Source organism: Prunus avium, chromosome 5 (assembly GCF_965620075.1).
Source record: "Prunus avium chromosome 5, drPruAviu1.hap1.1, whole genome shotgun sequence".
In the NCBI taxonomy this organism is placed as follows: domain Eukaryota; kingdom Viridiplantae; phylum Streptophyta; class Magnoliopsida; order Rosales; family Rosaceae; genus Prunus; species Prunus avium.
The window spans coordinates 890,582-1,034,760 of record NC_142288.1 but is presented as its reverse complement, the minus strand read 5'-3'; positions in this window follow the sequence as shown (position 1 = coordinate 1,034,760).

The following is a 144,179-nucleotide window of genomic DNA, read 5'->3' as shown; positions in this document are numbered from 1 at the left end:
AAATTAACCAAATGAGACCTCCCACCATATTATGATGTTGCCCAAGTTTTGGGCTCTGTCTGAAATCAATAGGTGTAAGAAATTGGACAATTCAAGTTCATGGGCAGTTCGTTCCTAATTGGGATGGTTGGTGTATTGGGTAGTTTTGGAGATCGGATTTCACTCAAAATTAACCAAATGACTGCTCCCACCAGATTATGATGTTGAATAAGTTTTGGGCTCGATCCGAAATAAATAGGTGTAAGAAATTGGACATTTTGAGTTCAAAGGCAGTTCGTTCCTAATTGGAGTGGTTGGTGTTTTGGGTAGTTCTAGAGATCGGATTTTACTCAAAACTAACCAAATGACTCCTCCCACCATATTATGATTTTGCCCAAGTGTTGGGCTCGATCCGAAATCAATAGGTGTAAGAAATTGGACAATTTATGTGCAAAGGCAGTTCGTTCCTACTCGGAGTGGTTGGTGTATTCCATAGTTCTAAAGATCGGATTTCACTCAAACTTAACCACATGACTCGTCACACCATATTATGGTGTTGCCCAAGTTTTGGGTTTGATCTGAAATCAATTGGTGTAAGAAACTGGACATTTCAAGTTCAAAGGCAGTTCGTTCCAAATTGGAGTGGTTGGGGTTTTGGGTAGTTCTACAGATGGGATTTCATTCAAACTTAACCAAATGACTCCACCCACCATATTATGATGTTGCCCAAGTTTTGGGCTTGATCCGAAATCAATAGGTGTAAGAAATTGGACAATTTATGTTCAAAGGCAGTTCGTTCCAAATCGGAGTGGTTGGTGTATGCCATAGTTCTAGAGATCGGATTTCACTCAAAACTAACCAAATGACTCCTCCCACCATAATATGATGTTGCCCACGTTTTGGGCTCGATTCGAAATCAATAGGTGTAAGAAGTTGGACAATTTAAGTGCAAAGGCAGTTCGTTCCTAATCGGAGTGGTAGGTGTATTCCATAGTTCTAAAGATCGGATTTCGCCCAAAATTAACCGAATGACTCCTCCCAACATATTATGTTGTTGCCCATGTTTTGGGGTTGATCCGAAATCAATAGGTGAAAGAAATTGGACAATTCACGTTCAATGGCAGTTCGTTCCTAATTGGGGTGGTTGGTATATTGGGTAGTTCTAGAGATCGGATTGCACTCAAAATTAACCAAATGAGACCTCCCACCATATTATGATGTTGCCCAAGTTTTGGGCTCTGTCTGAAATCAATAGGTGTAAGAAATTGGACAATTCAAGTTCATGGGCAGTTCGTTCCTAATTGGGATGGTTGGTGTATTGGGTAGTTTTGGAGATCGGATTTCACTCAAAATTAACCAAATGACTGCCCCCACCAGATTATGATGTTGAATAAGTTTTGGGCTCGATCCGAAATCAATAGGGGAAGAAGTTGGACAATTCAAGTTCAGAGGCAGTTCGTTACTAATTGGAGTGGTTGGTGTTTTGGGTAGTTCTAGATATCGGATTTCACTCAAACTTAACCAAATGACTCCTCCCACCATATTATGATATTGCCCAAGTGTTGGGCTCGATCCGAAATCAATAGGTGTAAGAAATTGGACAATTCAACTTCACATGCAGTACGTTCCTAATTGGAGTGGTTGGTCTTTTGGGTAGTTCTAAAGATCGAATTTCACTCAAACTTAACCAAATGACTCCTCCCACCATCTTACGATGTCGCCCAAGTTTGGGGCTCGATCCGAAATCAATAGGTGTAAGAAATTGGAAAATTTATATTCGAAGGCAGTTCGTTCCTAATTGGAGTGGTTGGTGTATTCCATAGTTCTAGAGATCGGATTTCATTCAAAACTAACCAAATGACTCCTCCCACCATATTATGATGTTGCCCAAGTTTTGGGATCGATCCGAAATCAATAGGTGTAAGAAATTGGACAATTCAAGTTCAAAGGCAGTTCATTCCTAATTGGAGTGGTTGGTGTTTTGGGTAGTTCTAGAGATCGGATTTCACTCAAACTTAACCAAATGACTCCTCCCACCATATTATGTTGTTGCCCAAGTTTTGGGCTCGATCCGAAATCAATAGGTGTAAGAAATTGGACAATTTATGTTCAACGGCAGTTCGTTCCTAATCGGAGTGGTTGGTGTATTCCAAAGTTCTAGAGATCGGATTTCACTCAAAACTAACCAAATGACTCATGCCACCATATTATGATGTTGCCCAAGTTTTGGGCTCGATCCGAAATCAATTGGTGTAAGAAATTGGAGAATTCAAGTTCAAAGGCAGTTCGTTCCTAATTGGAGTGGTTGGTATTTTGGGTAGTTCTAGAGATCGGATTTTACTCGAACTTAACCAAATGACTCCTCCCACCATATTATGATGTTGCCCAAGGTTTGGGCTCGATCCGAAATCAATAGGTGTAAGAAATTGGACAATTCAAGTTCAAAGGAAGTTCGTTCCTAATTAGAGTGGTTGGTGTTTCGGTTAGTTCTAGAGATCGGATTTCACTTAAACTTAACCAAATGACTCCTCCCACCATATTATGATGTTGCCCAAGTTTTGGGCTCGATTCGAAGTCAATAGGTGTAAGAAATTGGACAATTTATGTTCTAAGGCCGTTCGTTCCTAATCGGAGTGGTTGGTATATTCCAAAGTTCTAGAGATCGGATTTCACTGAAAACTAACCAAATGACTCCTGCCACCTGTTGCTTCGATTCAGTTGCACCAAAATTATTTCAACTGCATCCTCAACTTGTGATACTCGCAAGTGCACGAGCCGTTTGGTAGTATAGCATATGTAAGTGCGAGGTCGATCCCACGAGGATTGGTGATTGAATGATCCAATTCATTTCCCCTACACAAAAAAGAAATGAAAAAGAAAGAAAATAAATAAAACAAGAAAGAAAAAGGAAATAACTCAAGCAAATAAGTTCCCAAGTTCAATTAGATTAGCGGATTGATTCTAGCTAAAGTATGATTAAGCCATGGTGTTTGGTCATAACCTTGTGTTCCTAATTCCCTAATTTGATCATGTGTTGTCTAACCTAAAACTAAGCATTAGGAACCCATTAAGCATAGAAGAACAATTTAAACAACCAAGCATGTATCTAATCCCTGTTGTCGAATGTCCATACATACTCTTCTTATCCATAGTTCAATTCGAATTAAAGCATGGTGTCTACTCTTAATTCAAACCAAGATAGCTAACATGCAAGCCTAAATGGTGATCAATCATTCAAACTAGCATATTAACTTATAAGCATAATGAATAAGAACAAAAATCATAATTGAAACTTGGAAACTAATTAAACTTGAATACTTAAGAAAGAATGTACATTACAAATAAAAGTAAAGTAGAACTTGAAAAACTTAAGGAGAATTTCAGCACAAATATTTCATTACAACAATTGAAAACTAGAAAGAGAAACTAAGAGAATTTTAGGGAGAGAAGGGAAGGGAGCTCTAGAGAAGTGTTTGAGAGCTCCCCCCCTTGGGGTCTGATTTATGAAGCTTGAAGACTTCTCTATTTATAGGGCTAAGAGGGAGGAACATCATGATGAAATTCAACACCACCATTCCTCTTTTAATACAACCCATAACTCACACTTCATCTTGTCTATGTTAGTGTGGTTGGAATCAATCTCATCCCATAATTCTTTTGCTGCACCTCAAGCTTCTTCACATGGGTTCAAAGGTGATCAGATGTGGCTGCCCTTTGCTGCCAACCCATGTGATTGCCTTTTGCTGCCAACCCATGTGGTTGCCTTTTGGTTGCTGAAAAACGAGTTTTCTGAACCAGTCTTGATGTATAAAGGCCAGAGGTTTCAAAACGTATCCAATGGGGCTCAAATTTGGATATGTTATACTAGACACCCATTGGAACAACTTCTATGAAGAAAGTATTTCCATCGGACCAGTAGAAGTGTGCGTTTTGGCCCTTGCAAGTTGGCAGCCGAACAGAGACTGGAATTGACTTCATTTCATTTCTTTGCTTTACATGCATGCACATGCTTTCTCTATAATAACTCCAGCATGTACCAACTTGCTCCTTTAGAATTTCATAGCTGGAATGCCTCCACACTTCACTCATTATGTTGGATCCAAAGTCAGTTGCAGCATGGGTGAGGCACATGGCTTAAAGGAGGAGACAAGGCTCAAAGCTGGCAGCTGCAAATCCTCCTGAGCATGGTTCAGTGTTGGACGGGCTAAGGATTCCAGATATGTTCAATTGGGCTGAAATTTGGATATGTTGTAGTAGACACCCATTGGAACAAGTTTCATGAAGATCTTCACCTCATCTGAGCCCCAGAGAATGCTGATCCAAGGCCAAGAAGTTGACCTACGAAACTGGGCTAGAAATGGGCTGTAGCCAAAATTAGTTTGTCTTTAAGCTCTTCTTCCATTCACCCAAATCAGGCCCTATCATGCATGGATTGCATCATTTCCTATCCAAAGCCATCATTGTTACCTAAAACTCAATGAACTGAAAGATAAACACAAGAAAGATTAAAAGCACAAGTTTAACTCAAAAACATAACCAAATCATAAGCTAGAAGGGTACAAAATGATATACAATTATGAACCGATCAAATACCCCCAAACCTAGATTTTGCTAGTCCTCGAGCAAAACAACACAAAACAAAGTTAAAAACAAAACAAGAAGTTAACTAGACCACTTTCGTAGGTAACTCGATTGCATTGAGCGTATGCAACAAGCCTTTAAACCTCTAGGCATCCCTAGTAGGAGGAGTTGTGTCTCATGAGGGTTTAACAGAAACGATACCCACAAACGTTTTACTAACTCTACAAAACAAGGTGGTTAGAAAACTTATTAGATTTGTTAGTCCTTAAGCAAAATAAAATAAACACAAAAACCAAAATAAAAATAATTACAAAACCAAAATAAATTTAAAAAAATGAAAAAAGTAAACTCAAAACAATCTTTCCGAACATTTTCTGAAGAGAGATGACTCATGCACATAACTCAAAAGTTTTAACAATAAAAGCTCAATTTTAGATATTATTTACAAGGTGGCAAAGTTCAAAACACAACATGCTCAAAGTGTAGTAGTGTGATAGCCAAATGCAACAAATTCACCAATCTTAGTTTTCACACAATTTCAAAAATCATACCAAACACAAATGCAACTTCAAATCTCACCAAAGTTGTCCTCTCACAAATGAATCACTCAGAAGAGGGCTACAATGCAACACTCAGTTATAAACATGAGATTAGAGTTAAATCATAAGGGACTTAACTCAAAAATAGGAAGATGAAGAACTTGCATTAATATGATCTCAAGAAGGATGCCAAACACTTAAAAGTGAGAAAGTGCATGCAATTCAACCACATGACATTGAAGATCAATTTAGGTCTTTATTATAGGTTGTAATGGGGCCAAGGGTGTAAGGTGAGTGAGAAATGAAAGGTATGGATAATACAAAGTCCAAGGAACTCAAAATGTAAGAGCATAAAATAATAGTTTACAAGACTTCGAATCATCACGATTAGATTTTTTCTTTTACATGATCAAAACTCCTTATACCTTCATTTACATTGATTCACACTCCTTTCCAAACACCAATTTATTTTGAAGGCCCAAAAATGAATTTTCAATCAACCACCACTTAATCACAACTTTTTTTTTTTCTTCTTTTCTTTCACCAATTGTGTGAATTTCTCTTCTTCTTCCTTATTTTTTTTTTTTTTTTTTTTTTTTTTTTCTTTATGTAATATTGATCGGTGCATATTTACATATCATTTTGTACCCTTCTAGCTTATGATTTGGTTATGTTTTTTTTAGTTAAACTTGTGCTTTTAATCCTTTTTGTGTTTATCTTTCAGTTCATTGAGCTCTAGGTAATAATGATGGCTTTAGAGAGCATAATTCATGCAATTCAAGCATGTTAAGGCTTAATTTGGATGAATGGATGAAGAGCTTAAAGACAAACTCATTTTGGCTACAGCCCCCTGCCAGTCCAGTTCCGTAGGTCATATTGCAAGCTTTGTTTCAACAACCTACATAGCTCGAATGAGGCCACATTCTTCATGAAAGTTGTTCCAATTGGTGTGTCCTATAACATATCCAAAATTCAGCCCCATTGGATAAATCTGGAGTCCGTTACCTAGAAAACACAGAACCATGCTCAGGATGGATCTTATCAGCGCGGAAAATGAGTTAGAAATTTGTTTCGGCCTTAACTTCTTCCTCCGACCTTGGATTGGCCCAAATAACATATGGCTGGAAAGAAGACATTCTGAACTTCAATTTAGAGTGCTTAAAGTCCTAATTTGATTAAGGGAAGCCCAAGTTGTAAGCCCTTGAAGTTGCTGGTCATGCTGACCTCAGCATGTGCTGGTTGGATGCTTGGTCATGGTGAGCTAGGTATGAGCTATCATTTCTGGTTGGAAGCTTGGTCATGGTGACATGAAGATGAGCTAGGGCTGCTGGTGGGATCTATTGGTGAAGTGCATCAACCAATTCAAGATTTTCTAATACAAGTGCATCACCCAATTTAGATTTTCTAATACAAGTGCATCAACCATTTCAGATTTTATAAAACAAGTGTTGTATGCATTAGCCATATTGAATTCAGATTTTCACTTCCTCTAGGCCTATAAATAGGGATGTTCTCTAAGCTTGTAAACACACCCCAAGGGGGGGAGCTCTCAAACACTTCTCTAGAGCTCCCTTCCCTTCTCTCCCTCAAATTCTCTTAGTTTTCCTTTCTAGTTTTCAATTGTTATAATGAGATCTTTGTGCTAAAATTCTCCTTAAGTTTTTCTTAGTTCCACTTTACTTTTCATTATGTAAATTCTTTTCTTTAGTTTCAAGTTTGATTAGTTTCCAAGTTTCAATTATGGTTTTTGTTCTTATTCATTATGCTTATAAGTTAATATGCTAGTTTGAATGATTGATCACCATTTAGGCTTGCATGTTAGCTATCTTGGTTTGAATTAAGAGTATACACCATGCTTTAATTCGAATTGAACTATGAATAGGAAGAGTATGTATGGACATTCGACAACAGGGATTAGATACATACTTGGTTGTTTAAATTGTTCTTCTATGCTTAATGGGTTCCTAATGCTTAATTTTAGGTTAGACAACAAATGATCAAATTAGGGAATTAGGAACACAAGGTTATGACCACACACCATGGCTTAATCATACTTTAGCTAGAATCAATCCATTAATCTAATTGAACTTGGGAACTTATTTGCTTGAGGTATTTCCTTTTTCTTGTTTTATTTATTTCCTTTTTTTTCATTTCTGTTTTGTGTAGGAGAAATGAATGGGATCATTCAATCACCAATCCTCGTGGGATCGACCTCGCACTTACATACGCTATACTACCGAACGGCTCGTGCACTTGCGAGTATCACAAGTTGAGGATGCAACTGAATCCATTTTGGTGCAGCTGTATCTACACAACAAGTTTTTGGCGCCGTTGCCGGGGATCGGTAACATTGTTTGATTCTATTTGGCTTTCCTACTTTAATTTTTTTTTTTGTTAACTGGACAATTTCAAGTTTTAAAGTTAATGACGTTAATGGACAATTTGTGTTTGTAGTCCAACAGAAAAGGACAATTGCCCAACAAGCAAGAGAACTGGGTTTAAGTCCCAGCTTACACAACCCATTGGTGCTTGTTGCTTTGAAGCATGGAATTGGACTTGTGTTGATTTTTCCTTTTCATTTTTAGTTTTTTTTTATATTTCATAATCCTTTAATTCCGTTTCAAGTTTTTGTGTGTGTTTGTTTTAGCAATGTAAATAGCTCAATAAAAATGGAGAGAGATGGCAACTTCAAAGATAGGAAGTGTGGAGTAGTGAGAGAAGTCGCGACCTCCAATGCATCACGCTCGACCTAATCGCTTCAAGGGGAAGTATTTCGATCCTTTCTCTTTACTTGTTTTGTTTTTATTTTAGTAATTTTAAGTTTATGTTTCTTTTATATAAAAAAAAAAAAATTAAAAAGATTTTTTATATGAGCTGACTCGTGGTAACTCCAGTGAGCGTCTCCGTCAATACAGTGTCTAGGAGTTCTTTAGGCGACACCTTCGGTGTCTAAGAAGTTTGGGTTTTAAGCGGGACCATTGTGACCCCTCCAACCTTCCCGGATCCCCTGGCTGTGTTTTCTGAGGCCCTTAACTGGTCATCCTTGAGTTACTTGTATATTTGTGTGTTTTAATAAATTTAAAAAAAAATATTCAATTTGCAATTTGAAACCTCTCGTTTTTCTTTTCTGTTTCTTTTCTTTGAGTCATTTTCAGTTTTCCTTCCCACACCAATGATAAATCTTGAGTCTAACTTCTAATATGGCTCTTAGGAATTTGATAAGCATTGTGTTAGGTCTGAATCTTATTCTTTTGCTAGCTAAGTCTCACATAATTATGCTTGAGCTTTCTATGCACTTTAGCCATGATTATACAACTCTTGCATGTCTTACCCAATTGTATGCATTTTTTGCTTGTGTGATTCACTGGAATGTCAAGTTTATAACTAAGATATGATTTAGGCCATCTTTGTTAAGCCTCTTTCTTTTTCCTCCATCAACCCATACAATACATATTCCCTTGTAAACCCTTTTGTGCCCAAACACTTAGCCATTTCTTTCTATCACCTTATCATCCATTAAACATCCTACCATCTAGGGGACATGTAGAGTATGATTGTATTTGAGATTGTAATGTATTCAAGGCAATAAATGAGCTATAAAAAAAAAAATCAAAAGAAAAAGAGAAAAGAAGTGTGGCCAATGTAGTCACGACCCTAGGGTGATATAAGGAGAAATCAAGGTGATCTAGGGTAAAGAGCCGCAAAATTGGGCCAAATTTTATACAAAGTGTGTAAATGTCAAAATCAAATTTTGAAGTGATTCAATTGCAAAATCTGGTATTGTGAGCTTTTCAAATTATGTGCCTTACATTTCAAATGTCAATGATCTTGTTTATATGACATGCTCTACTTTGTTCCTTAGACTTTGTATTTCAATATCCATTCCTTTTCTAACCATTACATTACATCCATGAGTAAAGTCCTATTGATTTTGGTTTAGCTTGGCAAACTTGTGTTCATTCTTGCAAGAATTCATATCGTTGTTTGAGAAGCATGAGTTGTATCTTCATGGCTACTTCACACACACACCTTGAGCATGATTTTTGTGAGATTGTGGTAGCACTTGAATAATGTTTAGAACTTCCTTAGTGCTTGTTTTGTTCCTTGTTGAGCCATGTCTACGAAGTTAAAATTTCTGTCTGGTTGGAAGGTTAACGTTTTTGTATTTTGTTTTGTTTTGTTTTGCTTAAGGACTAACAAATCTATTAAGTTTTCTAACCATTTTGTTTTGTAGAGTTAGAAAAACGTTTGTGGGTATCGTATCTGTTAAACCCTCAGGAGACACAACTCCTCCTACTAGGGATGCCTAGAGGTTTAAAGGCTTGTTGCATACGCCCAATGCAATCGAGTTACCTACGAAAGTGGTCTAGTTAACTTCTTATTTTGTTTTATTTTTCTTCGTTTTCCTTTTGTTTTGCTCGAGGACTAGCAAAATCTAGGTTTAGGGGTATTTGATCGGTGCATATTTACATATCATTTTGTACCCTTCTAGCTTATGATTTGGTTATGTTTTTTTTAGTTAAACTTGTGCTTTTAATCCTTTTTGTGTTTATCTTTCAGTTCATTGAGCTTTAGGTAATAATGATGGCTTTAGAGAGCATAATTCATGCAATTCAAGCATGTTAAGGCTTAATTTGGATGAATGGATGAAGAGCTTAAAGACAAACTCATTTTGGCTACAGCCCCCTGCCAGTCCAGTTCCGTAGGTCATATTGCAAGCTTTGTTTCAACAACCTACATAGCTCGAATGAGGCCACATTCTTCATGAAAGTTGTTCCAATTGGTGGGTCCTATAACATATCCAAAATTCAGCCCCATTGGATAAATCTGGAGTCCTTTACCTAGAAAACACAGAACCATGCTCAGGATGGATCTTATCAGCGCGGAAAATGAGTTAGAAATTTGTTTCGGCCTTAACTTCTTCCTCCGACCTTGGATTGGCCCAAATAACATATGGCTGGAAAGAAGACATTCTGAACTTCAATTTAGAGTGCTTAAAGTCCTAATTTGATTAAGGGAAGCCCAAGTTGTAAGCCCTTGAAGTTGCTGGTCATGCTGACCTCAGCATGTGCTGGTTGGATGCTTGGTCATGGTGAGCTAGGTATGAGCTATCATTTCTGGTTGGAAGCTTGGTCATGGTGACATGAAGATGAGCTAGGGCTGCTGGTGGGATCTATTGGTGAAGTGCATCAACCAATTCAAGATTTTCTAATACAAGTGCATCACCCAATTTAGATTTTCTAATACAAGTGCATCAACCATTTCAGATTTTATAAAACAAGTGTTGTATGCATTAGCCATATTGAATTCAGATTTTCACTTCCTCTAGGCCTATAAATAGGGATGTTCTCTAAGCTTGTAAACACACCCCAAGGGGGGGAGCTCTCAAACACTTCTCTAGAGCTCCCTTCCCTTCTCTCCCTCAAATTCTCTTAGTTTTCCTTTCTAGTTTTCAATTGTTATAATGAGATCTTTGTGCTAAAATTCTCCTTAAGTTTTTCTTAGTTCCACTTTACTTTTCATTATGTAAATTCTTTTCTTTAGTTTCAAGTTTGATTAGTTTCCAAGTTTCAATTATGGTTTTTGTTCTTATTCATTATGCTTATAAGTTAATATGCTAGTTTGAATGATTGATCACCATTTAGGCTTGCATGTTAGCTATCTTGGTTTGAATTAAGAGTATACACCATGCTTTAATTCGAATTGAACTATGAATAGGAAGAGTATGTATGGACATTCGACAACAGGGATTAGATACATACTTGGTTGTTTAAATTGTTCTTCTATGCTTAATGGGTTCCTAATGCTTAATTTTAGGTTAGACAACAAATGATCAAATTAGGGAATTAGGAACACAAGGTTATGACCACACACCATGGCTTAATCATACTTTAGCTAGAATCAATCCATTAATCTAATTGAACTTGGGAACTTATTTGCTTGAGGTATTTCCTTTTTCTTGTTTTATTTATTTCCTTTTTTTTCATTTCTGTTTTGTGTAGGAGAAATGAATGGGATCATTCAATCACCAATCCTCGTGGGATCGACCTCGCACTTACATACGCTATACTACCGAACGGCTCGTGCACTTGCGAGTATCACAAGTTGAGGATGCAACTGAATCCATTTTGGTGCAGCTGTATCTACACAACAAATATCCCTTCCCAAACTTAGCATGAAAAACACATCCGAATTAGAGCTCATGAGTTCCTTAGAAAGGTAAATATTTGTTTTTCGGGCTAAGGTGAGGAAATATAATTGGTAAAATGAAAGAAAAGGTTTACATGTAGGCTCAAAATGGTTAACAATGGAAAATCATGCTTAAGCATGCATAAGGTTAGCTTGAAAGGCACAAACGATCCAAAGAGGGCCTTAATATCACTTCTTAAATGTCATGAAATCAAATTGCATAAGAATGAATGACTTTTAAGTGTTCAACCAAATCAATGAATAATGAGATCAAACAACAACTTTGATGACAAGAAAATAAGAGTATGTGTATAACACTCATGAAATGAAGCACAAGGCTCAAAAGCTCACATTATATGGTTATATAAGTCTAATTTATGCTTGATACAATTCTTTGGGTCATGCAAATCCTTTAATTGGAAAATTATGAAACAAATGGCAAGTGCAAAGAAGGTTTCGAACATATCATGCTAGAACGATGCCAAATTAATTAATAATTTTTTTTTTTTTTACAATAAAAATTTACAAAGAAAAAAAAAAAATTCAATTTTCATTTTAGTCATGCAAACATTTATCACAATCTCATCATAAGTGTTCGGAAAGTGACTCAAAACAAAACAAGACTCAAAATAAAATAAGCAAGAAATTAATTTAAATTTGTTGTTGTTTTTTTTTTTAAAGAAAAACCAAATTTACTTGCTAAACTCCAATACCCCCAAACCTAGAAATGAACATTGTCCTCAATGTTTAAAAATTAGGAACAAGCAATGTCATAACAAGAAATGAAAGGTACTAAAGTAAGTAAATATAAAATCACAAAACACACAAGAATTAAAATACAAAAATAAAATAATTACAAAATAAAAATTACAAAACAAACAAACAAATAAAAAAGAAACGAAACAGTAAAACACTCGAAACAGAAAGTCCTAAACAAACAGTCTTACGCAAACTAAAACCCAAACGATTGAAAGCCCAACCCAAAAGAAGGTTAACTCACTTTGAAACCTAAACAACGGTGAAAACCCGACCCACAATGAAATCCGAAGCCCACACGTTTTTTATTTTTATTTTTTATTTTTATTTTTAAGAAGAAAAGTGAATTGGGAGCACAAAGGCGGGATTTCTGAAAAGAGAAAATGTGGTCCCTGATGCCTTGGTTCCTGGGAAGTCACGGGTGAAAGGGGTGAGGGATGTGTCGGCGCGCAGAGGCCACTTTCACATCCCCCAAGCCAGAATTATTGGCCTCTTGGGTGAAGCGGGACGACTTTTCACTTTGAAGGTTGTGAAAGGTGAAAATGCAATTAAGGGGAGGTTGGGAAATGGGTGCGGCGATATGTAGAGATAAGCCGTAAGGGCTGCACATAACCCAGAACCGCAGCGGCTAGGGTTTAGCAGACTAAGTCTATAAAAAGGTAAAAAGAACGAGTGAAAAACACAAACTCAGAAACACACAAAACAGAAAAGAAAGAAGAACAAAGAGTGAGAAATCAAATGGCCTCTTCCTACCCTTTTTCGTTGGATCTCAACCTAGCTCCACCGACTCAAACACGAGGCCAAGCAGCGGCACCAGTATGGATGCCCTACTTTGCTTCCGCACGGGGGCCTGTGACAGTAACTGACTCAATACTCCTGGACAACGATGTTGCCATTGGAGTGGCTAGAAATTTAGTGACTCCTAAAGATATACGTGTGCTGGGGACAAGGGATGACAACCGGGTCGTGAGCGATGCCCTGGCACTGAGCGTGCAGAGTACGGCAACAGTCGCAAGTTTGGGTCATCGTCTACTTGCGAAGTCCCATGAGGTAGAGGTGCTAAAGGGTCAGTTGGCGGCGGAGCGAAGTATGGTTGAAGAGTGTCAGAGTGCTATAAAAAGCTTGAAAAGGGAGAGGGCAAGGATAGTGGAGGTGAATCGACACCAGCTAGAAGTATTGCGGGACGAGAATAAAAACCTATCAAAAATGGTAGAGTTGTACTCTCGCGACATGCGAAAACAGCTGGAGGACCTAGACCGACCGGGTAAACGCAAGCAAGCAGATCGCGAGAGTAATTATGCTCAAGCTAAGATTGCGATCTTTGGGAGCTCAAGTGATGAGCCCCAAGAGGCTGTGCGTGAAAATCCAGAAGAGGACAGCCATAGGGCCAAACTCAAAGCTCCAATGGTCGAGACACCGAGCACTATGAAGAAATGATTTCCTACTGCTAATTGTTGTTTTTTATTTTATTTTGGTTGTTTTTGTTTTTGGTTATTTTGTTTCGGAAATAAAATAGTAAAGTTGCAGAAGGAAAAAGAAAACGGAAAAGAAAGCGCATCTCCCAAACTTAAATCAAACGAAGACGACAAACGGAAAAGAAAGCACAGTTCCCTAACTAAAATAAAATAAAGATGATAGCCGAAAGGGAAAAGCAAAAACACAAAGCTCTAGAAAATGAAAGTAATGGGCAAAAACACAAAACACCAGAAAACACGGAAAAAAAGAAAAGTAAAGTGAAAGTAAAGGTGCTCCCCCTTGAAGCGATTAGGTCGAGCATGCCCGGGAAATCCGAAATGGTGTTGGCTCTCTCTTATCAGCATATGTCTTATTTAAACCACGCCTCTGCAAGCGGATGATACCCAGCATCTCTTCCTGCAACTCAAGGAAAAACATCAAAAAATCCAGAAACAAAAAAAATGGCATCCTCATGCACTCACCTTGATGATCTCAACCTTGAGCTCTCACTTGCACCACCGAATGCCCAGACAAGGGCTCCTCCAACCTCTGTCTTCCCAAACTCCACATATCATCACGGCACGGCCTCAAACTTTGCTGAGGCAATACCGAACTTTGCTGAGGCAAGGCCGAACAGAGCAGTGCTGCTGGGAGGCATGATTGGCAGCAAGCTCACACCGGCAGATCATTGGCATATAGCACACAGGTCTGACAAGGTGGCAGTGGATGAGTCCCACACTTATACCGCGCTCCAAGCGGCCTCGGCCACAAATCTGGGCTTGCGCCTATTGGCGAGGACACGGGAGTGTACAGCTCTGAGCGAGGAGGTGGCTGCCTTGAAGGCTATGGTGGCGGACTTGCAGAAGCGGCTCTATTGTGCCACTCAACATGTGGAAGCACTGCAGAGGAAAAATGATGACCATGTAGAGCTGCTGCAAATTCTACAAGTGCGAGACAATAGAGGCAAGCCATGATGAAGATGAAGATGAAGAAGAAGAAAAAGTTGTTTTTTAATTTTACTTGAATGTGTTTTTTTTTTTTTTGTTTTTTTTTGTTTTTTTGTTTGTAAGCAGCGTTTTGAAATAAAATAAAACTGTGTTTTAACACTCAGAAATAAACTAACTAACCATACCACGTAAATAAATACATAAACTAACTTAACAAAACAAAAACAAAAACAAAGACTCAACAGAAAAGAAAACAAAGAAAATAAAAATAAAAAAAAACTTAATTTAAAAACACACGAATATACAAGGAACTCACGGATGACCAGTTAAGGGCCTCAGAAAACACAGCCAGGGGATCCGGGAAGGTTGGAGGGGTCACAATGGTCCCGCTTAAAACCCAAACTTCTTAGACACCGAAGGTGTCGCCTAAAGAACTCCTAGACACTGTATTGACGGAAGTGCTTACTGGAGTTACCAAAAGTTAGCTCATATGAAAAATAATTTTTTTATATAAATTTTTATACATATTCTCGTAAGAAAAAGAAACAAAGAATTCAACGTGGACCAAAAGGCAAAAATAAATATGGAAATAAACATAATTCAAAGAAGAGAAAGGATTGAAATGCTCCCCCTTGAAGCGATTAGGTCGAGCATGGATGCACTTGGAGGGCGCGACTTCTCCCATTGCTCCACACTTCCCATTTTTATGATTGAAGTTGCCATCTCTCTCCATTTTTATTAAGCTATCATAAATTGCTAAAACAAACACACAGACTTGAAATGGAATTAAAAGGATTAGGAAATAAAAACTAAAATAAAAAGGAAAATCAACACCATCCAATTCCATGCTTCAAAGCAACAAGCACCAATGGGTTGTGTAAGCTGGGACTTAAACCCAGTTCTCTTGCTTGTTGGGCAATTGTCCTTTTCTGTTGGACTACAAACACAACTTGTCCATTAACGTCATTAACTTTAAAACAAGAAATTGTGCAGTTAAGAAAAAAAATAAAATAAAGTAGGAAAGGCAAATAGAATCAAACAATGTTACCGATCCCCGGCAACGGCGCCAAAAACTTGTTGCTTCGATTCAGCTGCACCAAAATTGTTTCAACTGCATCCTCAACTTGTGATACTCGCAAGTGCACGAGCCGTTTGGTAGTATAGCAGATGTAAGTGCGAGGTCGATCCCACGAGGATTGGTGATTGAATGATCCAATTCATTTCCCCTACACAAAAAAGAAATGAAAAAGAAAGAAAATAAATAAAACAAGAAAGAAAAAGGAAATAACTCAAGCAAATAAGTTCCCAAGTTCAATTAGATTAGCGGATTGATTCTAGCTAAAGTATGATTAAGCCATGGTGTTTGGTCATAACCTTGTGTTCCTAATTCCCTAATTTGATCATTTGTTGTCTAACCTAAAACTAAGCATTAGGAACCCATTAAGCATAGAAGAACAATTTAAACAACCAAGCATGTATCTAATCCCTGTTGTCGAATGTCCATACATACTCTTCTTATCCATAGTTCAATTCGAATTAAAGCATGGTGTCTACTCTTAATTCAAACCAAGATAGCTAACATGCAAGCCTAAATGGTGATCAATCATTCAAACTAGCATATTAACTTATAAGCATAATGAATAAGAACACAAATCATAATTGAAACTTGGAAACTAATTAAACTTGAATACTTAAGAAAGAATGTACATTACAAATAAAAGTAAAGTAGAACTTGAAAAACTTAAGGAGAATTTCAGCACAAATATTTCATTACAACAATTGAAAACTAGAAAGAGAAACTAAGAGAATTTTAGGGAGAGAAGGGAAGGGAGCTCTAGAGAAGTGTTTGAGAGCTCCCCCCCTTGGGGTCTGATTTATGAAGCTTGAAGACTTCTCTATTTATAGGGCTAAGAGGGAGGAACATCATGATGAAATTCAACACCACCATTCCTCTTTTAATACAACCCATAACTCACACTTCATCTTGTCTATGTTAGTGTGGTTGGAATCAATCTTATCCCATAATTCTTTTGCTGCACCTCAAGCTTCTTCACATGGGTTCAAAGGTGATCAGATGTGGCTGCCCTTTGCTGCCAACCCATGTGATTGCCTTTTGCTGCCAACCCATGTGGTTGCCTTTTGGTTGCTGAAAAACGAGTTTTCTGAACCAGTCTTGATGTAGGAAGGCCAGAGGTTTCAAAACGTATCCAATGGGGCTCAAATTTGGATATGTTATACTAGACACCCATTGGAACAACTTCTATGAAGAAAGTATTTCCATCGGACCAGTAGAAGTGTGCGTTTTGGCCCTTGCAAGTTGGCAGCCGAACAGAGACTGGAATTGACTTCATTTCATTTCTTTGCTTTACATGCATGCACATGCTTTCTCTATAATAACTCCAGCATGTACCAACTTGCTCCTTTAGAATTTCATAGCTGGAATGCCTCCCCACTTCACTCATTATGTTGGATCCAAAGTCAGTTGCAGCATGGGTGAGGCACATGGATTAAAGGAGGAGACAAGGCTCAAAGCTGGCAGCTGCAAATCCTCTTGAGCATGGTACAGTGTTGGACGGGTTAAGGACTCCAGATATGTTCAATTGGGCTGAAATTTGGATATGTTGTAGTAGACACCCATTGGAACACGTTTCATGAAGATCTTCACCTCATCCGAGCCCCAGAGAATGCTGATCCAAGGGCAAGAAGTTGACCTACGAAACTGGGCTAGAAATGGGCTGTAGCCAAAATTAGTTTGTCTTTAAACTCTTCTTCCATTCACCCAAATCAGGCCCTATCATGCATGGATTGCATCATTTCCTATCCAAAGCCATCATTGTTACCTAAAACTCAATGAACTGAAAGATAAACACAAGAAAGATTAAAAGCACAAGTTTAACTCAAAAACATAACCAAATCATAAGCTAGAAGGGTACAAAATGATATACAATTATGAACCGATCACCACCATATTTTGATGTTGCCCAAGTTTTGGGCTCGATCCGAAATCAATAGGTGTAAGAAGTTGGACAATTCAAGTTCAAAGGCAGTTCGTTCCTAATTGGAGTGGTTGGTGTTTTGGGTAGTTCTAGAGATCGGATTTTACTCAAACTTAACCAAATGACTCGTCCCACCCTATTATGTTGTTGCCCAAGTTTTGGGCTCCATCCGAAATCAATAGGTGTAAGAATTTGTCCAATTTATGTTCAAAGGCAGTTCGTTCCTAATCGGAGTGGTTGGCGTATTCCATAGTTCTAGAGATCGGATTTCACTCAAAACTAACCAAATGACTCCTCCCACCATATTATGATGTTGCCCAAGTCTTGGGCTCGATCCGAATTCAATAGGTGTAAGAAATTGGACAATTCAAGTTCAAAGGCAGTTCGTTCCTAATTGGAGTGGTTGGTGTTTTGGGTAGTTCTAGAGATTGGATTTTACTCAAAGTTAACCAAATGACTCCTCCCACCATATTATGATGTTGCCCAAGTTTTGGGCTCGATCCGAAGTCAATAGGTGTAAGAAATTGGACAATTCAAGTTTAAAGGCAGTTCGTTCCTAATTGGAGTGGTTGGTGTTTTGGGTAGTTCTAGAGATCGGATTTCACTCAAACTTAACCAAATGACTCCTCCCACCATATTAAAATGTTGCAAAAGGTTTGGGCTCGATCCGAAATCAATAGGTGTAAGAAATTGGACAGTTCAAGTTCAAAGGCAGTTCGTTCCTAATTGGAGTGGTTGGGGTTTTGGGTAGTTCTAAAGATTGGATTTCACTCAAACTTAACCAAATGACTCCACCCACCATATTATAATGTTGCCCAAGGTTTGGGCTCGATCCGAAATCAATAGGTGTAAGAAATTGGACAATTCAAGTTCAAAGGCAGTTCGTTCCTAATTGGAGTGGTTGGTGTTTTGGTTAGTTCTAGAGGTCGGATTTCACTTAAACTTAACCAAATGACTCCTCCCACCATATTATGATGTTGCCCAAGTTTTGGGCTCGATTCGAAATCAATAGGTGTAAGAAATTGGACAATTTATGTTCTAAGGCCGTTCGTTCCTAATCGGAGTGGTTGGTATTTTCCAAAGTTCTAGTGATCGGATTTCATTGAAAACTAACCAAATGACTCCTGCCACCATATTTTGATGTTGCCCAAGTTTTGGGCTCGATCCGAAATCAATAGGTGTAAGAAATTGGACAATTCAAGTTCAAAGGCAGTTCGTTCCTAATCGTAGTGGTTGGTGTATTCCATAGTTCTAGAGATCGGATTTCACTCAAAACTAACCAAAGGACTCCTCCCACCATATTATGATGTTGCCCTAGTTTTGGGCTCGATCCGAAGTCAGTAGGTGTAAGAAATTGGACAATTTATGTTCAAAGCCAGTTCATTCCTAATCGGAGTGGTTGGTGTATTCCATAGTTCTAGAGATCGGATTTCACTCAAAACTAACCAAATGACTCCTCCCACCATATTATGATGTTGCCCAAGTTTTGGGCTCGATCCGAAGTCAGTAGGTGTAAGAAATTGGACAATTTATGTTCAAAGCCAGTTCATTCCTAATCGTAGTGGTTGGTGTATTCCATAGTTCTAGAGATCGAATTTCACTCAAAACTAACCAAATGACTCCTCCCACCATATTATGATGTTGCCCACGTTTTGGGCTCGATCCGAAAGCAATAGGTGTAAGAAATTGGACAATTCAAGTTCAAAGGCAGTTCGTTCCTAATTGGTGTTTTGGGTAGTTCTAGAGATCGGATTTTACTCAAACTTAACCAAATGACTCCTCCCACCATATTATGTTGTTGCCCAAGGTTTGGGCTCGATCCGAAATCAATAGGTGTAAGAAATTGGACAATTCAAGTTCAAAGGCAGTTCGTTCCTAATTGGAGTGGTTTGTGTTTTGGGTAGTTCTAGAGATCGGATTTTACTCAAACTTAACCAAATGACTCCTCCCACCATATTATGATGTTGCCCAAGTTTTGGGCTAGATCCGAAGTCAATAGGTGTAGAAATTGGACAATTCAAGTTCAAAGGCAGTTCGTTCCTAATTGGAGTGGTTGGGGTTTTGGGTAGTTCTAAAGATTGGATTTCACTCAAACTTAACCAAATGACTCCACCCACCATATTATAATGTTGCCCAAGGTTTGGGCTCGATCCGAAATCAATAGGTGTAAGAAATTGGACAATTCAAGTTCAAAGGCAGTTCGTTCCTAATTGGAGTGGTTGGTGTTTTGGTTAGTTCTAGAGATCGGATTTCACTTAAACTTAACCAAATGACTCCTCCCACCATATTATGATGTTGCCCAAGTTTTGGGCTCGATTCGAAATCAATAGGTGTAAGAAATTGGACAATTTATGTTCTAAGGCCGTTCGTTCCTACTCGGAGTGGTTGGTATTTTCCAAAGTTCTAGAGATCGGATTTCATTGAAAACTAACCAAATGACTCCTGCCACCATATTTTGATGTTGCCCAAGTTTTGGGCTCGATCCGAAATCAATAGGTGTAAGAAATTGGACAATTCAAGTACAAAGGCAGTTCGTTCCTAATCGTAGTGGTTGGTGTATTCCATAGTTCTAGAGATCGGATTTCACTCAAAACTAACCAAAGGACTCCTCCCACCATATTATGATGTTGCCCTAGTTTTGGGCTCGATCCGAAGTCAGTAGGTGTTAGAAATTGGACAATTTATGTTCAAAGCCAGTTCATTCCTAATCGGAGTGGTTGGTGTATTCCATAGTTCTAGAGATCGGATTTCACTCAAAACTAACCAAAGGACTCCTCCCACCATATTATGATGTTGCCCAAGGATTGGGCTCGATCCGAAGTCAGTAGGTGTAAGAAATTGGACAATTTATGTTCAAAGCCAGTTCATTCCTAATCGGAGTGGTTGGTGTATTCCATAGTTCTAGAGATCGGATTTCACTCAAAACTAACCAAATGACTCCTCCCACCATATTACGATGTTGCCCAAGTTTTGGGCTCGATCCGAAGTCAGTAGGTGTAAGAAATTGGACAATTTATGTTCAAAGCCAGTTCATTCCTAATCGGAGTGGTTGGTGTATTCCATAGTTCTAGAGATCGGATTTCACTCAAAACTAACCAAATGACTCCTCCCACCATATTATGATGTTGCCCACGTTTTGGGCTCGATCCGAAATCAATAGGTGTAAGAAATTGGACAATTCAAGTTCAAAGGCAGTTCGTTCCTAATTGGAGTGGTTGGTGTTTTGGGCAGTTCTAGAGATCGGATTTCACTCAAACTTAACCACATCACTCCTCCCAGCATATTATAATGTTGCCCAAGTTTTGGGCTCTATCCGAAATCAATAGGTGTAAGAAATTGGACAATTTTTTGTTCAAAGGCAGTTCGTTCCTAATCGGAGTGGTTTTTGTATCCCGTAGTTCTAGTGATCGGATTTCACTCAAAACTAACCAAATGACTCCTCCCACCATATTATGATGTTGCCCAAGTTTTGGGCTCGATCCGAAATCAATAGGTGTAAGAAATTGGACAATTTATGTTCAAAGGCAGTTCATTCCTAATCGGAGTGGTTGGTGTATTCCATAGTTCTATCGATCGGATTTCACTCAAAACTAACCAAATGACTCCTCCCACCATATTATGATGTTGCCCAGGTTTTGGGTTCGATCCGAAATCAATAGGTGTAAGAAATTGTGCAATTCAAGTTCAAAGGCAGTTCGTTCCTAATTGGAGTGGTTGGTGTTTTGGGTAGTTCTAGAGATCGGATTTCACTCAAACTTAACCAAATGACTCCTCCCACCATATTATGATGTTGCCCAAGTTTTGGGCTACATCCGAAACCAATAGGTGTAAGAAATTGGACAATTCATGTTCAAAGGCAGTTCGTTCCTAATTGGAGTGGTTGGTGTTTTGGGTAGTTCTAGAGATCGGATTTCACTCAAACTTAACCAAATTACTCCTCCCACCATATTATGATGTTGCCCGAGTTTTGGGCTCAATCCGAAATCAATAGGTGTAAGAAATTGGACAATTCAAGGTCAAAGGCAGTTCGTTCCTAATCGAAGTGGTTGGTGTATTCCATAGTTCTATAGATCAGATTTCACTCAAAACTATCCAAATGACTCCTCCCACCACATTATGAGGTTGCCGAAGTTTTGGGCTCGATCCGAAATCAATAGGTGTAAGAAATTGGACAATTCAAGTTCGAAGGCAGTTCGTTCCTAATTGGAGTGGTTGGTGTTTTGGGTAGTTCTAGAGATCGGATTTTACTCAAACTTAACCAAATGACTCCTCCCACCATATTATGATGTTGCCCAAGGTTTGGGCTTGATCCGAAATCAATAGGTGTAAGAAATTGGACAATTCAAGTTCAAAGGCAGTTCGTTCCTAATTGGAGTGGTTGGTGTTTTGGTTAGTTCTAGAGATCGGATTTCACTCAAAATTAACCAAATGACTCCTCCCACCATATTATGATGTTGCCCAAGTTGTGGGCTCGATCCGAAATCAATAGGGGTAAGAAATTGGAGAATTTATGTTCAAAGGCAGTTCGTTCCTAGTCGGAGTGGTTGGTGTATTCCACAGTTCTAGAGATCGGATTTCACTCAAAACTAACCAAATGACTCCTCCCACCATATTATGATGTTGCCCAAGTTTTGAGCTCGATCCGAAATCAATAGGTGTATGAAATTGGACAATTCAAGTTCAAAGGTAGTTCGTTCCTAATTGGAGTGGTTGGTGTTTTGGGCAGTTCTAGAGATCGGATTTCACTCAAACTTAACCATATCACTCCTCCCAGCATATTATAATGTTGCCCAAGTTTTGGGTTCGATCCGAAATCAATAGGTGTAAGAAATTGGCTCCTTCCACCATATTATGATGTTGCCCAAGTTTTGGGCTCGATCCGAAATCAATAGGTGTAAGAAATTGGACATTCAAGTTCAACGGCAGTTCGTTCCTAATTGGAGTGGTTGGTGTTTTGGGTAGTTCTAGAGATCGGATTTCACTCAAACTTAACCAAATGACTCCTCCCACCCTATTATGATGTTGCCCAAGTTTTTGCTCAATCCGAAATCGATAGGTGTAAGAAATTGGACAATTTATGTTCAAAGGCAGTTCGTTCCTAATCGGAGTGGTTTTTGTATCCCGTAGTTCTAGTGATCGGATTTCACTCAAAACTAACCAAATGACTCCTCCCACCATATTATGATGTTGCCCAAGTTTTGGGCTCGATCCGAAATCAATAGTTGTAAGAAATTGGACAATTTATGTTCAAAGGCAGTTCATTCCTAATCGGAGTGGTTGGTGTATTCCATAGTTCTAGATAACGGATTTCACTCAAAACTAACCAAATGACTCCTCCCACCATATTATGATGTTGCCCGAGTTTTGGGCTCGATCCGAAATCAATAGGTGTAAGAAATTGGACAATTCAAGTTCAAAGGCAGTTCGTTCCTAATTGGAGTGGTTGGTGTATTCCATAGTTCTAGAGATCGGATTTCACTCAAAACTAACCAAATGACTCCTCCCACCATATTATGATGTTGCCCAGGTTTTGGGTTCGATCCGAAATCAATAGGTGTAAGAAATTGTGCAATTCAAGTTCAAAGGCAGTTCGTTCCTAATTGGAGTGGTTGGTGTTTTGGGTAGTTCTAGAGATCGGATTTCACTCAAACTTAACCAAATGACTCCTCCCACCATATTATGATGTTGCCCAAGTTTTGGGCTACATCCGAAACCAATAGGTGTAAGAAATTGGACAATTCATGTTCAAAGGCAGTTCGTTCCTAATTGGAGTGGTTGGTGTTTTGGGTAGTTCTAGAGATCGGATTTCACTCAAACTTAACCAAATTACTCCTCCCACCATATTATGATGTTGCCCGAGTTTTGGGCTCAATCCGAAATCAATAGGTGTAAGAAATTGGACAATTCAAGGTCAAAGGCAGTTCGTTCCTAATCGGAGTGGTTGGTGTATTCCATAGTTCTATAGATCAGATTTCACTCAAAACTATCCAAATGACTCCTCCCACCACATTATGAGGTTGCCGAAGTTTTGGGCTCGATCCGAAATCAATAGGTGTAAGAAATTGGACAATTCAAGTTCGAAGGCAGTTCGTTCCTAATTGGAGTGGTTGGTGTTTTGGGTAGTTCTAGAGATCGGATTTTACTCAAACTTAACCAAATGACTCCTCCCACCATATTATGATGTTGCCCAAGGTTTGGGCTTGATCCGAAATCAATAGGTGTAAGAAATTGGACAATTCAAGTTCAAAGGCAGTTCGTTCCTAATTGGAGTGGTTGGTGTTTTGGTTAGTTCTAGAGATCGGATTTCACTCAAAATTAACCAAATGACTCCTCCCACCATATTATGATGTTGCCCAAGTTGTGGGCTCGATCCGAAATCAATAGGGGTAAGAAATTGGAGAATTTATGTTCAAAGGCAGTTCGTTCCTAGTCGGAGTGGTTGGTGTATTCCACAGTTCTAGAGATCGGATTTCACTCAAAACAAACCAAATGACTCCTCCCACCATATTATGATGTTGCCCAAGTTTTGAGCTCGATCCGAAATCAATAGGTGTATGAAATTGGACAATTCAAGTTCAAAGGTAGTTCGTTCCTAATTGGAGTGGTTGGTGTTTTGGGCAGTTCTAGAGATCGGATTTCACTCAAACTTAACCATATCACTCCTCCCAGCATATTATAATGTTGCCCAAGTTTTGGGTTCGATCCAAAATCAATAGGTGTAAGAAATTGGCTCCTTCCACCATATTATGATGTTGCCCAAGTTTTGGGCTCGATCCGAAATCAATAGGTGTAAGAAATTGGACATTCAAGTTCAACGGCAGTTCGTTCCTAATTGGAGTGGTTGGTGTTTTGGGTAGTTCTATAGATCAGATTTCACTCAAAACTATCCAAATGACTCCTCCCACCACATTATGAGGTTGCCGAAGTTTTGGGCTCGATCCGAAATCAATAGGTGTAAGAAATTGGACAATTCAAGTTCAAAGGCAGTTCGTTCCTAATTGGAGTGGTTGGTGTTTTGGGTAGTTCTGGAGATCGGATTTTACTCAAACTTAACCAAATGACTCCTCCCACCATATTATGATGTTGCCCAAGGTTTGGGCTCGATCCGAAATCAATAGGTGTAAGAAATTGGACAGTTCAAGTTCAAAGGCAGTTCGTTCCTAATTGGAGTGGTTGGTGTTTTGGTTAGTTCTAAAGATCGGATTTCACTCAAAATTAACCAAATGACTCCTCCCACCATATTATGATGTTGCCCAAGTTTTGGGCTCGATCCGAAATCAATAGGTCTAAGAAATTGGACAATTTATGTTCATAGGCAGTTCGTTCCTAGTCGTAGTGGTTGGTGTATTCCATAGTTCTAGAGATCGGATTTCACTCAAAACTAACCAAATGACTCCTCCCACCATATTATGTTGTTGCCCAAGTTTTGGGCTCGATCCGAAATCAATAGGTGTAAGAAATTGGACAATTTATGTTCAAAGGCAGTTCGTTCCTAATCGAAGTGGTCGGTGTATTCCATAGTTCTAGAGATCGGATTTCACTCAAAACTAAGAAAATGACTCCTCCCACCATATTATGATGTTGCACAAGTTTTGGGCTCGATCCGAAATCAATAGGTGTAAGAAATTGGACAATTCTAGTTCAAAGGCAGTTGGTTCCTAATCAGAGTGGTTGGTGTATTCCATAGTTCTAGAGATCGGATTTCACTCAAAACTAACCAAATGACTCCTCCCACCATATTATGATGTTGCCCAAGTTTTGGGCTCGATCCGAAATCAATAGGTGTAAGAAATTGGACAATTCAAGTTCACTGGCAGTTCGTTCCTAATTGGTGTTTTGGGTAGTTCTAGATATCGGATTTTACTCAAACTTCACCAAATGACTCCTCCCACCATATTATGATGTTGCCCAAGTTTTGCGCTAGATTCGAAATCAATAGGTGTAAGAAGTTGGAGAATTCAAGTTCAGAGGCAGTTCGTTCCTAATTGGAGTGGTTGGTGTTTTGGGTAGTTCTAGAGATCGGATTTCACTCAAACTTAACCAAATGACTCCTCCCACCGTATATTATGGTGTTGCCTATGTTTTGGGCTTGTTCCGAAATCAATAGGTGTAAGACACGTTGGACAATTTATGTTCAAAGGCAGTTCGTTCCTAACCGGAGTGGTTGTTTTATTCCATAGTTCTAGAGATCGGATTTCACTCAAAACTAACCAAATGACTCCTCCCACCATATTATGATGTTGCCCAAGGTTTTGGCTCGATCCGAAATCAATAGGTGTAAGAAATTGGACAATTCAAGTTCGAAGGCAGTTCGTTCCTAATTTGGGTGGTTGGTGTATTGGGTAGTTCTGGTGATCGGATTTCACTCAAACTTAACCAAATGACTCCTCCCACCGTATTATGATGTTGCCCAAGTTTTGGGCTCGATCCGAAATCAATAGGGGTACGAAATTGGACAATTCAAGTTCAAAGGCAGTTCGTTCCTAATTGGAGTGGTTGGTGTTTTGGGTAGTTCTAGAGATCGGATTTCTCTCAAACTTAACCAAATGACTCCTCCCACCATATTATGTGTTGTGTAGATTCAGCTGCACCAAAATGGATTAAGCTGCATCCTCAACTTGTGATACTCGCAAGTGCACGGGCCGTTCGGTAGTATAGCGTATGTAAGTGCGAGGTCGATCCCACGAGGATTGGTGATTGAATGATCCCATTCATTTCTCCTACACAAAACAGAAATGTAAAAAAAGAAATAAATAAAACAAGAAAAAGGAAATACCTCAAGCAAATAAGTTCCCAAGTTCAATTAGATTAATGGATTGATTCTAGCTAAAGTATGATTAAGCCATGGTGTGTGGTCATAACCTTGTGTTCCTAATTCCTTAATTTGATCATTTGTTGTCTAACCTAAAATTAAGCATTAGGAACCCATTAAGCATAGAAGAACAATTTAAACAACCAAGCATGTATCTAATCCCTGTTGTCGAATGTCCATACATACTCTTCCTATTCATAGTTCAATTCGAATTAAAGCATGGTGTATACTCTTAATTCAAACCAAGATAGCTAACATGCAAGCCTAAATGGTGATCAATCATTCAAACTAGCATATTAACTTATAAGCATAATGAATAAGAACAAAAACCATAATTGAAACTTGGAAACTAATTCAACTTGAAAACTTAAGAAAAGAATTTACATTACAAAGAAAAATAAATTACAACTAAGAAGCAAAAGGAAAGCTAGAATTGAGAACTAGAAAGCAAAATTAAGAGAATTTGAGGGAGAGAAGGGAAGGGAGCTCTAGAGAAGTGTTTGAGAGCTCCCCCCCTTGGGGTGTGTTTACAAGCTTAGAGAACATCCCTATTTATAGGCCTAGGGGAAGTGAAAATCTGAATTTGATATGGCTAATGCATACAACACTTGTATTAGAAAATATGAATTGGTTGATGCACTTGTATTAGAAAATCTGAATTGGTTGATGTACTTCACCAATAAATCCCACCAGCAGCCCTAGCTCATCTTCATGTCACCATGACCAAGCTTCCAACCAGAAACAATAGCTCATCCTGAGGTCAGCATGACCAGCAACTTCAAAGGCTTACAAATTGGTCTTCTCTTAAGCAAATAACAACTTTAAGCACTCCAAATTGAAGTTCAGAATGTGTCTGATCCAACCACACAAGTATTGGCCCAATCCAAGCTCGGATGAAGAAGTTAAGGCCAAAATAAATTGCTAACTCGTTTTGCTCGCTGACAAAAATCCATCCTGAGCATGGTTCTGTGTTTGCTAGGTAACAGACTCCATATTTATCCAATGGGGCTGACTTTTGGATATGTAATAGTACCCACTCATTGGAACAACGTTCATGAAGGATGCTGCCTCATCCGAGCTGTGTAGATTGCTGAAACAAAGCTTGCAATATGACCTACGGAACTGGACTGGCAGGGGGCTGTAGCCAAAAATGAGTTTGTCTTTAAGCTCTTCTTCCCTTCATCCAAATTAGGCCTTAACATGCTGGAATTGCATGAATTATGCTCTCATGCTCCTTTGGCCTACAAAACACACAAAGGGAGGCAAATAACTCAAAATTATAGGAAACTAAGCAAAATAAGTAAGTAAATTTGGGCATGTATATGTATGAAATTATGAGCTTAACATTATGATGTTGTCCAAGTTTTGGGCTCAAACCGAAATCAATAGGTGTAAGAAATTGGACAATTTATGTTCAAAGGCAGTTCGTTCCTAATCAGAGTGGTCTGTGTATTCCATAGTTCTAGAGATCGGATTTCACTCAAAACTAAGAAAATGACTCCTCCCACCATATTATGATGTTGCACAAGTTTTGGGCTCGATCCAAAATCAATAGGTGAAAGAAATTGGACAATTCAAGTTCAAAGGCTGTTCGTTCCTAATTGGAGTGGTTGGTGTTTTGGGTAGTTCTAGAGATTGGATTTCACTCAAACTTAAGCAAATGACTCCTCCCACCATATTATGATGTTGCCCCAGTTTTGGGCTCGATCCGAAATCAATAGGTGTAAGAAATTGGACAATTCAAGTTCAAAGGCAGTTCGTTCCTAATTGGAGTGGTTGGTGTTTTGGGTAGTTCTAGAGATCGGATTTCACTCAAACGTAACCAAATGACTCCTCCCACCATATTATGATGTTGCCCAAGTTTTGGGCTCGATCCAAAATCAATAGGTGTAAGAAATTGGACAATTCAAGTTCGAAGGCAGTTCGTTCCTAATTGGAGTGGTTGGTGTTTTGGGTAGTTGAAGAGATCGGATTTCACTCAAACTTAACCAAATGACTCCTCCCATAATATTATGATGTTGCCCATGTTTAGGGCTCGATCCGGAATCAATAGCTGTAAGAAATTGGTCAATTCATGTTAAAAGGCAATTCGTTCCTAGTTGGAGTGGTTGGTGTTTTGGGTAGTTCTAGAGATCGGGTTTCACTCAAACTTAACCAAATGACTCCTCCCACCATATTATAATATTGCCCAACTTTTGGCCTCGATCCGAAGTCAATAGTTGTAAGAAATTGGACAATTTATGTTCAAAGGCAATTCGTTCCTAATCGGAGTGGTTGGTGTATTCCACAGTTCTAGAGATCGGATTTCACCCAAAACTAACCAAATGACTCCTCCCACCATATTATGATGTTGCCCAAGTTTTGGGCTCGATCCGAAATCCATACGTGTAAGAAATTGGACACTTTATGTTCAAAGGCAGTTCGTTCCTATTCGGAGTGGTTGGTGTATTCCATAGTTCTAGAGATCGGAGTTCACTCAAAACTAACCAAATGACTCCTCCCACCATATTATGATGTTGCCCAAGTTTTGGGCTCAATCCGAAATCAATAGGTGTAAGAAATTGGACAGTTCAAGTTAGAAGGCAGTTCGTTCCTAATTGGAGTGGTTGGTGTTTTGGGTAGTTCTAGAGATCGGATTTCTCCCACACTCAACCAAATGACTCCTCCCACCATATTATGATGTTGCCCAAGTTTTGGGATCGATCCGAAATCAATTGGTGTAAGAAATTGGACAATTCAAGTTCAAAGGTAGTTCATTCCTAATTGGAGTGGTTGGTGTTTTGGGTAGTTCTAGAGATTGGATTTCACTCAAACTCAACCAAATGACTCTTCCCACCATATTATGATGTTGCCCAAGTTTTGGGCACGATCCCAGACTATGTGTAAGAAATTGGACAATCCAAGTTCGAACGCAGTTCGTTCCTAATTGAAGTGGTTGTGTTTTGGGTAGTTCTAGAGATCGGATTTCACTCAAACTCAACCAAATGACTCCTCCCAATATATTATGTTGTTGCCCAAGTTTTGGGCTCGATCGAGATCAATAGGTGTAAGAAATTGGACAATTCAAGTTCGAAGGCAGTTCGTTCCTAATTGGACTGGTTGGTGTTTTGGTTAGTTCTAGAGATCGGATTTCACTCAAAATTAACCAAATGACTCCTCCCACCATATTATGATGTTGCCCAAGTTTTGGGCTCGATCCGAAATCAATTGGTGTAAGAAATTGGACAATTCAAGTTCGAAGGCAGTTCGTTCCAAATTGGAGTGCTTGGTGTTTTGGGTAGTTCTAGAGATCGGATTTCACTCAAACTTAACCAAATGACTCCTCCCACCATATTATGTTGTTGCCCAAGTATTGGGCTTGATCCGAAATCAATAGGTGTAAGAAATTGGACAATTTATGTTCAAAGGCAGTTCGTTCCTAATCGGAGTTGTTGGTGTATTCCCTAGTTCTAGAGATCGGATTTCACTCAAAACTAACCAAATGACTCCTCCCACCATATTATGTTGGTGCCCAAGTTTTGGGCTCGATCCGAAATCAATAGGTGGAAGAAATTGGACAATTCAACTTCAAAGGCAGTTCGTTCCTAATTGGAGTGGTTGGTGTTTTGGTTAGTTCTAGAGATCGAATTTCAGTCAAACTCAACCAAATGACTCCTCCCACCATATTATGATGTTGCCCAAGTTTTGGGCTCAATCCGAAATCAATAGTTGTAAGAAATTGGACAATTCAAGTTCGAAGGCAGTTCGTTCCTAATTGGAGTGGTTGGTGTTTTGCGTAGTTCAAGAGATCGGATTTCACTCAAACTTAACCAAATGACTCCTCCCACCATATTATGATGTTGCCCAAGTTTAGGGCTCGATCCGGAATCAATTGCTGTAAGAAATTGGTCAATTCATGTTCAAAGGCAATTCGTTCCTAGTTGGAGTGGTTGGTGTTTTGGGTAGTTCTAGAGATCGGATTTCACTCAAACTTAACCAAATGACTCCTCCCACCATATTATAATATTTCCCAAGTTTTGGGCTCGATCCGAAATCAATAGTTGTAAGAAATTGGACAATTTCTGTTCAAAGGCAGTTCGTTCCTAATCGGAGTGGTTGGTGTATTCCATAGTTCTAGAGATCGGATTTCACTCAAAACTAACCAAAGGACTCCTCCCACCATATTATGATGGTGCCCAAGTTTTGGGCTCTATCCGAAATCAATAGGTGGAAGAAATTGGACAATTCAACTTCAAAGCCAGTTCCTTCCTAATTGGAGTGGTTGGTGTTTTGGTTAGTTCTAGATATCGGATTTCAGTCAAACTCAACCAAATGACTCCTCCCACCATAGTATGACGTTGCCCAAGTTTTGGGCTCAATCCGAAATCAATAGGTGTAAGAAATTGGACAATTCAAGTTCAAAGGCAGTTCGATCCTAATCGGAGTGGTTGGGGAATTCCATAGTTCTAGAGATCGGATTTCACTCAAAACTATCCAAATGACTCCTCTCACTGTATTATGGTGTTGCCCAAGTTTTGGGCTCGATCCGAAATCAATAGGTGTAAGAAATTGGACAATTCAAGTTCGAAGGCAGTTCGTTCCTAATTGGAGTGGTTGGTGTTTTGGGTAGTTCAAGAGATCGGATTTCACTCAAACTTTACCAAATGACTCCTCCCACCACATTATGATGTTGCCCAAGTTTTGGGCTCGATCCGAAATCAATAGGTTTAAGAAATTGGACAGTTTATGTTCAAAGGCAGTTCGTTCCAAATCGAAGTGGTTGGTGTATTCCTTAGTTCTAGAGATCGGATTTCACTCATAACTAACCAAACGACTCCGCCCACTATATTGTGATGATGTCCAAGTTTTGGGCTCTATCCGAAATCAATAGGTGTAAGAAATTGGACAATTTATGTTCTAAGGTAGTTCGTTCCTAATCGGAGTGGTTGGTCTTTTGGGTAGTTCTAAAGATTGGATTTCACTCAAACTTAACCAAATGACTCCTTCCACCATATTATGCTGTTGCCCAAGTTTAGGGCTCGATCCGAAATCAATAGCTGTAAGAAATTAGTCAATTCATGTTCGAAGGCAATTCGTTCCTAATTAGAGTGGTTGGTGTTTTGGGTAGTTCTAGAGATCGGATTTCAATCAAACTTTACCAAACGACTCCTCCCACCATATTATGATGTTTCCCAAGTTTTGGGCTCGATCCGAAATCCATAGGTGTAAGAAATTGGACAATTTATGTTCAAAGGCAGTTCGTTCCTATTCGGAGTGGTTGGTGTATTCCATAGTTCTAGAGATCGGATTTCAGTCAAAACAAACCAAATGATTCCTCCCACCATATTATGATGTTGCCCAAGTATTGGGCTCGATCCGAAATCAATAGGTGTAAGAAATTCGACAATTTATGTTCAAAGGCAGTTCGTTCCTATTCGGAGTGGTTGGTGTATTCCATAGTTCTAGAGATCGGATTTCACTCAAAACTAACCAAATGACTCCTCCCACCATATTATGTTGGTGCCCAAGTTTTGGGCTCTATCCGAAATCAATAGGTGGAAGAAATTGGACAATTCAACTTCAAAGGCAGTTCGTTCCCAATTGGAGTGGTTGGTGTTTTGGTTAGTTCTAGAGATCGGATTTCAGTCAAACTCAACCAAATGACTCCTCCCACCATATTATGATGTTGCCCAAGTTTTGGGCTCAATCCGAAATCAATAGGTGTAAGAAATTGAACAATTCAAGGTCAAAGGCAGTTCATTCCTAATCGGATTGGTTGGTGTATTCCATAGTTCTAGAGATCGGATTTCACTCAAAACTAACCAAATGACTCCTCCCACCATATTATGATGTTGCCCAAGTTTTGGGCTCGATCCGAAATCCATAGGTGTAAGAAATTGGACAATTCATGTTCAAAGGCAGTTCGTTCCAAATTGGTGTGGTTGGTGTTTTGGGTAGTTCTAGAGATCGGATTTCACTCAAACTTATCCAAATGACTCCTCCCACCATATTATGATGTTGCCCATGTTTTGGGCTCGATCCGAAATCCATAGGTGTAAGAAATTGGAAAATTTATCTTCTAAGGCAATTCGTTCCTAATCGGAGTGGTTGGTGTATTCCACAGTTCTAGAGATCGGATTTCACTCAAAACTAACCAAATGACTCCTCCCACCATATTATGTTGTTGCCCAAGTTTTGGGCTCGATCCGAAATCAATTGGTGTAAGAAATTGGACAATTCCAGTTCAAAGGCAGTTCGTTCCTAATTGGAGTGGTTGGGGTTTTGGTTAGTTCTAGAGATCGGATTTCACTCAAACTCAACCAAATGACTCCTCCCACCATAGTATGACGTTGCCCAAGTTTTGGGCTCAATCCGAAATCAATAGGTGTAAGAAATTGGACAATTCAAGTTCAAAGGCAGTTCGTTCCTAATCGGAGTGGTTGGTGTATACTATAGTTCTAGAGATCGGATTTCACTCAAAACTAACCAAATGACTCCTCCTACCATATTATGATGTTGCCCAAGTTTTGGGCTCGATCCGAAATCAGTAGGTGTCAGAAATTGGTCAATTCATGTTCAAAGGCAGTTCGTTCCTAATTGGAGTGGTTAGTGTTTTGGGTAGTTCTAGAGATCGGATTTCACTCAAACTTAACCAAATGACTCCTCCCACCACATTATGATGTTGCCCAAGTTTTCGGATCGATCCGAAATCAGTAGGGGTAAGAAATTGGACAATTCAAGTTCAATGGCAGTTCGTTCCTAAGTGGGGTGGTTGGTGTATTGTGTAGTGCTACAGATCCGATTGCACTCAAAATTAACCAAATGACTCCTCCCCCCATATTATCACGTTGCCCAAGTTTTGGGCTCTATCCGAATTCAATAGGTGTAAGAAATTGGACAATTCAAGTTCAAAGCCAGTTTGTTCCTAATTGGAGTGGTTGGTGTTTTGGGTAGTTCTAGAGATCGGATTTCACCCATACTTAACCAAATGACTCCTCCCACCATATTATGATGTTGCCCAAGTTTTGGTCTCGATTCGAAATCAATAGGTGTAAGAAATTGGACAATTTATGTTCAAAGGCAGTTCGTTCCTAATCGGAGTGGTTGGTGTATTCCATAGTTCTAGAGATCGGATTTCACTCGAAAACATACCAAATGACTCCTCCCACCACATTATGATGTTGCCCATGTTTTGATCTCGATCCGAAATCAATAGGTGTAAGAAATTGGACAATTTATGTTCAAAGGCAGTTCGTTCCTAATCGGAGTGGTTGGTGTATTCCACAGTTCTAGAGATCGGATGTCACTCAAAACAAACCAAATGACTCCTCCCACCATATTATGTTGTTGCCCAGGTTTTGGGCTCGATCCGAAATAAATAGGTGTAAGAAATTGGACAATTTATGTTCAAAGGCAGTTTGTTCCTAATCGGAGTGGTTGGTGTATTCCATAGTTCTAGAGATCGGATTTCACTCACACTTAACCAAATCACTCCTCCCACCATATTATGATGTTGTCCAAGTTTTGGTCTCGATCCGAAATCAATAGGTGTAAGAAATTGGACAATTTATGTTCAAACGCAGTTCGTTCCTAATCGGAGTGGTTGGTGTATTCCACAGTTCTAGAGATCGGATGTCACTCAAAACAAACCAAATGACTCCTCCCACCATATTATGTTGTTCCCCAAGTTTTGGGCTCGATCTGAAATAAATAGGTGTAAGAAATTGGACAATTTATGTTCAAAGGCAGTTCGTTCCTAATATGAGTGGTTGGTGTTTTGGGTAGTTCGAGAGATCGGATTTGACTCAAACTTAACCAAACGACTCCTCCCACCATATTATGATGTTGCCCAGGTTTTGGGCTCGAGCCGAAATCAATAGGTGTAAGAAATTGGACAATTCAAGTTCAAAGGCAGTTCGTTCCTAATTGGAGTGGTTGGTGTTTTGGGTAGTTCTAGACATCGGATTTCACTCAAACTTAACCAAATGACTCCTCCCACCATATTATGATGTTGCCCAGGTTTTGGGCTCGATCCGAAATCAATAGGTGCAAGAAATTGGACAATTCAAGTTCAAAGGCAGTTCGTTCCTAATTCAAGTGGTTGGTGTATTCAATAGTTCTAGAGATCGAATTTCACTCAAAATGAACTGAATGACTCCTCCCACCATATTATGTTGTTGCCCAAGTTTTGGGGTTGATCCGAAATCAATAGGTGAAAGAAATTGGACACTTCAAGTTGAACGGCAGTTCGTTCCTAGTTGGGGTTGTTGGTGTATTGGGTAGTTCTAGAGATCGGATTGCACTCAAAATTAACCAAATGACTCCTCCCACCATATTATGATGTTGCCCAAGTATTGGGCTCTATCCGAAATCAATAGGTGTAAGAAATTGGACAATTCAAGTTCAAAGGCAGTTCGTTCAAAATTGAAGTGGTTGGTGTATTCCATAGTTCTAGAGATTGGATTTCACTCAAACTTAAGCAAATGACTCCTCCCACCATATTATGATGTTGCCCCAGTTTTGGGCTCGATCTGAAATCAATAGGTGTAAGAAATTGGACAATTTAAGTGCAAAGGCAGTTTGTTCCTAATCGGAGTGGTTGGTGTATTGCATAGTTCTAGAGATCTGATTTGACTCAAAACTAACCAAATGACTCCTCCCACCATATTATGGTGTTGCCCAAGTTTTGGGCTCGATCCGAAATCAATAGGTGTAAGAAATTGGACAATTCAAGTTCAATGGCAGTTCGTTCCTAATTGGGGTGGTTGGTGTATTGGGTAGTTCTAGAGATCCGATTGCACTCAAAATTAACCAAATGACTCCTCCCACCATATTATGACGTTGCCCAAATTTTGGGCTCTATCCGAAATCAATAGGTGTAAGAAATCGGAGAATTCAAGTTCAAAGGCAGTTCGTTCCTAATTGGGGTGGTTGGTGTATTGGGTACTTCTGAAGATCGGATTTCACTCAAAATTAACCAAATGACTCCTCCCACCATATTTTGTTGTTGCCCAAGTTTTGGGCTCGATCCGAAATCAATAGGTGTAAGAAATTGGACAATTTATGTTCAAAGGCAGTTCGTTCCTAATCGGAGTGGTTCGTGTATTCCATAGTTCTTGAGATCGGATTTTACTCAAAACTAACCAAATGACTCCTCCCACCATAGGATGATGTTGCCGAAGTTTTGGGCTCGATCCGAAATCAATAGGTGTAAGAAATTGGACAATTCAAGTTCAAAGGCAATTCGTTCATAATTGGAGTGGTTGGTGTTTTGGGTAGTTCTAGAAATTGGATTTCCCTCAAACTTAACCAAAGGACTCCTCCCACCATATTACGATGTTGCCCAAGTTTTGGGCTCGATCCGAGATCAATTGGTGTAAGAAATTCGACAATTCAAGTTCAAAGGCAGTTCGTTCCTAATTGGGGAGGTTGGTGTATTGGGTAGTTCTAGAGATCGGATTTCAATCAAAATTAATCAAATGACTCCTACCAACATATTATGATGTTGACCAAGTTTTGGGCTCGATCCGAAATCAATTGGTGTAAGAAATTGGACAATTCAAGTTCAAAGGCAGTTCGTTCCTAACTTGAGTGGTTGGTGTTTTGGGTTGTTCTAGAGATTGGATTTCACCCCAAACTTAACCGAATGACTCTGCCCACCGTATTATGATGTTGCCCAACTTTTGGGCTCGATTCGAAATCAATTGGTGTAAGAAATTCGACAATTCAAGTTCAAAGGCAGTTCGTTCCTAATTGTTGTGGTTGGTGTTTTGGGTAGTTCTAGAGATCGGATTTCACACAAACTTAACCAAATGACTCCTCCCACCGTATTATGATGTTGCCCATGTTTTGGGCTCGATCCGAAATCAATAGGTGTAAGAAATTGGACAATTCAAGTTCAAAGGCAGTTCGTTCCTAATTGGAGTGGTTGGTGTTTTGGGTAGTTCTAGAAATTGGATTTCACTGAAACTGAACCAAATGACTCCTCCCACCATATTTTGCTGTTGCCCAAGTTTTGGGCTCGATCCGAAATCAATTGGTGTAAGAAATTCGACAATCCAAGTTCAAAGGCAGTTCGTTCCTAATTGGAGTGGTTGGTGTTTCGGGTAGTTCTATAGATCGGATTTCACTTAAACTTAACCAAATGACTCCTCCCACCATATTATGATGTTGCCCAAGTTTTGGGCTCGATCCGAGATCAATTGGTGTAAGAAATTCGACAATTCAAGTTCAAAGGCAGTTCGTTCCTAATTGGAGCGGTTGGTGTATTGGGTAGTTCTAGAGATCGGATTTCATTCAAAATTAATCAAATGACTCCAACCACCATATTATGATGTTGCCCAAGTTTTGGGCTCGATACGAAATCAATAGGTGTAAGAAATTGGACAATTCAAGTTCAAAGGCAGTTCGTTCCTAATTTGAGTGGTTGGTGTTTTGGGTTGTTCTAGAGATTGGATTTCCCTCCAAACTTAACCGAATGACTCTTCCCACTGTATTATGATTTTGCCCAACTTTTGGGATCGATCCGAAATCAATTGGTGTAAGAAATTCGACAATTCAAGTTCAAAGGCAGTTCTTTCCTAATTGTTGTGTCTGGTGTTTTGGGTAGTTCTAGAGATCAGATTTCTCTCAAACTGAACCAAATGACTCCACCCACCGTATTATGATGTTGCCCAAGCTTTGGGCTCGATCCGAAATCAATAGGTGTAAGAAATTTGACAATTCAAGTACAAAGGCAGTTCGTTCCTAATTGGAGTGGTTGGTGTTTTGGGTAGTTCTAGAAATTGGATTTCACTGAAACTTAACCAAATGACTCCTCCCACCATATTATGATGTTGACCAAGTTTTGGGCTCGATCCGAAATCAATTGGTGTAAGAAATTCGACAATCCAAGTTCAACGGCAGTTCGTTCCTAATTGGAGTGGTTGATGTTTTGGGAAGTTCTAGAGATCGAATTTCACTAAAAATTAATCAAATGACTCCTCCCACCATAGTATGACGTTGCCTAAGTTTTGGGCTCGATCCGAAATCAATAGGTGTAAGAAATTGGATGATTCAAGTTCAAAGGCAGTTCGTTCCTAATCGGAGTGGTTGGTGTATTCCATAGTTCTACAGATCGGATTTCACTCAAAATTGACCAAATGACTCCTCCCACCATAGTATGATGTTGCCCAAATTTTGGGCTCGATCCCAAATCAATAGGTGTAAGAAATTGGACTATTAGAGTTCAGTGGCAGTTCGTTCCTAATTGGGGCGGTTGGTGTATTGGGTAGTTCTAGAGATCCGATTGCACTCAAAATTAACCAAATGACTCCTCCCACCATATTTTGATGTTGCCCAAGTTTAGGGCTCTATCTGAAATCAATAGGTGTAAGAAATTGGACAATTCAAGTTCAAAGGCAGTTTGTTCCTAATTGGAATGGTTGTTGTATTGGGTAGCTCTAGAGATCGGATTTCACTCAAGCTTACCCAAACGACTCCTCCCACCATATTATGATGTTTTCCAGGTTTTGGGCTCGATCCGAAATCAATAGGTGTAAGAAATTGGACAATTTATGTTCAAAGGCAGTTCTTTCCTAATCGGAGTGGTTGGGGTTTTGGGTAGTTCTAGAGATCGGATTTAACTCAAAACTAACCAACTGACTCTTCCCACCATATTATGAGGTTGCCCAAGTTTTGGGCTCGATCCGAAATCAATAGGTGTAAGAAATTGGACAATTTATGTTCAAAGGCAGTTCGTTCCTAATCGGAGTGGTTGGTGTATTCCACAGTTCTAGAGATCGGATTTCACTCAAAACTAACCAAATGACCCTTCCCACCATAGTATAATGTTTCCCAAGTTTTGGGCTCGATCCGAAATCAATTGGTGTAAGAAATTGGACAATTAAAGTTCAAAGGCAGTTCGTTCCTAATTGGAGTGGTTTGTGTTTTGGGTAGTTCTAGAGATCGGATTTCACTCAAACTTAACCAAATGACTCCTCCCACCATATTATGATGTTGCCCAAGTTTTGGACTCGATCCGAAATCAATAGGTGTAAGAAATTGGACAATTCAAGTTCAAAGGCAGTTCGTTCCTAATTGGAGTGGTTGATGTTTTGTGTAGTTCTTGAAATTGGATTTCACTCAAACTTAACCAAATGACTCCTCCCACCATATTATGATGTTGCCCAAGTTTTGGCATCGATCCGAAATCAATAGGTGTAAAAAATTGGACAATTCAAGTTGAAAGGCAGTTCGTTCCTAGTAGGAGTGGTTGGTGTTTTGGGTAGTTCTTGCGATCGGATTTTACTCAATCTTAACCAAATGACTCCTCCCACCATATTATGATGTTGCCCAAGTTTTGGGCTCGATCCGAAATCAATAAGTGTAAGAAATTGTACAATTCAAGTTCCAAGGCAGTTCGTTCCTAATTGGGGCGGATGGTGTATTGGGTAGTTCTAGAGATCGGATTTCACTCAAAATTAATCAAATGACTCCTCCCACCATATTATGATGTTGCCAAACTTTTGGGCTCGATCCGAAATCAATAGGTGTAAGAAATTGGACAATTCAAGTTCGAAGGCAGTTCGTTCCTAATTGGAGTGGTTGGTGTTTTGGGTAGTTCTAGAGATTGGATTTCACTCAAACTTAACCAAATGCCTCCTCCCACCATATTATTTTGTTGCCCAAGTTTTGGGCTCGATCCGAAATCAATAGTTATACGAAATTGGACAATTTATGTTCAAAGGCAGTTCGTTCCTAATCGGAGTGGTTGGTGTATTCCATAGTTCTAGAGATTGGATTTCACTCAAAACCAACCAAATGACTCCTCCCCCCATAGTATGATGTTGCCCAAGTTTTGGGCTCGATCTGAAATCAACAGGTGTAAGAAATTGGACAATTCAAGTTCAGTGGCAGTTCGTTCCTAATTGGGGCTGTTGGTGTATTGGGTAGTTCTAGAGATCGGATTTCACTAAAAATTAATCAAATGACTCCTCCCACCATATTATGATGTTGCCCAAGTTTTGGGCTCTATCCGAAATTAGTAGGTGTAAGAAATTGGACAATTCAAGTTCAAAGGCAGTTCGTTCCTAATTGGAGTGGTTCGTGTTTTGGGTAGTTCTAGAGATCGGATTTCACTCAAAATTAACCAAATGACTCCTCCCACCATATTATGATGTTGCCCAAGTTTTGGGCTCTATCCGAAGTCAATAGGTGTAAGAAATTGGACAATTCAAGTTCAAAGGCAGTTCGTTCCTAATTGGGATGGTTGGTATATTGGGGAGTTCTAGAGATCGGATTTCACTCAAGCTTAACCAAACGACTCCTCCCACCATATTATGATGTTTCCCAGGTTTTGGGCTCGATCCGAAATCAATAGGTGTAAGAAATCGGACAATTTATGTTCAAAGGCAGTTCGTTCCTAATCGGAGTGGTTGGTGTTTTGGGTAGTTCTAGAGATCGTATTTAACTCAAAACTAACCAAGTGACTCCTCCCACCATATTATTATGTTGCCCAAGTTCTGGGCTCGATCCGAAATCAATAGGTGTAAGAAATTGGACAATTTATTTTCAAAGGCAGTTCGTTCCTAATCGAAGTGGTTGGTGTATTCCATAGTTCTAGAGATCGGATTTCACTCACTACAACACAAAAACCCTTCTATGACGTCTGATTTGCGTCATAGAAGGCATTTAATGACGCGGATCAAGCGTCATTACCCACGTCGTCGAAGGGGGGGGTCATGGAAACTTTTTCAAAACACGACGTCTGTTTCGCGTCATGGAATAGGGTTTCAATGACGCGGATAGCGCGTCATAGAATCTTTTTTAAAACACAACATTTGTGCCGCGTCATGGAATAGGGTTTCAATGATGCGGATAGCGCGTCATGGAAACTTTTTTCAAACACGACGTCTGTGCCGCGTCATGGAATGAGATTTCAATGACGTGGGTGGCGTGTCGTGGAAACTTTTTCAAAACACGACATCTGTTCCACGTCATGGAATGAGGTTTCAATGACGCGGATATCGTGTCGTGGAAACGTTTCCATAACACGACGTCTTCTCCGCGTCATGGAATGTGGTTTCAATGACACGGTTTAGACGTCGTTGAAATTCTTTAAATTTTTTTTTAATAAAAATTCTTAATATATATATATATATATACTCTTGATTATATTTAGAAACTGTTATTATCATTAGTAAAGTCACAGACAACATAAGTAGAAAATAAATAAATTCATCTTGACCTCCCTTGCATACAACCAAAACCAATATTTCAAACTTAAGCATAGATTGATGAGTCAAAATTTCACAAATTGGCAATCAAAACGAAATCAATGAGACAATCAAATTGACAATATTTCACATGTCTAACAAATCACACCCAAACAGAAACCCAAATTCAATATGCTACAAGACTGCCCGCTTCAGAGTTAGAAGAATCCCCATTCAGATTGTACTCTTGTGCAATTTCTTTCAACTCTAAGCCTGCCCTCTCCTAAGGGAACACTCTCAGCTGAAATTGAGTGGCAAAACAAATTATGTTAATACACAAGTCTGCAGAAATGGATTAGCTCTGGATTTTAAAAAAATCTAATGCTTTAGGACAATGCAATGAATAAACTACTCTTCAACTATCTACATGCATCAGTTCAGGTACTTTAATCAAATCAATGAGGAAAAATTCACCAATATGATACACACACACATATATATTTATTTCACCAATCCAAAGGAAGACTACTTAGACTATTTAGTATTGAATAGTTCTCTTCTTTGTGACATTTATACAAGCAGTTAAAGCACGTATTTCATCTAATTAGAAGGACAAAGTAACAAGATTTTGTTGATCTACAAGTTACGAGAGAACCTTTTTTTTTTTTTGAGAGGCTACATAAGAACATAATACCTCACAATATGCTAAATGCACTGGAAGCACGATTTCTTGACATTCACTGGCTGTAGAGTTACCCCTTTACTCATATTAAGGAGTAGACGCATAGATACATCTGGTAGCCTTTTCATATCACGATTCCAGGGATACTTCCACATGAAGCAAGCTAAAATCATCAGAATAACAAATTATGATCAGCCCTCCAACATGTTGATGGAAATTATAACCTAACAACAAAATATATGATGGTAATTACTTCTTGCTCTTTACTCCTTTTTTCTCTCTCTAAGAATATCAGTTTAAAACTTTAGTTTGTGATTCTTAGCTTTCTGCCATCAATGGTTAGATAATTTAGTTTGTGATTCTTACTGATTGCTCGCTCTTTACTCCTTTCCTTTTCTTGTTTTCCTCTCCCTTTGTTATTGCCTTTTATAATAAACTTTTTCACTGTCATTCTTTACTCTAACTGGTGGTGACAGAGGCATTGCTCATAGAAGAGTTTACAGGACACAATGACAGTGAAAATGATGCATATAGAAGAATGCATAAACAAATCAAAGAATGCATCATAGGATAAATAAATCAAAGAATGCAACATAGGATAAATAAACTGACCTAAAATAGAAATTCATGCAGACAATGTTCTAATCTAAATACTGTGGTGCAGATTGGGAGAAAAAAAAATTTAGCACTAGAAATATAATTGTATGGGAGGAAAACATAGAACCGGCTACGCAAGCACTCACGTCACAAAATAAAATAATCATTTCAATAGGAGATATGAATGAGCTTACCATTTTCCCAAACAAAGTTGCAAATCTTTAACTCAGTAGCAAATGTTGAATAAGTAAAGCCCCTAACTTGAACAAATAGCCCACCAGAGAAAATCAATACAAGCTACACATACAAAACTAACTCAATAATTTTGGAACAATACAGTTGCAGTTGTCAAACACAACTATGAACAACAAGCCTTGATAGGTATGTCCTGCTCATTTTTACATATCTGAAAAAGGAAAAGAATTGCATCGAGAAATAAAAGTTCAAAACTTGACAAATGTGCAACAATGGATGAACAGGATACCGATTCCAAAATACAAAAACGCTTACAGTTATTAGAAACCATGTTTTTTATGTCACTTTAACTACAACCACAACAAAAATATTCATATCTACCATTCTATATAACATATACGCAAACTAAACATAAATACACATTTACAAACCAACTGAATATACATGCAAGATTTCCTTTATCCAGAAATGCAACATTTAAATCAATATCCACACATTTATAGTATTAACATATATGAATTTATATTCCAAAGGCCTAAAAAAAATCGAGAATAATATGAATAATTGCACAAGGAGCCTAAAAACGAAAGCAAGAAACTCTACCTTGTCTCATCATCAGCCATACCCTGCTCACTCCTATAATCTTCAACATCACTCCCAGACCCCACACTGCCACTCCCAGCACTTCCCCAACCTACCTCACCAAAACCCACCTCACGAAGCCTCATTCGGCTCCCTTTGGCACGTCAAAGGAGCCAAGTCGTGCCTCACAGTGGTGGCGGGGCGTGGCGCACGAGCTGGAGGTCATTGGCCATTGAGTACCCGAGGAGTGGTGAAGTGTCCATGGCCTACTCGAAAATTCTTTTGAATTGGGTTGGATTTTCTGGGAATCGGGTTGTATTTGGGTTTGTGATTTTTGAATGATCAGAGTGGAATTTATGTGGTTGCTGTGATTCACTTGAAACAGAGAATTGAAGGTTGAAGATGAATCATTTTGGGCAAAAATTGGGTTTTTGGAATTGAAATTGGGGGAAGAATAGAAATTTTTTAAGGTTTAAATTGAAACATTTGAGGTGAGAGAGAAGATTTGAAAGGTAAGCTGGTGTTGAGTGTTGAGAGCTTTCTGAATTTGGGTTTGGAATTTTTCAGAGTAATTTGAGAGAGAGGTTTGCAATCTGAGATAGAAGAGATGAGAGAGGATTTGGGTTTAGGGGTCGGAGAGAGAATAACACGCACCAAAGTTAAATTTGGTGAAAAAAAGAGCGGCACACGAAAAAGAAATTGCGGGAAAAAAAAAAATTAGAAATCTATGACGCAGCATAGACGTCGTCAACACTATGACGCAGAATCCACGTCGTCTTAATTGTTTCAATGACGCTTACTTGACGCCGTCAATTCAATGACACATATAATGCGTCGTCAAATCCTAAGACTTTTTATGATGCCACAGATGCGTCGTCTTAAGGTTATTGAAGATATTTATATACCTGTGAAAAAATAGCACGAAGCAAAAAAATTGGGGGTAGAATTCCCAACTCTATGACGCAGAATCTGCATCGTCTTAATTGTTTCTATGACGCGTCTAGCACGTCATGGATTTTATGACGCATGTCCTGCGTCGTTGTATAAGTATTTCATGACGTGTAGAAGACGTCATTAATTTAAGAAAAATCTAGGATGCACGTCCTGCGTCATCGTATACGGTATATCTATGACGCAGCTCCAGCGTCATCGTATAAGTATTTCATGACGTGTAGAAGACGTCGTTAAATTCACAATGTTAATGACGTATGATAAGCGTCGTCTAAACGTACTCAAATCAATGACACACATCCCGCGTCATTGAAAATGATTTTAATGACTCATCAAGCAAATGTCGTGATAATAGTGTCATAAACTCATTTCAATGACGCATTTTAAAAACACATCATAGTTTATCACATTTAATGACGTGTATTTTCGATGCGTCATTAAATCTGCGTCATAAAAAGACACATTTTTTGTAGTGACTCTTGACTCCTCCCACCATAGTATGATGTTGCCCAAGTTTTGGGCACGATCTGAAATCAATAGGTGTAAGAAATTGGACAATTCAAGTTCAAAGGCAGTTCGTTCCTAATTGGAGTGGTTGGTGTTTTGGGTAGTTCTAGAAATTGGATTTCACTCAAACTTAACAAAATGACTCCTCCCACCATATTATGATGTTGCCCAAGTTTTGGGCTCGATCCGAAATCAATTGGTGTAAGAAATTGGACAATTCAAGTTCAGAGGCAGTTCGTTCCTAATTGGAGTGGTTGGTATTTTGGGTAGTTCTAGAGATCAGATTTCACTCAAACTTAACCAAATGACTCCTCCCACCATATTATGATGTTGCCCAAGTTTTGGGCTCGATCCGAAGTCAATAGGTGTAAGAAATTGGACAATTCAAGTTCAAAGGTAGTTCGTTCCCAATTGGAGTGGTTGGTGTTTTGGGTAGGTCTAGGGATCGGATTTCACTCAAACTTAACCAAATCACTCCTCCCACCATATTATGATGTTGCCCAAGTTTTGGGCTCGATCCGAAATCAATAGGTGTAAGAAATTGGACAATTTATGTTCAAAGGCAGTTCGTTCCTAATCGGAGTGGTTGGTGTATTCCATGGTTCTAGAGATCGAATTTCACTCAAAACTGACCAAATGACTCCTCCCACCATAGTATGATGTTACCCAAGTTTTGGGCTCGATCCAAAATCAATAGGTGTAAGAAATTGGACAATTCAAGTTCAATGGCAGTTCGTTCCAAATTGGGGCGGTTGGTGTATTGGGTAGTTCTAGAGATCCGATTGCACTCAAAATTAACCAAATGATTCCTCCCACCATATTATGAAGTTGCCGAAGTTTTGGGCTCGATCCGAAATCAATAGGTGTAAGAAATTGGACAATTCAAGTTCAATGGCAGTTCATTCCACATTGGGGCGGTTGGTGTATTGGGTAGTTCTAGAGATCGGATTTCACTAAAAATTAATCAAATGCCTCCTCCCACCATATTTTGATGTTGCCCAAGTTTTGGGCTCTATCCGAAAGCAATAGGTGTAAGAACTTAGACAATTCAAGTTCAAAGGCAGTTCGTTCAAAATTGGAGTGGTTGGTGTTTTGGGTAGTTCTAGAGATCGGATTTCACTCAAGCTTGACCAAATGACTCCTCCCACCATATTACGTTGTTGTCCACGTTTTGGGCCCGATCCGAAATCAATATGTGCAAGAAATTGGACAATTTATGTTGAAAGGCAGTTCGTTCCTAATCGGAGTGGTTGGTGTATTCCGTAGTTCTAGAGACCGGATTTCACTCAAAACAAACCAAATGACTTCTCCCACCATATTATGATGTTGCCCAAGTTTTGGGCTCGATCCGAAATCAATAGGTGCAAGAAATTGGACAATTCAAGTTCAAAGGCAGTTCGTTCCTAATTGGAGTGGTTGCTGTTTTGGGTAGTTCGACATATCGGATTTTACTCAAACTTAACCAAATGACTCCACCCACCATATTAGGATGTTGCCCAAGTTTTGGGCTCGATCCGAAATCAACAGGTGTAAGAAATTGGACAATTCAAGTTCAAAGGCAGTTCGTTCCTAATTGGAGTGGTTCGTGTTTTGGGTAGTTCTAGAGATCGGATTTCACTAAAAATTAACCAAATGACTCCTCCCACCATATTATGATGTTGCCCAAGTTTTGGTCCCTATCCGAAATCAATAGGTGTAAGAAGTTGGACAATTCAAGTTCAAAGGCAGTTCGTTCCAAATTGGAGTGGTTGGTGTTTTGGTTTGTTCTAGAGATCGAATGTCACTCAAACTTAACCAAATGACTCCTCCCACCATATTATGTTGTTGCCCAAGTTTTGGGCTCGATCCGAAATCCGTAGGTGTAAGAAATTGGACAATTTATGTTCAAAGGCATTTCGTTCCTAATCGGAGTGGTTGGTGTATTCCATAGTTCTAGAGATCGGATTTCACTCAAAACTAACCAAATGACTCCTCCCACCATATTATGATGTTGCCCAAGTTTTGGGCTTGATCCGAAATCAATTGGTGTAAGAAATTCGACAATTCAAGTTCAAAGGCAGTTCGTTCCTAATTGGAGTGGTTGGTGTTTTGGGTAGTTCTAAAGATCGGATTTCACTCAAAATTAACCAAATGGCTCCTCCCACCATATTATCATGTTGCCCAAGTTTTGGGCTCGATCCGAAATCAATAGGTGTAAGAAATTGGACAATTTATGTTCAAAGGCAGTTCGTTCCTAATCGGAGTGGTTGGTGTATTCCAGAGTTCTAGAGATCGGATTTCACTCAAAACTGACCAAATGACTCCTCAAACCATAGTATGATGTTGCCCAAGTTTTGGGCTCGATCCAAAATCAATAGGTGTAAGAAATTGGACTATTCAAGTTCAGTGGCAGTTCATTCCTAATTGGGGCGGTTGGTGTATTGGGTAGTTCTAGAGATCCGATTGCACTCAAAATTAACCAAATGACTCCTCCCACCATATTATGATGTTGCCCAAGTTTTGGGCTCTATCCGAAATCAATAGGTGTAAGAAATTGGTCAATTCAGGTTCAAAGGCAGTTCGTTCCTAATTGGAGTGGTAGGTGTTTTCGGTAGTTCTAAAGATCGGATTTAACTCAAAATTAACCAAATGACTCCTCCCACCATATTATGATGTTGCCCAAGTTTTGAGCTCGATCCGAAATCAATAGGTGTAAGAAATTGGACAATTCAAGTTCAGTGGAAGTTCGTTTCTACTTGGGGCGGTTGGTGTATTGGGTAGTTCTAGAGATTGGATTTCACTAAAAATTAATCAAATGACTCCTCCCACCATATTATAATGTTGCCCAAGTTTTGGGCTATATCCGAAGTCAATAGGTGTAAGAAATTGGACAATTCAAGTTCAAAGGCAGTTCGTTCCTAATTGGAGTGGTTGGTGTTTTGGGTAGTTCTAGAGATCGGATTTCACTCAAGCTTAACGAAATGACTCCTCCCTCCATATTATGATGTTGCCCAAGTTTTGGGCTAGATCCGAAATCAATATGTGTAAGAAATTGGACAATTTATGTTGGAAGGCAGTTCGTTCCTAATCGGAGTGGTTGGTGTATTCCACAGTTCTAGCGATCAGATTTCACTCAAAACTTACCAAATGACTCCTCCCACCATATTATGATGTTGCCCAAGTTTTGGGCCCGATCCGAAATCAATAGGTGTAAGAAATTGGACAATTCAAGTTCAAAGGCAGTTCGTTCCTAATCGGAGTGGTTGGTGTATTCCATAGTTCTAGAGATCGGATTTCACTCAAAACTAACCAATTTACTCCTCCCACCGTATTATGATGTTTCCCAAGTTTTGGGCTCGATCCGAAATCAATAGGTGTAAGAAATTGGACAATACAAGTTCGAAGGTAGTTCGTTCCTAATTGGAGTGGTTGGTGTTTTGGGTAGTTCAAGAGATCGGATTTCCCTCAGACTTAACCAAATGACTACTCCCACCATATTATGATGTTGCCCAAGTTTAGGGCTCGATCCGAAATCAATAGCTGTAAGAAATTGGTCAATTCATGTTCAAAGGCAATTCGTTCCTAATAGGAGTGGTTGGTGTTTTGGGTAGTTCTAGAGATCGGATTTCACTCAAACTTAACCAAATGACTCCTCCCACCACATTATAATGTTGCCCAAGTTTTGGGCTCGATCCGAAATCAATAGGTGTAAGAAATTGGACAATTTATGTTCAAAGGCAGTTCGTTCCTAATCGGAGTGGTTGGTGTATTCCATTGTTCTGGAGATCGGATTTCACTCAAACTTTACCAAACGACTCCTCCAACCGTATTTTGATGTTGCCCAAGTTTTGGGCTCGATCCGAAATCAATAGGTGTAAGAAATTGGACAATTCAAGTTCAAAGCCAGTTCGTTCCTAATTGGAGTGGTTGGTGTTTTGGGTAGTTCTAGAGATCGGATTTCACTCAAACTTAGCCAAATGACACCTCCCACCATATTATGATGTTGCCCAAGTTTTGGGCTCGATCCGAAATCAATAGGTGTAAGAAATTGGAAAATTCAAGTTCAAAGGCAGTGAGTTCCTAATTGGAGTGGTTGGTGTTTTGGGTAGTTCTAGAGATCTGATTTCACTCAAACTTAACCAAATAACTCCTCCCACCATATTATTATGTTGCCCAAGTTTTGGGCTCGATCCGAAATCAATAGATGTAAGAAATTGGACAATTTATGTTCAAAGGCAGTTCGTTCCTAATCGGAGTGGTTGGTGTATTCCATAGTTCTAGAGATTGAATTTCACTCATAACTAACCAAATGACTCCTCCCACCATCTTGTGATGTTGCCCAAGTATTGGGCTCGATCTGAAATCAATAGCTGTAAGAATTTGATCTATTCAAGTTCGAACGAAATTCGTTCCTAATTGGAGTGGTTGTTGTTTTGGGTAGTTCTAGAGATCGGATTTCACTCAAACTTAACCAAATGACTCCTCCCACCATATTATAATGTTGCAAAAGTTTTGGGTTCGATCAGAAATCAATAGGTGTAAGAAATTAGACAATTCATGTTCAAAGGCAGTTCGTTCCTAATCGGAGTGGTTGGTGTATTCCATAGTTCTAAAGATCGGATTTCACTCAAACTTAACCAAATGACTCCTCCCACCATATTATGATGTCGCCCAAGTGTTGGGCTCGATCCGAAATCAATAGCTGTAAGAAATTGGTCAATTCAAGTTCAAAGGCAATTCGTTCCTAATTGGAGTGGTTGGTGTTTTGGGTAGTTCTAGAGATCGGATTTCACTCAAACTTAACCAAATGACTCCTCCCACCATATTATATTGTTGTCCAAGTTTTGGGCTCGATCCAAAATCAATAGGTGTAAAAAATTGGACAATTTATGTTCAAAGGCAGTTCGTTCCTAATCGGAGTGGTTGGTGTATTCCATAGTTCTAAAGATCGGATTTCACTCAAACTTAACCAAATGACTCCTCCCACCATATTATGATGTCGCCCAAGTGTTGGGCTCGATCCGAAATCAATAGCTGTAAGAAATTGGTCAATTCAAGTTCAAAGGCAATTCGTTCCTAATTGGAGTGGTTGGTGTTTTGGGTAGTTCTAGAGATCGGATTTCACTCAAACTTAACCAAATGACTCCTCCCTCCATATTATAATGTTGCCCAAGTTTTGGGCTCGATCCGAAATCAATAGCTGTAAGAAATTGGTCAATTCATGTTCAAAGGCAATTCATTCCTAATAGGAGTGGTTGGTGTTTTGGGTAGTTCTAGAGATCGGATTTCACTCAAACGTAACCAAATGACTCCTCCCACCACATTATAATGTTGCCCAAGTTTTGGGCTGATCCAAAATCAATAGGTGTAAGAAATTGGACAATTTATGTTCAATGGCAGTTCGTTCCTAATCGAAGTGGTTGGTGTATTCCATAGTTCTAAAGATCGGATTTCACTCAAACTTAACCAAATGACTCCTCCAACCATATTTTGATGTTGCCCAAGCTTTGGGCTCGATCCGAAATCAATAGGTGTAAGAAATTGGACAATTTATGTTCAACAGCAGTTCGTTCCTAATCGGAGTGGTTGGCTTATTCCATAGTTCTAGAGATCGGATTTCAATCAAATCTAACCAAATGACTCCTCCCACCATATTATGATGTTGCCCAAGATTTGGGCTCGATCCGAAATCAATAGGTGTAAGAAATTGGACAATTCAAGTTCAAAGCCAGTTCGTTCCTAATTGGAGTGGTTGGTGTTTTGGGTAGTTCTAGAGATCGGATTTCACTCAAACTTAACCGAATGACACCTCCCACCATATTATGATGTTGCCCAAGTTTTGGGCTCGATCCGAAATCAATAGCTGTAAGAAATTGGACAATTTATGTTCAAAGGCAGTTCGTTCCTAATCGTAGTGGTTGGTGTATTCCTTAGTTCTAGAGATCGGATTTCACTCAAAACTAACCAAACGACTCCTCCCACCATAATATGATGTTGCCCAAGTTTTGGGCTCGATCCGAAATCCATAGGTGTAAAAAATTGGACAATTCAACTTCAAAGGCAGTTCGTTCCTAATTGGAGTGGTTGGTGTTTTGGGTAGTTCTAGAGATCGGATTTCACTCAAACTTAACCAAATGACACCTCCCACCATATTATGGTGTTGCCCAAGTTTTGGGGTCGATCCGAAATCAATAGCTGTAAGTAATTGGTCAATTCAAGTTCAAAGGCAAATCGTTCCTAATTGGAGTGGTTGGTGTTTTGGGTTGTTCTAGAGATCGGATTTCACTCAAACTTAACCAAATGACTCCTCCCACCATATTATGATGTTGCCCAAGTTTAGGGCTCGATCCGAAATCAATAGCTGTAAGAAATTGGTCAATTCATGTTCAAAGGCAATTCGTTCCTAATTGGAGTGGTTGGTGTCTTGGGTAGTTCTAGAGATCGGATTTCACTCAAACTTAACCAAATGACTCCTCCCTCGATATTATAATGTTGCCCAAGTTTTGGGCTCGATCCGAAATCAATTGGTGTAAGAAATTGGACAATTCAAGTTCGAAGGCAGTTCGTTCCTAATTGGAGTGGTTGGTGTTTTGGGTAGTTCTAGAGATCGGATTTCACTCAAACTTAACCAAATGACTCCTGCCACCATATTATGGTGTTGCCCAAGTTTTGGGGTCGATCCGAAATCAATAGCTGTAAGAAATTGGTCAATTCAAGTTCAAAGGCAAATCGTTCCTAATTGGAGTGGTTGGTGTTTTGGGTTGTTCTAGAGATCGGATTTCACTCAAACTTAACCAAATGACTCCTCCCACCATATTATGATGTTGCCCAAGTTTAGGGCTCGATCCGAAATCAACAGCTGTAAGAAATTGGTCAATTCATGTTCAAAGGCAATTCGTTCCTAATTGGAGTGGTTGTTGTCTTGGGTAGTTCTAGAGATCGGATTTCACTCAAACTTAACCAAATGACTCCTCCTTCCATATTATAATGTTGCCCAAGTTTTGGGCTCGATCCGAAATCAATAGGTGTAAGAAATTGTTCAACTTATGTTGAAAGGCAGTTCGTTCTTAATCGGAGTGGTTGGTGTGTTCCATAGTTCTAAAGATCGGATTTCACTGAAACTTAACCAAATGACTCCTCCCACCATATTATGAGGTTGCCCAAGTTTTGGGCTCGATCTGAAGTCCATCGGTGTAAGAAATTGGACAATTTATGTTCAAAGGCAGTTCGTTCCTAATCGGCGTGGTTGGTGTATTGCATAGTTCTAGAGATCGGATTTCACTCAAAACTAACCAAATGACTCCTCCCACCGTATTTTGATGTTGCCCAAGTTTTGGGCTCGATCCGAAATCAGTAGGTGTAAGAAATTGGACAATTCAACTTCAAAGGCAGTTCGTTCCTAATTGGAGTGGTTGGTGTTTTGGTTAGTTCTAGAGATCAGATTTCAGTCAAACTCAACCAAATGACTCCTCCCATCATATTATGATGTTTACCAAGTTTGGGCTCGATCCGAAATCAATAGTTGTAAGAAAATGGACAATTCAAGTTCAAAGGCAGTTCATTGCTAATTGGTGTGGTTGCTGTTTTGGGTTGTTCTTGAGATCGGATTTCACTCAAACTTAACCGAATTACTCCTCCCACCATATTATGGTGTTGCCCAAGTTTTGGGCTCGATCAGAAATCAATAGGTGTAAGAAATTGGACAATTCATGTTCGAAGGCAGTTCGTTCCTAATTGGAGTGGTTGCTGTTTTGGGTAGTTCAAGAGATCGGATTTCACTCAAACTTAACCAAATGACTCCTCCCACCATATTACGATGTCGCCCAAGTTTAGGGCTCGTTCCGAAATCAATAGCTGTAAGAAATTGGTCAATTCCTGTTCAAAGGCAATTCGTTCCTAATTGGAGTGGTTGGTGTATTCCATAGTTCTAGAGATCGGATTTCACTCAAAACTAACCAAATGACTCCTCCCACCATATTATGATGTTGCCCAAGTTTTGGGCTCAATCCGAAATCAATAGGTGTAAGAAATTGGAAAATTCAAGTTCAAAGGCAGTTTGATCCTCAAGGGAGTGGTTGTTGTATTCCATAGTTCTAGAGATCGGATTTCACTCAAATCTAACCAAATGACTCCTCCCACCATATGTTGATGTTGCCCAAGATTTGGGCTCGATCCGAAATCAATAGGTGTAAGAAATTGGACAATTCAAGTTCAAAGCCGGTTTGTTCCTAATTGGAGTGGTTGGTGTTTTGGGTAGTTCTAGAGATCGGATTTCACTCAAACTTAACCGAATGACACCTCCCACCATATTATGATGTTGCCCAAGTTTTGGGCTCGATCCGAAATCAATAGCTGTAAGAAATTGGACAATTTATGTTCAAAGGCAGTTCGTTCCTAATCGGAGTGGTTGGTGTATTCCGTAGTTCTAGAGATCGGATTTCACTCAAAACTAACCAAACGACTCCTCCCACCATAATATGATGTTGCCCAAGTTTTGGGCTCGATCCGAAATCCATAGGTGTAAAAAATTGGACAATTCATGTTCAAAGGCAGTTCGTTCCTAATTGGTGTGATTGGTGTTTTGGGTAGTTCTAGAGATCGGATTTCACTCAAACTTATCCAAATGACTCCTCCCACCGTATTATGATGTTGCCCAAGTTTTGGGCTCGATCCGAAATCAATAGGTGTAAGAAATTGGACAATTCAAGTTCAAAGGCAGTTCGTTCCTAATTCGAGTGGTTGGTGTTTTGGGTAGTTCTAGAGATTGGATTTCACTCAAACTTAACCAATGACTCCTCCCACCACATTATGATGTTGCCCAAGTTTTGGGCTCGATCCGAAATCAATAGGTGTAAGAAATTGGACAATCCAAGTTCGAAGGCAGTTCGTTCCTGATTGGAGTGGTTGCTATTTTGGGTAGTTCTAGTGGTCGGATTTCACTCAAACTTAACCAAATGACTACTCCCACGATATTATGATGTTGCCCAAGTTTTGGGCTCGATCTGAAATCAACAGGTGTAAGAAATTGGACAATTCAAGTTCAAAGGCAGTTCATTCCTAATTGGAGTGGTTGGTGTTTTGGGTAGTTCTAGAGATCTGATTTCACTCAAAATTAACCAAATGACTCCCCCACCATATTATGATGTTGCCCAAGCTTTTGTTCCTAATTGGAGTGGTTGGTGTTTTGGGTAGTTCTAGAGATCGGATTTTACTCACACTTAACCAAATGACTCCTCCCACCATATTATGATGTTGCCCAAGTTTTGTGCTCGATCCGAAATCGATCGGTGTAAGAAATTGGACAATTCAAGTTCAAAGGCAGTTCGTTCCTAATTGGAGTGATTGGTGTTTTGGGTAGTTCAAGAGATCGGATTTCACTCAACCTTAACCAAATGACTCCTCCCACCATATTATGATGTTGCCCAAGTTTTGGGCTCGATCTGAATTCAATAGGTGTAAGAAATTGGACAATTGATGTTCAAAGGCAGTTCGTTCCTAATCGGAGTGGTTGATGTATTCCATAGTTCTAGAGATCGAATTTCACACAAAATTAACCAAATGATTCCTCCCACCATATTATGATGTTGCCCATGTTCTGGGCTCGATCCGAAATCAATAGGTGTAAGAAATTGGACAATTCAAGTTCAAAGGCAGGTCGATCCTAACTGGAGTGGTTGGTGTTTTGGGTAGTTCTAGAGATCGGATTTCACTCAAACTTAACCAAATCACTCCTCCCACCATATTATGATGTTTCCCAAGTTTTGGGCTCGATCCGAAATCAATAGGTGTAAGAAATTGGACAATTTATGTTCAAAGGCAGTTCGTTCCTTATCGGAGTGGTTGGTGTATTCCATAGTTCTAGAGATCAGATTTCACTCAAAACTATCCAAATGACTCCTCCCACCATATTATGAGGTTGCCAAAGTTTTGGGCTCGATCCGAATTCAATAGGTGTAAGAAATTGGACAATTCAAGTTCAAAGGCAGTTCTTTCCTAGTCAGAGTGGTTGGTGTATTCCATAGTTCTAGAGATCGGATTTCACTCAAAACTATCCAAATGACTCCTCCCACCATATTATGAGGTTGCCGAAGTTTTGGGCTCGTTCCAAAATCAATAGGTGTAAGAAATTGGACAATTCAAGTTCAGAGGCAGTTCGTTCCTAATCGGAGTGGTTATTGTATTCCATAGTTCTGGAGATCGGTTTTCACTCAAAACTAAACAAATGACTCCTCCCACCAAATTATGAGGTTGCCGAAGTTTTGGGCTTGATCCGAAATCAATAGGTGTAAGAAATTGGACAATTCAAGTTCAAAGGCAGTTCGTTCCTAATTGGAGTGGTTGGTGTTTTGGGTAGTTCTAGAGATCTGATTTCACTCAAAATTAACCAAATGACTCCCCCACCATATTATGATGTTGCCCAAGCTTTTGTTCCTAATTGGAGTGGTTGGTGTTTTGGGTAGTTCTAGAGATCGGATTTTACTCACACTTAACCAAATGACTCCTCCCACCATATTATGATGTTGCCCAAGTTTTGTGCTCGATCCGAAATCGATCGGTGTAAGAAATTGGACAATTCAAGTTCAAAGGCAGTTCGTTCCTAATTGGAGTGATTGGTGTTTTGGGTAGTTCAAGAGATCGGATTTCACTCAACCTTAACCAAATGACTCCTCCCACCATATTATGATGTTGCCCAAGTTTTGGGCTCGATCTGAATTCAATAGGTGTAAGAAATTGGACAATTGATGTTCAAAGGCAGTTCGTTTCTAATCGGAGTGGTTGATGTATTCCATAGTTCTAGAGATCGAATTTCACACAAAATTAACCAAATGATTCCTCCCACCATATTATGATGTTGCCCATGTTCTGGGCTCGATCCGAAATCAATAGGTGTAAGAAATTGGACAATTCAAGTTCAAAGGCAGTTCGATCCTAACTGGAGTGGTTGGTGTTTTGGGTAGTTCTAGAGATCGGATTTCACTCAAACTTAACCAAATCACTCCTCCCACCATATTATGATGTTTCCCAAGTTTTGGGCTCGATCCGAAATCAATAGGTGTAAGAAATTGGACAATTTATGTTCAAAGGCAGTTCGTTCCTTATCGGAGTGGTTGGTGTATTCCATAGTTCTAGAGATCAGATTTCACTCAAAACTATCCAAATGACTCCTCCCACCATATTATGAGGTTGCCAAAGTTTTGGGCTCGATCCGAATTCAATAGGTGTAAGAAATTGGACAATTCAAGTTCAAAGGCAGTTCTTTCCTAATCAGAGTGGTTGGTGTATTCCATAGTTCTAGAGATCGGATTTCACTCAAAACTATCCAAATGACTCCTCCCACCATATTATGAGGTTGCCGAAGTTTTGGGCTCGTTCCAAAATCAATAGGTGTAAGAAATTGGACAATTCAAGTTCAGAGGCAGTTCGTTCCTAATCGGAGTGGTTATTGTATTCCATAGTTCTGGAGATCGGTTTTCACTCAAAACTAAACAAATGACTCCTCCCACCAAATTATGAGGTTGCCGAAGTTTTGGGCTTGATCCGAAATCAATAGGTGTAAGAAATTGGACAATTCAAGTTCAAAGGCAGTTCGTTCCTAATTGGAGTGGTTGGTGTTTTGGGTAGTTCTAGAGATCTGATTTCACTCAAAATTAACCAAATGACTCCCCCACCATATTATGATGTTGCCCAAGCTTTTGTTCCTAATTGGAGTGGTTGGTGTTTTGGGTAGTTCTAGAGATCGGATTTTACTCACACTTAACCAAATGACTCCTCCCACCATATTATGATGTTGCCCAAGTTTTGTGCTCGATCCGAAATCGATCGGTGTAAGAAATTGGACAATTCAAGTTCAAAGGCAGTTCGTTCCTAATTGGAGTGATTGGTGTTTTGGGTAGTTCAAGAGATCGGATTTCACTCAACCTTAACCAAATGACTCCTCCCACCATATTATGATGTTGCCCAAGTTTTGGGCTCGATCTGAATTCAATAGGTGTAAGAAATTGGACAATTGATGTTCAAAGGCAGTTCGTTCCTAATCGGAGTGGTTGATGTATTCCATAGTTCTAGAGATCGAATTTCACACAAAATTAACCAAATGATTCCTCCCACCATATTATGATGTTGCCCATGTTCTGGGCTCGATCCGAAATCAATAGGTGTAAGAAATTGGACAATTCAAGTTCAAAGGCAGTTCGATCCTAACTGGAGTGGTTGGTGTTTTGGGTAGTTCTAGAGATCGGATTTCACTCAAACTTAACCAAATCACTCCTCCCACCATATTATGATGTTTCCCAAGTTTTGGGCTCGATCCGAAATCAATAGGTGTAAGAAATTGGACAATTTATGTTCAAAGGCAGTTCGTTCCTTATCGGAGTGGTTGGTGTATTCCATAGTTCTAGAGATCAGATTTCACTCAAACCTATCCAAATGACTCCTCCCACCATATTATGAGGTTGCCAAAGTTTTGGGCTCGATCCGAATTCAATAGGTGTAAGAAATTGGACAATTCAAGTTCAAAGGCAGTTCTTTCCTAATCAGAGTGGTTGGTGTATTCCATAGTTCTAGAGATCGGATTTCACTCAAAACTATCCAAATGACTCCTCCCACCATATTATGAGGTTGCCGAAGTTTTGGGCTCGATCCGAAATCAATAGGTGTAAGAAATTGGACAATTCAAGTTCAAAGGCAGTTCGTTCCTAATTGGAGTGGTTGGTGTTTTGGGTAGTTCTAGAGATCAGATTTCACTCAAAATTAACCAATTGACTCCTCCCACCATATTATGATGTTGCCCAAGTTTTTGTTCCTAATTGGAGTGGTTGGTCTTTTAGGTAGTTCTAGAGATCGGATTTTACTCAAACTTAACCAAATGACTCCTCCCACCATATTATGATGTTGCCCAAGTTTTGGGCTCGATCCAAAATCAATAGGTGTAAGAAATTGGACAATTCAAGTTCAAAGGCAGTTCGTTCCTAATTGGAGTGTTTGGTGTTTTTGGTAGTTCTAGAGATTGGATTTCACTCAAACTTAAGCAAATGACTCCTCCCACCGTATGATGATGTTGCCCCAGTTTTGGGCTCGATCCGAAATCAATTGGTGTAAGAAATTGGACAGTTTATGTTCATAGGCAGTTCGTTCCTAATCGGAGTGGTTGGTGTATTCCATAGTTCTAGAGATTGGATTTCACTAAAAACTAACCAAATGACTCCTCCCACCATATTATTATGTTTCCCAAGTTTTGGGCTCGATCCGAAATCAACAGGTGTAAGAAATTGGACAATTCAAGTTCAAAGGCAATTCGTTCCCAATTGGAGTGGTTGTTGTTTTGGGTAGTTCTAGAGATCGGATTTCACTCAAGCTTAACCAAATGACTCCTCCCACCATATTATAATGTTGCCCCAGTTTTGGGCTCGATCCGAAATCAGTAGGTGTAAGAAATGGACAGTTTATGTTCATAGGCAGTTCGTTCCTAATCGGAGTGGTTGGTGTATTCCATAGTTCTAGAGATTGGATTTCACTAAAAACTAACCAAATGACTCCTCCCACCATATTATTATGTTTCCCAAGTTTTGGGCTCGATCCGAAATCAACAGGTGTAAGAAATTGGACAATTCAAGTTCAAAGGCAATTCGTTCCTAATTGGAGTGGTTGTTGTTTTGGGTAGTTCTAGAGATCGGATTTCACTCAAGCTTAACCAAATGACTCCTCCCACCATATTATAATGTTGCCCCAGTTTTGGGCTCGATCCGAAATCAATAGGTGTAAGAAAATGGACAGTTTATGTTCATAGGCAGTTCGTTCCTAATCGGAGTGGTTGGTGTATTCCATAGTTCTAGAGATTGGATTTCACTAAAAACTAACCAAATGACTCCTCCCACCATATTATTATGTTTCCCAAGTTTTGGGCTCGATCCGAAATCAACAGGTGTAAGAAATTGGACAATTCAAGTTCAAAGGCAATTCGTTCCTAATTGGAGTGGTTGTTGTTTTGGGTAGTTCTAGAGATCGGATTTCACTCAAGCTTAACCAAATGACTCCTCCCACCATATTATAATGTTGCCCCAGTTTTGGGCTCGATCCGAAATCAATTGGTGTAAGAAATTGGACAGTTTATGTTCATAGGCAGTTCGTTCCTAATCGGAGTGGTTGGTGTATTCCATAGTTCTAGAGATTGGATTTCACTAAAAACTAACCAAATGACTCCTCCCACCATATTATTATGTTTCCCAAGTTTTGGGCTCGATCCGAAATCAACAGGTGTAAGAAATTGGACAATTCAAGTTCAAAGGCAATTCGTTCCCAATTGGAGTGGTTGTTGTTTTGGGTAGTTCTAGAGATCGGATTTCACTCAAGCTTAACCAAATGACTCCTCCCACCATATTATAATGTTGCCCCAGTTTTGGGCTCGATCCGAAATCAGTAGGTGTAAGAAATGGACAGTTTATGTTCATAGGCAGTTCGTTCCTAATCGGAGTGGTTGGTGTATTCCATAGTTCTAGAGATTGGATTTCACTAAAAACTAACCAAATGACTCCTCCCACCATATTATTATGTTTCCCAAGTTTTGGGCTCGATCCGAAATCAACAGGTGTAAGAAATTGGACAATTCAAGTTCAAAGGCAATTCGTTCCTAATTGGAGTGGTTGTTGTTTTGGGTAGTTCTAGAGATCGGATTTCACTCAAGCTTAACCAAATGACTCCTCCCACCATATTATAATGTTGCCCCAGTTTTGGGCTCGATCCGAAATCAATAGGTGTAAGAAAATGGACAGTTTATGTTCATAGGCAGTTCGTTCCTAATCGGAGTGGTTGGTGTATTCCATAGTTCTAGAGATTGGATTTCACTAAAAACTAACCAAATGACTCCTCCCACCATATTATTATGTTTCCCAAGTTTTGGGCTCGATCCGAAATCAACAGGTGTAAGAAATTGGACAATTCAAGTTCAAAGGCAATTCGTTCCTAATTGGAGTGGTTGTTGTTTTGGGTAGTTCTAGAGATCGGATTTCACTCAAGCTTAACCAAATGACTCCTCCCACCATATTATAATGTTGCCCCAGTTTTGGGCTCGATCCAAAATCAATAGGTGTAAGAAAATGGACAGTTTAAGTTCAAAGGCAGTTCGTTCCTAATCGGAGCGGTTGGTGTATTCCATAGTTCTAGAGATTGGATTTCACTCAAAACTAACCAAATGACTCCTCCCACCATATTATGACGTTGCCCAAGTTTTGGGATCGATCCGAAATCAATAGGTGTAAGAAATTGGACAATTTATGTTCAACGGCAATTCGTTCCTAATCGGAGTGGTTGGTGTTTTCGGTAGTTCTAGAGATTGGATATCACTCAAACTTAACCGAATGACTCCTCCCTCCATATTATGATGTTGGCCAAGTTTTGGGCTCGATCTGAAATTAATAGGTGTAAGAAATTGGACATTTTTTGTTCAATGGCAGTTCGTTCCTAATCGGAGCGGTTGGTGTTTTCCATAGTTCTAGAGATCGGATTTCGCTCAAAACTAACCAAATGACTCCTCCCACCATATTATGAGGTTCCCCAAGTTTTGGGCTCGATCCCAAATCAAAAGGTGTAAGAAATTGGACAATTTAAGTTCAAAGCCAGTTCGTTCCTAATTGGAGTGGTTGGTGTTTTGGTTAATTCTAGAGATCGAATTTCACTCAAACTTAACCAAATGACTCCTCGCACCATATTATGTTGTTGCCTAAGTTTTCGGATCGATTCGAAATCAATAGGTGTACGAAATTGGACAATTCAAGTTCAAAAGCAGTTCGTTCCTAATTGGAGTGGTTGGTGTTTTTGGCAGTTCTAGAGATCGGATTTCACTCAATCTTAACCAAATGACTCCTCCCACCATATTATGGTGTTGCCCAAGTTTTGGGATCGATCCGAAATCAGTAGGTGTAAGAAATTGGACAATTTATGTTCAAAGGCAGTTCGTTCCTTATCGGAGTGGTTGGTGTATTCCATAGTTCTAGAGATCAGATTTCACTCAAAACTATCCAAATGACTCCTCCCACCATATTATGAGGTTGCCAAAGTTTTGGGCTCGATCCGAATTCAATAGGTGTAAGAAATTGGACAATTCAAGTTCAAAGGCAGTTCTTTCCTAATCAGAGTGGTTGTTGTATTCCATAGTTCTAGAGATCGGATTTCACTCAAAACTATGCAAATGACTCCTCCCACCATATTATGAGGTTGCCGAAGTTTTGGGCTCGATCCGAAATCAATAGGTGTAAGAAATTGGACAATTCATGTTCAAAGGCAGTTCGTTCCTAATTGGAGTGGTTGGTGTTTTGGGTAGTTCTAGAGATCAGATTTCACTCAAAATTAACCAATTGACTCCTCCCACCATATTATGATGTTGCCCAAGTTTTTGTTCCTAATTGGAGTGGTTGGTCTTTTAGGTAGTTCTAGAGATCGGATTTTACTCAAACTTAACCAAATGACTCCTCCCACCATATTATGATGTTGCCCAAGTTTTGGGCTCGATCCAAAATCAATAGGTGTAAGAAATTGGACAATTCAAGTTCAAAGGCAGTTCGTTCCTAATTGGAGTGTTTGGTGTTTTTGGTAGTTCTAGAGATTGGATTTCACTCAAACTTAAGCAAATGACTCCTCCCACCGTATTATGATGTTGCCCCAGTTTTGGGCTCGATCCGAAATCAATTGGTGTAAGAAATTGGACAATTCAAGTTCAAAGGCAGTTCGTTCCTAATTGGAGTGGTTAGTGTTTTGGGTAGTTCTCGATATCGGATTTCACTCAAGCTTAACCAAATGACTCCTCCCACCATATTATAATGTTGCCCCAGTTTTGGGCTCGATCCGAAATCAATAGGTGTAAGAAAATGGACAGTTTATGTTCATAGGCAGTTCGTTCCTAATCGGAGTGGTTGGTGTATTCCATAGTTCTAGAGATCGGATTTCACTCAAAACTAACCAAATGACTCCTTCCACCATATTATGACGTTGCCCAAGTTTTGGGATCGATCCGAAATCAATAGGTGTAAGAAATTGGACAATTTATGTTCAACGGCAATTCGTTCCTAATCGGAGTGGTTGGTGTTTTCGGTAGTTCTAGAGATTGGATATCACTCAAACTTAACCGAATGACTCCTCCCTCCATATTATGATGTTGGCCAAGTTTTGGGCTCGATCTGAAATTAATAGGTGTAAGAAATTGGACATTTTTTGTTCAATGGCAGTTCGTTCCTAATCGGAGCGGTTGGTGTTTTCCATAGTTCTAGAGATCGGATTTCGCTCAAAACTAACCAAATGACTCCTCCCACCATATTATGAGGTTCCCCAAGTTTTGGGCTCGATCCCAAATCAAAAGGTGTAAGAAATTGGACAATTTAAGTTCAAAGCCAGTTCGTTCCTAATTGGAGTGGTTGGTGTTTTGGATAGTTCTGGGGATCGGATTTCACTCAAACTTAACCAAATGACTCCTCCCACCATATTATGATGTTGCCCAAGTTTTGGGCTCGATCTGAAATCAATAGGTGTAAGAAATTGGACAATTCAGGTTCAAAGGCAGTTCGTTCCTAATTGGAGTGGTTGGTGTTTTGGATAGTTCTTGAGATTGTATTTCACTCAAACTTTACCAAATCCCTCCTCCCACCATATTATGATGTTGCCCCAGTTTTGGGCTCGATCCGAAATCAATAGGTGTAAGAAATTGGACAATTCAAGTTCAAAGGCAGTCGTTATTAATTGGAGTGGTTGGTGTTTTGGGCAGTTCTAGGGATTGGATTTTACTCAAACTTAACCAAATGACTCTTCCCACCATATTATGATGTTGCCCAAGTTTTGAGCTCGATCCGTAATCAATAGGTGTAAGAAATTGGACAATTCAAGTTCAAAGAAAGTTCGTTCCTAATTGGAGTGGTTGTTGTTTTGGGTAGTTCTAGAGATCGGATTTCACTCAAACTTAACCAAATGACACCTCCCACCATATTATGATGTTGCCCAAGTTTTGGGCTCGATCCGAAATCAATAGCTGTAAGAAATTGGAAAATTTATGTTCAAAGGCAGTTCGTTCCTAATCGGAGTGGTCGGTGTATTCCATAGTTCTAGAGATCGGATTTCACTCAACACAACGCAAATGACTCCTCCCACCATATTATGATTTTGCACAAGTTTTGGGCTCGATCCGAAATCAATAGGTGTTAGAAATTGGACAATTCAAGTTCAAAGGCAGTTCGTTCCTAATTGGAGTGGTTGGTGTTTTGGGTAGTTCTAGAGATTGGATTTCACTCAAACTTAAGCAAATGACTCCTCCCACCATATTATGATGTTGCCCCAGTTTTGGGCTCGATCCGAAATCAATTGGTGTAAGAAATTGGACAATTCAAGTTCAAAGGCAGTTCGTTCCTAATTGGAGTGGTTGGTGTATTCCATAGTTCTAGAGATCGGATTTCACTCAAACTTAACCAAATGACTCCTCCCTCCATGTTTTGATGTTGGCGAAGTTTTGGGCTCGATCCGAAATCAATAGGTGTAAGAAAGTGGACAATATATGTTCAATGGCAGTTCGTTCCTAATCGGAATGGTTGGTGTATTCCATAGTTCTAGAGATTGCATTTCTCACAAAACTAACCAAATGACTCCTCCCACCCTATTATCATGTTGCCCAAGTTTTGGGCTCGATCCGAAATCAACAGGTGTAAGAAATTGGACAATTCAAGTTCAATGGCAGTTCGTTCCTAATAGGAGTGGTTGGTGTATTCCATAGTTCTAGAGATCGGATTTCACTCAAAACTATCCAAATGACTCCTCCCACCATATTATGAGGTTGCCGAAGTTTTGGGCTCGATCCGAAATCAATAGGTGTAAGAAATTGGACAATTCAAGTTCAAAGGCAGTTCGTTCCTAATTGGAGTGGTTGGTGTTTTGGGTAGTTCTAGAGATCAGATTTCACTCAAAATTAACCAATTGACTCCTCCCACCATATTATGATGTTGCCCAAGTTTTTGTTCCTAATTGGAGTGGTTGGTCTTTTACGTAGTTCTAGAGATCGGATTTTACTCAAACTTAACCAAATGACTCCTCCCACCATATTATGATGTTGCCCAAGTTTTGGGCTCGATCCAAAATCAATAGGTGTAAGAAATTGGACAATTCAAGTTCAAAGGCAGTTCGTTCCTAATTGGAGTGGTTGGTGTTTTGGGTAGTTCTAGAGATCGGATTTCACTCAAACTCAACCAAATGACTCCTCCCACCATATTATGATGTTGCCCAAGTATTGGGCTCGATCCGAAATTCATAGCTGTAAGAAATTGGACAATTTAAGTTCACAGGCAGTTCGTTCCTAAACGGAGTGGTTGGCGTATTCCATAGTTCTAGAGATCGGATTTCACTCAAATCTAACCAAATGACTCCTCCCACCATATTATGATGTTGCCCATGTTTTGGGCTCGATCCGAGATAAATAGGTGTAAGAAATTGGACAATTCAAGTTCAAAGGCAGTCCGTTCCTAATTGGAGTGGTTGGTGTTTTGGGTAGTTCTAGAGATCGGATTTCACTCAAACTTAACCAATTGACTCCTCCCACCTTATTATGATGTTGCCCAAGTTTTGGGGTTGATCCGAAATCAATAGGTTTAAGAAATTGGACAATTCAAGTTCAAAGAAAGTTCGTTCCTAATTGGAGTGGTTGGTGTTTTGGGTAGTTCTAGAGATCGGATTTCACTCAAACTTAACCAAATGACACCTCCTACCATATTATGTTGTTGCCCAAGTTTTGGGCTCGATCCGAAATCAATAGGTGCAAGAAATTGTACAATTTATGTTCAAAGGCAGTTCGTTCCTAATCGGAGTGGTTGGTGTATTCCATAGTTCTAGGGATCGGATTTCACTTAAAACTAACCAAACGACTCCTCCCACCATAATATGATGTTGCCCAAGTTTTGGGCTCGATCCGAAATCAATAGGTGTAATAAATTGGACAATTCAAGTTCAAAGGCAGTTCGTTCGAAGTTGGAGTGGTTGGTGTTTTGGGTAGTTCTAGAGATCGGATTTCACTCAAACTTAACCAATTGACTCCTCCCACCTTATTATGACGTTGCCCAAGTTTTGGGGTTGATCCGAAATCAATAGGTTTAAGAAATCGGACAATTTATGTTCAAAGGCAGTTTGTTCCTAATCTGAGTGGTTGGTGTATTCCAAAGTTCTAGAGATCGGATTTCACTCAAAACAAAACAACTGACTCCTCCCACCATATTATGATGTTGCCCAAGTTTTGGGCTCGATCCGAAATCAATAGGTGTAAGAAATTGGACAATTGAAGTTCAAAGGGAGTTCGTTCCTTATCGGAGTGGTTGGTGTTTTGGGTAGTTCTAGAGATTGGATTTCACTCGAACTCAACCAAATGACTCCTCCCACCATATTATGATGTTGCCGAAGTTTTGGCCTCGATCCGAAATCAATAGGTGTAAGAAATTGGACAATTTATGTTCAAAGGCAGTTCGTTCCTTATCGGAGTGGTTGGTGTATTCCATAGTTCTAGAGATCGGATTTCACTCAAAACTAACCAAATGACTCCTCCCACCATATTATGATGTTGCCCAGGTTTTGGGTTCGATCCGAAATCAATAGGTGTAAGAAATTGTGCAATTCAAGTTCAAAGGCAGTTCGTTCCTAATTGGAGTGGTTGGTGTTTTGGGTAGTTCTAGAGATCGGATTTCACTCAAACTTAACCAAATGACTCCTCCCACCATATTATGATGTTGCCCAAGTTTTGGGCTCGATCCGAGATAAATAGGTGTAAGAAATTGGACAATTCAAGTTCAAAGGCAGTTCGTTCCTAATTGGAGTGGTTGGTGTTTTGGGTAGTTCTAGAGATCGGATTTCACTCAAACTCAACCAAATGACTCCTCCCACCATATTATGATGTTGCCCAAGTATTGGGCTCGATCCAAAATTAATAGCTGTAAGAAATTGGACAATTTCAGTTCACAGGCAGTTCGTTCCTAAACGGAGTGGTTGGCGTATTCCATGGTTCTAGAGATCGGATTTCACTCAAATCTAACCAAATGACTGCTCCCACCATATTATGATGTTGCCCAAGTTTTGGGCTCGATTCGAAATCAATAGGTGTAAGAAATTGGACAATTCAAGTTCAAAGCCAGTTCGTTCCTAATTGGAGTGGTTGGTGTTTTGGGTAGTTCTAGAGATCGTATTTCAGTCAAACTTAACCAAATGACACCTTCCACCATATTATGATGTTTCCCAAGTTTTGGGCTCGATCCGAAATCTATAGGTGTAAGAAATTGGACAATTTATGTTCAAAGGCAGTTCGTTCCTAATCGGAGTGGTTGGTGTATTCCATAGTTCTAGCGAACGGATCTCACTCAAATTAACCAAACGACTCCACCCACCATATTATGATGTTGCCCAAGCTTTGGGCTCGATCCGAGATCAATAGGTCTAAGAAATTGGACAATTCAAGGTCAAAGGCAGTTCGTTCCTAGTTGGAGTGGTTGGTGTTTTGGGTAGTTCTAGAGATTGAATTTCACTCAAACCTAAGCAAATGACTCCTCCCACCATATTATGATGTTGCCCAAGTTTTGGGCTCGATCCGAAATCAATAGGTGTAAGAAATTGGACAATTTGTGTGCAAAGGCAGTTCATTCCTAATCGAAGTGGTTGGTGTATTCCATAGTGCTAGAGATCGGATTTCACTCAAAACTAACCAAATGACTCCTCCCACCATATTATGATGTTGCCCAAATTTTGGGTTCGATCCGAAATCAGTAGGTGTAAGAAATTGGACAATTCAGGTTCAAAGGCTGTTCGTTCCTAATTGGAGTGGTTAGTGTTTTGGGTATTTCTATAGATCGTATTTCACTCAAACTTAGACTCCTCCCACCATATTATGATGTTGCCCAAGTTTTGGGCTCGATCCGAAATCAAGAGGTGTAAGAAATTGGACAATTCAAGTTCAAGGGCAGTTCGTTCCTAATTGGAGTGGGTGGTGCTTTGGGTAGTTCTAGAGATCGGATTTCACTCAAACTTAACCAAATGACTCCTCCCACCATATTATGATGTTGCCCAAGTTTTGGGCTCGATCCGAAATCAATAGGTGTAAGAAATTGGACAATTTGTGTGCAAAGGCAGTTCGTTCCTAATCGAAGTGGTTGGTGTATTCCATAGTGCTAGAGATCGGATTTCACTCAAAACTAACCAAATGACTCCTCCCACCATATTATGATGTTGCCCAAATTTTGGGCTCGATCCGAAATCAACATGTGTATGAAATTGGACAATTTATGTTCAAAGGGAGTTCGTTCCAAATTGGAGTGGTTGGGGTTTTGGGTAGTTTTAGAGATGGGATTTCACTCAAACTTAACCAAATGACTCCTCCCACCATATTATGATGTTGCCCAAGTTTTGGGCTCGATCCGAAATCAATAGGTGTAAGAAATTGGACAATTCAAGTTCAAAGGATGTTCGTTTCAAATTGGGGTGGTTGGTGTATTGGGTAGTTCTAGAGATCAGATTTCCCTCAAAATTAACCAAATGACTCCTCCCACCATATTATGATGTTGTCCAAGTTTAGGGCTCGATCCGAAATCAATAGGTGTAAGAAATTGGACAATGAAAGTTCAAAGGCAGTTCATTCCTAATTGAAGTGGTTGGTGTATTCCATAGTTCTAGAGATCGGATTTCACTCAAACTTAACCAAATAACTCCTCCCACCATATTATGATGTTGCCCAAGTTTTGGGCTCGATCCGAAATCAGTGGGTGTAAGAAATTGGACAATTCAAGTTCAAAGGCAGTTCGTTCGTAATTGGAGTGGTTGGTGTTTTGGGTAGTTCTAGAGATCGGATTTCGCTCACGCTTCACCAAATGAGTCCTCCCACCATATTATGATGTTGTCCAAGTTTTGAGCTCGATCCGAAATCAATAGGTGTAAGAAATTGGACAATTCAAGGTCAAAGGCAGTTCGTTTCTGATTGGAGTGGTTGGTGTTTTGGGTAGTTCTACCGATCGGATTTCACTCGAACATAACCAAATGACTCCTCGCACCATATTATGACGTCGCCCAAGTTTTGGGCTCGATCCGAAATCGATAGGTGTAAGTAATTGGACAATTTATCTTCTAAGGCAGATCGTTCATAATCTGAGTGGTTGGTGTATTCCATAGTTCTAGAGATCGGGTTTCACTCAAAACTAACCAAATGACTCCTCCCACCATATTATGTTGTTGCCCAAGTTTTGGGCTCGATTCGAAATCAATTGGTGTAAGAAATTGGACAATTCAAGTTCGAAGGCAGTTCGTTCCAAATTGAACTGGTTGGTGTTTTGGGTAGTTCTAGAGATCGGATTTGTCTCAAACTTAACCAAATGACTCCTCCCACCATATTATGATGTTGCCCAAGTTTGGGGCTCGATCCGAAATCAATAGGTGTAAGAAATTGGACAATTCAAGTTCAAAGAAAGTTCGTTCCTAATTGGAGTGGTTGGTGTTTTGGGTAGTTCTAGAGATCGGATTTCACTCAAACATAACCAAATGACTCCTCCCACCATATTATGACGTCGCCCAAGTTTTGGGCTCGATGCGAAATCAATAGGTGTAAGAAATTGGACAATTTATGTTCAAAGGCAGTTCGTTCCTAATCGGAGTGGTTGGTGTATTCCATAGTTCTAGAGATCGGATTTCACTCAAAACTAACCAAATGACTCCTCCCACCATATTATGATGTTGCCCAAGTTTTGGGCTCGATCCGAAATCAATAGGTGTAAGAAATTGGACAATTCAAGTTCGAAGGCGCTTCGTTCCTAATTGGAGCGGTTGGTGTTTTGGGTAGTTCTAGAGATCGGATTTCACTCAAACAAAACCAAATGACTCCTCCCACTATATTATGATGTTGCCCAACTTTTGGGCTCGATCCGAAATCAATAGGTTTAAGAAATTGGACAGTTTATCTTCTAAGGCAGTTCGTTCCCATTCGTAGTGGTTGGTGTATTCCATAGTTCTAGAGATCGGATTTCACTCAAAACTATCCAAATGACTCCTCCCACCATATTATGATGTTGCCCAAATTTTTGGGCTCGATCCGAAATCAATAGGTGTAAGAAATTGGACAATTCAAGTTCAATGACAATTCGTTCCTAATTGGAATGGTTGGTGTATTCCATAGTTCTAGAGATCGGATTTCACTCAAAACTAACCAAATGACTCCTCCCACCATATTATGATGTTGCCAAAGTTTTGGGCTCGATCCGAAATCAATAGGTGTAAGAAATTGGACAATTCAAGTTCAAAGGCAGTTCGTTCCTAATTGGAGTGGTTGGTGTTTTGGGTAGTTCTAGAGATCGGATTTCACTCAAACTTAACCAAATGACTCCTCCCACCAATTTATGATGTTGCCCAAGCTTTGGGCTCGATCCGAAATCAATAGGTGTAAGAAATTGGACAATTCAAGGTCAAAGGCAGTTCGTTTCTAATTGGAGTGGTTGGTGTTTTGGGTAGTTCTAGACCTCGGATTTCACTGAAACATAACCAAATGACTCCTCCCACCATATTTTGATGTTTCCCGAGTTTTGGGCTTGATCCGATATCAAGAGTTGTAAGAAATTGGACAATTCAAGTTCACAGGCAGTTCGTTCCAAATTGAAGTGGTTGATGTTTTGGGTAGTTCTAGAGATCGGATTTGTCTCAAACTTAACCAAATGACTCCTCCCACCATATTATGATGTTGCTCAAGTTTTGCTCTCGATCCGAAATCAATAGGTGTAAGAAATTGGACAATTTATGTTCAAAGGCTGTTCGTTCCTAATCGGAGTGCTTGGTGTTTTCCATAGTTCTAGAGATCAGATTTCACTCAAAACCAACCAAACGACTCCTCCCACCATATTATGATGTTGCCCAACTTTTGGGCTCGATCCGAAATCAATAGGTGTAAGAAATTGGACAATATATGCTCAAAGGCAGTTCGTTCCTAATCGGAGTGGTTGGTGTATTCCATAGTTCTAGAGATTGGATGTCACTCAAAACTAACCACATGACTCCTCCCACCATATTATGATGTTCCCCCAGTTTTGGGCTCGATCCGAAATCAATAGGTGTAAGAAATTGGACAATTCAAGTTCAATGGCAGTTCGTTCCTAGTTTGAGTGGTTGGTGTTTTGGGTAGTTCTAGAGATCGGATTTCACCTAAACCTAACCAAATGTCCCCTCCCACCACATTATGATGTTTCCCAAGTTTTTGGCTCGATCCGAAATCAATAGGTGCAAGAAATTGGACAATTCATGTTCAAAGGCAGTTCTTTCCTAATCGGAGTGGTTGGTGTATTCCACAGTTCTAGAGATCGGATTTCACTCAAAACAAACCAAATGACTCCTCCCACCATATAATGATGTTGCCCATGTTTTGGGCTAGATCCGAAATCAATAGGTGTAAGAAATTTCACAATTCAAGTTCAAAGGCAGTTCGTTCCTAATTGGAGGGGTTGGTGTTTTGGGTAGTTCTAGAGATCGGATTTCACTCAAACTTAACCAAATGACTCCTCCCACTATATTATGATGTTGCCCAAGTTTTGGGCTCGATCCGAAATCAATAGGTTTAAGAAATTGGACAATTTATCTTCTAAGGTTGTTCGTTCCCAATCGTATTGGTTGGTGTATTCCATAGTTCTAGAGATCGGATTTCACTCAAAACTAACCAAATGACTACTCCCACCACATTATGTTGTTGCCCAAGTTTTGGGCTCGATCCGAAATCAATTGGTGCAAGAAATTGGACAATTCATGTTCAATGATAGTTCGTTCCAAATTGGAGTGGCTGGTGTTTTGGGTAGTTCTGGAGATCGGATTGCACTGAAACTTTACCAAATGACTCCACCCCCCATATTATGATGTTGCCCAAGTTTTGGGCTCGATCCGAAATCAATAGGTGTAAGAGATTGGACAATTTATGTTCAAAGGCAGTTCGTTCCTAATCGGAGTAGTTGGTGTATTGGGTAGTTCTGGAGATCGGATTTCACTCAAAACTAACCAAATGACTCCTCCCACCATATTCTGATGTTACCCAAGTTTTGGGCTCGATCCGAAGTCAATAGGTGTAAGTTATTGGACAATTCAAGTTCAAAGGCAGTTCGTTCCTAATTGGAGTGGTTGGTGTTTTGGGCAATTCTAGAGATCGGATTTCACTCAAACTTAACCAAATGACTCCTCCCCCCACATTATAATGTTGCCTAAGTTTTGGGCTCGAGCCGAAATCAATAGGTGTAAGAAATTGGACAATTCAGGTTCAAAGGAAGTTCGTTCCTAATTGGTGTGGTTGGTGTTTTGGGAAGTTCTAGAGATTGGATTTCACTCAAACTTAAGAAAATGACCCCTCCCACCATATTATGATGTTGCACCCGTTTTGGGCTCGATTCGGAATCAATAGGTGTCAGAAATTGGACAATTCAAGTTCAAAGGCAGTTCGTTCCTAATTGGAGTGGTTGGTGTTTTGGGTAGTTCTAGAGATCGGATTTCACTCAAAACAAACCAAATGACTCCTCCCACCATATTATGTTGTTGGCCAAGTTTTGGGCTCGATCCGAAATCAATAGGTTTTAGAACTTGGACAATTTATGTTCAAAGGCAGTTCGTTCCTAGTCGGAGTGGTTGGTGTATTCCATAGTTCCAGAGATCGGATTTCACCCAAAACTAACGAAATGACTACTCCCACCATATTATGATGTTGCCCCGGTTTAGGGCTCGATCCGAAATCAACAGGTGTAAGAAATTGGACAATTCAAGTTCGAAGGCAGTTCATTCCTAATTGGAGTGGTTGGTGTTTTGGGTAGTTCTAGAGATCAGATTTCACTGAAACTTAACCAAATGACTCCTCCCACCATATTGTGATGTTGCCCAAGTTTTGGGGTCAATCCGAAATCAATAGGTGTAAGAAATTGGACAACTCAAGTTCAAAGGCAGTTCGTTCCTAATTGGAGTGGTTGGTGTATTGGTACTCCTCCCACCGTATTATGATGTTGCCCATGTTTTGGGCTCGATCCGAAATCAATAGGTGTAAGAAATTGGACAATTCAGGTTCAAAGGAAGTTCGTTCCTAATTGGAGTGGTTGGTGTTTTGGGAAGTTCTAGAGATTGGATTTCACTCAAACTTAAGCAAATGACCCCTCCCACCATATTACGATGTTGCCCCAGTTTTGGGCTCGATTCGAAATCAATAGGTGTAAGAAATTGGACAATTCAAGTTCAAAGCCAGTTCGTTCCTAATTGGAGTGGTTGCTGTTTTGGGTAGTTCTAGAGATCGGATTTCACTCAAACTTATACAAATGAATTCTCCCACCATATTATGATGTTGCCCAAGTTTTGGGCTCGATCCGAAATCAATAGGTGTAAGAAATTGGACAATTCAAGTTCAAATGCTGTGCGTTCCAAATTGGAGTGGTTGGTGAATCCCATAGTTCTAGAGATCGGATTTCACTCAAAATTAACCAAATGACTACTCCCACCATATTACGATGTTGCCCAAGTTTTGTGCTCGATCCGGAATCTATAGGTGTAAGAAATTGGACAATTCAAGTTCATACGCAGTTCGTTCCTAATTGGGGTGGTTGTTGTATTGGGTAGTTCTTGAGATCGGATTTCACTCAAAATTAACCAAATGACTCCTCCCTCCATATTATGATGTTTGCCCAAGTTTTGGGCTCGATCCGAAATCAATTGGTGTAAGAAATTGGACAATTCAACTTCGAAGGCAATTCGTTCCTAATTGGGGTGGTTGGTGTATTGGGTAGTTCTTGAGATCGGATTTCACTCAAGATTAACCAAATGACTCCTCCCTCCATATTATGATATTGCCCAAGTTTTGTAATTGATCCGAAATCAATAGGTGTAAGAAATTGTACAATTCAAGTTCAAAGGCAGTTCGTTCCTAATTGGGGTGGTTGGTGTATTGGGTAGTTCTAGAGATCGGATTTCACTGAAAAATAACCAAATAAGTCCTCCCACCATATTATGATGTTGCCCAAGGTTTGGTCTCCGTCCGAAATCAATAGGTGTAAGAAATTGGACAATTCAAGTTCAAAGGCAGTTCGTTCCTAATTGAAGTGGTTGGTGTTTTGGGTAGTTCTAGAGATCGGATTTTATTCAAAACTTAACCAAATGACTCCTCCCACCAAATTATGATGTTGCCCAAATTTTGTGCTCGATCCGAAATCAATAGGTGTAAGAAATTGGACTATTTATGTTCAAAGGCAGTTCGTTCCTAATCGGAGTGGTTGGTGTATTCCATAGTTCTAGAGATCGGATTTCACTCAAAACTAACCAAATGACTTCTTCCCAACATATTATGAGGTTGCCCAAGTTTTGGGCTCGATCCGAAATCAATAGGTGTAAGAAATTGGACAATTCAAGTTCAAAGGCAGTTCGTTCCTAATTGGAGTGGTTGGTGTTTTGGATAGTTCTAGAGGTCGGATTTCACTCAAACTTAACCAAATGACTCCTTCCACCATATTATGATGTTGCCCAAGTTTTGGGCTCGATCCGAAATCAATAGGTGTAAGAAATTGGACAATTCGAGTTGAAAGGCAGTTCGTTCCTAATTGCAGTGTTTGGTGTTTTGCGTAGTTCTAGAGATCGGATTTCAGTCAAACTTAACCAAATGACTCCTCCCACCATATTCTGGTGTTGCCCAAGTTTTGGGCTCGATACGAAATCAATAGGTTTACGAAATTGGACAATTTATGTTCATAGGTTGTTCGTTGCAAGTCGGAGTGGTTGGTGTATTCCGTAGTTCTAGAGATCGGATTTCACTCAAAACTAACCAAATGACTCCTCCCACCATATTTTGATGTTGCCCATGTTTTGGGCTCGATCCGAAATCAATAGGTGTAAGAAATTGGACAATTCAAGTTCAAAGGCAGTTCGTTCCTAATTGGAGTGGATGGTGTATTCCATAGTTCTAGAGATCGGATTTCACTCAAAACTAACCAAATGACTTCTTCCCAACATATTATGATGTTGCCCAAGTTTTGGGCTCGATCCGAAATCAATAGGTGTAAGAAATTGGACAATTCAAGTTCAAAGGCAGTTCGTTCCTAATTGGAGTGGTTGGTGTTTTGGATAGTTCTAGAGGTCGGATTTCACTCAAACTTAACCAAATGACTCCTTCCACCATATTATGATGTTGCCCAAGTTTTGGGCTCGATCCGAAATCAATAGGTGTAAGAAATTGGACAATTCAAGTTCAAAGGTAGTTCGTTCCTAATTGCAGTGGTTGGTGTTTTGCGTAGTTCTAGAGATCGGATTTCACTCAAACTTAACCAAATGACTCCTCCCACCATATTCTGGTGTTGCCCAAGTTTTGGGCTCGATACGAAATCAATAGGTTTAGGAAATTGGACAATTTATGTTCATAGGTTGTTCGTTGCAAGTCGGAGTGGTTGGTGTATTCCGTAGTTCTAGAGATCGGATTTCACTCAAAACTAACCAAATGACTCCTCCCACCATATTTTGATGTTGCCCATGTTTTGGGCTCGATCCGAAATCAATAGGTGTAAGAAATTGGACAATTCAAGTTCAAAGGCAGTTCGTTTCTAATTGGAGTGGTTGGTGTTTTGGGCAGTTCTAGAGATTGGATTTCACTCAAACTAAAACAAATGACTCCTTCCACCATATTTTGATGTTGCCCAAGTTTTGCGCTCGATCCGAAATCAATAGGTGTAACAAATTGGACAATTCAAGTTCAAAGGCAGTTCGTTCCTAATTGTAGTTGTTGGAGTTTTGGGTAGTTCTAGAAATCGGATTTCACGCAAACCTAGCCAAATGACTCCTCCCACAATATTATGATCTGACCCAAATTTTAGACTCGATCCGAAATCAATAGGTGAAATAAATTGGACAATTTATGTACAAAGGCAGTTCGTTCCTAATCAGAGTGGTTGGTGTATTCCATAGTTCTAGAGATCGGATTCACTCAAAACTAGCCAAATGACTCCTCCCACCATATTATGATGTTGCCCAAGTTTTTGGCTCGATCCGAAATCAATACGTGTAAGAAATTGGACAATTCAAGTTCAAAGGCAGTTCGTTCCTAATTGGAGTGGTTGATTTTTTGGGTAGTTCTGGAGATCGAATTTCAGTCAAACTTAACCAAATGACTCCTCCCACCATATTATGATGTTGCCCAAGTTTTGGGCTCGATCCGAAATCAATAGGTGTAAGAAATTGGACAATTCAAGTTCAAAGGCAGTTCGTTCCTAATTGGAATGGTTGGTGTATTCCATAGTTCTAGAGATTGGATTTCACTCAAAACTAACCACATGACTCCACCCACCATAGTATGATGTTGCCCAAGTTTTGGGCTCGATCCGAAATCAATAGGTGTAAGAAATTGGACAATTTATGTTCAAAGGCAGTTCGTTCCTAATCGGAGTGGTTGGTGTTTTGGGTAGTTTTAGAGATCGGATTTCAGTCAAACTTAACCAAATGACTCCTCCCACCATATTATGATGTTGCCCAAGTTTTGGGATCGATCCGAAATCAATGGGTGTAAGAAATTGGACAATTCAAGTTCAAAGGCAGTTCGTTCCTAATTGCAGTGGTTGGTGTTTTGGGTAGTTCTAGAGATCGGATTTCACTCAAACTTAACCAAATGACTCCTCCCAGCACATTATGATGTTGCCCAAGTTTTGGGCTCGATCCGAAATCAATTGGTGTAAGAAATTGGACAATTCAAGTTCAAAGGCAGTTCGTTCCAAATTGGAGTGGTTGGTGTTTTGGGAAGTTCTCGAGATCGGATTTCACTCAAAATTAACCAAATGACTCCTCCCACCATATTATGATGTTGCCCAAGTTTTGGGCTCGATCCGAAATCAATAGGTGTATGAAATTGGACAATTCAAGTTCAAAGGCAGTTCGTTCCTAATAGGAGTGGTTGGTGTATTCCCTAGTTCAAGAGATCGGATTTCACTCAAAACCAATGTCTAAAAAATCGAAATTATCGCCGAAATGTCGGCGATAATATCGTTATTTTGTCTAGGCGATATTCTGGGAACAAACCGAATTATTTCGTGCAAATATCGATATAGTCGGCAAAAATATCGCCGATATATTGATCCCGATATTATCGAGCAACGCCAACACAAAACGGTGATAATCAGGGGCGGACGGATACGAACTGGCTGGAAAAGTGGCTATGGACAGCTTGTGGAGGTCTGAGCAGACCCAATGGCAAGCAGAACGACGACCGCAAGAGATGCACGCAAGGTGCTTGACGGAAGGCCACCGCGACGAAAGGCCACTGAGGTTGTATTGTTTGCTGTTGGTGAGACCCTGAATATTACCTTAGATTGTTGGGATCGATCTCACGATCATGTTGGAGAAAACGGTTCGTCAATCGGAGCCCCACAACCAAAGTTATGAATTTTAGAAGTTTTTAAGAGCTTTTAGAATTGAAGTTGCAGAGCTCTCCGAAGAAGAAGAAGAAGAAAGACACAGCATGTTTGGGTTGTAATCCAGCGCTTCTCATTTTAATTCCTTTTGAAATGATGCATTAACAAGGCGCCACATGTCAATTTTTAATTGGACTAACATCATAAATTCATTAAAAAGTCATATGTGCTCTAAAAAATTCATCGAAAATTATCCCAAACTTGTAATCACGTCTACTTTTATGTCGTGACTTCCAAATCACATGTACTTTTGGTTAGATTAATTGTGTAATTGACATGGATTTTGTTCATATTTAATAAGAATTTTGATAGACTAATTGTATAATTGTAAAACTCTTATTTATATTTTTTTAAATTGATATTGTTATATTGTTATATTTTCTTTTTTTTCCTTCTTTATTTTTTCTTTCTATTTAAGTGGGTTGCCAGCTCGCTATATAATCAACTTAAATCAGTTAAATCCATCATGTAATGCATTTCCTTCCAATTTTTTTTACGATAAACTAATAGATAATTGCTAAAATAAACATCCTATAAAGTTTCAATAAAAATTTCCAAGTTTTTCTTACAATTTCCGTGGTTTTTGTTCAATTTTTATCGATATCGATAATATCCCGATATTTCCATCGAAATTTCTGTGTTTTTGGACTACCGATATTTCCGATACAACCGATATTTAAGACCTTGCTCAAAACTAACCAAATGACTACTCCCACCATATTATGATGTTGCCCAAGTTTTGGGCTCGATCCGAAATCAATAGGTGTAAGAAATTGGACAATTCAAGTTCAAAGGCAGTTCGTTCCTAATTGGAGTGGTTGGTGTTTTGGGTAGTTCTAGAGATCGGATTTCACTCAAACTTAACCAAATGACTCCTCCCACCATTATATGATGTTGCCCAAGTTTTGGGCTCGATCCGAAATCAATAGGTGTAAGAAATTGGATAATTTATGTTCAATGGCAGTTCGTTCCTAATCGGAGTGGTTGGTGTATTCCATAGTTCTAGAGATCGGATTTCACATAAAACTAACCAAATGACTCCTCCCACCATATTATGATGTTGCCCAAGTTTTGGGATCGATCCGAAATCAATAGGTGTAAGAAATTGGGCAATTCAAGTTCAAAGGCAGTTCGTTCCTAATTGTAGTGGTTGGTGTTTTGGGTTGTTCTAGAGATCAGATTTCACTCAAACTTAACCAAATGACTCCTCCCACCATATCATGATGTTGCCCAAGTTTTGGGCTCGATCTGAAGTCAATAGGTGTAAGAATTGGACAATTCAAGTTCAAAGGCAGTTCGTTCCAAATTGTAGTGGTTGGTGTTTTGGGTTGTTCTAGAGATCAGATTTCACTCAAACATAACCAAATGACTCCTCCCACCATATTATGATGTTGCCCAAGTTTTGGGCTCGATCCGAAATCAATAGGTGTAAGAAATTGGGCAATTTATGTTCGTAGGCAATTCGTTCCTAAACGGAGTGGTTGGTGTATTCCACAGTTATAATGATCGGATTTCACTCAAAACTAACCAAATGACTCCTCCCACCATATTATGATGTTGCCCAAGTTTTGGGCTCGATCTGAAGTCAATAGGTGTAAGAATTGGACAATTCAAGTTCAAAGGCAGTTCGTTCCTAATTGGAGTGGTTGGTGTTTTGGGTAGTTCTAGAGATCGGATTTCACTCAAACTTAACCAAATGACTCCTCCCACCGTATTATGATGTTGCCCAAGTTTTGGGCTCGATCCGAAATCAATAGGTGTAAGAAATTGGACAATTCAAGTTCAAAGGCCGTTCATTCCTAATTGGAGTAGTTGATCTTTTGGGTAGTTCTAGAGATCGGATTTCACTAAAAACTTAACCAAATTAATCCTACCACCATATTATGATGTTACCCAAATTTTGGGTTCGATCCGAAATCAATTGGTGTAAGAAATTGGACAATTTATGTCCAATGGAAGTTCGTTCCTAATCGGAGTGGTTGGTGTATTCCATAGTTCTAGAGATCGGATTTCACTCAAAACTAACCAAATGACACCTCCCACCATATTATGATGTTGCCCAAGTTTTTGGCTCGATCCGAAATCAATTGGTGTAAGAAATTGGACAATTCAAGTTCAAAAGCAGTTCATTCCTAATTGGAATGGTTGGTGTTTTGGGTAGTTCTAGAGATCGGATTTCACTCAAACTTAACCAAATGACTCCTCCCACCATATTATGATGTTGCCGATGTTATCGACTCGATCCGAAATAAATTGGTGTAAGAAATTGGACAATTCAGGTTCAAAGGCAGTTCGTTCCTAATTGGAATGGTTGGTGTTTTGGGTAGTTCAAGAGATCGGATTTCTCCCAAACTTAACCAAATGACTCCTCCCACCATATTATGATATTGCCCCAGTTTTGGGCTCGATACGAAATCAATAGGTGTAAGAAATTGGATAATTCAAGTTGAAAGGCAGTTCGTTCCTAATTGGAGTGGTTGGTGTATTCCACACTTCTAGCGATTGGATTTCACTCAACACACACCAAATGACTCCTCCCACCATATTATGATGTTGCCCAGGGGTTGGGCTCGATCCGAAATCAATAGGCTCGAACCGAAATCAATAGGTGCAAGAAATTGGACAATTTATCTTCTAAGGCAGTTCGTTCCTAATCGGAGTGGTTGGTGTATTCCATAGTTCTAGAGATCGGATTTCACCCAAAACTAACCAAATGACTCCTCCCACCATATTATGATGTTGCCCAAGTTTTGGGCTCGATCTGAAATCAAAAGGTGTAAGAAATTGGACAATTTATCTTCTAAGGCAGTTCGTTCCTAATCGGAGTGGTTGGTGTATTCCATAGTTCTAGAGATCGGATTTCACTCAAAACTAAACAAATTACTCCTCCCACCATATTATGATGCTGCCCAAGTTTTTGCCTCGATCCGAAATCAATAGGTGTAAGAAATTGGACAATTCAAGTTCAAAGGAAGTTCGTTCCTAATTGGGGTGGTTGGTGTTTTGGGTGGCTCTAGAGATCGGATTTCTCTCAAACTTAACCAAATGACTCCTCCCACCATATTATGATGTTGCCGATGTTATCGACTCGATCCGAAATAAATTGGTGTAAGAAATTGGACAATTCAGGTTCAAAGGCAGTTCGTTCCTAATTGGAATGGTTGGTGTTTTGGGTAGTTCAAGAGATCGGATTTCTCCCAAACTTAACCAAATGACTCCTCCCACCATATTATGATATTGCCCCAGTTTTGGGCTCGATACGAAATCAATAGGTGTAAGAAATTGGATAATTCAAGTTGAAAGGCAGTTCGTTCCTAATTGGAGTGGTTGGTGTATTCCACACTTCTAGCGATTGGATTTCACTCAACACACACCAAATGACTCCTCCCACCATATTATGATGTTGCCCAGGGGTTGGGCTCGATCCGAAATCAATAGGCTCGAACCGAAATCAATAGGTGCAAGAAATTGGACAATTTATCTTCTAAGGCAGTTCGTTCCTAATCGGAGTGGTTGGTGTATTCCATAGTTCCAGAGATCGGATTTCACCCAAAACTAACCAAATGACTCCTCCCACCATATTATGATGTTGCCCAAGTTTTGGGCTCGATCTGAAATCAAAAGGTGTAAGAAATTGGACAATTTATCTTCTAAGGCAGTTCGTTCCTAATCGGAGTGGTTGGTGTATTCCATAGTTCTAGAGATCGGATTTCACTAAAAACTAAACAAATTACTCCTCCCACCATATTATGATGCTGCCCAAGTTTTTGCCTCGATCCGAAATCAATAGGTGTAAGAAATTGGACAATTCAAGTTCAAAGGAAGTTCGTTCCTAATTGGGGTGGTTGGTGTTTTGGGTGGCTCTAGAGATCGGATTTCTCTCAAACTTAACCAAATGACACCTCCGACCATATTATGATGTTGTCCAAGTGTTGGGCTCGATCCGAAATCAATCGGTATAAGAAATTGAGCTGGTTGGTGTTTTGGGAAGTTGTAGAGATCGGATTTCACTCAAACTTAACCAAATGACTTGTCCCAACATATTATGATGTTGCCCAAGTTTTTAGCTCGATCCGAAATCAATCGGTGTAAGAAATTGGACAATTTATGTCCAAAGGCAGTTCGTTCCTAATTGGAGTGGTTGGTGTTCTGGGTAGTTCTAGAGAATGAATTTCACTCAAACTTAACCAAATGATTCCTCCCACCACATTGTGATGTTGCCCAAGTTTTGGGCTGGATCCGATATCAATAGGTGTAAGAAATTGGACAATTCAAGTTCAATGGCTGTTCGTTCCTAATTGGGGTGGTTGGTGTTTTGGGTAGTTCTAAGGATCCGATTGCACTCAAAATGAACCAAATGACTCCTCCCACCATATTATGATGTTGCCCAAGTTTTAGGCTCTATCTGAAATCAATAGGTGTAAGAAATTGGACAACTCAAGTTCAAAGGCAGTTCGTTCCTAATTGGGGTGGTTGGTCTATTGGGTAGTTCTAGAGATCGGATTTCACTCAAAATTAACCAAATGACTCCGTCCACCATATTATGATGTTACCCAAGTTTTGGGCTCGATACGAAATCAGTAGGTGTAAGAAATTGGACAATTCAAGTTTAAAGGCAGTTCGTTACTAATTGGCGTGGTTGGTGTTTTGGGTAGTTCTAGAGATCGAATTTCACTCAAACTTATCCAAATGACTCCCCACACCATATTATGATGTTGCCCCAGTTTTGGGCTCGATCCGAAATCAATAGGTGTAAGACATTGGATAATTCAAGTTCAAAGGCAGTTCGTTCCAAATCGGAGCGGTTGGTGTGTTCCATAGTTCTAGAGATCGTATTTCACTCAAACTTAACAAAATGACTCCTACCACCATATTATGATGTTGCCCAAGTTTTGGGCTTGATCCGAAATCAATAGTTGAAAGAAATTGAACAATTCAAGTTCAAAGGCCGCTCGTTCCTAATTGGGGTGGTTGGTGTTTTGGGTAGTTCTAGAGATCGAATTTTACTCAAACTTAACCAAATGACTCCTCCCACCGTATTATGTTGTTGCCCAAGTTTTGGGCTCGATTCGAAATCAATAGGTGCAAGAAATTGGACAATTCAAGTTCAAAGGCCGTTCGTTCCTAATTGGAGTGGTTGGTGTTTTTGGTAGTTCTAGAGATCGGATTTCACTCAAACTTAACCAAATGACTCCTCCCACCATAATATGATATTGCCCAAGTTTTGGGCTCGATCCGAAATCAATACCTGTAGGAAATTGGACAATTTATGGTCACAGGCAGTTCGTTCCTAATCGGAGTGGTTGGTGTATTCCACAGTTCTCTGGATCAGATTTCACTCAAAACAAAGCAAATGACTCCTCCCACCATATTATGATGTTGCCCAAGTTTTGGCCTCTATCCGAAATCAATAGGTGTAAGAAATTGGACAATTCAAATTCGTAGGAAGTTCGTTCCTAATTGGAGTGGTCGAGGTTTTGGGTAGTTCTAGAGATCGGATTTCACTCAAACTTAACCAAATGACTGCTCCCAGCATATTATGATGTTGCCCAAGTTTTGGGATCGATCCGAAATCAATAGGTGTAAGAAATTGGATAATTCAGGTTCAAAGGCAGTTCGTTCCTACTTGGAGTGGTTGGTGTTTTGGTTACTTCTAGAGATAGAATTTCCCTCAAACTTAACAAAATGACTCCTCCCACCATATTATGATGTTGCCCAAGTTTTGGGCTCGATCCGAAATCAATCGGTGTAAGAAATTGGACAATTCAAGTTCAAAGGTAGTTCGTTCCTAATTGGAGTGGTTGGTGTTTTGGCTAGTTCTAGAGATCGGATTTTACTGAAACTTAACCAAATGACTCCTCCCACCATATTATGATGTTGCCCAAGTTTTGGGCTCGATACGAACTCAATAGGTGTAAAAAATTGGACAATTTATGTTCAAAGGCAGTTCGTTCCTAATCGGAGTGGTAGGTGTATTCCACAGTTCTAGAGATCGGATTTCACTCAAAACTAACCAAATGACTCCGCCCACCATATTATGATGTTGCCCAAGTTTTGGGCTCGATCCGAAATCAATAGGTGTAAGAAATTGGACAATTCAAGTTCAAAGGCAGTTCGTTCCTAACTGGAGTGGCTGGTGTTTTGGTTAGTTCTAGGGATTGGATTTCACTCAAACTTAAGCAAATGACTCCTCCCACCTTATTATGATGTTGCCCAAGTTTTGGGCTCGATCCGAAATCAATAGGTGTAAGAAATTGGACAATTCAAATTCAAAGGCAGTTCATTCCTAATTGGAGTGGTTGGTGTTTTGGGTAGTTCTAGAGATTGGATTTCACTCAAACTTAACCAAACGACTCCTCCCACCATATTATTATGTTGGCCAAGTTTTGGGCTCGATCCGAAATCAATAGGTGTAAGAAATTGGACAATTTATGTTCAAAGGCAGTTCGTTCCTAATCGGAGTGGTTGGTGTATTCCATAGTTCTAGAGATCGGATTTCACTCAAAACTAACCAAATGACTCCTCCCACCATATTATGATGTTGCCCAGGTTTTGGGCTCGATCCGAAATCAATAGGTGTAAGAAATTGGACAATTCAAGTTCAAAGGCAGTTTGATCCTAACTGGAGTGGTTGGTGTTTTGGTTAGTTCTGGAGATCGGATTTCACTGAAACTTAACCAAATCACTCCCCGCACCATATTATGATGATGTCGAAGTTCTGGGCTCTATCCGAAATGAATAGGTGTAAGAAATTGGACAATTTATGTTCAAAGGCTGTTCGTTCCTAATCGGAGTGGTTGGTGTATTCGATAGTTCTAGAGATCGGATTTCACTCAAAACTATCCAAATGACTCCTCCCACCATATTATGATGCTGCCCAGGTTTTGGGCTCGATCCGAAATCAATAGGTGTAAGAAATTGGACAATTCAAGTTCAAAGGCAGTTCGTTCCTAACTGGAGTGGTTGGTGTTTTGGTTAGTTCTGGAGATCTTATTTCACTCAAACTTAACCAAATGACTCCCCCCACCATATTATGATGTTGTCCAAGTTTTGGGCTCAATCAGAAATCAATCGGTGTAAGAAATTGGACAATTTATGTTCAAAGGCAGTTCGTTCCTAATCGGAGTCGTTGGTGTATTCCACAGTTCTAGAGATCGGATTTCACTCAAAACTAACCAAATGACTCCTCCCACCATATTATGTTGTTGCCAAAGTTTTGGGCTCGATCCGAAATCAACAGGTGTAAGAAAATGGACAATTCAAGTTCAAAGGCAGTTCGTTCCCAATTGGAGTGGTTGGTGTTTTGGGTAGTTCTAGAGATCGGATTTCACTCAAACTTAACCAAATGACTCCTCCCACCATATTATGATGTTGCCCAAGGTTTGGGCTCGATCCGAAATCAATAGGTGTAAGAAATTGGACAATTCAAGTTCAAAGGCAGTTCGTTCCTAATTGGAGTGGTTGGTGTTTTGGGTAGTTCTAGAGATAGGATTTCACTCAAGCTTAACCAAATGACTCCTCCCACCATATTACGTTGTTGCCCAAGTTTTGGGCTCGATCCGAAATCAATAGGTGTAAGAAATTGGACAATTTATGTTCAAAGGCTGTTCGTTCCTAATCGGAGTGGTCGGTGTATTCCATAGTTCTAGAGATCGGATTTCACTCAAAACTAAGCAAATTACTCCTCCCACCATATTATGATGTTGCACAAGTTTTGGGCTCGATCCGAAATCAATAGGTGTAAGAAATTGGACAATTCAAGTTCAAACGCAGTTCGTTCCTAATTGGAGTCGTGGGTGTTTTGGGTAGTTCTAGAGATCGGATTTCACTCAAACTTAACCAAACGACTTCTCCCACCAGATTATGTTGTTGCCCAAGTTGTGGGCTCGATCCGAAATCAATAGGTGTAAAAAATTGGACAATTCAAATTCAAAGGCAGTTCGTTCCTAATTGGAGTGGTTGGTGTTTTGGGTAGTTCTTGAGATCGGATTTCACTCAAACTTAACCAAATGACTCCTCCCACCATATTATGATCATGCCCAAGTTTTGGGCTCGATCCGAAACCAATTGGTGTAGGAAATTGGAAAATTCAAGTTTAAAGGCAGTTCGTTCCAAATTGGAGTGGTTGGTCGTTAGAGTAGTTCTAGAGATCGAATTTCACTCAAGCTTAACCAAACGAATCCTCCCACCATATTATGTTGTTGCCCAAGTTTTGGGCTCGATCCGAAATCAATAGGTGTAAGAAATTCGACAATTCAAGTTCAAAGGCAATTCGTTCCTAATTGGGGTGGTTGGTGTTTTGGGTAGTTCTGGAGATCGGATTTCACTCAAACTTAACCAAAAGATTCCCCCCACCATATTATGATGTTGCCCAAGTTTTGGGCTCGATCCGAAATGAATAGGTGCAAGAAATTGGACAATTTATGTTCAAAGGCAGTTCGTTCCTAATCGGAGTCGTTCTGTATTCCATAGATCTAGAGATCGGATTTCACTAAAAACTAACCAAATGACTCCTCCCACCATATTATGATGTTGCCCAAGTTTTGGGCTCGATCCGAAATCAATAGGCGTAAGAAATTGGACAATTCAAGTTCAAAGGCAGTTCGTTCCCAATTGGAGTGGTTGGTGTTTTGGGTAGTTCTAGAGATCGGATTTCACTCAAACTTAACCAAATGACTCCTCCCACCATATTATGATGTTGCCCAAGTTTTGGGCTCGATCTGAAATCAATAGGTGTAAGAAATTGGACAATTCAAGTTCAAAGGAAGTTCGTTCCTAACTGGAGTGGTTGGTGTTTTGGGTAGTTCTAGAGATCGGATGTCACTCAAGCTTAAGCAAATGACTCCTCTCACCATACTATGTTGTTGCACAAGTTTTGGGCTCGATCTGAAATCAATAGGTGTTAGAAATTGGACAATTCAAGTTCAAAGGCAATTCGTTCCTAATTGGAGTCATTTGTGTTTTGGGTAGTTCTTGAGATCGGATTTCACTCAAGCTTAACCAAATGACTCCTCCCACCATATTACGTTGTTCCCCAAGTTTTGGGCTCGATCCGAAATGAATAGATGTAAGAAATTGGACAATTCAAATTCAAAGGAAGTTCGTTCCTAATTGGAGTGGTTGGTGTTTTGGGTAGTTCTTGAGATCGGATTTCACTCAAACTTAACCAAATGACTCCTCCCACCATATTATGATGATGCCCAAGTTTTGGGCTCGATCCGAAACCAATAGGTGTAGGAAATTGGACAATTCAAGTTTAAAGGAAGTTCGTTCCAAATTGGAGTGGTTGGTGTTTTGAGTAGTTCTAGAGATCGGATTTCACTCAAGCTTAACCAAATGACTCCTCCCACCACATTATGTTGTTGCCCAAGTTTTGGGCTCGATGCGAAATCAATAGGTGTAAGAAATTGGACAATTCAGGTTCAAAGGCAGTTCGTTCCTAATTGGAGTGGTTGGTGTATTGGGTTGTTCTAGAGATTGGATTTCACTCAAACTTAAGAAAATGACTCCTCCCACCATATTATGCTGTTGCCCAAGCTTTGGGGTCGATCCGAAATCAATAGGTGTAAAAAATTGGACAATTCAAATTCAAAGGAAGTTCGTTCCAAATCGGAGCGGATGGTGTATTCCATAGTTCTAGAGATCGGATTTCACTCAAATCTAACCAAATGACTCCTCCCACCATATTATGATGTTGCCCAAGTTTTGGGCTCGATCCGAAATCAATAGGTGTAAGAAATTTGACAATTTATGTGCAAAGGCAGTTCTTTCCTAATCGGAGTGGTTGGTGTATTCCATAGTTCTAGAGATCGGATTTCATTCAAAACTATCCAAATGACTCCTCCCACCATATTATGGTGTTGCCCAAGTTTTGGGCTCAATCCGAAATCAATAGGTGTAAGAAATTGGACAATTCAAGTTGAAAGGCAGTTCGTTCCTAATTGGAGTGGTTGGTGTTTTGGGTAGTTCTAGAGATCGGATTTCACTCAAACTTAACCAAATGACTCCTCCCACCATATTATGATGTTGCCCAAGTTTTGGACTCGATCCGAGATTAATAGGTGTAAGAAATTGGACAATTTAAGTTCAAAGGCAGTCCGTTCCTAATCGGAGCGGTTGGTGTATTCCATAGTTCTAGAGATCGGATTTCACTCAATACTAACCAAATGACTCCTCCCACCATATTGTGATGTTGCCCAAGTTTTGGGCTCGATCTGAAACCAATAGGTGTAAGAAATTGGGCAATTTATGTTCAAAGACAGTTCGTTCCTAATCGGAGCGGTTGGTGTATTCCATGGTTCTTGAGATCGGATTTCACTCAAAACTAACCAAATGACTCCTCCCACCGTATTATGATGGTTCCACAGTTTTGGGCTCGATCCGAAATCAATAGGTGTAAGAAATTGGACAATTCAAGTTCAAAGGCAGTTCGTTCCTAATTGGAGTGGTTGGTGTATTCCATAGTTCTAGAATTCGGATTTCACTCAAACTTAACCAAATGACTCCTCCCACCATATTATGATGTTGCCCAAGTTTTGGGGTCGATCCGAAATCAATAGGTGTAAGAAATTGGACAATTCAAGTTCGAAGGCAGTTCGTTCCTAATTGGAATGGTTGGTGTTTTGGGTAGGTCTAGAGATCGGTTTCACTCAAACTTAACCAAATGACTCCTCCCACCATATTATGATGTTGCCCAAGTTTTGGACTCGATCCGAAATTAATAGGTGTAAGAAATTGGACAATTCAAGTTCGTAGGCAGTTCGTTCCTAATTGGAGTGGTTGGTGTTTTGGGTAGTTCTAGAGAACGGATTTCACTCAAACTTAACCGAATGACTCCTCCCACCATATTATGATGTTGCCCAAGTTTTGGGCTCGATCCGAAATCAATAGGTGTAAGAAATTGGACAATTTGTGTTTTATGGCAGTTCATTCCTACTCGGAGTGGTTGGTGTATTCCATTGTTCTAGAGATCGGATTTCACTCAAAACTAACCAAATGACTCCTCCCACCATATTATGATGTTTCCCAAGTTTTGGGCTCGATCCGAAATCAATAGGTGTAAGAAATTGGACAATTCAAGTTCAAAGGCATTTCGTTCCTAATTGGAGTGGTGGGAGTTTTGGGTAGTTCTAGAGACCGGATTTCACTCAACTAACCAAGTGACTCCTCCCACCATATTATGATGTTGCCCAAGTTTTGGGCTCGATCCGAAATCAATAGGTGTAAGACATTGGACAATACAAGTTGAAAGGCAGTTCGTTCCTAATTGGAGTGGTTGCTGTTTTGGGTAGTTCTAGAGATCGGATTTCACTCAAGCTTAACCAAATGACACCTCCCACCATATTATGATGTTGCCCTTGGTTTGCGCTCGATCCGAAATCAATAGGTGTAAGAAATTGGACAATTCAAGTTAAAAGGCAGTTCGTTCCTAATTGAAGTGGTTGGTGTTTTCGGTAGTTCTAGAGATCGGATTTCAGTCAAACTTAACCAAATGACTCCTCCCACCATATTATGGTGTTGCCCAAGTTTCGGGCTCGATCCCAAATCAATAGGTGTAAGAAATTGGACAATTCGAGTTCAAAGGCAGTTCGTTCCTAATTGGAGTGGTTGGTGTTTTGGGTAGTTCTAGAGATCGGATTTCACTCAAGCATAACCAAATGACTCCTCCCACCATATTATGATGTTGCCCAACTTTTGGGTTCGATCTGGAATCCATAGGTGTAAGAAATGGGACGATTCAAGTTCAAAGGCAGTTCGTTCCTAATTGGAGTGGTTGGTGTTTTGGGTAGTTCTAGAGAACGGATTTCACTCAAACTTATCCAAATGACTCCTCCCACCATATTATGATGTTGCCCAAGTTCTGGGCTCGATCCGAAATCAATAGGTGTAAGAAATTGGACAATTCAAGTTAAAAGGCAACTCGTTCCTAATTGTAGTGGTTGGTCTTTTTTGGTAGTTCTAGAGATTGGATTTCAGTCAAACTTAACCAAATGACTCCTCCCACCATATTATAGTGTTGCCCAAGTTTTGGGCTCGATCCGAAATCAATAGGTGTAAGACATTGGACAATTCAAGTTCAATGGCAGTTCGTTCCTAATTGGAGTGGTTGGTGTATTCCATAGTTCTAGAGGTCGGATTTCACTCAAACTTAACCAAATGACTCCTCCCACCATATTATGATGTTTCCCAAGTTTTGGGCTCGATCCGAAATCAATAGGTGTAAGAAATTGGACAATTCAAGTTCGAAGGCATTTCGTTCCTAATTGGAGTGGTTGGTGTTTTGGTAAGTTCTAGAGATCGGATTTCACTCAAACTTAACCAAATGACGCCTCCCACCATATTATGATGTTGCCCAAGTTTTGAGCTCAATCCGAAATCAATAGGTGTAAGAAATTGGATAATTTATCTTCTAAGTCAGTTCGTTCCTAATCGGAGTGGTTGGTGTATTCCATAGTTCTAGAGATTGGATTTCACTCAACTAACCAAGTGACTCCTCCCACCATATTATGATGTTGCCCAAGTTTTGGGCTCGATCCGAAATCAATAGGTGTAAGACATTGGACAATTCAAGTTCAAAGGCAGTTCGTTCCTAATTGGAGTAGTTGGTGTATTCCATAGTTCTAGAGGTCGGATTTCACTCAAACCTAACCAAATGACTCCTCCCACCATATTATGATGTTGCCCAACTTTTGGGCTCGATCAGAACTCAATAGGTGTAAGAAATTGGACAATTCAAGTTCAAAGGCAGTTCGTTTCTAATTGGAGTGGTTGGTGTTTTGGGTTGTTCTAGAGATCGGATTTCACTCAAACTTAACCAAATGACTCCTCCCACCAAATTATGATGTTGCCCAAGTTTTTGGCTCGATCCGAAATCAATAGGTGTCAGAAACTGGAAAATTTTAGTTCAAAGGCAATTCGTTCCTAATTGGAGTGGTTGGTGTTTTGGGTAGTTCTAGCGATCGGATTTCCCTCGAGCATTTCCAAATGACTCCTCCCACCACATTATTATGTTGCCCAAATTTGGGATCGATCCGAAATCAATAGGTGTAAGAAATTGGACAATTCAAGTTCAACGACAGTTCGTTCCTAATTGGAGTGGTTGGTGTATTGTGTAGTTCTAGAGATCGGATTTCACTCAAACTAAACCTAATGACTCGTCCCACCATATTATGATGTTGCCCAAGTTTTAGGCTCGATCCGAAATGAAAAGGTGTAAGAAATTGGATAATTCAAGTTCGAGGGCAGTTCTTTCCTAATTAGAGTGGTTGGTGTTTTGGTTAGTTCTAGACTGTGGATTTCACCCAAACTTAACCAAATGACTCCTCCCACCATATTATGATGTTGCCCAAGTTTTGGGCTCGATCCGAAATCAGTGGGCGTAAGAAATTGGACAATTCAAGTTCAAAGGCAGTTCGTTCCTAATTGAAGTGGTTGGTGTATTCCGTAGTTCTAGAGGGCGGATTTCACTCAAAATTAACCAAATGAATCCTCCCACCATATTATGATGTTGCCCAAGTTTTGGGGTTGATCCGAAATCATTAGGTGTAAGAGACTGGACAATTCAAGTTCAATGGTAGTTCGTTCCTAATTGGTGGGGTTGGTGTATTGGGTAGTTCTAGAGATCCGATTGCACTCAAAATAACCCAAATGACTCTTCCCACCATATTATGATGTTGCCCAAGTTTTGGGTTCGATCCGACATGAATAGGTGTAAGAAATTGGACAATTCAAGTTCAAACGCAGTTCGTTCCTAACTGAAGTGGTTGGTGTATTCCACAGTTCTAGAGATCAGACTTCACTCCAAATTAACCAAATGACTCCTCCCACCGTATTATGATGTTGTCCGAGTTTTGGGGTCGATCCGAAATCAATAGGTGTAAGAAATAGGACAATTTATGTTCAACGGCAGTTCGTTCCTAATCGGAGTGGTTTGTGTATTCCATAATTCTAGAGATCGGATTTCACCTAAAACTAACCAAATGACTCCTCCCACCATATTATGATGTTGCCCATGTTTTGGGCTCGATCCGAAATCAATAGGTGTAAGAAATTGGACAATTCAAGTACAAATGCAGTTCATTCCTAATTGGAGTGGTTGGTGTTTTGGGTAGTTCTAGAGATCGGATTTCACTCAAACTTAACCAAATGACTCCTCCGATCACATTATGATGTTGCCCAAGTTTTGGGCTCGATCCGAAATCAATAGGTGGAAGAAATTGGACAGTTCAAGTTCAATGGCAGTTCGTTCCTAATTGGGGTGGTTGGTGTATTGTGTAGTTCCAGAGGTCCGATTGCACTCAAAACTAACCAAATGACTCCTCCCACCATATTATGATGTTGCCCTAGTTTTGGGCTCAATCCGAAATCAATAGGTGTAAGAAATTGGACAATTCAAGTTCAAAGGCAGTTCGTTCCTAATCGGAGTGGTTGGTGAATTCCATAGTTCTAGAGATCGGATTTCACTCAAAACTATCCAAATGACTCCTCACACCATATTATGAGGTTGGCGTAGTTTTGGGCTCGATCCGAAATCAATAGGTGTAAGAAATTGGACAATTGAAGTTCAAAGGCAGTTCGTTCCTAATTGGAGTGGTTGGTGTATTCAATAGTTGTAGAGATCGGATTTCAATTAAAACTAACCAAATGACTCCTACCACCATATTATGATGTTGTCCAAGTTTTGGGCCCGATCCGAAATCAATAGGTGTAAGAAATTGGACAATTTTTGTTCAAAGGCAGTTCGTTCCTAATCGGAGGGGTTGGTGTATTCCATATTTCTAGAGATCGGATTTCAGTCAAAACTATCCAAATGACTCCTCTCACCATATTATGAGGTTGCCGAAGTTTTGGGCTCGATCCGAAATCAGTGGGCGTAAGAAATTGGACAATTCAAGTTCAAAGGCAGTTCGTTCCTAATTGAAGTGGTTGGTGTATTCCGTAGTTCTAGAGGGCGGATTTCACTCAAAATTAACCAAATGAATCCTCCCACCATATTATGATGTTGCCCAAGTTTTGGGGTTGATCCGAAATCATTAGGTGTAAGAGACTGGACAATTCAAGTTCAATGGTAGTTCGTTCCTAATTGGTGGGGTTGGTGTATTGGGTAGTTCTAGAGATCCGATTGCACTCAAAATAAACCAAATGACTCTTCCCACCATATTATGATGTTGTCCATGTTTTGGGCTCTATCCGAAATCAATAGGTATAAGAAATTGGACATTTCAAGTTCAAAGGCAGTTCGTTCCTAATTGGAGTGGTTGGTGTTTTGGGTTGTTCTGGAGATCGGATTTCACTCAAAATTAACCAAATGACTCCTCCCACCATATTATGATGTTGCCCAACTTTTGGGCTTGATCCGAAATCGATAGGTGTAAGAAATTGGACAATTCAGTTTAAAAGGCAGTTCGTTCCTAATTGGAGTGATTGGTGTTTTGGGTAGTTCTAGAGATTGGATTGCACTCAAACTTAAGCAAACGACTTCTCCCACCATATTATGATGTTTCCCAAGTTTTGGGCTCGATCCGAAATCAGTAGGTGTAAGAAATTGGACAATTCAAATTCAATGGCAGTTCGTTCCTTATTGCAGTGGTTGGTGTTTTGAGTAGTTCTTGGGATCGGATTTTTCTCAAACTTACCCAAATGACTCCTCCCACCATATTATGATGTTGCCCAAGTTTTGGGCTCGATCCGAAATCAATAGGTGTAAGAAATTGGACAATTCAAGTTCAAAGGCAGTTCATTCCAAATTGGAGTGATTGGTGTTTTGGGTAGTTCTCGAGATTGGATTTCACTCAAACTTAAGCAGATGACTCCTCCCACCATATTATGATGTTGCCCAAGTTTTGGGCTCGATCCGAAATCAATAGGTGTAAGAAATTGGACAATTCAAATTCAAAGGCAGTTCGTTCCAAATTGCAGTGGTTGGTGTTTTGGGTAGTTTAAGAGATCGGATTTCACTCAAACTTATCCAAGTGACTCCTCCCAATATATTATGATGTTGCCCCAGTTTTGGGCTCGATCCGAAATCAATCGGTGTAAGAAATTGGACAATTCGAGTTCAAAGGCAGTTCGTTCCTAATTGGAGTGGTTGGTGTTTTGGGTAGTTCTAGAGATCGGATTTCACTCAAAGTTAACCAAACGACTCCACCCAACATATTATGATGTTGCCCAAGTTTTGGGCTCGATCCGAAATCAATAGGTGTAAGAAATTGGACAATTTATGTTCAAAGGTAGTTCGTTCCTAATCGGAGTGGTTGGTGTTTTGGGTAGTTCTAGACATCGGATTTCACTCAAACTTAACCAAATGACTCCTCCCAATATATTATTACGTTGCCCAAGTTTTGGGCTCGATCCGAAATCAATAGGTGTAAGAAATTGGACAATTCAAGTTCAAAGGCAATTCGTTCCTAATTGGAGTGGTTGGTGTTTTGGGTAGTTGTAGAGATTGGATTGCCCTCAAGCTTAACCAAATGACTCCTCCCTCCATATTATGATGTTGCCCAAGTTTTGGCCTCGATACGAAATCAATAGGTGTAAGACATTGGACAATTCAGGTTCAAAGGCAGTTCGTTCCTAATTGGAGTGGTTTGTGTTTTGGGTAGTTCTGGAGAATGGATTTCACTCAAACTTAAGCAAAAGACTCCTCCCACCATATTATGATGTTGCCCAAGTTTTGGGCTTGATCCGAAATCAATAGGTGTAAGAAATTGGACAATTCAAGTTCAAAGGTAGTTCGTTCCTAATTGGAGTGGTTGGTGTTTTGGGTAGTTCTAGAGATCGGATTTCACTCAAACAGAACCAACTGACTCCTCCCACCATATTATGATGGCGCTCAAGTTTTGGGCTCGATCCGAAATCAATAGGTGTAAGAAATTGGACAATTGAAGTTCAAAGGCTGTTTATTCCTGATTGGAGTGGTTGGTGTTTTGGGTTGTTCTAGAGGTCGGATTTCACTGAAACTTAACCAAATGACTCCTCCCACTATATTATGATGTTGCCCAAGTGTTGGGCTCGACCCGAAATCAATAGGTGTAAGAAATTGGACAATTCAAGTTCAAAGGAAGTTCGTTCCTAATTGGAGTGGTTTGTGTATTCCATAGTTCTAAAGATCGGATTTCACTCAAAGTTAACCGAATGACTCCTCCCACCATATTATGTTGTTGCCCAAGTTTTAGGGCTGATCCGAAATAAATAGGTGAAAGAAATTGGACAATTCACGTTCAATGGCAGTTCGTTCCTAATTGGGGTGGTTGGTATGTTGGGTAGTTCTAGAGATCGGATTGCACTCAAAATTAACCAAATGACTCCTCCCACCATATTATGATGTTGCCCAAGTTTTGGGCTCAATCCGAAATCAATAGGTGTAAGAAATTGGACAATTCAAGTTCAAAGGCAGTTCGTTCCTAATTGGAGTGGTTGGGGTTTTGGGAAGTTCTAGAGATTGGATTTCACTCAAACTTAACCAAATGACTCCTCCCACCATATTATGATGTTGCCCAAGTTTTGGGCTCGATCCGAAATCAATAGGTGTAAGAAATTGGACAATTCAAGTTCAAAGGCAGCTCGTTCCTAATTAAAGTGGTTGGTGTATTCCATAGTTCTAAAGATCGGATTTCACTCAAAATTAACCGAATGACTCCTCCCACCATATTATGTGGTTGCCGAAGTTTTGGGCTCGATCTTTAATCAATAGGTGTAAGAAATTGGAAAATTCAAGTTCAAAGCCAGTTCGTTCCTAATTGGAGTGGATGGTGTTTTGGGTAGTTCTAGAGATCGGATTTCACTCAAACTTAACCAAATGACTCCTCCCACCATATTATGATGTTGCCCAAGTTTTGGGCTCGATCTGAAATCAATAGGTGTAACAAATTGGACAGTTTATGTTCAAAGGCAGTTCGTTCCTAATCGGAGTGGTTGGGATATTCAATAGTTCTAGAGATCGGATTTCACTCAAAACTAACCAAATGACTCCTCCCAGCATATTATGATGTTGCCCAAGTTTTGGGCTCGATCCGAAATCTATAGGTGTAAGAAATTGGACAATTTATGTTCAAAGGCAGTTCGTTCCTAATCGGAGTGGTTGGTGAATTCCATAGTTCTAGAGATCGAATTTCACTCAAAACTATCCAAATGACTCCTCCCAACATATTATGATGTTGCCCAAGTTTTGGGCTAGATCTGAAATCTATAGGTGTAAGAAATTGGATAATTCAGGTTCAAAGGCAGTTCGTTCCTAATTGGAGTGGTTGGTGTTTTGGGTAGTTCTAGAGATCGGATTTCACTCAAACTTAACCAAATGACTCCTCCCACCATATTATGATGTCGCCCAGGTTTTGGGCTCGATCCGACATCAATAGTCGTAAGAAATTGGACAATTTATGTTCAAAGGCAGTTCGTTCCTAATTGGAGTGGTTGGTGTTTTGGTTAGTTCTAGAAATTGGATTTCACTCAAACTTATCTAAATGACTCCTCCCACCATATTATGATGTTGCCCAAGTTTTGGGCTCGATCCGTAATCAATAGGTGTAAGAAATTCGACAATTTACGTTTTATGGCAGTTCATTCCAAATCGGAGTGGTTGGTGTATTCCATTGTTCTAGAGATCGGATTTCACTCAAAACTAACCAAATGACTCCTCCCACCATATTATGATGTTGCCCAAGTTTTGGGCTCGATCCGAAATCAATAGGTGTAAGAAATTCGACAATTTACGTATTATGGCAGTTCATTCCAAATCGGAGTGGTTGGTGTATTCCATTGTTCTAGAGATCGGATTTCACTCAAAACTAACCAAATGACTCCTCCCACCATATTATGATGTTGCCCAAGTTTTGGGCTCGATCCGAAATCAATAGGTGTAAGAAATGGGAGAATTCAAGTTCAAAGGCAGTGTGTTCCTAATTGGAGTGGTTGGTGTTTTGGGTAGTTCTAGAGATCGGATTTCACTCAAACTTAACCAAATGACTCCTCCCACCATATTATGATGTTGCCCAAGTTTTGGGCCTGATCCAAAACCAATAGGTGTAAGAAATTGGACAATTCAAGTTCAAGGGCAGTTCGTTCCCAATTGGAGTGGTTGGTGTTTTGGGTAGTTCTAGAGATCGGATTTCACTCAAAGTTAACAAAATGACTCCTCCCACCATATTACGATGTTGCCCAAGTTTTGGGCTCGATCCGAAATCAATAGGTATAAAAAATTGGACAATTTACGTTTTATGGAAGTTCATTCCTAATCGGAGTGGTTGGTGTATTCCATTGTTCTAGAGATCGGATTTCACTCAAAACTAACCAAATGACTCCTCCCACCAAATTATGATGTTGACCAAGTTTTGGGCTGGATCCGAAATCAATAGGTGTAAGAAATGGGACAATTCAAGTTCAAAGGCAGTGTGTTCCTAATTGGAGTGGTTGGTGTTTTGGGTAGTTCTAGGGATCGGATTTCACTCAAACTTAACCAAATGACTCCTCCCACCATAATACGATGTTGCCCAAGTATTGGGCTCGATCCGAAATCAATACGTGTAAGAAATTGGACAGTTTATGTTCAAAGGCAGTTCGTTCCTAATCGGAGTGGTTGGTGTATTCCATCGTTCTAGAGATCGGATTTCTCTCAAAACTAACCAATTGACTCCTCCCACCATATTATGATGTTGCCCAAGTTTTGGGCTCTATCCGAAATCAATAGGTGTAAGAAATTAGACAATTCAAATTCAAAGGCAGTTTGTTCCTAATTGGAGTGGTTGGTGTATTGGGTAGTTCTAGAGATCGGATTTCAGTCAAACTTAACCAAATGACTCCGCCCACCATATTATGTTGTTGCCCAAGTTTTGGGCTTGAAGGAAAACCAATAGGTGTAAGAAATTGGACAATTGGACAATTTACGTTTTATGACAGTTCATTCCTAATCGGAGTGGCTTGTGTATTCAATTGTTCTAGAGATCGGATTTCACTCAAAACTAACCAGGTGACTCCTCCTACCGTATTATGATGTTGCTCAAGTTTAGGGCCCGATCCGAAATCAATAGGTGGAAGACACTGGACAATTCAAGTTCAAAGGCAGTTCGTTCCTAATTGGAGTGGTTGGTGTTTTGGGTAGTTCTAGAGGTCGGATATCACTCAAACTTAACCAAATGACTCCTCCCACCATATTATGATGTAGCCCAAGTTTTGCGCTCGATCCGAAATAAATAGGGATAAGAAATTGGACAATTCAAGTTCAAAGGAAGTTCGTTCCTAATTGGAGTGGTTGGTGTTTTGGGTAGTTCTAGAGATCGGATTTCACTCACACTTAACCAAATGACTCCTCCCACCATATTATGATGTTGCCCAAGTTTTGGGCTCTATCCGAAATCAATACGTGTAATAAGTTGGACAATTCAAGTCGAAAGGCAGTTCGTTTGGGTAGTTCTAGAGATCGGATTTCACTCAAAATTAACGGAATGATTCCTCCCACCATATTATGATGTTGCCCAGGTTTTGGGCTCGATCCGAAATCAATAGGTGTAAGAAATTAGACAACTCAAGTTGAAAGGCAGTATGTTCCTAATTGGAGTGGTTGGTGTTTTGGGTAGTTCTAGAGATCGGATTTCACGCAAACTTCACCAAATGACTCCTCCCACCATATTATGATGTTGCCCAAGTTTTGGGCTCGATCTGAAATCAATAGGCGTAAGAAATTGGACAATTCAAGTTCAACAGCAGTTCGTTCCTAATTGGAGTGGTTGGTGTTTTGGGTAGTTCTAGAGGTTGGATTTCACTCAAACTTAACCAAATGACTCCTCCCACCATATTATGATGTTGCCCAAGTTTTGGGCCCGATCCGAAATCTATAGGTGTAAGAAATTGGACAATTCAAGTTCAAAGGCAATTCGTTCCTAATTGGGGTGGTTGGTGCTTTCGATAGTTCTAGAGATCGCATTTCACTCACACTTTACCAAATGACTCCTCCCACCATATCATGATGTTGCCCAAGTTTTGGGCTTGATGCAAAACCAATAGGTGTAAGAAATTGGACAATTCAAGTTCAAGGGCAGTTCATTCCCAATTGGAGTGGTTGGTGTTTTGGGTAGTTCTAGAGATCGGATTTCACTCAAACTTCACAAAATGACTCCTCCCACCAGATTACGATGTTGCCCAAGTTTTGGGCTCGATCCGAAATCAATAGGTGTAAGAAATTGAACAATTTATGTTTTATGGAAGTTCATTCCTAATCGGAGTGGTTGGTGTATTCCATTGTTCTAGAGATCGGATTTCACTCAAAACTAACCAGGTGACCCCTCCTACCGTATTATGATGTTGCCCAAGTTTTGGGGTTGTTCCGAAATCAATCGGTGTAAGAAATTGGACAATTTATGTTCAAAGGTAGTGGTTGGTGTTTTGGGTAGTTCTAGAGATCGGATTTCACTCAAACTTAACCAAATGACTACACCCACCATATTGTGATGTTGCCCCAGTTTTGGGCTCGATCCGAAATCAATAGGTGTAAGAAATTGGACAATTCAAGTTCAAAGACAGTTCGTTCCTAATTGGGGTAGTTGGTGTATTGGGTAGTTCTAGAGATCGGATTTCACTCAAACTTAACCAAATGACTCCTCCCACCATATTATGATGTTGCCCAAGTTTTGGGCTCGATCCGAAATCAATCGGTGTAAGAAATTGGACAATTCAAGTCGAAAGGCAGTTCGTTCCTAATTGCGGTGGTTATTGTATTGGGTGTTAGAAATTGGACAATTCAAGTTCAAAGGCAGTTCGTTCCTAATTGGAGTGGTTGGTGTTTTGGGTAGTTCAAGAGATTGGATTTCACTCAAACTTAAGCAAATGACTCCTCCCACCATATTATGATGTTGCCCCAGTTTTGGGCTTGATCCGAAATCAACAGGTGTAAGAAATTGGACAATTCAAGTTCAAAGGCAGTTCCTTCCTAGTTGGAGTGGTTGGTGTTTTGGGTAGTTCTAGAGATCGGATTTCACTCAAACTTAACCAAACGACTCCTCCCACCAAATTATGATGTTGCCCCAGTTTTGGGCTTGAGCCAAAATCAGTAGGTGTAAGAAATTGTTCAATTCAAGTTCAAGGGCAGTTCGTTCCTAATTGGAGTGGTTGGGGTTTTGGTTAGTTCTAGGGATCGAATTTCCCTCAAATTTAACCAAGTGACTCCTCCCACCATATTATGATGCCGCCCAAGTTTTGGGCTCGATCCGAAATCAATAGGAGTAAGAAATTGGACAATTCTGGTTCAAAGGCAGTTCGTTCCTAATTGGAGTGGTTGGTGTTTTGGGCAGTTTTAGAGATTGGATTTCACTCAAACTTAAGAAAATGACTCCTCCCACCATATTATGATGTTGCCCCAGTTTTGGGCTCGATCCGAAATCAATAGGTGTAAGAAATTGGACAAATTAAGTTCAAAGGAAGTTCGTACCTAATTGGAGTGGTTGGTGTTTTGGGTTGTTCTAGAAATCGGATTTCACTCAAGCTTAACCAAATGACCCCTCCCACCATATTATGATGTTGCCCAAGTTTTGGGCTCGATCCGAAATCAATATGTGTAAGAAATTGGACAATTTATGTTCAAAGGCAGTTCATTCCCAATCGGTGTGGCTGGTGTATTCCTTTGTTCTAGAGATCGGATTTCACTCAAAACTAACCAAATGACACCACCGACCATATTAAGATGTTGCCCAAGTTTTGGGCTCGATCCGACATCAATAGGTGTACGAAGTTGGAAAATTCAAGTTCAAAGGAAGTTCGTTCCAAATTGGAGTGGTTGGTGTTTTGGGTAGTCCTAGAGGTTGGATTTCACTCAAACTTAACCAAATCACTCCTCCAACCATATTATGATGTTGCCCAAGTTTTGGGCTCGATCCGAAATCAATAGGTGTAAGAAATTCGACAATTCAAGTTCAAAGGCAGTTCGTTCCCAATCGGTGTGGCTGGTGTATTCCTTTGTTCTAGAGATCGAATTTCACTCAAAACTAACCAAATGACTCCTCCCACCATATTGTGATGTTGCCCAAATTTTGGGCTCTATCCGAAATCAGTAGGTGTAAGAAATTGGACAATTCAAGTTCAAAGGCAGTTCGTTCCTAATTGGAGTGGTTAGTGTTTTGGCTAGTTTTAGAGATCGGATTTCACTCAAACTAAACCAAACGACTCCTCCCACCATATTATGTTGTTGCCGAAGTTTTGGGCTCGATCCGAAATCCATAGGTGTAAGAAATTGGACAATTTATGTTCAAAGGCAGTTCGTTCCCAGTCGGAGCGGTTGGTGTATTCCAAGTTTTGGACTCGATCCGAAATCAGTAGGTGTAAGAAATTGGACAATTCAAGTTCAAAGGCAGTTCGTTCCTAATTGGAGTGGTTGGTGTTTTGGATAGTTCTAGAGATCGGATTTCACTCAAACTTAACCAAATGACTCCTCCCAACATATTATGATGTTGCCCAAGTTTTGGGTTCGATCCGAAATCAATAAGTGTAACAAATTGGACAATTTATGTTCGTAGGCAGTGCGTTCCTAATCGGAGTGGTTGGGGTATTCCATAGTTCTAGAGATTGGATTTCACTCAAAACTAACCAAATGACTCCTCCCACCATATTATGATGTTGCCCAAGTTTTGGGCTCGATCCGAAATCAATAGGTGTAAGAAATTGGACAATTCAAGTTCAAAGACAGTTCGTTCCTAATTGGGGTAGTTGGTGTATTGGGTAGTTCTAGAGATCGGATTTCACTCAAACTTAACCAAATGACTCCTCCCACCATATTATGATGTTGCCCAAGTTTTGGGCTCGATCCGAAATCAATCGGTGTAAGAAATTGGACAATTCAAGTCGAAAGGCAGTTCGTTCCTAATTGCGGTGGTTATTGTATTGGGTAGTTCTAGAGATCGAATTTCACTCAAAATTAACGAAATGACTCCTCCCACCATATTATGATGTTGCCCAAGTTTTGGGCTCGATCCGAAATCAATAGGTGTAAGAAATTGGACAATTCAAGTCGAAAGGCAGTTCGTTCCTAATTGCGGTGGTTATTGTATTTGGGTAGTTCTAGAGATCGGATTTCACTCAGAACTAACCAAGTGACTCATCCCACCACATTATGATGTTGCCAAAGTTTTGGGCTCAATCCGAAATCAATAGGTGTAAGAAATTGGACAATTCAAGTTCACAGGCAGTTCATTCCCAATTGGAGTGGATGGTGTTTTGGGTAGTTCTAGAGATCGGACTTCACTCAAACTTAACCAAATGACTCCTCCCACAATATTATGATGTTGCCCAAGTTTTGGGCTCGATCCAAAATCAATAGGTGTAAGAAATTGGACAATTCAAGTTCAAAGACAGTTCGTTCCTAATTGGGGTGGTTGGTGTATTGGGTAGTTCTAGAGATCGGATTTCACTCAAACTTAACCAAATGACTCCTCCCACTATATTATGCTGTTGCCCAAGTTTTGGGCTCGATCCGAAATCAATAGGTGTAAGAAATTGGACAATTCAAGGTCAAAGGCAGTTCGTTCCTAATTGGAGTGGTTGGTGTTTTGGGTAGGTCTAAAGATCGGATTGCACTCAAACTTAACCAAATGACTACTCCCACCATATTATGATGTTGACCAAGTTTCGGGCCCGATTCGAAATCAATAGGTGTAGGAAATTGGACAATTCAAATTCGAAGGCAGTACGTTCCAAATTGGAGTGGTTGGAGTTTTGGGTAGTTCTAGAGATCGGATTTCTCTCAAACTTAACTAAATGACTCCTCCCACCATATTATGATGTTGCCCAAGTTTGGGGCTCGACCCGAAATCAATAGGTATAAGAAATTGGACAATTTGGGTTCAAAGGCAGTTCATTCCTAATCGGAGTGGTTGGTGTATTCCACAGTTCTAGAGATCGAATTTCACTCAAAACTAACCAAATGACTCCCCCCACCATATTATGATGTTGCCCAAGTTTTGGGCTCGAACCGAAATCGATAGGTGTCAGAAATCCGAAAATTAAAGTTCAATGGTAGTTCATTCCTAAATGGAGTGGTTGGTGTTTTGGGCAGTTCTAGAGATCGGATTTCACTCAAATAGGACAATTTATGTTCAAAGGCAGTTCCAGAGATCGGATTTCACTCAAACTTAACCAAACGACTCCTCCCACCATATTATGCTGTTGCCCAAGTTTTGGGCTCGATCCGGAATCAATAGGTGTAAGAAATGGGACAATTCAAGTTCAAAGGAAGTTCGTTCCTAATTGGGGTGGTTGGTGAATTGGGTAGTTCAAGAGATCGGATTTCACTCAAACTTAACCAAATGACTTCTCCCACCATATTATGATGTGGCCCAAGTTATGGGCTCGATCCGAAATCAATAGGTGTAAGAAATGGGACAATTCAAGTTCAAAGGCAGTTCGTTCCTAATTGGGGTGGTTGGTGTATTGGGTAGTTCAAGAGATCGGATTTCACTCAAAAGTAACCAGATGACTCCTCCCACCACATTATGACGTTGCCCAAGTTTTGGGCTCGATCCGAAATCAACAGGTATAAGAAATTGGACAATTCAAGTTCAAAGGCAGTTCGTTCCTAATTGGGGTGGTTGGTGTTTTGGGTAGTTCTAGAGATTGGATTTCACTCAAACTTAACCAAATGACTCCTCCCACCATATTATGATGTTGCCCAAGTTTTGGGCTAGTTCCGAAACCAATAGGTGTAAGAAATTGGACAATTCAAGTTCAAAGGCAGTTCGTTCCTAATTGGAGTGGTTGGTGTTTTGGGTAGTTCTAGAGATTGGTTTTCACTCAAACTTAACCAAACGACTCCTCCCACCATATTATGATGTTGCCCAGGTTTTGGGCTCGATCCGAAATCAATAGGTGTAAGAAATTGGACAATTGAAGTTCAAAGGCAGTTCGTTCCTAATTGGAGTTGTTGGTGTTTTGGGTAGTTCTAGAGATCGGATTTCACTCAAACTTAACCAAATGACACCTTCCACCATATTATGATGTTGGCCAAGTTTTGGGCTCGATCCAAAATCAATAGGTTTAAGAAATTGGACAATTTATGTTCAAAGGCAGTTCGTTCCTAATCGGAGTGGTTGGTGTATTCCACAGTTCTAGAGATCGGATTTCACTCCAACTTAACCAAATGACTCCTCCCACCATCTTATGATGTTGCCCAAGTTTTGGGCTCGATCCAAAATCAATAGGTTTAAGAAATTGGACAATTTATGTTCAAAGGCAGTTCGTTCCTAATCGGAGTGGTTGGTGTATTCCACAGTTCTAGAGATCGGATTTCACTCCAACTTAACCAAATGACTCCTCCCACCATATTATGATGTTGTCCAAGTTTTGGGCTCGTTCCGAAATCAATAGGTGTAAGAAATTGGACAATTCAAGTTCAAAGGCAGTTCGTTCCTAATAGGTGTGGTTGGTGTTTTTGGTAGTTGTAGTGATCGGATTTCACTCAAGCTTAACCCAATGACTCCTTCCACCATATTATGTTGTTGCCCAAGTTTGGGGCTCGATCCGAAATCGAAAGGTGTAAGAAATTGGACAATTCAAGTTCAAAGGCAGTTCGTTCCTAATTGGAGTGGTTGGTGTTTTGGGTAGTTCTAGAGATTGGATTTCACTCAAACTTTACCAAATGACTCCGCCCACCATATTATGATGTTGCCCAAGTTTTGGGCTTGATCCAAAATCAAGGGGTGTAAGAAATTGGACAATTTATGTTCAAAGGCAGTTCGTTCCTAATCGGAATGGTTGGTGTATTCCACAGTTCTTGAGATCGGATTTCACTCCAACTTAACCAAATGACTCCTCCCACCATATTATGATGTTGCCCAAGTTTTGGGCTCGTTCCGAAATCAATAGGTGTAAGAAATTGGACAATTCAAGTTCAAAGGCAATTCGTTCCTAATTGGGGTGGTTGGTGTATTGGGTAGTTCTAGAGATCGGATTTCACTCAAACTTAACCAAATGACACCTTCCACCATATTATGATGTTGCCCAAGTTTTGGGCTCGATCCAAAATCAATAGGTTTAAGAAATTAGACAATTTATGTTCAAAGGCAGTTCGTTCCTAATCGGAGTGGTTGGTGTATTCCACAGTTCTAGAGATCGGATTTCACTCCAACTTAACCAAATGACTCCTCCCACCATATTATGATGTTGCCTAAGTTTTGGGCTCGATCCAAAATCAATAGGATTAAGAAATTGGACAATTTATGTTCAAAGGCAGTTCGTTCCTAATCGGAGTGGTTGGTGTATTCCACAGTTCTAGAGATCGGATTTCAATCCAACTTAACCAAATGACTCCTCCCACCATATTATGATGTTGTCCAAGTTTTGGGCTCGTTCCGAAATCAATAGGTGTAAGAAATTGGACAATTCAAGTTCAAAGGCAGTTCGTTCCTAATAGGTGTGGTTGGTGTTTTTGGTAGTTGTAGTGATCGGATTTCACTCAAGCTTAACCCAATGACTCCTTCCACCATATTATGTTGTTGCCCAAGTTTGGGGCTCGATCCGAAATCAAACGGTGTAAGAAATTGGACAATTCAAGTTCAAAGGCAGTTCGTTCCTAATTGGAGTGGTTGGTGTTTTGGGTAGTTCTAGAGATTGGATTTCACTCAAACTTAACCAAATGACTCCTCCCACCATATTATGATGTTGCCCAAGTTTTGGGCTCGATCCGAAATCAATAGGTGTAAGAAATTGGACAATTCAAGTTCAAAGGCAGTTCGTTTCTAATTGTAGTGGTTTGTGTTTTGGGTAGTTGTAGAGATCGGATTTCACTCAAACTTAACCAAATGACTCCACCCACCTTATTATGGTGTTGCCCAAGTTTTGGGCTCGATCCGACACCAATACTTGAAAGAAATTGGACAATTCAAGTTCAAAAGCAGTCCGTTCCTAATTGAAGTGGTTGATGTTTTGGGTAGTTCTAGAGATCGGATTTCATTCAAACTTAACCAAATGACTCCTCCCACCATATTATGATGTTTCCCCAGTTTTGGGCTCGTTCCGAAATCAAAAGGTGTAAGAAATTGGACAATTCAAGTTCAAAGGAAGTTCGTTCCTAATAGGTGTGGTTGGTGTTTTTGGTAGTTGTAGTGATCGGATTTCACTCAAGCTTAACCCAATGACTCCTTCCACCATATTATGTTGTTGCCCAAGTTTAGGGCTCGATCCGAAATCAAAAGGTGTAAGAAATTGGACAATTCAAGTTCAAAGGCAGTTCGTTCCTAATTGGAGTGGTTGGTGTTTTGGGTAGTTCTAAAGATTGGATTTCACTCAAACTTAACCAAATGACTCCTCCCACCATATTATGATGTTGCCCAAGTTTTGGGCTCGATCCGAAATCAATAGGTGTAAGAAATTGGACAATTCAAGTTCAAAGGCAGTTCGTTCCTAATTGTAGTGGTTTGTGTTTTGGGTAGTTGTAGAGATCGGATTTCATTCAAACTTAACCAAATGACTCCACCCACCTTATTATGGTGTTGCCCAAGTTTTGGGCTCGATCCGACACCAATACTTGAAAGAAATTGGACAATTCAAGTTCAAAAGCAGTCCGTTCCTAATTGGAGTGGTTGGTGTTTTGGGTAGTTCTAGAGATCGGATTTCACTCCAACTTAACCAAATGACTCCTCCCACCATATTTTGATGTTGCCCAGGTTTTGGGCTCGATCCGAAACCAATAGGTGCATGAAATTGGACAATTCAAGTTCACAGGAAGTTCGTTCCTAATTGGAGTGGTTGGTGTTTTGGGTAGTTCCAGAGATCGGATTTCACTCAAACTTAACCAAGTGACTCCTCCCACCATATTTTGATGTTGCCCAAGTTTTGGGCTCGATCCGAAATTAATAGGTGTAAGAAATTGGACAATTCAAGTTCAAAGACAGTTCGTTCCTAATTGGGGTGGTTGGTGTATTGGGTAGTTCTAGAGATCGGATTTGACTCAAACTTAACCAAATGACTCATCCCACCGTAATATGATGTTTCCCAAGTTTTGGGCTCGATCCGAAATCAATAGGTGTAAGAAATTGGAGAATTCAAGTTTGAAGGCAGGTCGTAACTAATTGGAGGGGTTGGTGTTTTGGGTAGTTCTAGAGATTGGATTTCACTCAAACTTAACCAAATGACTCCTCCCACCATATTATGATGTTGCCCAAGTTTTGGGCCCGATCCGAAACCAATAGGTGTAAGAAATTGGACAATTCAAGTTCAAAGGCAGTTCATTCCTAATTGGAGTGGTTGGTGTTTTGGGTAGTTCTAGAGATCAGATTTCACTCAAAATTCACCAAATGACTCCTCCCACCAGATTACGTTGTTGCCCAAGTTTTGGGCTCGATCCGAAATCAATAGGTGTAATAAATTGGACAATTCAAGTTCAAAGGCAGTTCGTTCCTAATTGGGGTGGTTGGTGTATTGGGTAGTTCTAGAGATCGAATTTCACTCAAACTTATCGAAATGACACCTCCCAGCATATTATGTTGTTACCCAAGTTTTGGGCTCGATACGAAATCAATAGGTGTAAGAAATTGGACAAATCAATTTCGAAGGCAGTTCGTTCCTAATTGGAGGGGTTGGTGTTTTGGGTAGTTCTAGAGATCGAATTTCACTCACACTTATCGAAATGACACCTCCCACCATATTATGATATTGCCCAAGTTTTGGGCTCGATCCGAAATCAATCGGTTTAAGAAATTGGACAATTCAAGTTCAAAGGCAGTTCGCTCCTAATTGGGGTGGTTGGTGTATTGGGTGGTTCTAGAGATCGGATTTCACTCAAACTTAACCCAATGACTCCTCCCACCATATTATGATGTTGTCCAAGTTTTGGGCTCGTTCCGAAATCAATAGGTGTAAGAAGTTGGACAATTCAAGTTCAGAGGCAGTTCGTTCCTAATTGGAATGGTTGGTGTTTTTGGTAGTTCTAGAGATCGGATTTCACTCAAACTTAACCAAATGACTCCTCCCACCAGATTATGATGTTGCCCAAGTTTCGGGCTCGATCCGAAATCCATTGGTGTAAGAAATTGGACAATTTATTTTCGAAGGCAGTTCGTTCCTAATCAGTGTGGTTGGTGTATTCCGTAGTTCTAGAGATCGGATTTCACTCAAAACTAAGCAAATGACTCCTCCCACCGTATTATGATGTTATTCAAGTTTTTGGCTCGATCCGAAATCAATAGCTGTAAGAAATTGGACAATTCAAGTTCAAAGGCAGTTCGTTCCTAATTGGATTGGTTGGTGTTTTGGGTAGTTCTAGGGATCGGATTGCACTCAAACTTAACCAAATGACTCCTCCCACCATATTATGTTGTTGCCCAAGTTTTGGAATCGATCCGAAATCAATAGGTGTAAGAAATTGGACAATTCAAGTTCAAAGGCAGTTCGTTCCTACTTGGAGTGGTTAGTGTTTTGGGTAGTTCTAGAGATCGAATTTCACTCAAACGACTCCTCCCACCATGTTATGATATTGCCCAACTTTTGGGTTCGATCCGATATGAGTAGGTGTAAGAAATTTGACAATTCAAGCTCAAAGGCAGTTCGTTCCTAATTGGAGTTGTTGGTGTTTTTGGTAGTTCTAGGGATCGGATTTCACTCAAACTGAACGAAATGACTCCTCCCACGATATTATGATGTTGCCAAGTTTTGGGCTCGATCCGAAATCAATAGGTGTAAGAAATTGGCCGATTTATGTTCAAAGGCAGTTCGTTCCAAACCGGAGTGGTTGGTGTATTCTATAGTTCTAGAGATCGGATTTCACTCAAAACAAACCAAATGACTCCTCCCACCATATTACGACGTTGCCCATGTTTGGGCTCGATCCGAAATCAATAGATGTAAGAATTTCGACAAGTCAAGTCCAAAGGCAGTTCGTTCCTAATTGGAGTGGTTGGTGTTTTGGGTAGTTCTAGTGATCGGATTTCACTCCAACTTAACCAAATGACTCCTCCCACCATATTATGATGTTGCCCAAGTTTTGGGCTCGATCCGAAATCAATAGGTGTAAGAAATTGGACAATTCAAGTTCAAAGGCAATTCGTTCCTAATTGGAGTTGTTGGTGTTTTGGGTAGTTCTAGAGATCGGATTTCACTCAAACTGAACCAAATGACTCCTCCCACCACATTATGATGTTGCCCAAGTTTTGGGCTCGATCCGAAATCAATAGGTGTAAGAAATTGGACAATTCAAGTTCAAAGGCAGTTCGTTCCTAATCGGAGTGGTTGGTGTATTCCATAGTTCTAGAGATTGGATTTCACTCAACTAACCAAGTGACTCCTCCCACCATATTATGATGTTGCCCAAGTTTTGGGATCGATCCGAAATCAATAGGTGTAAGAAATTGGAATATTTATGATCAAAGGTAGTTCGTTCCTAATCAGAGTGGTTGGTGTATTCCATAGTTCTAGAGATCGGATTTCACTCAAAACTAACCAAATGACTCCTCCCACCATATTATGATGTTACCCAAGTTTTGGGCTTGATCCGAAATCAATAGGTGTAAGAAATCGAACAATTCAAGTTCGAAGGCAGTTCGTTCCTAATTGGAGTGGTTGGTGTTTTGGGTAGTTCTAGAGATCAGATTTCACTCAAACTTAACCAAATGACTCCTCCCACCGTATTATGATGTTGCCCAAGTTTTGGGCTTGATCCGAAATCAATAGGTGTAAGAAATTGGACAATTCAAGTTCAATGGCAGTTTGTTCCTAATTGGAGTGGCTGGTGTTTTGGGTAGTTCTAGAGATCGGATTTCAAACAAACTTAACCAAATGATTCCTCCCACCATATTACGATGTTGCCCAAGTTTTTTGCTCGATCCGAAATCAATAGGTGTAAAAAATTGGACAATTTATGTTCAATGGCAGTTCGTTCCTAATCGTAGTGGTTGGTGTATTCCATAGTTCTAGAGATCGGATTTCACTCAAAACTAACCAAATGACTCCTCACACCATATTATGATGTTGCCCAAGTTTTGGGCTCAATCCGAAATCAATAGGTGTAAGAAATTGGACAATTTATGTTCGAAGGCAGTTCATTCCTAATCGGTGTGGTTGGTGTATTCCATAGTTCTAGAGATCGGATTTCACTCAAAACTAACCAAATGACTCCTCCCACCATTTTATGATGTTGCCCAAGTTTTGGGCTCGATCCGAAATCAATAGGTGTAAGAAATTGGACAATTCAAGTTCAAAGGCAATTCGTTCCTAATTGAAGCGGTTGGTGTTTTGGGTAGTTCTAGAGAACGGATTTCACTCAAACTTAACCAAATGACCCCACCCACCATATTAAGATGTTCCCCAAGTTTTGGGCTCGATCCGAAATCAATAGGTATAAGAAATTGGACAATTCAAGTTTAATGGCAGTTCGTTCGTAATTGGAGTGGTTGGTGTTTTGGGTAGTTCTAAAGATCGGATTTCAATCAAACTGAACCAAATGACTCCTCCCACCATATTATGATGTTGCCCAAGTTTTGGGCTCGATCCGAAATCAATAGGAGCAAGAAATTGGACAATTCAAGTTCAAAGGTAGTTCGTTCCTAATCGGAGTGGTTGGTGTATTCCATAGTTCTAGAGATCGGATTTCACTCAAAACAAACCAAATGACTCCTCCCACCATATTATGATGTTGCCCAAGTTTTGGGCTCGATCCGAAATCAATAGGTGTAAGAAATTTGACAATTCAAGTTCAAAGGCAGTTCGTTCCTAATTGGAGTGGTTGGTGTTTTAGGTAGTTCTAGAGATCGGATTTCACTCAAACATAACCAAATGACTACTCCCAACATATTATGATGTTGCCCAAGTTTTGGGCTCGATCCGAAATCCATAGGTGTAAGAAATTGGACAACTCAACTTCAAAGGCAGTTCGTTCCTATTTGGAGTTGTTGGAGTTTTGGGTAGTTCTAAAGATCGGATTTCACTCAAACTTATCCAAATGACTCCTCCCACCATATTATGATGTTGCCCTAGTTTTGGGCTCGATCCGAAATCAATAGGTGTAAGAAATTGGACAATTTATGTTCAAAGGCAGTCCGTTCCTAATCGGGGTGGTTGGTGTATTCCATAGTGTAAGAGATCGGATTTCACTCAAAACTAACCAAATGACTCCTCCCACCCTATTATGGTGTTGCCCAATTTTGGGGCTCGATCTGCAATCAATAGGTGTAAGAAATTGGACAATTCAAGTTCAAAAGCAGTTCGTTCCGAATTGGAGTGGTTGGTGTTTTGGGTAGTTCTAGAGATCGTATTTCACTCAAACTTAACCAAATGACCCCACCCACCATATTAAGATGTTCCCCAAGTTTTGGGCTCGATCCGAAATCAATAGGTATAAGAAATTGGACAATTCAAGTTTAAAGGCAGTTCGTTCGTAATTGGAGTGGTTGGTGTTTTGGGTAGTTCTATAGATCGGATTTCAATAAAACTGAACCAAATGACTCCTCCCACCATATGATGATGTGGCCCAAGTTTTGGGCTTAATCCGAAATCAATAGGTGTAAGAAATTGGACAATTCAAGTTCAAAGGCAGTTCGTTCCTAATTGGAGTGGTTGGTGTTTTGGGTAGTTCTAGAGATCGGATGTCACTCAAACATAACCAAATGACTCCACCCAACATATTAAGATGTTGCCCAAGTTTTGTGCTCGATCCGAAATCAATAGGTGTAAGAAATTGGACTATTTATGTTCAAAGGCAGTTCGTTCCTAATCGGAGTGGTTGGTGTATTCCATAGTTGTAGAGATCGGATTTCACTCAAAACTAACCAAATGACTCCTCCCACCATATTATGATGTTGCCCAAGTTTTGGGCTCGATCCGAAATCAATAGGAGGAAGAAATTGGACCATTCAAGTTCAAAGGCAGTTCGTTCCTAGTTGGAGTGGTTGGTGTTTTGGGTAGTTCTATAGATCGGATTTCACTCAAACTTAACCAAATGACTCCTCCCACCATAGTATGATGTTGCCCAAGTTTTGGGCTCGATCCGAAATCAATAGGAGGAAGAAATTGGACCATTCAAGTTCAAAGGAAGTTCGTTCCTAATTGGGGTGGTTAGTGTATTGGGTAGTTCTAGAGATTGGATTTCACTCAAACTTAACCAAATGACTCCTCCCACCATATGATGATGTTGCCCGAGTTTTGGCCTCGATCCAAAATGAATAGGTGTAAGAAATTGGACAATTCAAGTTGGAAGGCAGTTTGTTCCTAATTGGAGTGGTTGGTGTTTAGGGTAGTTCTAGAGATCGGATTTCACTCAAACTTAACCAAATGACTCCTCCCACCGTATTACGATGTTGCCCAAGTTTTGGGCTCGATCCGAAATCAATTGGTGTAAGAAATTGGACAATTTATGTTCAATGGCAGTTCGTTCCTAATTGGAGTGGTTGGTGTTTTGGGCAGTTCTAGAGATCGGATTTCACTCAAACTTAAGCAAAAGACTCCTCCCACCATATTATGATGTTGCCCAAGTTTTGGGCTCGATCCGAAATCATTAGGTGTAAGAAATTTGACAACTCAAGTTCAAAGGCAGTTCGTTCCTAATTGGAGTGGTTGGTGTTTTGGGCAGTTCTAGAGATCGGATTTCACTCAAACTTAAGCAAATGACTCCTCCCACCATCTTATGATGGTCCCCAAGTTTTGGGCTTGATCAGAAATCAATAGGTCCAAGAAATCGGACAATTCAAGTTCGAAGGCAGTTCGTTCCTAATTGGAGTGGTTGGTGTTTTGGGTAGTTCTAAAGATCGGATTTCACTCAAACTTAACCAAATGACTCCTCCCACCATATTATGATGTTGCCCAAGTTTTGGGCTCGATCCGAAATCAATAGTTGTAAGAAATTGGACAATTTATGTTCAAAGGCAGTTTGTTCCTAATCGGAGTGGTTGGTGTATTCCGTAGTGTAAGAGATCGGATTTCACATAAAACTAACCAAATGACTCCTCCCACCATATTATGGTGTTGCCCAAGTTTTGGGCTCGATCTGAAATCAATAGTTGTAAGAAATTGGACAATTCAAGTTCAAAGGCAGTTCGTTCCTAATTGGAGTGGTTGGTGTTTTGGGTAGTTCTAGAGATCGGATTGCACTCAAACTTAACGAAATGACTCCTCCCACCATATTATGATGTTGCCCAAGTTTTGGGCTCGATCCGAAATCAATAGGTGTAAGAAATTGGACAATTCAAGTTCAAAGGCAGTTCGTTCCTAATTGGAGTGGTTGGTGTTTAGGGTAGTTCTAGAGGTCGGATTTCACTCAAAATTATCCAAATGACTCCTCCCACCATATTATGTTGTTGCCCAAGTTTTGAGCTCGATCCGAAATCAATAGGTGTAAGAAATTGGACAATTTATTTTCAAAGGCAGTTCGTTCCTATTAGGAGTGGTTGGTGTATTCCGTAGTTCAACAGATCAGATTTCACTCAAAACAAACCAAATGACTCCGCCCACCATGTTATGATGTTGCCCAAGTTTTGGGCTCGATCCGAAATCAGTAGGTGTAAGAAAATGGACAATTCAAGTTCGAAGGCAGTTCGTTCCTAATTGGAGTGGTTGGTGTTTTGGATAGTTCTAGACATCGGATTTCACTCAAACTTAACCAAATGACTCCTCCCACCATATTATGTTGTTGCCCAAGTTTTGGGCTCGATCCGAAATCCATAGGTGTAAGAAATTGGACAATTTATTTTCAAAGGCAGTTCGTGCCTAATAGGAGTGGTTGGTGTATTCCATAGTTCAAAAGATCGGATTTCACTCAAAACTAACCAAATGGCTACTCCCACCATATTATGGTGTTGCCCAAGGTTTGGGCTCGATCCGAAATCATTAGGTGTAAGAAATTGGACAATTCAAGTTCAAAGGCAGTTCGTTCCTAATTGGAGTGGTTGGTGTTTTGGGTAGTTCTAGTGATCGGATTTCACTCCAACTTAACCAAATGACTCCTCCCACCGTATTATGATGTTGCCAAAGTTTTGTGCTTGATCCAAAAACAGTAGGTGTTAGAAATTGGACAATTCAAGTTCAAAGGCAGTTCGTTCCAAATTGGAGTGGTCGGTGTTTTCGGTAGTTCTAGAGATCGGATTTTACTCAAAACTTAACCAAATGACTCCTCCCACCATATTATGATGTTGCCCAAGTTTTGGGCTCGATTCGAAATCAATAGGTGTAAGAAATTGGACAATTCCAGTTCAAATGCAGTTCCTTCCTAATTGGAGTGGTTGGGGTTTTCGGCAGTTCTAGAGATCGAATTTCACTCAAAACATACCAAATGACTCCTCCCACCATATTATGATGTTGCCCAAGTTTTGGGCCCGATTCGAAATCAATAGGTGTAAGAAATTGTACAATTCAAGTTCAAAGGCAGTTCGTTCCTAATTGGAGCGGTTGGTGTTTTGGGTAGTTCTAGAGATCGGGTTTCACTCAAACTTAACGAAGTGACCCCTCCCACCATATTATGATGTTCCCCAAGTTTTGGGCTCGATCCGAAATTAATAGGTATAAGAAATTGGACAATTCATGTTTAAAGGCAGTTCGTTCCTAATTGGAGTGGTTGGTGTTTTGGGTAGTTCTAGAGATCGGATTTCACTCACACTTTACCAAATGACTCCTCCCACCGTATTATGATGTTGCCCAAGTTTTGGGCTCGATCTGAGATCAATAGGTGTAAGAAATTGGACAATTCAAGTTCAAAGGCAGTTCGTTCCTAATTGGAGTGGTTGGTGTTTTGGGTAGTTCTAGAGATCGGATTTCACTCAAACACAACCAAATGACTCCTCCCACCATCTTGTGATGGTCCCCAAGTTTTGGGCTTGATCAGAAATCAATAGGTGCAAGAAATCGGACAATTCAAGTTCGAAGGCAGTTCGTTCCTAATTGGAGTGGTTGGTGTTTTGGGTAGTTCTAGAGATCGGATTTCACTCAAACTTAACCAAATGACTCCTCCCACCGTATTATGATGTTGCCCAAGTTTTGGGCTCGATCTGAAATCAATAGGTGTAAGAAATTGGACAATTTATGTTCAATGACAGTTCGTTCCTAATCGGAGTGGTTGGTGTATTCCATAGTTCTAGAGATCGGATTTCACTCAAAACTAACCAAATGACACCTCCCAACATATTATGATGTTGCCCAAGTTTTGGGCTCGATCCGAAATCAATAGGTGTAAGAAATTGGACAATTCAAGTTCAAAGGCAGTTCGTTCCTAATTGGAGTTGTTGGAGTTTTGGGTAGTTCTAAAGATCGGATTTCACTCAAACTTAACCAAATGACTCCTCCCACCATATTATGATGTTGCCCAAGTTTTGGGCTCGATCCGAAATCAATTGGTGTAAGAAATTGGACAATTTATGTTCAAAGGCAGTTTGTTCCTAATCGGAGTGGTTGGTGTATTCCGTAGTGTAAGAGATCGGATTTCACATAAAACTAACCAAATGACTCCTCCCACCATATTATGGTGTTGCCCAAGTTTTGGGCTCGATCTGAAATCAATAGTTGTAAGAAATTGGACAATTCAAGTTCAAAGGCAGTTCGTTCCTAATTGGAGTGGTTGGTGTTTTGGGTAGTTCTAGGGATCGGATTTTACTCAAACTTAACCAAATGACTCCTCCCACTATATTATGATGTTGCCCAAGTTTTGGGCTCGATCCGAAATCAATAGGTGTAAGAAATTGGACAATTCAAGTTCAAAGGCAGTTCGTTCCTAATTGGAGTGGTTGGTGTTTAGGGTAGTTCTAGAGGTCGGATTTCACTCAAAATTATCCAAATGACTCCTCCCACCATATTATGTTGTTGCCCAAGTTTTGAGCTCGATCCGAAATCAATAGGTGTAAGAAAATGGACAATTTATGTTCAAAAGCAGTTCGTTCCTAATAGGAGTGGTTGGTGTATTCCATTGTTCAAGAGATCGGATTTCACTAAAAACTAACCAAATGTCTCCTCCCACCATATTATGTTGTTTCCCAAGTTTTGGCCTCGATCCGAAATCAATGGGTGTAAGAAATTGGACAATTCAAGTTCGAAGGCAGTTCGTTCCTAATTGGAGTGGTTGGTGTTTAGGGTAGTTCTAGAGGTCGGATTTCACTCAAAATTAACCAAATGACTCCTCGAACCATATTATGTTGTTGCCCATGTTTTGAGCTCGATCCGAAATCAATAGGTGTAAGAAATTGGACAATTTATTTTCAAAGGCAGTTCGTTCCTATTAGGAGTGGTTGGTGTATTCCGTAGTTCAACAGATCGGATTTCAATCAAAACAAACCAAATGACTCCGCCCACCATGTTATGATGTTGCCCAAGTTTTGGGCTCGATCCGAAATCAGTAGGTGTAAGAAATTGGACAATTCAAGTTCGAAAGCAGTTCGTTCCTAATTGGAGTGGTTGGTGTTTTGGAAAGTTCTAGACATCGGATTTCACTCAAACTTAACCAAATGACTCCTCCCACCATATTATGTTGTTGCCCAAGTTTTGGGCTCGATCCGAAATCAATAGGTGTAAGAAATTGGACAATTCAAGTTCAACGGCAGTTCGTTCCTAATTGGAGTGGTTGGTGTTTTGGGTAGTTCTAGGGATCGGATTTTACTCAAACTTAACCGAATGACTCCCCCCACCATATTATGATGTTGCCCAAGTTTTGGGCTCGATCCGAAATCAATAGGTGTAAGAAATTGGACAATTCAAGTTCAAAGGCAGCTCGTTCCTAATTGGAGTGGTTGGTGTTTAGGGTAGTTCTAGAGGTCGGATTTCACTCAAAATTAACCAAATGACGCCTCCCACCATATTATGTTGTTGCCCAAGTTTTGAGCTCGATCCGAAATCAATAGGTGTAAGAAATTGGACAATTTATGTTCAAACGCAGTTCGTTCCTAATTGGAGTGGTTGGTGTATTCCATTGTTCAAGAGATCGGATTTCACTAAAAACTAACCAAATGTCTCCTCCCACCATATTATGATGTTTCCCAAGTTTTGGCCTCGATCCGAAATCAATAGGTGTAAGAAATTGGACAATTCAAGTTCGAAGGCAGTTCGTTCCTAATTGGAGTGGTTGGTGTTTAGGGTAGTTCTAGAGATCGGATTTCACTCAAAATTAACCAAATGACTCCTCCCACCATATTATGTTGTTGCCCATGTTTTGGGCTCGATCCGAAATCCATAGGTGTAAGAAATTGGGAAATTTATTTTCAAAGGCAGTTCGTTTCTAATAGGACTGGTTGGTGTATTCCATAGTTCAAGAGTTCGAATTTCACTCAAAACTAACCAAATGACTACTCCCACCATATTATGATGTTGTCCAAGTTTTGGGCTTGATCCGAAATCATTAGCTGTAAGAAATTGGACAACTCAAGTTCAAAGGCAGTTCGTTCCTAACTGGAGTGGTTGGTGTTTTGGGTAGTTCTATAGATCGGATTTCACTCAAACTTAACCAAATGACTCCTCCCACCATATTACGTTGTTGTCCAAGTTTTGGGCTCGATACGAAATCAATTGGTGTAAGAAATAGGACAATTTATGTTCAGTGGCAGTTCGTTCCTAATTGGAGTGGTTGGTGTTTTGGGTAGTTCTAGAGATCGGATTTCACTCAAACTTAACGAAATGACTCCTCCCACCATATTATGATGTTGCCCAAGTTTTGGGCTCGATCCGAAATCAATAGGTGTAAGAAATTGGACAATTTATGTTCAACGGCAGGTCGTTCCGAATCGGAGTGGTTGGTGTATTCCATAGTTCTAGAGATCGGATTTCACTCAAAACTAACGAAATGACTCCTCCCACCATATTATGATGTTGCCCAAGTTTTGGGATCGATCCGAAATCAATAGGAGTAAGAAATTGGACAATTCAAGTTCAAAGGTAGTTCGTTCCTAATTGGAGTGGTTGGTGTTTTGGGTTGTCCTAGAGATCGGATTTCACTCAAACTTAACCAAATGACTCCTCCCACCATATTATGATGTTGCCCAAGTTTTGGGCTCGATCCGAAATTAATAGTTGTAAGAAATTGGACAATTCAAGTTCAAAGGCAGTTCGTTCCTAATTGGAGTGGTTGGTGTTTTGGGTAGTTCTACAGATCGGATTTCACTCAAACTTAACCAAATGACTCCTCCCACAATATTACGATGTTGCCCAAGTTTTGGGCTCGATCCGAAATCAATTGGTGTAAGAAATTGGACAATTTATGTTCAATGGCAGTTCGTTCCTAATCGGAGTGGTTGGGGTATTCCATAGTTCTAGAGATCGGATTTCACACAAAACTAACCAAATGACTCCTCCCACCATATTATGATGGTGCCCAAGTTTTGGGCTAGATTCGAAATCATTAGGTGTATGAAATTGGACAATTCAAGTTCAAAGGCAGTTCGTTCCAAATTGGAGTGGTTGGTGTTTTGGGTAGTTCTAAAGATCAGATTTCACTCAAACTTAACCAAATGACTCCTCCCACCATATTATGGTGTTGCCCAAGTTTTGGGCTCGATCCGAAATCAATAGGTGTAAGAAATTGGACAATTCAAGTTCAAAGGCAGTTCGTTCCTAATTGGAGTGGTTGGTGTTTTGGGTTGTTCTAGAGATCGAATTTCACACAAACTTCACCAAATGACTCCTCCCACCATATTATGATGTTGCCCAAGTTTTGGGCTCGATCCGAAATCAATAGGTGTAAGAAATTGGACAATTTATGTTCAATGGCAGTTCGTTCCTAATCGGAGTTGTTGGTGTATTCCATAGTTCTAGAGATCGGATTTCACTCAAAACTAACCAAATGACTCCTCCCACCATGTGATGATGTTGCCCAAGTTTTGGGCTCGATCCGAAATCATTAGGTTTAAGAAATTGGACAATTCAAGTTCAAAGGGAGTTCGTTCCTAATTGGAGTGGTTGGTGTTTTGGGTTGTTCTAGAGATCGGATTTCACACAAACTTAACCAAATGACTCCTCCCACCATATTATGACGTTTCCCAAGTTTTGGGCTCGATCCGAAATCAATAGGTGTAGAAAATTGGACAATTCAAGTTCATAGGCATTTCGTTCCTAATTGTAGTGGTTGGTGTTTTGGGTTGTTCTAGAGATCGGATTTCACACAAACTTAACCAAATGACTCCTCCCACCATATTAAGACGTTTCCCAAGTTTTGGGCTCGATCCGAAATGAATAGGTGTAAGAAATTGGACAATTTATGTTCAATGGCAGTTCGTTCCTAATCGGAGTTGTTGGTGTATTCCATAGTTCTAGAGATCGGATTTCACTCAAAACTAACCAAATGACTCCTCCCACCATGTGATGATGTTGCCCAAGTTTTGGGCTCGATCCGAAATCATTAGGTGTAAGAAATTGGACAATTCAAGTTCAAAGGAAGTTCGTTCCTAATTGGAGTGGTTGGTGTATTCCATAGTTCTAGTGGTCGGATTTCACTCAAACTTAACCAAATGACTCCTCCCACCATATTATGATGTTGCCCAAGTTTGGGCTCGATCCGAAATCAATAGGTGTAGGAAATTGGACAATTCAAGTTCAAAGGCAGTTCGTTCCTAATTGTAGTGGTTGGTGTTTTGGGTTGTTCTAGAGATCGGATTTCACACAAACTTAACCAAATGACTCCTCCCACCATATTATGACGTTTCCCAAGTTTTGGGCTCGATCCGAAATGAATAGGTGTAAGAAATTGGACAATTTATGTTCAAAGGAAGTTCGTTCCTAATCGGAGTGGTTGGTGTATTCCATAGTTCTAGAGATGGGATTTCTCTCTAAACTAACCAAATGACTCCTCCCACCATATTATGATGTTGGCCAAGTTTTGGGGTCGATCCGAAATCAATAGGTGTAAAAAATTGGACAATTTATGTTCAATGGCAATTCATTCCTAATCGGAGTGGTTGGTGTATTCCATAGTGTAAGAGATCGGATTTCACTCAAAACTATCCAAATGACTCCTCCCACCATATTATGATGTTGCCCAAGTTTTGGGCTCGATCCGAAATCAATAGGTGTAAGAAATTGGACAATTCGAGTTCAAAGGCAGTTCGTTCCTAATTGGAGTGGTTGGTGTTTTGGGTAGCTCTAGAGATCGGAGTTCTCTCAAACTTAACCAAATGACTCCTCCTACCATGTTATGATGTTGCCCAAGTTTTGGGCTCGATCCGAAATCAATAGGTGTAAGAAATTGGGCAATTCAAGTTCAAAGGCTGTTCGTTCCTAATTGGAATGGTTGGTGTTTTGGGTAGTTCAAGACATCGGGTTTCACTCAAACTTACCCAAACGACTCCTCCCACCATATTATGATGTTGCCCAAGTTTTCGGCTCGATCCGAAATCAATTGGTGTAAGAAATTGGACAATTCAAGTTCAAAGGCAGTTCGTTCCTAATTGGAATGGTTGGTGTTTTGGGTAGTTCTAAAGATCGGATTTCACCCAAACTTAACCAAATGACTCCTCCCACCATATTATGATGTTGCCGAAGTTTTGGGCTCAATCCGAAATCAATAGGCGTAAGAAATTGGACAATTCAAGTTCAAAGGCAGTTCATTCCTAATTGGAGTGGTTGCTGTTTTGGGTAGCTCTAGAGATCGGATTTCTCTCATACTTAACCAAATGACTCCTCCTACCATATTATGATGTTGCCCAAGTTTTGGGCTCGATCCGAAATCAATAGGTGTAAGAAATTCGATAATTCAAGTTCAAAGGCAGTTCATTCCTAATTGGAGTTGTTGGTGTTTTGGGTAGCTCTAGAGATCGGATTTCTCTCATACTTAACCAAATGACTCCTCCTTCCATATTATGATGTTGCCCAAGTTTTTGGCTCGATCCGAAATGAAAAAGTGTAAGAAATTGGACAATTCAAGATCAAAGGCAGTTCGTTCCTAATTGGAATGGTTGGTGTTTTGGGTAGTTCTACAGATCGGATTTCACTCAAACTTAACCAAATGACTCCTCCCACCGTATTATGATGTTTCCCAAGTTTTGGGCTCGATCCGAAATCAATAGGTGTAAGAAATTAGACAATTCAAGTTCAAAGGCAGTTCATTCCTAATAGGAGTGGTTGGTGTATTCCATAGTTCAAGAGATCGGATTTCACTCAAAACTAACCAAATGACTACTTGTTAAGCTCATAATTTCATAAATATACATGCCCTATTTACTTACTTCTTTTGATTAGTTTCCTAGATTTCTATGTTATTTGCCTCTCTTTTTGTGTTTTGTAGGCCAAAAGTGCAAGAGAGCATAATTCATGCAATTCAAGCATGTTAAGGTCTAATTTGGATGAATCGATGAAGAGCTTAAAGACAAACTCATTTTGGCTACAGCCCCCTGCCAGTCCAGTTTCGTAGGTAATATGGCAAGCTTTGTTTCAGCAATCTACATAGCTCGGATGAGGCAACATTCTTCATGAACGTTGTTCCAATGGGTGTATACTATAACATATCCAAAATGCAGCCCCATTGGATAAATATGGAGTCTGTTATCTAGCAAACACAGAACTATGCTCAGGATGGATTTTGTCAGCGAGCAAAAACGAGTTAGCAATTTGTTTTGGCCTTAACTTCTTCATCCGAGCTTGGATTGGGCCAATACTTATGTGGTTGGATCAGACACATTCTGAAATTCAATTTGGAGTGCTTAAAGTCATCATTTGCTTAAGAGAAGCCTAATTTGTAAGCCCTTGAAGTTGCTGGTCATGCTGACCTCAGGATGAGCTATTGTTTCTGGTTGGAAGCTTGGTCATGGTGACATGAAGATGAGCTAGGGCTGCTGGTGGGATTTATTGGTGAAGTGCAGCAACCAATTCTGATTTTCTAATACAAGTGCATCAACCAATTCAAATTTTCTAATACAAGTGCATTAACCAATTCAAGATTTTATAATACAAGTGTTGTATGCATTAGCCATATTGAATTCAGATTTTCACTTCCCCTAGGCCTATAAATAGGGATGTTCTCTAAGCTTGTAAACACACCCCAAGGGGGGGAGCTCTCAAACACTTCTCTAGAGCTCCCTTCCCTTCTCTCCCTCAAATTCTCTTAATTTTGCTTTCTAGTTCTCAATTCTAGCTTTCCTTTTGCTTCTTAGTTGTAGTTTATTTTTCTTTGTAATGTAAATTCTTTTCTTAAGTTTTCAAGTTGAATTAGTTTCCAAGTTTCAATTATGGTTTTTGTTCTTATTCATTATGCTTATAAGTTAATATGCTAGTTTGAATGATTGATCACCATTTAGGCTTGCATGTTAGCTATCTTGGTTTGAATTAAGAGTATACACCATGCTTTAATTCGAATTGAACTATGAATAGGAAGAGTATGTATGGACATTCGACAACAGGGATTAGATACATGCTTGGTTGTTTAAATTGTTCTTCTATGCTTAATGGGTTCCTAATGCTTAATTTTAGGTTAGACAACAAATGATCAAATTAGGGAATTAGGAACACAAGGTTATGACCAAACACCATGGCTTAATCATACTTTAGCTAGAATCAATCCGTTAATCTAATTGAACTTGGGAACTTATTTGCTTGAGTTATTTCTTCCTTGTTTTATTTATTTCCTTTCTTTTCCATTTCTGTTTTGTGTAGGGAAAATGAATTGGATCATTCAATCACCAATCCCTGTGGAATCGACCTCGCACTTACATACGCGAGTATCACAAGTTGAGGATGCAACTGAATCCATTTTGGTGCAGCTGTATCTACACAACACTACTCCCACCATATTATGATGTTGCCCAAGTTTTGGGCTCGATCCGAAATCAATAGGTGTAAGAAATTGGACAATTCAAGTTCAAAGGCAGTTCGTTCCTAATTGGAGTGGTTGGTGTTTTGGGTAGTTCTAGAGATCGGATTTCACTCAAACATAACCGAATGACTCCTCCCACCACCTTATGATGCTCCCCAATTTTTGGGCGTGATCAGAAATCAATAGGTGTAAGAAATCGGACAATTCAAGTTCAAAGGTAGTTCGTTCCTAAGTGGAGTGGTTGGTGTTTTGAGTAGTTTTAGAGATCGGATTTCACTCAAAATTAACAAAATGACTCCTCCAACCACATTATGATGTTGCCCAAGTTTTGGGCTCGATTCGAAATAGATAGGTGTAAGAAATTGGACAATTTATGTTCAAATGCAGTTCGTTCCCAATCGGTGTGGTTGATGTATTCCTTTGTTCTAGAGATCGGTTTTCACTCAAAACTAACCAAATGTCTCCTCCCACCATGTTGTGATATTGCCAGAGTTTTGGGCTCGATCCGAAATCAATAGGTGTAAGAAATTGGACAATTCAAGTTCAAAGGCAGTTCGTTCCAAATTGGAGTGGTTCGTGTTTTGGGTAGTTCTAGAAATTGGATTTCACTCAAACTTAACCAAATGACTCCTCCCACCATATTATGATGTTGCCCAAGTTTTGGGCTCGATCCGAAATTAATAGGTGTAAAAAATTTGACAATTCAAGTTCAAAGGCAGTTCGTTCCTAATTGAAGTGGTTGGTGTATTTCCTAGTTCTAGAGATCGGATTTCACTCAAAATTAACCGAATGACTCCTCCCACCATATTATGTTGTTGCCCAAGTTATGGGGTTGATCCGAAATCAATAGGTGAAAGAAATTGCACAATTCGAGTTCAATGGCAGTTCGTTCCTAATTGGGATGGTTGGTGTATTGGGTAGTTCTAGAGATTGGATTGCACTCAAAATTAACCAAATGACTCCTCCCACCAGATTATGGTGTTGCCCAAGTTTTGGGCTCGATCCGAAATCAATAGGTGTAAGAAATTGGACAATTCAAGTTCAAAGCCGGTTCGTTTCTAATTGATGTGGTTGGTGTATTTCCATGGTTCTAGAGATCGGATTTCACTCAAAATTAACCAAACGAATCCTCCCACCATATTATGATGTTGCCCAAGTTTTGGGGCTGATTCGAAATCAATAGGTGTAAGAAATTGGATAATTCAAGTTCAATGGCAGTTCGTTCCGAATTGGAGTGGTTGGTGTTTTGGGTAGTTCTAGAGATTGGATTTCACTAAGACTTAACCAAATGACTCTTCCCACCGTATTATGTTGTTGCCCAAGTTTTGGGCTCGATCCGAAATCAATAGGTGTAAGAAATTGGACAATTCAAGTTCAAAGGCAGTTCGTTTCTAATTGATGTGGTTGGTGTATTCCATAGTTCTAGAGATCGGATTTCACTCAAAATTAACCAAACGAATCCTCCCACCATATTATGATGTTGCCCAAGTTTTGGGGTTGATCCGGAATCAATAGGTGTAAGAAATTGGACAATTCAAGTTCAATGGCAGTTCGTTCCGAAATGGAGTGGTTGGTGTTTTGGGTAGTTCTAGAGATCGGATTTCACTCAAGCTTAACCAAATGACTCCTCCCACCATATTATGATGTTGCCCATGTTTTGGGCTCGATCCGAAATCAATAGGTGTAAGAAATTGGACAATTCAGGTTCAAAGCCAGTTCATTCCTAATTGGAGTGGTTGGTGTTTTGGGTATTTCTAGAGATTGGATTTCACTCAAACTTAAGCAAATGACGCCTCCCACCATATTATGATGTTGCCCCAATTTTGGGCTCGATCCGAAATCAATAGGTGTAAGAAATTGGACAATTCAAGTTCAAAGGCAGTTCTTTCCTAATTGGAGTGGTTGGTGTTTTGGGTAGTTCTTGAGATCGAATTTAATTCAAACTTAACCAAATGACTCCTCCCACCATGTTATGATGTTGCCCAGGTTTTGGGCTCGATCTGAAATCAATAGATGTAAGAAATTGGACAATTTATGTTCAAAGGCTGTTCGTTCCTAATCGGAGTGGTTGGTGTATTACATAGTTCTAGAGATCGGATTTCTCTGAAAACTAACCAAACGAGTCCTCCCACCATATTATGATGTTGCCCAAGTTTTGGGCTCGATTCGAAATCAATAGGTGTAAGAAATTGGATAATTCAAGTTCAAAGGCAGTTCGTTCCTAATTGGAGTGGTTGGTGTTTTGGGTAGTTCTAGAGATCGGATTTCACTCAAACTTAACCAAATGACTCCTCCCACCATATTACGATGTTGCACAAGGTTTGGGCTCGATCCGAAATCAATAGGTGTAAGAAATTGGTCAATTCAGGTTCGAAGGCAGTTCGTTCCTAATTGGAGTGGTTGGTGTTTTGGTTAGTACTAGAGATCGAATTTCACTCAAACTTAAGCAAAAGACTCCTCCCACCATGTTATGATGTTGCCCAGGTTTTGGGCTCGGTCCGAAATCAATAGATGTAAGAAATTGGACAATTTATGTTCAAAGGCAGTTCGTTCCTAATCGGAGTGGTTGGTGTATTACAGAGTTCTAGAGATCGGATTTCTCTGAAAACTAACCAAATGACTCCTCCCACCATATTATGATGTTGCCCCAGTTTTGGGCTCGATCCGAAATCAATAGGTGCAATAAATTGGACAATTCAAGTTCAAAGGCAGTTCGATCCAAATTGGAGTGGTCGGTGTTTTGGGTAGTTCTGGAGATCGGATTTTACTCAAAACTTAACCAAATGACTCCTCCCACCATATTATGATGTTGCCCAAGTTTTGGGCTCCATCCGAAATCAATAGATGTAAGAAATTGGACAATTTATGTTCAAAGGCACTTCGTTCCTAATCGGAGTGGTTGGTGTATTCCATAGTTCTAGAGATCGGATTTCACTCAAAACTAACCAAACGACTCCTCCCACCATATTATGATGTTGCCCAAGTTTTGGGATCGATTCGAAATCAATAGGTGTAAGAAATTGGACAATTCAAGTTCAAAGGCAGTTCGTTCCTAATTGGAGTGGTTGGTGTTTTGGGTAGTTCTAGAGATCGGATTTTACTCAAAACTTAACCAAATGACTCCTCCCACCATATTATGACGTTGCCCAAGTTTTGGGCTCGATCCGAAATCAATAGATGTAAGAAATTGGACAATTTATGTTCAAAGGCAGTTCGTTCCTAATCGGAGTGGTTGGTGTATTCCATAGTTCTAGAGATCGGAATTCACTCAAAACTAACCAAATGACTCCTCCCACCATATTATGATGTTGCCCAAGTTTTGGGCTCGATCCAAAATCAATAGCCGTAAGAAATTGGACAATTCAAGTTCAATGGCCGTTCGTTCCTAATTGGGGTGGTTGGTGTTTTCGGTAGTTCTAGAGATCGGATTTTACGCAAACATAACCAAATGACTCCTCCCACCATATTATGATGTTGCCCAAGTTTTGGGCTCGATCCGAAATCAATAGGTTTAAGAAATTGGACAATTTATGTTCAAAGGCAGTTCGTTCCTAATTGGGTTGGTTGGTGTTTTCGGAAGTTCTAGAGATCGGATTTTACGCAAACTTAACCAAATGACTCCTCCCACCAGATTATGATGTTGCCCAAGTTTTGGGCTCCATCCGAAATCAATGGGTGTAAGAAATTGGACAATTCAGGTTCAAAGGCAGTTCGTTCCTAATTGGAGTGGTTGGTGTTTTGGTTAGTTCTAGAGATCGAATTTCCCTCAAACTTAACCAAACGACTCCTCCCACCATATTACGAAGTTGGCCCAGTTTTGGGCTCGATCCGAAAATAATAGGTGTGAGAAATTGGACAATTTATGTTCAAAGGCAGTTCGTTCCTATTCGGAGTGGTTGGTGTATTCCATACTTCTAGAGTTCGGATTTCACTCAAAACTAACCAAATGACTCCTCCCACCATATTATGATGTTGGCCAAGTTTTGGGCTCCATTCGAAATCAATCGGTGTAAGAAATTGGAAAATTCAGGTTGAAAGGCAGTTCGTTCCTAATTGGAGTGGTTGGTGTTTTGGGTAGTACTAGAGATCGGATTTCACTCAAACTGAACCAAATGACTCCTCCCACCATATTATGATGTTGGCCAAGTTTTGGGCTCGATCCGAAATCAATGGATGTAAGAAATTGGACAATTTATGTTCAAAGGCAATTCGTTCCTAATCGGAGTGGTTATTGTATTCCGTAGTTCTAGAGATCGGATTTCACTCAAAACTAACCAAATGACTCCTCCCACCATATTATGATGTTGCCCAAGTTTTGGGCTCGATACGAAATCAACAGGTGTAAGAAATTGGACAATTCAAGTTCAAAGGCAGTTCGTTCCTAATTGGAGTGGTTGGTGTATTGGGTAGTTCTAGGGATCGGATTTTACTCAATCTGAACCAAATGACTCCTCCCACCAAATTATGATGTTGGCCAAGTTTTGGGCTCGTTCCGAAATCAATAGATGTAAGAAATTGGACAATTTGTGTTCAAAGGCAGTTCATTCCTAATCGGAGTGGTTGGTGTATTCCGTAGTTTTAGAGATCGGATTTCACTCAAAACTAACCAAATGACTCATCAAACCATATTATGATGTTGCCCAAGTTTTGGGCTCGATCCGAAATCAATAGGTGTAAGAAATTGGAGAATTTATGTTCAAAGGCAGTTCGTTCCTAATCGGAGTGGTTGGTGTATTCCATACTTCTAGAGATCGGATTTCACTCAAAACTAACCAAACGACAACTCCCACCATATTATGATGTTGCCCAAGTTTTGGGCTCGATCCGAAATCAATAGGTGTAAGAAATTGGACAATTTATGTTCAAAGGCAGTTCGTTCCTAATCGAAGTGGTTGGTGTATTCCGTAGTTCTAGGGATCGGATTTCACTCAAACTTTACCAAATGACTCCTCCCACCATATTATGATGTTGCCCAAGTTTTGGGCTCGATCCGAAATCAATAGGTGTAAGAAATTGGACAATTCATGTTCAAAGGCAGTTCTTTCCTAATTTGGTTGGTTTGTGTATTGGGTAGTTTTAGAGATCGGATTTCCCTCAAACATAACCAAATGACACCTCCCACCGTATTATGATGTTGCCCGTCCTTTGGGCCCGATCCGAAATCAATAGGTGTAAGAAATTGGACAATTCAAGTTGAAAGGCAGTTCGTTTCTAATTGGAGTGGTTGGTGTTTTGGGCAGTTCTAGAGATCAGATTTCACTGAAACTTAACCAAATGACTTCTCCCACCATATTATGATGTCGCCCATGTTTTGGGCTCAATCCGAAATCATTGGGTGTAAGAAATTGGACAATTCAAGTTCAAAGGCAGTTCGTTTCTGATTGGTGTGGTTGGTGTTTTGGGTAGTTCTAGAGATCGGATTTCACTCAAACTTAACCAAATGACTCCTCCCACCATATTACGATGTTGCCCAAGTTTTTTGCTCGATCCGAAATCAATAGGGTTATGAAATTGGACAATTTATGTTCAAAGGCAGTTCGTTCCTAATCGGAGTGGTTGGTTTATTCCATAGTTCTAGATATCGGATTTCACTCAAAACTAACAAAAAGAGTCCTCCCACCATATTATTACGTTGCCCAAGTTTTGGGCACGATCCGAAATCAATAGGTGTAAGAAATTGGACAATTCAAGTTCAAAGGCAATTCGTTCCTAATTGGAGTGGTTGGTGTTTTGGGTAGTTCTAGAGATCGGATTTCACTCAAAACTAACCAAATGACTCCTCCCTCCATACTATGATATTGCCCAAGTTTTGGACTCGATCCGTAATCAATAGGGGAAAGAAATTGGACAATTCCAAATTGGAGTGGTTGGTGTTTTGGGTAGTTCTTGAGATCGGACTTCACTTAAACTTAACCAAATGACTCTTCCCACCATATTATGATGTTGCCGAAGTTTTGGGCTCGATCCGAAATCAATAGGTGTAAGAAATTGGACAATTAATCTTCTAAGGCAGTTCATTCCTAATCGGAGTGGTTGTGTATTCCATAGTTCTAGAGATCGGATTTCACTCAAAACTAACCAAATGACTCCTCCCTCCATACTATGTTGTTGCCCAAGTTTTGGGCTAGATCCGTAATCAATAGGGGTAAAAAATTGGACAATTTATGTTCAAAGGCAGTTCGTTCCTAATCGGAATGGTTGGTGTATTCCATAGTTCTAGACATTCGATTTCACTCAAACTAACCCAAATGACTCCATCCCCCATATTTTGATGTTGCCCAAGTTTTGCGCTCGATCCGAAATCAATTGGTGTAAGAAATTGGACAATTCAAGTTCAAAGGCAGTTCGTTCCTAATTGGAGTTGTTGGTGTTTTGGGTAGTTCTAGAGATCGGATTGCACTCAAACTTAGCCAAATGACTCCTCCCACCATATTATGATGTTGCCCAAGTTTTGGACTCGATCCGAAATCAATAGGTGTAAGAAATTGGACAATTTATGTTCAAAGGAAGTTCGTTCCTAATCGGAGTGGTCGGTGTATTCGAGAGTTCTGGAGATCGGATTTCTCTCAAAACTAACCAAATGACTCCTGCCTCCATACTATGATGTTGCCCAAGTTTTGGACTCAATCCGTAATCAATAGGGGTAAGAAATTGGACAATTTATATTCAAAGGCAGTTCGTTCCAAATTGGAGTGGTTGGTGTTTTGGGTAGTTCTAGAGATCGGACTTCACTCAAACTTAACCAAATGACTCCTCCCACCATATTTTGATGTTGCCCAAGTTTTGGGCTCGATCCGAAATCAATAGGTGTAAGAAATTGGACAATTAATCTTCTAAGGCAGTTCATTCCAAATCGGAGTGGTTGTGTATTCCATAGTTCTAGAGATCGGATTTCACTCAAAACTAACCAAATGACTCCTCCCTCCGTACTATGTCGTTGCTCAAGTTTTGGGCTAGATCCGTAATCAATAGGGGTAAAAAATTGGACAATTTATGTTCAAAGGCAGTTCGTTCCTAATCGGAATGGTTGGTGTATTCCATAGTTCTAGAGATTGGATTTCACTCAAACTAAACCAAATGACTCCTTCCACCATATTTTGATGTTGCCCAAGTTTTGCGCTCGATCCGAAATCAATTGGTGTAAGAAATTGGACAATTCAAGTTCAAAGGAAGTTCGTTCCTAATTGGAGTGGTTGGTGTTTTGGGTAGTTGTAGAGATCGGATTTCACTCAAACTTAACCAAATGACTCCTCCCACCATATTATGATGTTGCCAAGTTTTGGGCTCGATCCGAAATCAATAGGTGTAAGAAATTGGACAATTCAAGTTCAAAGGCAGTTCGTTCCAAATTGGAGTGGTTGGTGTTTTGGGTTGTTCTAGAGATCGGATTTCACTCAAACTTAACCAAATGACTCCTCCCACCATATTATGATGTTGCCCAAGTTTTGGGCTCGATCCGAAATCAATAGTTGTAAGAAATTGGACAAGTCAAGTTCAAAGGCAATTCGTTCCTAATTGGAGTTGTTGGTGTTTTGGGTAGTTCTAGAGATCGGATTTCACTCAAACTGAACCAAATGACTCCTCCCACCATATTATGCTGTTGCCCAAGTTTTGGGCTCGATCCGAAATCAGAAGGTGTAAGAAATTGGACAATTTATGTTCGTAGGCAATTCGTTCCTAATCGGAGTGGTTGGTGTATTCCATAGTTCTAGAGATCGGATTTCGCTCAAACATAACCAAATGGCTCCTCCCACCATATTTTGATGTTGCCCAAGTTTTGGGCTCGATCCGAAATCAATAGGTGTAAGAAATTCGACAAGTCAAGTTCAAATGCAGTTCGTTCCTAATTGGAGTGGTTGGGGTTTTCGGTAGTTCTAGAGATCGGATTTCTCTCAAAACTAACAAAATGACTCCTCCCACCGTATTACGATATTGGCCAAGTTTTGGCCTCTATCCGAAATCAATAGGTGTAAGAAACTGGACAATTCAAGTTCAAAGGCAGTTCGTTCCTAATTGGGGTGCGTTGGTGTATTGGGTTGTTCTAGAGATCGGATTTCACTCAAACTTAACCAAATGGCTCCTCCCACCATATTTTGATGTTGCCCAAGTTTTGGGCTCGATCCGAAATTAATAGGTGTAAGAAATTGGACAATTCAAGTTCAAATGCAGTTCGTTCCTAATTGGAGTGGTTGGGGTTTTCGGTAGTTCTAGAGATCGGATTTCACTCAAAACTAACCAAATGGCTCCTCCCACCATATTATGACGTTGCCCATGTTTTGGTCTCGATCCGAAATCAATAGGTGTAAGAAATTGAACAATTCAAGTTCAAAGGCAGTTCGTTCCTAGTTGGAGTGGTTTGTGTTTTGGGTAGTTCTAGTGATCGGATTTCAGTCAAACTTCACCAAATGACTCGTCCCACATTATTATGATGTTGCCCAAGTTTTGGGCTCGATCCGAAATCAATAGGGGAAAGAAATTGGACAATTTATGTTCAAAGCCAGTTCGTTCCAAATCGGAGTGGTTGGTGTATTCCATAGTTATAGGGATCGAATTTCACTCAAAACAAACCAAATGACTTCTCCCTCCATATTGTGATGTTGCCCAAGTTTTGGGCTCGATCCGAAGTCAATAGGTATAAGAAATTGGACAATTGAAGTTCAAAGGCAGTTCGTTCCTAATTGGGGGGGTTGGTGTATTGGGTAGTTCTAGAGATCGGATTTCACACAAGCTTAACCAAATGGCTCCTCCCACCATATTTTGATGTTGCCCAAGTTTTGGGCTCGATCCGAAATCAATAGGTGTAAGAAATTGGACAATTCAAGTTCAAATGCAGTTCGTTCCAAATTGGAGTGGTTGGGGTTTTCGGCAGTTCTAGAGATCGGATTTCACTCAAAACAAACCAAATGACTCCTCCCACCATATTATGGTGTTGCCCAAGTTTTGGGCTCGATCCGAAATCGATAGGTGTGAGAAATTGGACAATTCATGTTCGAAGGCAGTTCGTTCCTAATTGGAGTGGTTGGTGTTTTGGGTAGTTCTAGAGATCGGATTTCACTCAAACTTAACCAAATGACTCCCCCCACCACATTATGATGTTGCCCAAGTTTTGGGCTCGATCCGAAATCAATAGGTGTTAGAAATTGGACAATTCAAGTTCAAATGCAGTTCGTTCCTAATTGGAGTGGTTGGTGTTTAGGGTAGTTCTAGAGATCGGATTTGACTGATACTTAACCAAGTGACTCTTCCCACTATATTATGATGATGCCCAAGTTTTGGGGTCGATCCGAAATCAATAGGTGTAAGAAATTGGACAATTTATGTTCAAAGGCAGTTTGTTCCTAATCGGTGTGGTTGGTGTATTCCATAGTTCTAGAGATCGGCTTTCACTCAAACTTAACCAAATGACTCCTCCCACCACATTATGATGTTGCCCAAGTTTTGGGCTCGATCCGAAATCAATAGATGTAAGAAATTGGACAATTCAAGTTCAAAGGCAGTTCGTTCCTAATTGGAGTGGTTGGTGTTTTGGGTAGTTCTAGAGATCGGATTTCACTCAAACTTAACCAAATGACTCCCCCCACCACATTATGATGTTGCCCAAGCTTTGGGCTCGATCCGAAATCAATAGGTGTTAGAAATTGGACAATTCAAGTTCAAACGCAGTTCGTTCCTAATTGGAGTGGTTGGTGTTTAGGGTAGTTCTAGAGATCGGATTTCACTCAAAATTAACCAAATGAGTCCTCCCTCCATATTATGATGTTGCCCAACTTTTGGGCTCGATCCGAAATCAATAGGTGTAAGAAATTGGACAATTCAAGTTCAAAGGCAGTTCGTTCCTAATTGGAGTGGTTGGTGTTTTGGGTAGTTCTAGAGATCGGATTTCACTCAAAATTAACCAAATGAGTCCTCCCACCATATTATGATGTTGCCCAAGTTTGGGGCTCGATCCGAAATCAATAGGTGTAAGAAATTGGACAATTCAAGTTCAAAGGAAGTTCGTTCCTAATTGGAGTGTTGGTGTTTTGGGTACTTCTAGAGATCGGATTTCACTCATACTTAACCAAATGACTCCCCCCACCACATTATGAAGTTGCCAAAGTTTTGGGCTCGATCCGAAATCAATAGGTGTTAGAAATTGGACAATTCAAGTTCAAAGGCAGTTCGTTCCTAATTGGAGTGGTTGGTGTTTAGGGTAGTTCTAGAGATCGGATTTCACTCAAAACTAACCAAATGAGTCCTCCCACCATATTATGATGTTGCCCAACTTTTGGGCTCAATCCAAAATCAATAGGAGTAAGAAATTGGACAATTCAAGTTCAAAGGTAGTTCGTTCCTAATTGGAGTGGTTGGTGTTTTGGGTAGTTCTAGAGATCGGATTTCACTCAAACTTAACCAAACGACTCCTCCCACCATATTATGATGTTCCCCAAGTTTTGGGCTCGATCCGAAATCAATAGGTATAAGAAATTGGACAATTGAAGTTCTAAGGCAGTTCGTTCCTAATTGGGGGGGTTGGTGTATTGGGTAGTTCTAGAGATCGGATTTCACACAAGCTTAACCAAATGGCTCCTCCCACCATATTTTGATGTTGCCCAAGTTTTGGGCTCGATCCGAAATCAATAGGTGTAAGAAATTGGACAATTCAAGTTCAAATGCAGTTCGTTCCTAATTGGAGTGGTTGGGGTTTTCGATAGTTCTAGAGATCGGATTTCACTCAAAAGAAACCAAATGACTCCACCCACCATATTATGGTGTTGCCCAAGTTTTGGGCTCGATCCGAAATCGATAGGTGTAAGAAATTGGACAATTCATGTTCGAAGGCAGTTCGTTCCTAATTGGAGAAGTTGGTGTTTTGGGTAGTTCTAGGGATCGAATTTCACTTAAACTTAACCAAATGACTCCTCCCACCATCTTATGATGTTGACCAAGTTTTGGGCTCGATCCGAAACCATTAGGTGGAAGAAATTGGACAATTTATGTTCAAAGGCAGTTCGTTCCTGATCGGAGTGGTCGGTGTATTCCATAGTTCTAGAGATCGGATTTCACTTAAAACTATCCAAATGACTCCTCCCACCATATTGTGATGTTGCCCAAGTTTTGGGCTCGATCCGAAATCAATAGGTGTAAGAAATTGGACAATTCAAGTTCAAAGGCAGTTCGTTCCTAATTGGAGTGGTTGGTTTTTTGGGTAGTTCTTGGGATCGGATTTCACTCAAACGTAACCAAATGACTCCTCCCACCATATTATGATGTTCCCCAAGTTTTGGGCTCGATCCGAAATCAATAGGTATAAGAAATTGGACAATTCAAGTTCAAAGGAAGTCCGTTCCTAATTGGGTGCGTTGGTGTATTGGGTAGTTCTAGAGATCGGATTTCACTCAAACTTAACCAAATGGCTCCTCCCAACATATTTTGATGTTGCCCAAGTTTTGGGCTCAATCCGAAATCAATAGGTGTAAGAAATTCGACAATTCAAGTTCAAATGCAGTTCGTTCCTAATTGGAGTGGTTGGGGTTTTCGGTAGTTCTAGAGATCGGATTTCACTCAAAACTAACAAAATGACTCCTCCCACCATATTATGATGTTGGCCAATTTTGGGCTCTATTCGAAATCAATAGGTGTAAGAAACTGGACAATTCAAGTTCAAAGGCAGTTCGTTCCTAATTGGAATGGGTTGGTGTATTGGGTAGTTCTAGAGATCGGATTTCACTAAAACTTAACCAAATGGCTCCTCCAACCATATTTTGATGTTGCCCAAGTTTTGGGCACGATCCGAAATCAATTGGTGTAAGAAATTGGACAATTCAAGTTCAAAGGCAGTTCGTTCCTAATTGGAGTGGTTGGTGTTTTGGGTAGTTCTAGAGATCGGATTTCACTCAAAATTAACCAAATGAGTCCTCCCACCATATTATGATGTTGCCCAACTTTTGAGCTCGATCCGAAATCAATAGGTGTAAGAAATTGGACAATTCAAGTTCAAAGGAAGTTCGTTCCTAATTGGAGTGTTGGTGTTTTGGGTAGTTCTAGAGATTGGATTTCACTCAAACTTAACCAAATGACTCCCCCCACCACATTATGAAGTTGCCAAAGTTTTGGGCTCGATCCGAAATCAATAGGTGTTAGAAATTGGACAATTCAAGTTCAAAGGCAGTTCGTTCCTAATTGGAGTGGTTGGTGTTTAGGGTAGTTCTAGAGATCGGATTTCACTCAAAACTAACAAAATGAATCCTCCCACCATATTATGATGTTGCCCAACTTTTGGGCTCAATCCAAAATCAATAGGAGTAAGAAATTGTACAATTCAAGTTCAAAGGAAGTTCGTTCCTAATTGGAGTGGTTGGTGTTTTGGGTACTTCTAGAGATCGGATTTGACTCAAACTTAACCGAATGACTCTTCCCACCATATTATGATGTTTCCCAAGTTTTGGGGTCGATCCGAAATCAATAGGCGTAAGAAATTGGACAATTTATGTTCAAAGGCAGTTTGTTACTAATCGGTGTGGTTGGTGTATTCCATTGTTCTAGAGATCGGATTTGACTCAAACCTAACCAAATGACTCCTCCCACCGTATTATGATGTTGCCCAAGTTTTGGGCTCGATCCGAAATCAATAGGTGTAAGAAACTGGACAATTCAAGTTGAAAGGCAGTTCGTTCCTAATTGGAGTGGTTGGCGTTTTGGGTAGTTCTAGAGATCGGATTTCTCTCACACTTAACCAAATGACTACTCCCACCATATTATGATGTTGCCCAAGTTTTGGGCTCGATCCGAAATCAATAGGTGTAAGAAATTGGACAATTCAAGTTCAAAGGCAGTTCGTTCCTAATCGGAGTGGTTGGTGTATTCCATTGTTCTAGAGATCGGATTTCACTCAAAACTGACCAAATGACTCCTCCCACCATATTATGTTGTTGCCAAAGTTTTGGGCTCGATCCGAAATCAATAGGTGTAAGAAATTGGACAATTCATGCTCAAAGGCAGTTCGTTCCTAATCGGAGTGGTTGGTGTATTCCATAGTTCTAGAGATCGGATTTCACTCAAAACTAACCAAATGAATCCACCCACCATATTATGATGTTGCCCAAGTTTTGGGCTCGATCCGAAATCAATAGGTGTAAGAAATTGGACAATTCATACTCAAAGGCAGTTCGTTCCTAATTGGAGTGGCTGGTGTTTTGGGTAGTTTTAGAGATCGGCTTTCACTCAAACTTAACTAAATGACTCCTCCCTCGGTATTATGATGTTGGCCAAGTTTTGGGCTCGATCTGAAGTCAATAGGTGTAAGAAATTGGACAATTCAAGTTCAAAGGCAGTTCGTTCCTTATCGGAGTGGTTGGTATATTCCATAGTTCTAGAGATCGGATTTCACTCAAAACTAACCAATTGACTCCTCCCACCATATTATGATGTTGCCCAAGTTTTGGGGTCGATACGAAATCCATAGGTGTAAGAAATTGGGCAATTCAAGTTCAATGGCAGTTCGTTCCTAATTGGAGTGGGTGGTGTTTTGGGTAGTTCTAGAGATCGGATTTCACTCAAACTTAACCAAATGACTCCTCCCACGATATTATGATGTGGCCCAAGTTTTGGGCTCGATCCGAAATCAATAGATTTAAGAAATTGGACAATTTATGTTTTATGGCAGTTCATTCCTAATCGGAGTGGTTGGTGTATTCCATTGTTCTTGAGATCGGATTTCACTCAAAACTAACCAAATGACTCCTCCCACCATATTATGTTGTTGCCCAAGTTTTGGGCTCGATCCGAAATCAATAGGTATAAGAAATTGGACAATTCATGTTCAAAGGCAGTTCGTTCCTAATCGGAGTGGTTGGTGTATTCCATAGTTCTAGAGATCGGATTTCACTCAAAACTAACCAAATGACTCCACCCACCATATTATGATGTTGCCCAAGTTTTGGGCTCGATCCGAAATCAATAGGTGTAAGAAATTGGACAATTCAAGTTCAAAGGGAGTTCGTTCCTAATTGGAGTGGTTGGTGTTTTGGGTAGTTTTAGAGATCGGCTTTCACTCAAACTTAACCAAATGACTCCTCCCTCCGTATTATGATGTTGCCCAAGTTTTGGGCTCGATCCGAAGTCAATAGGTGTAAGAAATTGGACAATTCAAGTTCAAAGGCAGTTCGTTCCTTATCGGAGTGGTTGGTATATTCCATAGTTCTAGAGATCGGATTTCACTCAGAACTAACCAAATTACTCCACCCACCATATTATGATGTTGCCCAAGTTTTGGGCTCGATCCGAAATCAATAGGTGTAAGAAATTGGACAATTTATCTTCTAAGGCAGTTCGTTCATAATCGGAGTGGTTGGAGATCGGATTTCACTCAAAACTAACCAAGTGACTTCTCCCACCATATTATGATGAAGCCCAAGTTTTGGGCTCGATCAGAAATCAATAGGTGTAAGACATTGGACAATTCAAGTTCATAGGCAGTTCGTTCCCAATTGGAGTGGTTGGTGTTTTGGGTAGTTCTAGAGGTTGGATTTCACTCAAACTTAACCAAATGACTCCTCCTACCATATTATGTTGTTGCCCAAGTTTTAGGCTCGATCCGAAATCAATAGGTGTAAGAAATTGGACAATTTATGTTCAAAGGCAGTTCGTTCCTAATCGGAGTGGTTGGTGTATTCCGTAGTTCTGGAGATTGAATTTCACTCAAAACTAAACAAATGACTCCTCCCACCATATTATGATGTTGCCCAAGTTTTGGGCTCGATCCGAAATCAATAGGTGTAAGAAATTGGACAATTAAGGTTCAGAGGCAGTTCGTTCCTAATTGGCATGGTTGGTGTTTTGGGTAGTTCTAGAGATCGGATTTTAATCAAACTTAACCAAATGACTCCTCCCACCATATTATGATGTTGCCCAAGTTTTGGGCTCGATCCGAAATCAATAGGTATAAGAAATTGGACAATTCAAGTTCAAAGGCTGTTCGTTCCTAATTGGAGTCGTTTGTGTTTTGGTTTGTTCTAGAGACCGAATTTCACTCAAACATAACCAAATGACTCCTCCCACCATATTATGATGTTGCCCAAGTTTTGGGCTCGATCCGAAATCAATAGGTGTAAGAAATTGTGCAATTTATGTTCCTAGGCAGTTCGTTCCTAATCAGAGTGGTTGGTGTATTCCATAGTTCTAGAGATCGGATATCACTCAACACTAACCAACGGACTCCTCCCACCATATTATGATGGTGCCCAAGTTTTGGGCTCGATCCGAAATCATTACGTGTAAGAAATTGGACAATTCATGTTCAAAGGCAGTTCGTTCCAAATTGGAGTGGTTGGTGTTGTGGGTAGTTCTACGGATCGGATTTCACTCAAACTTAACCAAATAACTCCTCCCAAAATATTATGATGTTGCCCAAGTTTTAGGCTCGATCTGAAATCAATAGGTGTAGGAAATTGGACAATTCAAGTTGAAAGGCAGTTCGTTCCTAATTGGAGTGGTTGGTGTTTTGGGTAGTTCTAGAGATCGGATTTCACTCAAACATAACGAAATGACTCCTCCCACCATATTATGTTGTTGCCCAAGTTTTGGGCTCGATCCGAAATCAATAGGTGTAAGAAATTGGACAATTTATGTTCACAGGCAGTTCGTTCGTAATCCGAGTGGTTGGTGTATTCCATAGTTCAAGAGATCGGATTTCACTCAAAACTAACCAAATGACTCCTCCCACCATATTATGATGTTGCCCCAGTTCTGGGCTCGATCCGAAATAAATAGGTGTATGAAATTGGACAATTCGAGTTAAAAGGCAGTTCGTTCCTAACTGTAGTGGTTGGTGTTTTGGGTTGTTCTAGAGATCGGATTTCACTCAAACTTAACCAAATGACTCCTCCCATCATATTATGATGTTGCCCAAGTTTTGTGCTCGATCAAAATTCAATAGGTGTAAGAAATTAGACAATTCAAGTTCAAAGCCAGTTCGTTCTTAATTGGAGTGGTTGGTGTTTTGGGTAGTTCTAGAGATCGGATTTCACTCAAACTTAACCAAATGACTCCTCCCACCATATTATGATCCTTCCCAAGTTTTGGGCTCGATCCGAAATCAATAGGTGTAAGAAATTGGACAGTTTATGTTAAAAGGCAACTCATTCCTAATCCGAGTGGTTGGTATATTCCATAGTTCTAGAGATCGGATTTCACTCTAAACAAACCAAATGACTCCTCCCACCATATTATGATGTTGCCCAAGTTTTGGGCTCGATACGAAATCAATAGGTGTAAGAAATTGGACAATTTATGTTTTATGGCAGTTCTTCCTAATCGGAGTGGTTGGTGTATTCCATTGTTCTAGAGACCGGATTTCACTCAAAACTAACCAAATGACTCGTCCCACCATATTATGATGTTGCCCAAGTTTTGTGCTCGATCAAAATTCAATAGGTGTAAGAAATTAGACAATTCAAGTTCAAAGCCAGTTCGTTCTTAATTGGAGTGGTTGGTGTTTTGGGTAGTTCTAGAGATCGGATTTCACTCAAACTTAACCAAATGACTCCTCCCACCATATTATGATCCTTCCCAAGTTTTGGGCTCGATCCGAAATCAATAGGTGTAAGAAATTGGACAGTTTATGTTAAAAGGCAACTCATTCCTAATCCGAGTGGTTGGTATATTCCATAGTTCTAGAGATCGGATTTCACTCTAAACTAACCAAATGACTCCTCCCACCATATTATGATGTTGCCCAAGTTTTGGGCTCGATCCGAAATCAATAGGTGTAGGAAATTGGACAATTCAAGTTCAAAGGCAGTTCGTTCAAAATTGTAGTACTTGGTGTTTTGTCTAGTTCTAGGGATCGGATTTCACTCAAACTTAACCAAATGACACCTCCCACCATATTATGTTGTTGCCCAAGTTTTGGGCTTGATCCAAAATCAATAGGTGTAATAAATTGGACAATTCAAGTTCAATGGTAGTTCGTTCCTAATTGGAGTGGTTGGTGTTTTGGATAGTTCTAGATATCGGATTTCACTCAAACTTAACCAAATGACTACTCCCACCATATTATGATGTTGCCCAAGTTTTGGGCCTAATCCGAAATCAATAAGTGTAAGAAATTGGACAATTTATGTTCTAAGGCAGTTCGTTCCTCATCGGAGTGGTTGGGGTATTCCATTGTTCTGGAGATCGGATTTCACTCAAAACTAACCAAATGACTCCTCCCAACATATTATGATGTTGCCCAAGTTTTGGGCTCGATCCGAAATCAATAGGTCTAAGAAATTGGACAATTCAAGTTCAAAGGAAGTTCGTTCCTGATTGGAGTGGTTGGTGGTTTGGGTAGTTCGGGAGGTTGGATTTCACTCAAACTTAAGCAAATGACTCCTCCCACCATATTAAGATGTTGCCCAAATCTTGGGCTCGATCCGAAATCAATAGGTGTAAGAAATTGGACAATTCAAGATCAAAGGCAGTTCGTTCCAAGTTGGATTGGTTGGTGTATTGGGTAGTTCTAGTGATCGGATTTCACTCAAACTTAACCAAATGACTCCTCCCACCATATTATGATGTTGCCCAAGTTTAGGGATCGATCCGAAATCAATTGGTGTAAGAAACTGGATAATTCTAGTACAAAGGCAGTTCGTTCCTAATTGGAGAGGTTGGTGTTTTCGGTAGTTCTGAAGCTTGGATTTCACTCAAACTTATCCAAATGACTCCTCCCACCATATTATGAAGTTGCCCAAGTATTGGGCTCGATCCGAAGTCAATAGGTGTAAGAAATTGGAGAATTCAAGTTGTGAGGCAGTTCGTTCCTAATTGGAGTGGTTGGTGTTTTGGGTAGTTCTAGAGATCGGATTTCACTCAAACTTAACCAAATGACTCCTCCCACCATATTATGATGTTGCCCAAGTTTTGGGCTCGATCCGAAATCAAAAGGTGTAAGAAATTGGACAATTTATGTTCAAACTCAATTCGTTCCAAATCGGAGTGGTTCGTGTATTCCATAGTTCTAGAGATCGGATTTCACTCAAAACTAACAAAATGACTCCTCCCATCATATTATGATGTTGCCCAAGTTTTTGGCTCGATCAGAAATCAGTAGGTTTAAGAAATTGGACAATTCAAGTTCAAAGGCAGTTCGTTCCTAATTGGACTAGTTGGTGTTTTGGGCTCGTTCCGAAATCAATAGTTGAAAGAAATTGAACAATTCATGTTCAAAGGCAGTTCATTCCTAATTGCATTGGTTGGTGTATTGGGTAGTTCTAGTGATCGGATTTCACTCAAACTTTACCAAATGACTCCACCCACCATATTATGAGGTTCCCCAAGTTTTGGGCTCGATCCGAAATCAATAGGTTTAGGAAATTGGACAATTAAGTTCAAAGGCAGGTCGTTCCTAATCGGAGTGGTTGGTGTATTCCATAGTTCCAGATATCGGATTTCACTCAAAACCAACCAAACGACTCCTCCCACCATATTATGATGTTGCCCATGTTTTGGGCTCGATCCGAAATCAATAGGTGTAAGAAATTGGACAATTTATGTTCAAACGCAGTTCGTTCCTAATCGGAGTGGTTGGTGAATTCCATAGTTCTAGAGATCGGATTTCACTCAAAACAAACCACATGACTCCTCCCACCATATTATGATGTTGCCCAAGTTTTGGGCTTGATCCGAAATCAATTGGTGTAAGAAATTGGACAATCCAAGTTCAAAGGTAGTTCGTTCCTAATTGGAGTGGTTGGTGTTTTTGGTAGTTCAAGAGATCGGATTTCACTCAAACTTAACCAAATGACTCCTCCCACCGTATTATGATGTTGCCCAAGTTTTGGGCTCGATCTGAAATCAATAGGTGTAAGAAATCGGACAATTTATGTTCAAAGGCATTTCGTTCCTAATCGGAGTGGTTGGTGTATTCCATAGTTCTGGAGATTGGATTTCACTCAAAACTAACCGAATGACTCCTCCCACCATATTATGATGTTGCCCAGGTTTTTGGCTCGATCCGAAATCTATAGGTGTAAGAAATTGGACAATTTATGTTCAAAGGTAGTTCTTTCCAAATCGGAGTGGTTGGTGTATTCCTTAGTTATAGAGATCGGATTTCACTCAAAACTAACCAAATCACTCTTCCCACCATGTTGTGACGTTGCCCAAGTTATGGGCTCGATCCGAAATCAATAGGTGTAAGAAATTGGACAATTCAAGTTCAAAGGAAGTTCGTTCCTAATTGGAGTGGTTGGTGTTTTGTCTTGTTCTAGGGATCGGATTTCACTCAAACTTAACCAAATGACTCCTCCCACCATATTATGGTGTTGCCCAAGTTTTGGGCTCGATCCGAAATCAATAGGTGTAAGAAAATGGACAATTCAAGTTCAAAGGCAGTTCGTTCCTAATTGGAGTGGTTGGTGTTTTGGATTGTTCTAGAGATCGGATTTCACTCAAACTTAACCAAATGACTCCTCCCACAATATTATGATGTTGCCCAAGTTTTGGGCTCGATCCGAAATCAATAAGTGTAAGAAATTGGACAATTTATGTTCAAAGGCAGTTCGTTCCTAATTGGAGTGGTTAGTGTTTTGGCTAGTTCTAGACATCGGATTTCACTCAAACTTAACCAAATTACTCCTCCCACCATATTATGATGTTGCCCAAGTTTTGGGCTCGATCCGAAATCGATAGGTGTAAGAAATTGGACAATTCAAGTTCAAAGGCAGTTCGTTCCTAATTGGAGTGGTCGGTGTTTTGGATAGTTCTAGAGATTGGATTTCACTCAAACTAAACCAAATGACTCCTCCCACCATAATATGATGTTACCCAAGTTTTGGGCTCGATCCGAAATCAATAAGTGCAAGAAATTGGAAAATTTATGTTCAAAGGCAGTTCGTTCCTAATCGGAGAGGTTGGGGTATTCCATAGTTCAAGAGATCGGATCTCACTCAAAACTAACCAAATGACTCCTCCCACCATATTATGATGTTGCCCAAGTTTTGGGCTCGATCTGAAATCAATAGGTCTAAGAAATTGGACAATTCAAGTTCAAAGGCAGTTCGTTCCTGATTGGAGTGGTTAGTGTTTTGGGTTGTTCTAGAGGTTGGATTTCACTCAAACTTAAGCAAATGACTCCTCCCACCATATTATGATGTTGCCCAAGTTTTGGGATCGATCCGAAATCAATAAGTGTAAGAAATTGGACAATTTATGTTCAAAGGCAGTTCGTTCCTAATTGGAGTGGTTGGTGTATTCGTTAGTTCTAGAGATTTGGTTTCACTCAAAACTAACCAAATGACTCCACCCACCATATTATGATGTTGCCCAAGTTTTGGGCTCGATCCGAAATCAATTGGTGTAAGAAATTGGACAATTCAAGTTCAATGGCAGTTCGTTCCTAATTGGAGTGGTTGGTGTTTTGGGTTGTTCTAGAGATCGGATTTCACTCAAACTTAACCAAATGGCTCCTCCCACCATATTTTGATGTTGCCCAAGTTTTGGGCTCGATCTGAAATCAATACGTGTAATAAATTGGACAATTCAAGTTCAAAGGCGGTTCGTTTCAAATTGGGGTGGTTGGTGTTCTGGGTAGTTCTAGAGATCGGATTTCACTAAAAATTAACCAAATGACTCCTCCCACCATGTTATGATGTTGCCCAAGTTTTGGGCTCTACCCGCAATCAATAGGTGTAAGAAACTGGACAATTCAAGTTCAATGGCAGTTCGTTCCAAATTTGGGTGGTTGGTGTATTGGGTAGTTCTAGAGATCGGATTGCACTCAAAATTAACCAAATGACTCCTCCCACCATATTATGATGTTGCCCAAGTTTTGGGCTCTATCCGAAATCAATAGGTGTAAGAAATTGGACATTTCAATTTCGAAGGCAGTTCGTTCCTAATTGGAGTGGTTGGTGTTTTGGGTAGTTCTAGAGAACGGATTTCACTCAACCTTAACCAAATGACTCCTCCCACCATATTATGATGTTGCCCAAATTTTGGGCTCGATCCGAAATCAATAGGTCTAAGAAATTGAACAATTCAAGTTCAAAGGCAGTTCGTTCCGGATTGGAGTGGTTGGTGTTTTGGGTAGTTCTAGAGGTTGGATTTCACTCAAACTTAAGCAAGTGACTCCTCCCACCATATTAAGATGTTAACCAAATTTTGGGCTCGATCCGAATTCAATAGGTGTAAGAAATTGGACAATTCAAGTTCAAACGAAGTTCATTCCTAATTGGAATGGTTGGTGTTTTGGGTAGTTCTAGAGATCGGATTTCACTCAAACTTAACCAAATGACTCCTCCCACCATATTATGATGTTGCCCAAGTTTTGGGTTCGATCCGAAATCAATAGGTGTAAGAAATTGGTCAACTCAAGTTCAAAGGCAGTTCGTTCCTAATTGGAGTTGTTGGTGTTTTGGGTAGTTCCAGAGATCGGATTTCACTCAAAATGAACCAAATGTCTCCTCCCACCATATTATGATGTTGCCCAAGTTTTGGGCTCGAACCGAAGTCAATAGGTGTAAGAAATTGGACAATTCAAGTTCAAAGGAAGTTCGTTCCTAATTGGAGTGGTTGGTGTTTTGGGTAGTTCTATAGATCGGATTTCACTGAAACTTAACCAAATGACTCCTCCCACCATATTATGATGTTGTCCAAGTTTTGGGCTCGATTCGAAATCAATAGATTTAAGAAACTGGACGATTTATGTTCGAAGGCAGTTCGTTCCCAGTCGGGGTGGTTGGTGTATTCCATAGTTCTAGAGATCGGATTTCACTCAAACTTAACCAAATGACTCCTCCCACCATATTATGATGTTGCCCAAGTTTTGGGCTCGATCCGAAATCACTGGGTGTAAGAAATTGGACAATTCAATTTCGAAGGCAGTTCGTTCCTAATTGGAGTGGTTGGTGTTTTGGGTAGTTCTAGAGATCGGATTTCACTCAAACTGAACCAAATGACTCCTCCCACCATATTATGTTGTTACCCATGTTTTGGGCTCGATCCGAAATTAATAGGTTTAAGAAATTCGACAATTTATGTTCAAAGGCAGTTCGTTCCTAATCGGAGTGGTTGTGTATTCCGTAGTTCTAGAGATCGGATTTCACTCAAAACTAACGAAATGACACCTCCCACCATATTATGATGCTGCGCATGTTTTGGGCTCGATCCGAAATCAATAGGTGCAAGAAATTGGACAATTCAAGTTCAACAGCAGTTCGTTCCTAATTGGGATGGTTGGTGTATCGGGTGGTTCTAGAGATTGGATTTCACTCAAAATTAACCGCATGACTCCTCCCACCATATTATGATGTTGCCCACGTTTTGGGGTCGATCCAAAATCAATTGGTTTAAAAAATTGGACAATTCAAGTTCAAAGGCAGTTCGTTCCTAATTGGAGTGGTTGGTCTATTCCATAGTTCTAGAGATCGGATTTCACTCAAAATTAACCAAATTACTCCTCCCACCATATTATGATGTTGCCCAAGTTTTGGGCTCGATCCGAAATGAATTGGTGTAAGAAATTGGACAATTCAAAATCAAAGGCAGTTCGTTCCAAATTGGATTGGTTGGTGTATTGGGTAGTTCTAGAGATCGGATTTCACTCAAACTTAACCAAACGACTCCTCCCACCATATTATCATGTTGCCCATGTTTTGGGCTCGATCCGAAATCAATAGGTGTAAGAAATTGAACAATTCATGTTCAAAGGCAGTTCGTTCCTAACTGGGTGGGTTGGTGTATTGGCTAGTTCTAGAGATCGGATTTCACTCAAACTTAACCGCATGATTCCTCCCACCATATTATGATGTTGCCCAGGTTTTGGGGTCGAACCAAAATCAGTAGGTTTAAAAAATTGCACAATTCAAGTTCAAAGGCAGTTCGTTCCTAATTGGAGTGGTTGGTCTATTCCATAGTTCTAGAGATCGGATTTTACTCAAAATTCACCAAATCACTCCTCCCACCATATTATGATGTTGCCCAAGTTTTGGGTAGTTCTAGAGATAAGATTTCACTCAAACGTAACCAAATGACTCCTCCTACCACATTATGATGTTGCCCAAGTTTTGGGTTCGATCCGAAATCAATAGGTGTAAGAAATTGGACAATTCAAGTTCAAAGGCTGTTTGTTCCTAATTGGAGTGGTTGGCGTTTTGGGTGGTTCTAGAGATCGGATTTCACTCAACTCAACCAAATGACTCCTCCCACCATATTATGACGTTGCCCAAGTTTTGGGCTCGATCCGAAATCAATAGGTGTAAGAAATTGGACAATTCAAGTTCAAAGGCAGCTCGTTCCTAATTGGAGGGTTTGGTGTTTTGGGTAATTCTAGAGATCGGATTTAACTCAAACTTAACCAAATGACACCTCCCACCATATTTTGATGTTGCCCAAGTTTTGGGCTCCATCCGAAATCAATAGGTGTAAGAAATTGGACAATTCTAGTTCAAAGGCAGTTCGTTCCTAATTGGAGTGGTTGGTGTTTTTGGTGGTTCTAGAGATCGGATTTCACTCAACTCCACCAAATGGCTCCTCCCACCATATTATGACGTTGCCCAAGTTTTGGGCTCGATCCGAAATCAATAGGTGTAAGAAATTGGACAATTCAAGTTCAAAGGCAGCTCGTTCCTAATTGGAGGGGTTGGTGTTTCGGGTAGTTCTAGAGATCGGATTTCAGTCAAACTTAACCAAAATGACACCTCCCACCATATTTTGATGTTGCCCAAGTTTTGGGCTTGATCCGAAATCAATAGGTGTAAGAAATTGGACAATTCAAGTTCGAAGGCAGTTCGTTCCTAATTGGATTGGTTGGTGTTTTGGGTAGTTCTAGAGATCGGATTTCACTCAAACTTAACCAAATGACTCCTCCCCCAACATTATGATGTTGCCCAAGTTTTGCGCTCGATCCGAAATCAGTAGGTGTAAGAAATTCGACAATTCAAATTCAAAGGCAGTTCGTTCCTAATTGGAGTGGTTGGTGTTTTGGGTAGTTCAAGAGATCGGATTTCACTCAAACTTAACCAAATGACTCCTCCCACCGTATTAAGATGTGTACCAAGTTTTGGGCCCGAACCGATATCAATAGGTTTAAGAAATTGGACAATTTATGTTCAGAGGGAGATCGTTCCAAATCGGAGTGGTTGGTGTATTCCTTAGTTCTAGAGATTTGATTTCACTCAAAACTAACCAAATGACTCCTCCC